Raw genomic sequence first — 144,179 nt, 5'->3', positions numbered from 1 at the left:
TATCCCTGCGCGGCATGTACACCGCACATGTCGAGAGCTCATGCAGATTTTCTCCGCAGTGAATACACTTTTCAGCGTTAACACTGCAAGAATCTTCCGCATGAGACTCCCCACACTTGCCACAACGTGCCTTATTGCAGCAGTAGGCGGCTGTATGGCCTAACTGCTTGCAATTCAGGCAGTTCATGACGCGGGGCACGTAGAGCCTCACAGGGAGACGAACCCGGTGGATCGAGACGTGGCTTGGTAGTGCAGACCCGGCGAACGTAACTCGAAACGAGTCTGACGGAGTGTATACTGTTTTGCCACCGATGATCGATGCTGACCGCAATTGCTTGCAGTCGAGCACCATTACTTCGGGACACGTTTTGTTCTTAAAGCACCCTTTGGCACTTTGCAGTATACACTCGACGGACAGACTCGAATCGGTTATGACACCGTCGATCTCCACGTCTCGTGCGGGTATGTAAACGCGATACTCGCGTGTGAAGAGCTCAGAGCAAGCTATATCGTTGGCCTCTTTCAGGTTACCGACCACGACACGGAGCTTGTTAGGCCGGACCTTGGAAATTGAAGAATGAACAGGGGAGGGGGTAACAGAAGGGTCAGGGTCAGAGGGGTTCGGGGATGGTGGCGCGGGAGGCGAGGGATCTACATCCATTGCGCTAAGTCTAGCGCACTAGCGCTGACAAGAACACGTACCTTTTTATTTCTCCCTTCCAGTAAGGTTGGTTGTCCGATCGTTCGAAGTAGCAGCCGTTACAGCCAGCAGCACCAATACAGCAGCACCAAACAGCCACCAGCAGCGAGCCAGGTGTGAGATCACTCCACACAGCGATACAACTCGCTGACACTGATGGCTTCTTCTTTTTCCTCTTTTGTGTCTCGTCCACTGCTGTAGCACAATCCAGCCAGCAGCCAAATCGGCTTGCGCACCAGCTGGCAGTCACGATGCGAAACAGTTGCACAAAGGCACGACCTTGAACCCGGATTTATTTCACTCGACCAGGCAAACAATGCCAACACTTGTTCACACGTCTTTTGTTTTATACTCTATCGGACCGATCACCAAACACGTCCAGTACTGATGCGTGTTCGGCACAGAATGTATTCACTCGATTGTTCTACCTTTTTTTAATAGGGGGAATGTTTGTAATGATTCATTTATGTACTAATATCTATTCAGAATTATATATATATATATATATATATATATATATATATATATATATATATATATATATATATATATATATATATATATATATATATATATATATATAATAGTGTAGAAATGTCACCATTTCTGGCAGAACACACAATAAAACCTTATGGACCGGGTGTTCGGTTTTCCGAACAGTACTTTAGAAATTTTTCACGAATAACTGAGATAAGATAAAAACATTCCGTCTTCTGTATATGATAGCTGAAAATGTTGGCTACAAAAAAAATGTACTGGACACCCCTCCCCAACCATCCCGTACGGTGGCTAGCGTTTCGCGCAGATGTGTTCAAAAACACAATTTTTATTATAATTTTTAAAACTGAAAAAAATAATTGAAGCTATTGCTATTGACATATTCTAGTTACTAATGGATGACTTTTACTTCGAACCATTTATCAATACTCTACGAGCATTGCAACGCGCGTGACCCTTGATCGAAAATGACTGTTCGTTTTTCCGAACAGTGGTCCTATAGGTGATCACTTTGTTTACGTACTGCCAAACGCAGTTAGCTAAATGGCTGGATTGGTTTTGAATGTTTATTTTATAGTGCGTCAATTACTATTGTTTCATGTGGACTGAATCTGTATTTATTGAAGCTATCGTAAGTATCAGTTTCATGTCTTTTGATTACTTTGCTCTAAGTATATCTATAGTGAATTCGATCTTCATGTTTAGAAATCAAGATGAATCGACGCCGCGCATTGACGATGCATGAAGTTTTTGCTATACTGGAGGAAGAGAGTGATGATGAAGAAACTTTAGCTATTCAACGGGCATCTGAAGTAAATGTGGTATATATTCTCCCTCCCGTTGATTTTAGGTATTAGACAACACTTTCCAGCTAGAGCTCACGATGAAAAATCAAGAAGATGAAGGCATTGTCACAAACCCACAATATTCATTTGTAAAAAATGTAATGTTTATGTACATCCCAAATGTTTTGAAGCTCTTGAACCACATAAATAATAAATTTCAATGAAATCATATGATTCAGGATTCATTGATTTGTTATCACACATTGGCCCACTGTTCGGAAAAACGAACAGTGAAATACTCGGTTGTGGAAAGTCGGAAAATTTTTTCTTCACCATTTTTTTCTTGATGAGAACAAACAAGCCTGTGTTGTGAAAATCGCGTTGGAGAAAAATCAGGATCTAGGTCCGGTCCATAATGGGTTAATTCTGAATAGATATTAGTACATAAATGAATCATTACAAATATTCCCCTCTATTAAAAAAAAGGTAGAACAATCGAGTGAATACTTGAATGCGAAAACAATACAGCAAAAATACTGAAGTCCAAAAAAACAACCTGACTTGTCGATGGATGTGAGTGAACTGAAGACATAAAAGTTCAAACCATTTTGGTTCTTCGACAGCGTATATGCTCAATTTAGAAACAAACAAGTCCAGTGCCAGTGACAGTGTCGTCAAAAGACAAGCCAAATAACTAATAACAATGAAGAATTGTTATTTTTCAACTTTCATTTGAATGCAAGTTACAAACGTTGTAACTTCGATGACCTTGGGCAAAAAAAGAATTCGAAATTTGTATCAACCTTATTAGTAGCTAACTAGGTTTTGTGATTTTTACAATTTGGTACCTAACGGACAAAGATAAAGTCGAATAACAGTGTAAAGCCTGCATTACACTCTTCAACCAATGGTCAAATATTTGACCTTTTGACATAATGATCAAATTTATTTGACATCATGATTATTGCTTGGTCGTGTTTGCCACAATAAAAAATTCAAGAGTGACAAACAACCACATTTTTATCTGTCAAAAGTGACAAATATTTGACGCTTGGTCAAAGAGGGTAATACAGCCTTAATTAAATAGCGTATTATGCAATATCTAGATCTTTTATTTGAGACTAATTTTGTGAATCGGTCCAATTATTTTTGAAAAAATCGAATGACTAGGCAGTCTTTGAAATATGTTTCTTTTCAAAACGTGATTTCACTTTTTTATATATAACGGATAAAGTTATAGTCCGATTATAATAAAATTCAATAGGATTTTGTGGAATAACTAGACCTTCAATACGACATTAATTTTGTAAGAATTGATTCAGGTATTTTTATGAAAAAAAGAGTGAGTTTAACAGTCGTTCATTTGTCACCAGTTTTGTTTAAATTGGTTGTGTACACACTTAAAACTGAATCTCGAGTTCGGCTGAAAAATTTCGAGTTCTCTCGGCAACTTGGGGTTCACGCGATATTTCAGCAAAAAAGCAGGTTGCCGAAAGTCGTCAGATTATTTTACCGAGACTTCGCCAAAAAAAACTAAGCTTGCCGAATTTCGTTTGAATTTTTTGCCGAATTTATCGTTAAACGCTGTTGATGCCGTGGCCAGCAAAAACATTACTGATATCTCGGCACGAACTTTGCTCGTTGCCGAGTTTCGGCAGCACAGCTTTCATTCACAGTCGATTCATCTTGATTTCTAAACATGAAGATCGAATTCACTATAGATATACTTAGAGCAAAGTAATCAAAAGACATGAAACTGATACTTACGATAGCTTCAATAAATACAGATTCAGTCCACATGAAACAATAGTAATTGACGCACTATAAAATAAACATTCAAAACCAATCCAGCCATTTAGCTAACTGCGTTTGGCAGTACGTAAACAAAGTGAACACCTATAGGACCACTGTTCGGAAAAACGAACAGTCATTTTCGATCAAGGGTCACGCGCGTTGCAATGCTCGTAGAGTATTGATAAATGGTACGAAGTAAAAGTCATCCATTAGTAACTAGAATATGTCAATAGCAATAGCTTCAATAATTTTTTTTCAGTTTAAAAAATTATAATAAAAAATTGTGTTTTTGAGCACATCTGCGCGAAACGCTAGCCACCCTACGGGATGGTTGGGGAGGGGTGTCCAGTACATTTTTTTGTAGCCAACATTTCCAGCTATCATATACAGAAGACGGAATGTTTTTATCTTATCTCAGTTATTCGTGAAAAATTTCTAAAGTACTGTTCGGAAAACCGAACACCCGGTCCATAATGGTTTTATTGTGTGTTCTGCCACAAATGGTGACATTTCAACACTATTATATATATATATATATATATATATATATATATATATATATATATATATATATATATATATATATATATATATATATATATATATATATATATATATATATATATATATATATATATATATATATATATATATATATATATATATATATTGATCGCGCACGATAGGACCCGTTGTTACAATCAACAGCAGCAAACGAACACAAAGACGGAACGGTGATATGAAATGAAACAATAGCTGCTACGGGTAGCACGACCAGCCGCCAGCGGCGGTGGCTGCGAGTGAACTGACTAGAAATGCTTTATTGTCTTCTGCTCATGATCGTTGTAGGCAGGGTTGATATTTGACACTCTTGAGTGAAAGTGAAAAAAAGCATCCATGAACGTTATTTTTTTACAATCTTTTCAGAGTTCTCCCTTCCCGCTTTTTGCATGGAAGTGAACTGTCAAAACACCTCATTATATTTCATGCGATGAAAGCAAGACAACAAAATCAGTTTATCAGTTAACGAAGATTGTCAAGGCATCGGTCAGTGTTAGTGAGAAAGTGTTTCGGTGAGGTTTATTTTGGTTGAGTAGACTGTTTGTTTTTCTTTTTCGTTTCGTAGTGAAGATCATTTGGTTAGATTTGTCGTCAAATTTTATTCCGTAACCATGAACGATGCGCGTGATCTATTTCATCTGAGTATAACAGCACGTTACTAGGACGAAAATCTAGTGTATCTGAAAGAGTGCTGCGATCATTGGAAGTGAATATTGAAAATGATTGGCTGTAATTTTCGAAGAATTTTGCTGGGGAAAATGACTTTTATCAGCACTGGTTGTAGTACAGAATGAAGGAATTTGATCGCCGGCTGGGGATCTGCGACAAACTGCGTTCTGCCGCAACATAGTCCCCCCCAAAACCGAAGGTTTTTAATTTCGGTTCACAATCGAATAACCAGCAGGTTGGTTAAACCCTGCTACTGGTGAGCGACGCGTATGGAACGGTGGTTGCTCGCTGGTATGTACGATACAACCCGTACGTCGTACGTTGTCCGAAACTTGCGCCTCCAGAAGCAATTTACAACCGCACTACTGCCCGTAACGATGACGATTGATGCTAAAACATCCTGACCTGACTCCGGATGATCCTTTCGATTGAACACTTGCTGGGTTGAATACATTCTCGGATGCTGTAAGCCTCGATGCCGTATAGCCATCCTACTACTGCGCTGAATCCAAGATCAGTGAATCCAGGAGCTGAATGTACTATGCTAAGCGGTTACGAATCGCCCACACCGGCATAGCTCCGCTGGGGGAATTGTTGCTAAGCGGCTGCGAAATCGCCCATACCGGCATAGCTGAAGTGCCATGAAACTGTATCCGAAGCCAGTTGAAACAATGCCGCACTCACGTTGAGTCGGCCATTGCTAGTAATTTTACCGGGATCATTCACAATTCGATTAGCGAAATTTCACACGCGTTCTACTAGCACGCAATCTGGTCAACGGTGATGATGTCGCGGCTAGTACCCGGTGTCCAGGCTGGTATCCTGGTCACGGCACCAAATATGATCGCGCACGATAGGACCCGTTGTTACAATCAACAGCAGCAAACGAACACAAAGACGGAACGGTGATATGAAATGAAACAATAGCTGCTACGGGTAGCACGACCAGCCGCCAGCGGCGGTGGCTGCGAGTGAACTGACTAGAAATGCTTTATTGTCTTCTGCTCATGATCGTTGTAGTACAGAATGAAGGAATTTGATCGCCGGCTCTGCCGGGATCTGCGACAAACTGCGTTCTGCCGCAACATATATATATATATATATATATATATATATATATATATATATATATATATATATATATATATATATATATATATATATATATATATATATATATATATATATATATATATATATATATATATATATATATATAATTTTTTTTTTTGTTTGTTTCAGGTGGAGGGGAAATTTGCATCCAAACCCCTGAGGTGACCAACCTCAGGGAGTGTGGGGTTGGTTTGAATCAGTGACCGGACCCACTAAAACCCCTCCAGTCTCCAGCCCATAATACTCCCCGGGACCACCGCTAGGTATTGCTTCGGGGAGCGGCTTTTGTGCTCTGTGCACCCTCTTGGTTCTTTAGGTATCTTTGCTAACTTAGCTAACTAACCTGGAGACTGGCCGTTAGCTAACACTGGCGTGTCGGTGGTCAACCTGTCGCCTGTTTTGCAATTCTAAAACTATTTGAGAGGCGGCTGTACATACCGCCCTCCAAATGTTTGGGTCTTTACACATCCTCCGAACTAGGTTGTCCGGAGTGGTGTCTGGCCCGCTCACTACCATCATGTCGCTCCGCGCATGCACAAAACGAGGGCACACGAAGAAGACATGCTCAGCAGTCTCTTCCGCATCCGCGCACTCGGGACACATGGGGTACCCCGCATGCCCGAATCTGTGTAGATACTGCCTGAAGCAACCATGACCTGACAGAATCTGTGTCAAGTGGAAGTTAACTTCTCCATGGTGCCTCCCGACACATCCGGATACGTCCGGAATAAGTCGATGCGTCCATCTACCCTTTACGGAATTGGACCATTCCTGCTGCCATCTGATCATCGAGAATGACCTTCTGGTGCCTCGTATACCCCTTGTGTCACGTTGATCGAAGCATTCTACGTCCTCCTTAATGGCTATGCTGATAGGCATCATGCCGGACAGGACGCAGATTGCGTCGTATGACACTGTACGGTACGCGCTCACAACCCTCAAGCACATGAGCCTGTAGGTACTTTCCAGTTTACGACGACGACTGTTGGTACCTAACGCTTTGGACCACGCTGGCCCACCATACCTATGGACGAAACCACGCTGGCAAGAAGTTTACGCTTGCTGCCATATACCGCTGAGCTATTCGACATCATTCGAGATAGTCCTGCAGCGGCCTGCATATATATATATATATATATATATATATATATATATATATATATATATATATATATATATATATATATATATATATATATATATATATATATATATATATATATATATATATATATATATACTAGTTGAACGCTCCCGGCGATGCTCGGGATCAAAAGTTTCAAAATTAGGAATCATTTTTTATAATTCATTGCATTATTAGCACAACTCACTTCAAAAATATTTCACATCTTATACGTCCAACATCAGTTTAATACTTTAACATTCTGAGAACGCACAGAACGGAAATACCCATATTGGATTGCATTTTGTGATTTGGGGATGTTTTACAGAAACTGGAAGTCGCCATTTCGGATTTCAAAATGACGTATGGAGTTCGAAAGTTTCGGAAGTATTGAAATGGTTGGCCAAATACCACTGTAGATTACTTTCCTGAAACCAGAAGTCGTTATTTTGGAAAATGTTTTTTTTTTCTCGCTTATTTTCCGTCGGTCTAGTTCCGCCACTGTTGTGGCCAATTACCGACGCCCAGGGAAGCGACTCCACACCCAGGACTCTAACTCACGACCCATTTATCAACGGACCGGCGCCAACGGCTAAACTTCCTCATGCGATGGAAGGCGTGATCCCAGAGATTTTTCACCTCAGAAAATCTCCCGGTGTCGGCTAGGATTGAATCTAGACCAGTTGGGTTGGTTGGGATCACGCCACCTCACAACTATCGACACCTATGTCGGCGGTGGGATTCGAACCCAGGTGTCGAGCGTGGTTGGCAGAGACGTTATCAACCACACTAGGCCCCGCTCTGTTTTGGAAAATGTTATGTGGGGTCATCCCAGTTTCGAATATATCACACTCGGGTGATAACCGGATATTCGTTAATCGTTCACAGTGAAACCTCTTTTGATGTAACTTTTAGAAGAAAGAAATCAAAGTAAAAAGAATTTAGCGTGACCATTCATGCTTTATTCTCCTCTATAACACAGTGCAACATTTTTTTTGCCTTGGCTTCTATGTACGATTTTTTGATGGAAATTGACAAAACAAATTTCTGATATTTGGTTTTGCATCAAAGTACACAAAATATATATAATATATATATATATATATATATATATATATATATATATATATATATATATATATATATATATATATATATATATATATATATATATATATATATATATATATATATATATATATATATATATATATATTATTATTATTATTATTATTATTATTATTATTATTATTATTTATTGAATAATTCATCCGACAGTAGTCTTCATGAATAAATATTAAACTATATGGCTGGGAAAAGCCACCTTGAAAGGCCGTGAATGCAACCATTCAAGCTGGCATAAAAACCCAACATCTTTTGCAAATAATACATGGCATCAGTACAAGTATAAAATAACATACATTATATACAATTCATAACATACAAGACATGACTAAAAATTAAAATTTGCGTAGTATCGATTGAAGAGCACGGCCATTCGGCGAACAGGTTCATTCTGGCCGTAGTTCGTGCGGTGCGAATTCGTTTGCAATAGGCTCTGGCTTCGACGAGGACGAATGGGACAATACAACTGCAGCAACGTCAAGATGGCTGGACAATCATACCGGCTAGTCAAAATATTGTGAGTCATTCTGGCAATTATCTCCTTGCGGCGCTGCTCGAGAGGGGATATTCCAATCAACAAGCAGAGGCTTTCGTAAGGTGGCAAATGATCTGGATCTCTCCATGGCAAAGTACGGCAGATCCTTCTAACAAAATGATTTTGTATGCGCTCAATTCGCTGACTCCAAAATTCATAATGCGGGTCCCAAACAATGCAAGCAGTTTCCAGAATAGAGCGTACTAATGAACAATAGAGAGCTCGCATGGTGCCATAATCAACAAACTCATTTCCAATTCTGAATATCAAACCAAGTTGACGATTAGCTTTGGAGATAATCATCGACAAATGCTGCCTGAATGTTAGTTGAGTGTCTAACAAAACACCCAAATCGGTGACGACATTGGTACGTTGTATACATGTACCGGCAATGTGGTAATTGAACAAGAGAGGCTGTTTCTTGCGCTGGAAACTGATCACGGTACACTTCGGAATGCTTAGCATCATATAGTTACGATGGCACCAGTCATTAAAAAGTTCAATCAGCGATTGAAGCCTACAGCAATCTTCAGCAGTCTCGATAAGTTTAAAAATTTTCGTATCATCTGCGTACAATAAACGTGTGCCAGGTGGTAAAACTTTTGTAACGTCATTAATGAACAGCGAAAAAAGTAGCGGTCCCAGGATGCTACCCTGTGGAACCCCTGAACTGTTACTAAACCAGGTAGATCGCGACGTGCCCAACTTAACGGCAATCTTACGATTCCGCAAGTACGAGTCTAGCCATGCCACCATTCCAGTTGCAGTTCCGAGTTTGTCGCACTTGGCACAAAGTAGGCCGTGATCAACACGATCGAAGGCAGCTTTGAGGTCCGTATAGACAGCGTCGATCTGAAGGCCCCGATCCATGCCGCGAAGGCAAAATGATGTGAACTCTAATAAATTTGTTGAAACAGATCTACCAGGAAAAAATCCGTGCTGCGCAGTAGAAATGTAGTTTTTCACGCTAAACATAAGATGATGATGAATAATGGCTTCAAACACTTTGGAGCAGGCACACAGACATGAAATTCCACGATAATTTTCCACATTACGTTTATCACCTTTCTTGAATACTGGAAACATGAGCGATTCTTTCCAGCTGCAGGGAAATTGATGTCGTTGCAAAGAAAGATTGAAAATAGCGGTAAGCGGTGATACCAGGCTATCAATACATTTTTTCAGAAGAACGGCAGGAATTCCATCGGGACCAGGAGAGTAAGATTGTCACATTTTCTGTTGTTCGATGAAGCTTCACTGTCCAGCAAAAACATACTGGATGGTAATCCTTCCTCCTTACGCTTCGAGTTAATGAACTTCCAGAAGCTTTTTGGATTTAAACGTAAGTTGTGTTCCGTTTTGCGCACGAACCTTGTGTACAGAATTCTATTCAATGCTTTATAGGAACGACTGGCAGAAATAAACCGGATCCGATTGATAGGGTTTCTATTCTTTTGATATATATATATATATATATATATATATATATATATATATATATATATATATATATATATATATATATATATATATATATATATATATATATATATATATATATATATATATATATATATATATATATATATATATATATATATATATATATATATATATATATATATATATATATATATATATATATATATATATATATATATATATATATAGAAACCAAGGCAGAAGAAAAAGTCAATTTTTGTTGCACTGTGTAATCATATCTAAAGAGATAACATGTGAATTTTTATAACGAAAATGTTTGTTGATGTCCTAGGAACACGTCTGAGAAGAAGTTAACGTTTTAATCCACATAACTACGTAGAAATAAAAAAAAAAATAGATTAAACCAATGAAATGCGGCCTTTTCAAATGTCCCAAGATCTAGTTTTGGTAAAAGTAAAAAAGTATTTCGAATCACGTAATGTGTTACTATTCACAAAACTACGAAAACATCAGAAATGTAACTTTTTTCTGCTCGACTCGCACCAAATTAAAACATAAATACTTCTGTAAGAAAATATTTGCAGATGTTGAAGGAACAACGAACATTTTATTGAAAAAAAAAAATTAATTTACAGGCGAATTGAGCTCATGCTCAAAAAGTCAAAGTTTTGCATGTATTATATGTATAATATATATAAATTTTAAAAAGAGTATTTCAATGTGTTTTTCTGTATGCTGAAAATCATCTTCAAACATACGTAGTTTTTAAAGCAATATCTCAACTTTTAGCAATAAGATACCTATTATTTTTCCTCAAATGTCTTTCCTGAACATTAACAAACATTTCAATGGAAAACAATTACATATCATAGCTTTGAATTTCGATTTAGAGGCAAATTGAGTTCAAATATTCATGATTTTGCTTGTTTAACGTAGTGTTGTGAATAATATTTCAATTTTCAGTAATCAAAAATCTGTTATTTTTACTCAAAAGTCTTTCCTGCACATAAACAAACATTTTAATGGAAAAAATCATATATCGTAGCTTTGAATTGAGATTTAGAGACAAATTGAGCCAAAATATTCATGATATTGCATGTTTTGATTAGTTTTGTGAATAATATCTCTATTTTCAGTTATCACATAACTACTTTTTTATCTCCAATGTTATTCCTGAATATCAACGAACGTTTTATTGAAAAAAATCACGTGTCATCGCTTTGAATCCTGATTTAGAGACAAGTTGAGCCTAAAAAAATATGGTTTTGCATTTTTCATGTGGTTTTGTGGAGAATATTTGAATTTCAAATAATCAGATCATGGGCGTAGCCAGAATTTCAAATAGGGGGGGGGGGCAAGCTCTTCGAAATTTTAGAAGTAACAACGTTAACAAACATTTTAATGTAAAAAAAAATCACATTTCATCGCTTTAAATTTTGATTTAGAGGCAAATTCAGCATAAAAAGTCACATTTTTGCTTGTTTAACGTAGTTTTGTGAATAAAATCTCAAGTTTTAGTAATCATATCCTTTTGATTTTTCTTTAAATGTCTTTCTTGAACGTTAACAAACATTTTCGTGTAAAAAACCCACATGTCACCGTTTATTTTTTTGATTTAGAAAATTTTAAATGATGGTGATGACTGTGCATCACTGAGACGGAGGCAGTAACATCAATAAGATCAAGCGTTACGGAATTCCATTTTTATATAGTAGATATTTATATTATTGAATGTTATTTACTTTCGCAGTTAAGTTAATGTAATTGTAGGGAAGTTATTAAACCTACTTGTAACGGGAAAAAAGGAATAATACAAAATTTAAAATAAACTTAAAGCTATCTTACTGACTATAAAGTGAGCTAATCGTTGCAATTGAGGATCGCAACGATTTTTGTCGGAATTTGTTGATAATTTGGCTTGACATATTTTCTAATGTTTCTACATTAGTGAACCTATGTAGCTCGTTCGTGCTAAACCAGGGAGGACGCTTCAAAATCATTTTCAAACATTTTATATATATATTGCACTTTGTATGGATATTCTCAATGTGCTCCTTTTAAGTAAGATTCTTATCATAAATTAGCCCTTAGTATTTAACTTGATCAGACCAATTTAAGACCACACCGTTCATCTTAATAACGTGGTTATGGGTGGGTTAGAGAAAAGAAACTCTTGGCTTATGAGGAAAAATAATTAACTGTGTTTTAGAAGCATTAGGGGAAATCTTCCATTTCTGCAAGTATGAAGAAAATATATCTAAACTTTTTTGTAGCCGACTGCATATAACACGTAGGCTTTTTCCTTTTGTGAAAATGCTTGTATCGTCACAAAACAGAGATTTCTCACAACCTGGTGGTAAATCAGAAAGATCAGAAGTAAAAATGTTATATAAGATTGGGCCCAAGATACTCCACTGAGGCACACCAGCTCTAACAGGCAATCTATTAGATTTACCATTTAGATAGTTAACCTGAAGAGTGCGGTCAGTTAAATAACTTCGTATCATTTTTGTGAGGTAAAGCGGAAAACTGAAATTTGATTGTTCTACCTATACAATACATAGCCACCGCCTGATTGTACTGAGATCAATAGAAGCCCTTTGGAAGCTTGGCTTCTAGAGAGTGCAATGGACATTGACAATACAGATCAGATTCCTGATCTTCCGGATCCTCCAAATCCTGACCCACAATCCTGGGAACTGACGCAGTCTACGAATGATGAAGCCGTTACTGAACCTCTGCCACCACCACCACGTCCGCCATTGCTTTTACCACCTTCGTTGACACTGCATAAATATACGACAACATCAGGAGACTTAGGCACGAAACAATTTAGAAAGTACATATCCGGAATCGACAAAGGCCCATTTGAAGTGTTTTTTCGTCAAAAAGATAAACCTATACATGTTTTATTGATTTCCGCTGAGATCTATAAAAATTTTAAGACGGTTAAGCAGATCAAACAGCTTTATTTTGGTAAGGTTAAGTTAGTGTTTTCGATCGCATTAAGGCAAATTGTGTTGTGCATAACAATTTGCTTAGCGGTCTTTATCGTGTATAGGGGAGGGTTGTACAAAACGCACCAGTTAAGCATTGGCGCGATTTACAGCGCTTCAAATCATTTCAAAGCGACATTGAACGTGTAGGATTATTGAAGGATCTTTTTTTTATATGTTTATGACGGAGTTTGTTATAAAATACTCAATTTCAATGTCTTTTTTGGTAAAAATTACCATTGCCGCCAAACAAGCCCGTGACCAAAACGCACCACAACAAAGGTCAGTATGCTCCAAAGCAGTAGGCTAATATGCCACTAGCAGAAATCAGACGCGAAGTGAGAAGCGCTTGAAGTCTCGAAAGTAAAATCAAAAATAATGGAACATGCTCTAAATTGTCAAGCAATTTCCTGCAAGCTCTTCATAGTGCATTCTGCCCCAATTTTAGTTTTGATTGTTTTTAGGTAAAAGTTGACGAAGGTTAGTGAAATAATTTGAAATACTCATAGTATTATAAACTCCAAAAATGTAAAGGTTAGGTAAACCATAGTTTTTTGTATTATTTACAAGTCAGTTAATCATAAGAGCTTAAATAAAATTCATGAATAATTACATGTTGGACAGAACCACAGCCAATTGCACAGTTTTTTTTTGAGTATTTTGGTCATTATGGTACACTTTTTCATATGAGAACTATAGAGAAGCTGGGTTTTTATGAGAAAAGCGAAGAATATCGTCATAAAAAGCCACATTTGTAAGTATTTTGGGAAATTAATAGCATGGGCCATCTTACCCAACTGGTGCGTCTTGTACGGTTCTCCCCTACATTCCAAGTGAAAAAGTTGAAACTGATGGCGTTATACATCAGGCTGATCTTGATTGAGCTTCCTAGCAAAAGAAGGTTTTGGTAAGTTCAAAAACGTTGCGTACAGCAGGTTTCAATTCTCGAGGGCCAACAGCTGGCTGAGGGGGGTATTAAAACATACTCCGTCAATCACTCAATAAGGGTTACATTTGAGGGTTTAATTCTTCCTGATCATGTGGAAATCGATCATGTTCTCATCCCAGTTCATGTTTTGCTCCAAAAATAATATGAAAAAGTGAAATCACGTTTCGAAAAGAAACATATTTCAAAGACTGCCTAAGTCACACGATTTTTTCAGAAATAATTGGACCGATTAACGAAATTAGTCTCAAATGAAAGATCTAGATATCGCATAATACGCTATTTGATTAAGGCTGTATTACACTTTTTGACCAAGCGTCAAATGAGCCGTTGCAAAACAGAGTGGTCTATGTGCCATCGAGAAAATTGTTCAGGAGAAGCAATTTTCGAAAAATCTCTGAATAAAATTCTGTTCAACGGATTCTGTCAAACAAAATGTTCTAATATAAAGGTTATGAAGTAGTTTAACATTGGGATACATAAAATTAGCAGTTTCTTTGCGAAATCGGTGATTTTATCTCACCAATGTACATAGACCACTCTGACTTCATATATATTTTACTGGAATCCTCGTATCGTTTCGGAACAGAGTGGTCTATGCACATGAACATAAATAAAAATGACGTTAACTCGTATAAAATGGCTAGTGTCACATGTTATATGATGTACATGGCATGTCACATGTAACATGTGACGTGTAACATTACATGTAACACAACATATTACATATTACATGATATTCGACATGTTACATTTTTCGTGTTACATTCCGTGTAACATGTTAGAAATCACGTGTAACATGTTACAGGACAAATGACAAGTTACATATCACATGTAACATGTTACATGTCACATATTACATAACGGTATTACCTTGATTTATGTACATAGACCACTTTGTTCCGAAACAGAATGGCCATTCTGTTTCGGACGAAATTTCAACATGGTACAAATTAGGGGTGTGCGAAACTGGCTTTTCTGGTGTCGAAACGAAACGAAACGAAATTAACCCTTAATTTCGGTTTCGCCAAATTAGTCGAAACGAAATCAAGGTGGATTTCGAGTTCTCGAGACAAAACGAAATTGGTCTCTAAATTTCGCGAAATTTCGCGAAATTTCGAAAAATAAAATAAATTTTTCTGAAACATAGCATTACAATGATTTGAAACGTTGGAGCGTACGCTAACGAAGTACCCTTCAGTGGCTGATCGCAAGGTGCTTACCTGGTCGACGAAGAGTAACGTAGGTATTCAGATATCGATAAACCGACAATGACGAGAAAATCAAAAATGTTAAAAACTAAAATCTTGATGCATTCATTTATACAGATTATATTGCAGGTAATAGTAACGCGATAGATACAAATGATATAAAGGTCAAACTCGAAAAGTCTTTGTAAATAATAATTTAATAAACTTCTGAACTGATTCTTTTGGTTTGAATGCAACTATGTTTAAAATAGTAACCCTTCTTTCATAGCACTTTCATCATTCAAAATCCAAGTTTTGTCCTAGAGCTCGCACTGGAAAACATGAGAGATGGTAGGTAGGTTTTCAACCATTCCTGTGAGTTTTGGTGTCCCTAGCAAAGATAACTTTTCCAAAGAGTTTTTCCCTATGCAAACGTAAAAGCGACGAATCCGATAAGCAATTCCTCGGCGGCCTTCTGATGCATTTCTGCATTCTCTAAAAGCAGTAAAATTCACAGGAATGGTTATAAAGCTGTAAAACCTTTGGGGGGCAACCATTTTAAGCTTTAGGGCAACTTTTTTTTCGCTTTTGTCGACCAGTGTTATTAAATTTTTTTTTAACACCGTTTAGTCAGACTAGACTTAGTGACATCTTTATCAATTCGAGGAAAACAAATTTAAGTTAACTATTCTGTAAACTTTGAAGTTTTCAATATGTTTGCACATTTTTTAATATAACTTAAAATTACTTTTTAACTGAGCAGTTCCACAAAAAATGTCCAAGTTTCAATATTTTTTGTCATTTTAGATTTGGCATAAACTTTGCATAAACGTTTCTATAGGCTGAGAAGCTATTTAAAATGCTATTCTGGGAGAATTATTGTGATTATAAATATTTTCAGAGCCAAAAGTTTTTTGATCAGTGTGACGTCTCTAGAAAAGTTTTAGATAGTAATTTTATCTTTCCGATAAAAAAAAATCAAAAATTTAATTTTTTTAATGTAAAAGAAACATTAAAATTAATATAAAAAAGCTTATTTTCAAAAATCTTATGTTTTTTGTATAAAAATTAAAAAAAATTACTGAAGCGATGTCTTCAATAAAAAAAAAAGTTAAATTTAAAAAAAAAAAAAAAATTTACAACATGTTTATTTTGGAGGGACAATATTTTTATCTACAACTTTGCCAAAGGCACTATGCCAATCAAACCAACTGTTTCGATTATAAAAATATTTTAATTACCCACAGAGTGCCCAATTGGAGATTAAATTATTTTTTCAGCTAAATCGATTTGTTTGACTGGCGTAACTAGTGTCTCTGGTAAGGTTGTAGAAAATAGTTTTGTCCTAAAAAAATATGCCCTGTGAGTTTCGGCGACACCAAAAAAAAAATTCATTTGCGACCATTCCCAAACTACGTGGTCATATTTTGATCCCTTTTATACCCTCCTACTCCCCCGTGTTCTTTCGTGGTCTTTTGTTTTGTGATCTTATTCTGCAAATATATGTGGGTCATTCCATGTCAAGTGATCAGGCAAATGCAACGACCCTCTCCGATTCGCTTCAAAATGACTAAAATGACTTGTTCTAGGTCGAAACTGAAAAATCCAGAGTTTTGGGTTAATCGGACAACCCCCCTCCAATTGCGGGGCCCTCCAATTTTGTATTTTTTGATAAAAAGTCATTTTCCATGTTTAGGAAAAACATCATATCTCAAAGGCCGTAGGAGCTACAGACAATATTAGATACTCTTTTTAAAGGTTATTAAATTTAAAATCGAATGGCATCATCAGATTTTGCAAACAGCGTTGCCAATATTGATATTTTCACGTTTAAAAACTAAAACTTCGTTTATCTCAAAACACCCCCAATTTTTTTTAAATCTGATGTCACCAATGTGTTCAGCGGAAAATTTTACATAAGAATCACCTATCCACAAAATGCAATATGCGCCGTTGCGGAGATATTCAACTTTTAAGATAACGAGTTCGTTAAATTTCAACAATACGCCTACAAATGCGACAAGCCTTATTAAAACGTATCCCAAACTAAATCACCGCTTCAAATCTCAAAAACTGGTTTCTCATATTCTACTTGATGGTACCTGAATTAACAGCCATTAAAGTACAACGTGCGTTTCATTAATTATAATTATTTAACAAGTTTGTCAGAAATTAACGTTTGATTTTTGTAGCACGTGACGACTTTTGTTTAACTTTTGGCGTTACATTGAAGTAGGTACCCGGTCAGAGCTTGACAATGTCTTCATTAAAATGGTAACGTCAGCTTGAGGTGTCGCCGAATGCATTCCTCGGATCCCTGGAACAGATTTAATTGAATCTAACCTGGCAGCACTGACAACTGGTGGATTTTATTGCTCGTTTTATCAGAAATTTGAAATTTTTCTTTGAGTTGCCGAACCATTTCCTCTCCAGCACTTTCTAGACCTTCATTTTGCTGACTAGAAACAGCCTCAAAAGATTTTTTCAAAGCTTTTGATGTCTTTAGCAGTTTTTCTCTACTGTATTTATTCGATCGTTTGACCTTCGACTCACTAACGGGTGATTGACCAAGAGATTGCAAAACCATGTTAAGGCAAACCAGCTGTGTCTTTACTATACAAGTAAACGATTAAAACAGGTTCAGAACAATTTTAAATAAAACAAAACAATAATGACATCGTAGAAGTGAGCTAATCACTTCATTTCCAACATTTTCATGTTGTAAAGAATATAGTGTGAAAAATCCTTTTACTCCGCTCATGCGGAGTTTCCAATTCTTCAGCTAAATGATCCAACACACCAGTATCTATAACAAGGAAATAATGACTGTTAACTATAATGCTTGTAACATTACTTGTGCTGAGGTATACTATTTTCATCGATTGCTACACCTGTTTCCTGATCCATCATTCTATCTTGCGAATTAATCCTTACAACCTCCGCTCTCAGTGCTGCATCACATTGGATGCATGTCTTTCGACCTTCTACTATTTCCTGATTTTTTTCATGAAACCTGTCATGAAAACATGACGAAATGATTATTATATTTTTCTTACGAGCACCGCCATGGCAATTCAGCGGATTGCAGCATTGTTTCTGTCTAGCTGCAAAATATTGGCCAAACTGTTTTTCGTGCCTTCCGCATATAGTTTGCAAACGTTGAACACCAAACTTTGAACAAAATTCATTCTCGTGATGTTAAGTGCGATCTATTGTGATTTTCAGCTGTACACTTACTTTTTAAACTCCAACCTATTGAACACACCATTTTTTTCACTGTCGTGAAAACTCAAATCAACTTGCGTATGTTTTGACAGCAACCACGTTATGAAAACACAGGAATAAACCATCAAGAAGGCCATGAGAAACTCACACTTGAGATGTGAAATAGTGCCAATTTTTTTTTTAATTCAGGTACCATCAAGTAGAATATGAGAAACCAGTTTTTGAGATTTGAAGCGGTGATTTAGTTTGGGATACGTTTTAATAAGGCTTGTCGCATTTGTAGGCGTATTGTTGAAATTTAACGAACTCGTTATCTTAAAAGTTGAATATCTCCACAACGGCGGATATTGCATTTTTTGGATAAGTGATTCTTATGTAAAATTTTCCGCTGAACACATTGGTGACATCAGATTTAAAAAAAATTGGGGGTATTTTGAGATAAACGAAGTTTTAGTTTTTAAACGTGAAAATATCAATATTGGCAACACTGTTTGCAAAATCTGATGATGCCATTCAATTGTAAATTTAATAACCTTTAAAAAGAGTATCTAATATTGTCTGTAGCTCTTACGGCCTCTGAGATATTATGTTTTTCCAAAACATGGAAAATGATTTTTTGTCAAAATATACAAAATCGGAGGGCCCCGCAATTGGAGGGGGGTTGTCCGATTAACCCAAAACTCTGGATTTTTCAGTTTCGACCTAAAACAAGTCATTTTATTCATTTGAAGCGAATCGGAGAGGGTCGTTGCATTTGCCTGATCACTTGACATGGAATGACCCGTACAGTAAAGTATGAAAAAATTATAAAAAAATGAAGGTTTAAGAAAACGGATTTTTAGTTATTGCGCAAATTGTAAATAGAATTTTTAGTAATATCATTTTATCAAAACCAAAATAACATATAGATAATGGTTGTTTAATTTTTAATAATATTTCATTGTCTTTAACAAATATAATAATTTCCTTACCTGAAAGTAATTTAAAATACGCTATTCTGTTGAGTATATTCAAAATGATTTTTAATTTGTTGTTGAGTATCAAAATAAATAAAATTTGTTCAAGCAGTTTGATCTTAACTTAGTTTTTTTTTAATAAATTACAAAGTTTTGAAATGTCGAACAATATATAAACATCTTTCTTTCTTCCTTCAGTTCACAAACATCCAGGTCTTATATATATCTTTGAGGACCAAAACGTTGAATTTTTTTTACCGGTCGTTGAGTATTGAAATATACTTCCAGGAAAAATGTCATAAGTCCCGACGCATTGCAGAATAGAACAATTATTCTAAAGAAGCAAATGCCATATAAGACAAAGCCTGTTTAAATCAAAAAAAAAAATTTCCTCGTTCGGATAAATTTGAAATATGTTTCAAAAATTTGATTACAGTTAATTGCTGACAACTCTCAAACTTTCCGTGACACTTATTAATTATTAAGTCGCGTCAAATAAATTAATTAATTAAAAAATTGCGAAAGCTTCGTCTTATGTGGTCCCCGTGGTTCTGTGGTTAGCGATGTCGGTCGGCTAGCTCTCCCACACGGTTGTGATATCGGGTTCGATTCCCGATCAGGTCGAGGAACTTTTCGAGCTGGAAATATTCTCGACTCAGCACTGGGGCACGGTGTATCGTTGTACTTATCCTACAACATGCAAAATGTGCCGAAAACAATATCGATAACGAATTCTCTCAACTAATCTAGATGATCGAGACCGCATTAGCCCCCAGGCTAGCGTGCGATATTGTTTATTGTTGTTCGTCTTGACTGAGTGGCAATAATAAATTATATGTCAGAAAAAAGACTACGTGGTCTATTCGTTAACCCCCACACCCCCCGCGTAATTTTCGTGGTCTTTTGATAAATCCCCCCCCCCCCCCTTTCCCCGTCTCCCTATATATTTGGGAACGGCCCCTTTGAAACAAACCAAAAATTATTTTTCTTTCAACCAATCAACCGTTAGAATGGAATGTTGTAATGCAACAAACAAATAGTTTTCTCTTTACTCAACTAAGTTGTTCGTAATCATCCTCGTTCTCTTATTTCTCGTTCTGTCTAACCTTTCTTCTCTTCTACCTTGACGAATATTCAAGTGCAAAGTCAGAATCACTTTTATGCTATAATCTGAACTTGTTTTTGACATTGTAAAATTTTGTGTCCCCTAAAACGAGAGTAACATTTCTCAGTTATGTGTTCAACGAGAGCGAACCATGTACTTTTTATTCATTCATTAATAAAGTATACTTTTTTGGTTACACGTTTAAAACATTTTTGATAAGGTACCTGGCAATTTTGAAACCTATGCTGACTTTGAAGTCAGAGTGTTTTGAAACAATACTAAAAATTCAGGCAATTACAACTTTTTCTGCTTGACATATCGATCACTCTGTCTGCACACTATAAGGCATGATATCTGGTCAGCCTAGTGATAGCAATGAACTATTTGAAAAAAAAAAAAACACATTCAAATACACTACGGTGTGCGAAGAGGAGTCCTCTAACACAGAGAAATCCGAAAAAACGCTTAAAAATTTTTACAAGTCGAGTAGCATAGAACATTTGGCCTGTAAGATAGAGCTTCAGAGTTTTAGTTTCGACAGAAACTGCTATGCCCTCCTAAACGAAAGACAAAAAGTGAACTCTTTAATCTTGTGCGCTGCAAATATAACCACATTTTGATGTACGTAAAACATGCGTAAAATTTATTCCTACAAACAAATTACTAGATTTTACTTTACGAACTAATTTCATTTTTTGTCATATTGACTTACATTTTAAGTTTAGTAAAGCGGGCAATGTATGTAGTTTCGCGGGAATGCGAAGATGAACGGGAATAGAAGGTGTGACTAGAATTAGAAAAAATTTTCCCTCGTCCAGGCGGGTCACACCTTCTATTCCCGTTCATCTTCGCATTCCCGCGAAACTACATACATTGCCCGCTTTACTAAACTAAAAATGTAAGTCAATATGACAAAAAATGAAATTAGTTCGTAAAGTAAAATCTAGTAATTTGTTTGTAGGAATAAATTTTACGCATCTTTTACGTACATCAAAATGTGGTTATATTTGCAGCGCACAAGATTAAAGAGTTCACTTTTATGACAAAAAATGAAATTAGTTCGTAAAGTAAAATTAGCACAACGGAGCTCTTCCGTGATACGCCTTCCATGCAGGGATGCCACATGTACAGATTAATCTGTAATTTGCAGATTTTTGGCCGAAGAAACGGTACAGAATCTGTATATACAGATATACAGATTTTCGTCGAAAAGTACAGATTTACAGATTTTCCGAAATTGACATTAATTTTTAAAAACAATCCAAATTTTATTTAAATAAATAATAAGCAAATTGAACATATTTTCAACTCCTCACACGTTTTAAGCTAAAAACTTTGTTTATGTACCATAAAAACCTCAAAAATACAAAGTTCTTTATGTTTAAACAATACAGATTTTTTTTACAGATATTTTTGTTCCAGATACAGATGCTCAGATTTTTTTCAAGGGAAAACACAGATTTAAATGTGGCAACCCTGCTTCCATGGGAGTTGGCCACCAACTGACGTGTCTCATCAGTGTGTGCAGTTTCATCACGGCGTGCTGAGATGCGGGAACACAATAGTAGAGGGTGATTCGACATTGGTCTTAGGAAGAGTTACCCTTACCCAGTAGTTTAATTGGCCAAAACACCTTGCCGGAGACAACGGAGATTGCGGGCTCGTGTCCCGTCTGGACGAGGGAAAATTTTTTCTAATTCTAGTCACACCTTCTATTCCCGTTCATCTTCGCATTCCCGTGAAACTACATACATTGCCCGCTTTACTAAACTTAAAATTACTAGATACCTTGTAGCGCATTTGGACGGCTTCATTTTCCTCGAATATGACTTCAGTGATGACATGAATTTTATGCTCTGCGTGAATAAAAAATACCTCCCGCATGATGTTACGGTTTTGTCTTTAGAAACAAAAATTACCGGCTGAGAGTTTATTCTTCTATGTCTGACTTAGTATACCAGATATCTGTTGAGATATATTAAATTTAATTCATAGTCGCAATGAGCACAAACCAAAATAATGTAATAATCTGCATCGGAAATTTGGTCCGAAACTTCGCGAAATTTCGTAATCGTCGAAATTGGAAGATTAATTTCGCGAAATTTTAGGCGGAATTTAGCGAAATTCAACGAAATTTTTCGGCAATTTCGCGAAACCGAAATTTCGCGAAATTTCGGGAAATTTCGAGTTTTGCGAAATTATACGAAATCATTCGAAATCTCGCACAGCCTTAGTACAAATCAGCTTTAAAGTTCGATTTTTTGAAATTTTTCTAGTCTCCTAACTTCAGCTTCTTGAGTAGAAGCGGTTTATGTAAAAACTCATTTTTGAAAAAAATGGTCTTTAGACCACTCTGTTCCGCAACGGCTCAAATATTTGTCACTTTTGACAGATTAAAATTTGGTTGTTTGTCACTCTCCAATTTTTATTGTGGCAAACACGGGCAAACAATAATCATGATGTCAAATAAATTTGATCATTATGTCAATAGGTCAAATATTTGACCATTGGTTGAAGAGTGTAATACAGGCTTTACACTGATAATTATTATAAATAAAATATATGAATGAAACCTTATTTATATTGGCGTATCCACTTCGCAGGTATTCGAATTTTCTCCCTTTTTCAGTAATAGAAATACAAACTTAATCGGTATTTGAGACCCCGTGGTTCTGTGGTTAGCGATGTCGGTCGGCTAGCTCTCCCACACGGTTGTGATATCGGGCTCGATTCCCGATCAGGTCGAGGATCTTTTCGAGCTGGAAATTTTCTCGACTCAGCACTGGGGCACGGTGTATCGTTGTACTTATCCTACAACATGCAAAATGTGCCGAAAACAATATCGATAACGAATTCTCTCAACTAATCTAGTTGATCGAGACCGCATTAGCCCCTCAGGCTAGCGTGCGATATTGTTGTTGTTGTTGAGACCAAAACGATTCACTGCACTCCTAAAAAAGTACATATAGCAATCACTTGCAAAACCGAAAGTATAATAGTGTGTGTATGTGTGTGTGTGTGCCATCTTAGAATTCAAAATGGTATCTGTGGTCGATTTTAGCTCCTGTGTATCATTCTAGATCCGGATATTATTATATTGGGTGGAAATCGGCCATTTTTGGCTGTTTTCCAGAAACCATATCACAATCCAAAATGTTGCCTGAGGTCGATTATGGAACATATTTGTTACCTCTAAAAACATTCACCTGCCAAATTTGGTTCCATTCAGTTGGGTAGCTCTCGAGATGTGCAGAAATTTGTGTTTCATTTGTATGGAACCCCTCCCTTCCAGAAAAGGGAGGGTATTCAAACTATCATAGGAACCTTTATTTTCACGTCGATCGGTTCGGTAGTTTTCGAGCCTATATGGATCAGACAGACAGACACACAAACCGGATTGCATTTTTATGGGTATAGATTACAACATCAATATTTTAGAACCTAAATAGTGAATATAAATTCATTGGATTGAAGCGTTCATGTAAATCTATTTTTACAAATAAAAGTTTGAATGAGAAAGGCTGGGTCTGACCGCTAGATGGATTAATTTGAGTTTTTCAACGGCTAGCACCTAGCGTCCGTACGTCACTGGTGCGGTTTTAGAATGAAAATGATGGAGTGAAATGTTCGAATGTACCTTTTATATTAAGGTTTTGTCAGTAAGTTGGAAAGAGAGAGAAGTAAAGAAGAGAAGAGAATGGTAAGGGAATGGCAAGGGAAGTTAAAAAACTTCGGAAACAGAAAGGGACAACAACAACAACAAATCGTTTACAAAATCAGATCGGTTGTATCCGTTAGTGTCGGCTGTGCTTGGGAAGAGAGAGTATGCTTGCATTGCAAAGAAACTCACAACTTCGGAACTCGACCACATTACGCGACGCGACGCGAGACCAGACAAACAACACTCATTGTTCTTACAACATAAAAAACGTATTAAAATTTACCTTTTAGTCGACCGGTTTCGGGCTGCTACCGCCCATCTCGACCGGTCGACTAAAAGGTAAATTTTAATGCGTTTTTTATGTTGTAAGAACAATAAGTGTTGTTTGTCTGGTCTTGCGTAGCGTCGCGTAATGTGATCGTCGGTTCTTACGTTGCACAAAACATCGAAAATACAGTTCGAAACTCGACCTTCTGTTTATTATACACAGACTTCGCATCGTATCTCGAGACCAGCTTAGAGAACCGGACTACCTACTCGTCGAAATACTTTTTTTGCCACTCCGCTTCATCGCGCCACGCCATTCCGATGCGTCTTGAAACAATCATTTTTGGTTGGTCATGCTCGCGAGTAGGGGAATGCACACGAATAGGAGAGTATACACTATACAGGAGTGTGTGTCCATGGACCATGATTTCGAAAGCGAAGAGAGCTCATTCGGTGAATGAATGATATATTCTGGCAACACGCCAATACTTTGCTTTATATGATGAAAATTTGAAGAGAGAATCTCCTTGAATTACGCGAATGTGTTACAGTTTACTTTGCTCCTGCCGTGATTTTCTTTTCGACGTTTTTTCGAGTAATAATTGCACTTACGAATATTTTATTTTACCAGTTGCTTTCTTTAAATCACCTTTCGCGTGTGTGATATCGAGTACAGAGTTATTCTAGACGTTCTGTTGCAAAATCTCCGTTTATAAGTTGGCGCCTACCGGCATCGTGCCTCTTTTGTTCGAGTCACGGCCTCTGTCTGTAAAACATGCAGCTCACCTATCAACGGAATCGATAGAGTTGCCTGCCGTGGGAATTGCGGTTCCATGTTTCATCGCACCTGCATTTCGAGACTGCAAGAAGATTTTCTATTCTCAGCGACAGCCCGGAGAACAACCGACACCTAAACGGAGTCGTGAAGACACTTCGAAATTTCGGGCTGCAGCGGCCAGTGACGGTGGCACGAGAACAATACAATGCAAAATAAAAACCATTGCTGATGAACGGCAGCAATTTTGGCTTTATTTAAGCAGATTAGATCCCAGCCACACTGTTAATGACATCGTTGCGATGACTCGAGAGTGCCTCGGTATAAATGAAACGCCTAACATCATTATGTTAGTGGAAAGAAACGCAGATCCCGCGAAATTGAATTTTATATCTTTCCGGGTGGAGATTCCAGAGAACCTTAAGGCTGTTGCCCACTGGAGTTTTCGTCCGTGAATTTGACTTCGACCAGATACGACCCGATAGATTTCGTCAATAGTTCGAACACTTCCTATGCTTTATTATTGGACAGCGAGAGTCAACCGACTCTCGCACAAGTTAAGTATCCATCCTCGTTTTATGCCCCTGACAACGAATGCCAACATTCCGATTCGTGTTCTAGCATACTCAACTTAACACCCGCGCCGCCAACTCCGGTGCCTACCAGTCCCAGGGTGATACGATCTCGCAACCCGGATTCGATGGTTCAGCTTTATTACCAGAATACTTGCGGCATGAATTCAAATATCGAAGACTATGTGCTCGTTTTTTCGGAGGACTGTTACGATGTTATCGCGTTTACTGAAACTTGGTTGGACGATCGTACCGTGTCAGGCTATTTGTTTGGAAACGAGTACGAAGGTTTCCGTTGTGATCGGAGCTCTTTCAACAGCCTGAAAAGGACCGGTGGAGGTGTACTCATTGCCGTTCGTCGACGCTTGAAAGCTCACGTTATTTGTGATCCCACGTGGAATACGCTCGAACAGATTTGGGTGTCTGCCCAGTTGACCGATAGAAAATTGTTTATCTGCGTTGTCTACTTTCCACCGGACCGCACCCGCGACAAGCAGCTGATCGATACTCATCTGCAGTCTGTTTCCTCGATTACTGCTAGAGCTGATCCGCGCGACGAAATAATAATTATTGGTGATTACAATCTACCTAGTCTATTCTGGCGCCCTGCTTGTGACGGCTTTTACTATCCCGACCCGGATCAGTCTACATTTCACGCTTGTGCTATGGATCTTCTCGACGGGTATAACGCCGCTGGCCTACAGCAAATTAATGGCAATCCCAACGAAAACGGACGTTGCCTAGACCTTTGCTTCGTTAGCATCTGTGACACGGCTCCTAAGATTGCATACGCACCCGACCCGCGTGTCAAAACCGTACATCACCGACCGGCTCTTGTTCTGTCTCTCGACAATCGTTATAGAATCGATCCACTGATTTCAGCAAACTCGATTCGATTCAATTTTCGTCGAGCTGATTACGATGGCTTGTCAAGCGCGCTACGCAACGCAGATTGGATTACTGTTTTGAATCACACCGATATAGACCTTGCCGTGAACGATTTTACTTAGTCTGTCTGTACCGAACTGTTGGAACGTTTTGTTCCTAAAGCCCGTCATCGAAAGTATCTCCCCTGGCAATCTTCCACACTGCGTCGTCTAAAATCAATGAAAAAAGCTGCATTGAGAAGGTTTTCAGCAAACGGCTTTGTTTGCGAGAACACTATCGGCAACTAAATTACGAGTGTAAAAGACTACGACGACGCTGCTACTCAAATTATAGGTCGCTCATGGAGAGTAAATTGAAGACTGATCCAAAAAAGTTTTGGAATTTTGTCAACATGCAGCGGAAGCAATCAGGTCTGCCCTTTAGTATGGAGCTGGCTGGCGAGAAAGCAGATAATTGTACCGCAATATGCAGATTGTTCGCCGATAAATTTTCGAGTGTATTCAATAGTGAAACTCTTACTAATGACCAAGCTCTTGAGGCCGCTAATAACGTTCCCTCTATTGGACAATCAATCGCCTCAATTAACATCGACGATTCAATGATTCTAACCGCTGCTAGTAAACTCAAAACATTCCTACTCTCCTGGTCCGGATGGTATCCCGGCCACGTCGCTAAAAAAGTGCATCACTGATTTAATTATACCGTTGAGTTTCTTGTTTCGTTTGTCGCTTACCTCAGGAAGATTTCCTACGGCTTGGAAACACGCATTTTTGTTCCCGGTGTACAAAAAGGGCGATCGTACAAAAATCGACAACTATCGTGGCATATCTGCTTTGTGTGCTATATCGACACTGTTCGAGCTAATCGTACTGCAACCAATTTTCGCGCACTGCCAAAATAACATTGCTGACGAACAACATGGGTTTCTGCCGAAACGCTCGTGTACGACGAATTTTCTCTGCCTAACAAGTTTCGTAATCGACAGCTCCATTGACCGATCTCAAACGAACACGATCTATACGGACCTCTCAGCCGCTTTCGACAAAATAAACCATCGTATTGCCGTCGCCAAACTTGAACGTTATGGCTTTAGCGGCAGCTTGCTGTGCTGGTTAGAGTCATATTTAGTGGGACGGACTCTGAGTGTGAAAATTAACGACAAAATCTCGAAATCGTTCTCGGCTTTCTCCGGGACTGCGCAAGGCAGTCATCTTGGCCCACTAGTGTTCCTGCTTTACTTCAACGACGTACACTATTCTTTAAAATACCCCCGTCTTGCATTTGCCGACGATTTGAAGTTATTCAACAAAATCAAACATGCTGCCGACGCCGCTTTTCTTCAGGAACAACTCAACATATTCGCTTCCTGGTGCGAGATAAATCGTATGGTACTGAACCCGTCCAAATGCTCCGTTATAACATTTACGAGGAAGCACAGGCCATTACAAGTTGACTACATCCTCAACGGCTCTCCAGTACAGCGCGTCGATTTCATAAAGGATCTTGGAGTACTCCAGGACGAAAAACTCACCTTCAAACATCGTAGCAAAGGCTTCTAGACAACTAGGACTCATTTTCCGAATGACACGTGATTTCAAAAACATCCACTGCTTAGTCACGCTCTACTGTTCGCTCGTTCGGTCTTCATTAGAGTACTGTTCTACAGTCTGGGTACCTCAATATAACAATGCTATCTACCGAATCGAAAACATTCAGCGCCGGTTTGTACGTTATGCCCTTCGAATGCTTCCCTGGCAACAGCCCATGCGTAATACCAGGTATGAGGACCGTTGTCAGCTGCTTCAAATCGATACTCTCCAACTACGTCGGGAAACAGCACGCGCTATGCTCGTCTCCGATATCCTGACGTCACGGGTCGACTGCCCTGCCATTTTGCGTCAAATCAACCTACATGCTCCAACTAGAACCCTACGAAGGATGCCAGCTCTGCACTTGCCCTTTCGCCGAGCCAACTATAGCTCAAACAGTGCCATCACAGGTATCCAACGAGCTTTCAACAGAGTGTCGCTAGCCTTCGACTTCCATTTATCATATAGAGTTACACGTTTTAAATTTTTGTCACTGTTCCGGAGATATTTGTACTAGTAGCCATTAGGACAATCCATTTTATGTCTGTTGGTAATAGTAAATAAATAAATAAATAAATAAATAAATGAACAAGAAAGTTCGAATGGTGGAGGCACTCCATTGTGTGCGTGTGATTTCGGTAGCAGTGAGAAAACCACCGTGAGTATCGCATACTTGTTTAGAGTGAGTTTATCAATACTGGAACAGACAACCATAAACCTTTTATAGTTAAAAAAACTTTTGAGCAAGTTGTTTTCCTTGTTTAATGTTGCAAAATAAATATTTCTTTTCGGCGTTTCTTTCTTTCGGAAAGACCCAATTGTTATCTGCAATATTTCTGGAGATAGCACACCGATTAATCAAACCGTAATGCTCTAAAAATATTTTTAATCATCAATCAGACATTTCACGGGTGATGTTTCACTGCTTGTACGTTTGTTATTGTTGTTGTTTTTCAGGTTTCAAAACCAGAATACAACCGAACACGAAATCTTTTAACTCTCTAATGCGCAATGTTGTTTTAAAACAACATTACTAATAACCAAGGTTGCATATCCAATTTTGGGGTGCTTTTCGCCGCTTGCCGATAGCTCGTTCCACAAGTGCAGTTTTGAGAAACAATGTATGACAAACTTGTAGTCCCTGAGTAGTACTACAGGTTTGTCGAATAGTGCAATGCTATAGCTCTTAAACCTGAAGTGTGAGAGCCCATAATCAGGGCAATATTCAGCCAATATTCGCGGTGGATATTATGATATTCACAGCGAATATTGACTGAATGGCTCACTGAATATGGGCTCTCACACTTTAGGCATAAGAGATAGAGCACTGCTCTTTTTGACAAACTTGTTTCATTGGTGCTCGGATTCTGCCGTCGTTGAAAATCGATCCGCTTTTCAGGCAAATTCTACTGCTGAGCATTGCGTTGTTGTCGGGCCATTGGATTGCAACCTGCGTGAACAGAAACATCTTCAATTCTTTTACCAGAATGTGAGAGGGCTACGTACGAAAATAGATGAGCTTTTTGTTGCTGCTTCGGATGCCGAACATGACGTCGTCGTCCTCACTGAAACCTGGCTAAATGATCAAATTAGTTCCCTTCAGCTTTTTGGACAAATGTACACAGTTTACCGCAACGATCGTAATACAGCAAGTACAGGTAAATCTCGTGGTGGCGGGGTCCTCGTGGCTGTATCAAACAGATTACAGTCCAGGCGAAGATCTAGTCCCGAATTTGATTTCGAGCAATTATGGGTGGACGTTCGCGCACACGACACTAACATTTGTGTGGGCGTTGTATACATCCCTCCCAATATCGCAGATAACGCATCTGTGATGCAAAATCATATCGACTCAGTGCTTGCTGTCACGGACTCACTTCAAACGCATACCACTCACCTTCTATTCGGTGATTATAATCAACCAGGCCTTGTTTGGAAAGCTAGCCACTCTGGTCGCGTCTTTGCAGATCCTGCTGATTCGAATTTTAATAGTTCCAGTGTTGTACTGTTGGATGGGATGTCTCTACTCAACATGTCTCAAATAAGCACAGTTAAAAACACTCGAAATCGCACCCTTGATCTCGTTTTCGTCAACGATGAATCCGTTTTGAACTGCAATATTGCCGAAGCATGCGACTCATTAGTTGGCATTGATGCCCATCACCCACCAGTCTCTGTCTCATTAGCTTGCACGCAGCCAGTTTGCTTTGAAGAGTTGTCTGAAACTAAGCAATACAACTTCTCTAAAACCGATTTTGATGGACTTCAGAGGGCCCTACTTGCAGTCGATTGGGAAACTTTGCTAAGCCGCGCACCAGATGTCAATAGTTTAGTTGATATATTTTCGCACACGCTCAAACATCAATTTTGTAATTTTGTACTAGCACCACGCCCCCAGCGAAAGCCTGTTTGGTCTAATCGACATCTTCGTGAGCTAAGACGACTAAGGGCAGCGGCACTTCGGAGATACGTCAAACGACGAAACGCAATGACTAAACTTTCGTTTACTACTGCAAGCAAAAATTATAAAATCTACAATCGTTTCCTTTATTCTCAGCATGTACTACGCACTCAATCTGAGCTCAAACGAAGCCCAAAACGATTCTGGTCATTTATAAACAGTAAAAGAAAAGAAAGTGGACTTCCTACCAGTATGTTTCTTGGGAATGAAAACGCGGAAACGCTTGATGGTATATGTTCTTTATTCAAGAAACACTTTTCAAGCGTATTCAGTTCAACTACTGCTAATACATCTCAAATGGAGAATGCACTGCACGACGTTCCTCATAACGTGGTAAACCTGAGTAGCTTATGTTTTACTGATGAAGAAGTACTGAAGGCCACCACAAAATTGAAACCTTCAACTTCCACTGGACCTGACGGTATTCCGGCCATTATTCTGAAAAAATGTGCCATCGCGCTCTGTGTACCGTTGAGGATAATAGTCAACAAATCGCTTTCGCAAGCGGTATTTCCTGACTGCTGGAAGAAGTCTGTTATGTTCCCGGTTTATAAAAAAGGCGACAAACACGATGTAACGAACTATCGAGGAATAACCTCACTATCCGCTGGATCAAAATTATTTGAGATTCTCGTCGGCAACGTTCTACTTCGTAAATTCAAGACATATATCTCGTTAGACCAACATGGCTTTTACCCCGGTAGATCGACCACTACTAACTTGCTTCAGTTCACATCTAATTGTATTAAAAACATGGAGAACGGGATGCAAGTTGACACTATTTACACCGACCTGAAGGCTACGTTTGATCGTGTTGATCACACCATTCTTTTGGCCAAAATTGAACGTCTTGGTGCCTCACACCATTTCACAAAGTGGCTGAAATCATACCTCGTTGACCGCACACTCTGCATAAAGCTAGGCAAAACCGAGTCAGACAATTTCGTTAACTTGTCGGGTGTGCCTCAGGGGAGCAACCTTGGACCACTCCTTTTTTCAATTTTTTTCAATGATGTTTGCAACGTCATTCCACCAGGCTGTAAACTTATCTATGCTGACGACTTGAAACTTTTTCGCGTAATTCGTACTAAAGCAGACTGTAGAGAACTGCAACAATATCTGGATAATTTTTCTGACTGGTGTAATCGTAATTTACTGATAATCAGTGTTTCAAAATGTCTTGCAATTTCTTTCACGCGGAAAAAAAATCCGTTTTCGTGGAACTATAATGTATCCAGAGAAAATCTTGAAAGAGTATCGGTAGTCAAGGATTTAGGTGTACTGCTTGATTCACAACTAACCTTCAAGCACCACTACTCTCATATCATTGCGCACGCTAGTAAAAACCTGGGTTTCATCATGAGAATAGCCAAAGAGTTTACCGATCCGTTTTGCTTGCGATCGCTTTATGTTTCCCTAGTTCGTTCCATTTTGGAAACATCAGCTATAGTATGGAGTCCCTACACTGACATTTGGACCAAACGAATTGAATCAGTACAGGCCAAGTTTCTTCGTTATGCTTTAAGATCACTCCCATGGCGTAATCCTGATCAATTACCACCATATGCCAATCGATGCCAATTACTTGGTATTGACACACTGGCAAAGAGAAGAGATGTGTCCAGGGCCATATTTGTGGGAAAATTACTGATCGGCGAAATAGACGCTCCAAACATTCTGTCTGAAATTCACGTGAATGTGCCCTACAGAAATCTGAGGTCACGACACTTCCTGCGTCTTCCATTTCAACGCACTGAATATGGTCAAAACGAACCCATAAGGGGGATGTGTAGCGTCTTTAATAATGTGTTTGAATTGTTTGACTTCAATGAATCAAGTGTTACTTTTAAAAATAAACTTAAGCGAATGTAATAATGTGTTAACCTTAACTTCTAGATTTACTATAGTTAAGCTTAGTCAGTGTCAGCTTTGTAGTATTAATGTGCCATTGTTAGACTTAATTCATGATTTGTAAATGTTATATCAAAAGATGCGGGGTTTTTACGCGCACTTGAGGGTTTCGCAAGGAATTCCTCAAATGGGCTTTTCCCCGCCACATTTCATTAAGACCTAAAAAGTCAGATGAAGAATAAATAAATAAATAAATAAATAAATAAATAAATTACTTAAGGACTACAAGTTTGTCGTACATCAAAATTCAAATTTGTACTTGTGGAGCGAATTATCGGCACGCGACGAATTGAATGGAAATGACACCCCAAAATTGAATATGCAACCTTGCTAATAACGTTTTAAAATATACGTATATATATATATATATATATATATATATATATATATATATATATATATATATATATATATATATATATATATATATATATATATATATATATATATATATATATATATATATATATATATATATATATATATATATATATATATATATATATATATTAGGGTGGGGAAAAATGATCGATTTTCCAGAACCAAGTTTTTTTGGTTCCTTTTGAGGTCCCATACAACCCCAAACTTACTTGAAGTCGATTGGTTTTGTCTCCGCTTGGCGCATTGCATTTCAAATTTGTATGAAAATTCGTATGGGAAAACCTACTTTTTTGCATTTACCTTCCTAGAGAGCTCAATAATGCTCTAATAATGCACTACATTATGTTAAAGTACAGTATTTCAAATGCCTAACAACTTTGCAAAAGACACTGAATAGCTAGAATGTCCCTAAGAAGAGCCATAACTGTTCACAGTTGAGTATGTCGATTTAAATGCTAAAAATCTTGTTTTCTGCCAACATCACCAATGTACCGGCGTCAGTTGGATTCCCATCAGAAGTAACCTGTCGTAACGAGTTTATACACTCAGCTGGACCAAGCAAACAAATTTAGGTCAATATTCTAGGCGTAAATAAAATCTACAACGTGTTTCAGAGGTAACTTCTGATGGAAATCGGATTGACGCCGGTACACTGGCAGTGTTGGCAGAAAAAATGATTTGCAACATAAATTTCGACATACTCAACTTTGAACAGCTCTAGTATTTTTTTGGCACACCCCAGCTTTTTAGTGTCTTCGGTCAAGTTGTTAGGCATCAAAAAACCTACCATATGAAGTCATGAAACCTATGGTTTGAGCCATTTTGAGATCTTTAGAACAGAGAATGCAAAAAAGTTGGTTTTTCCATACAAATCTCCACATAAATTTAGAATGCAATGCGCCAAGCGGAGACAAAGCCAATCGACTTCCAATAAATTCAGGATTGTTTGGGGCCCAAAATAGAACAAAAAAAACTTGGTTCTGGCTTTCTGCTACCGCATTTCGTTTTTTGCCATATAACGATTCCCCACCCTAATATTTCCGACTGGTGCTGAGAGTCTTTGAAAATGAATTTCAAAATAAGGTTAGTGGAAAGTGAAAATGTCTGAATTATCAGAAATTATACTAACAAAAGGTCAATTTCAAAGTTACTGTTAACGAAAGTAATTGTAATTATCAAAACGATGAATACAATTCAAAGTTTATTGACTTTATTCTAAGTTTAGTTAATTTTCATTAATGTTCCATGAAATAAATTACTGACTTCATAAACCAAAACACGGATTCATAAGTAATGTCTAATTTCATGAGTGGAACACTAGATCACATGAACTATATTTCAGTTTCGTGATCGATAAGTCATGACATCAAGATTTAATGAACCAGAGCGAGGATTCATAAATAAATTGTACAATTTCGTGAATCGAATCCTACAAATCATGATGTCATGGAACTAGCTCATTAAATCATGAGTTCAACTCATGGTTTCCTAAATAAAAGCGAGATTTTATAAATCGAACACCCGATTTCATGAGTCAAACGCTATATATGGTGTTCATGGTTCCATGAGTCAAAGGGAGATTTTATAAATTGAATGCCAGATTCCATGAGTCAAATACTAAATTTCATGAATTTTGAAACCATGAAAATACATCCGAATTTTGAAATCATGAGTCATTTTGTCCGTTTTCGAGATTTTATTCCTACCCGTGTGGACATATTTTTCACTTTTTCCGGTTTTAGATTTTCATTTCACATCCCTATGTAGCCGAAATTCCTGAGAGACGTAGTTCTACGTCAAAACGCGAACGCGAAAAATCAAAAAGACGTCTACTCGGGCCCATGCTTGCTTCGATCCACCATATATGTGATAACTGCGTCTGATCTATAATTCTGGAGTGAGTGCAATTCATGTTACTGAAAATGTAATGCATCAAAAAAAAAAAAACAATCACAATTGTTTTCCAATTTGGAACCTTTGGTTATACAGTAATCACCCGATTACATCAGTACCCGATTTTATCTGCCCCAGATTTTATCGGCTCCCGATTTTATCGGCCCCCGATTTATCACCTTTTTCACCCGATTTTATCATCATATAACATTTCACAAAAAAAATGTCAGTATGAACTGATTTTCTATTTAGATTCAATACTTTAGTACTTTTGCAGAGCTCTGTTTAGAATAACATCACTCTGGATATAGTTTTCATTGAAAACCCAACCATTGTACAGTTTTTTTTATTTTGGCGTTTTCGTTCGATTAATTGAATAGTGATTCAAGCCATAAAGTATATTCATATATTTTTCAAGCTATTAAACAAAAAAAGTTAGATTTCCTTCTTCATTTGATTGAGATAGACGCAAAGTGTCTTCAGCAAATCTGTTACATATTACGAACCATATGAAGTTTTCTTTCAAAAGGCACTAAACATCCCAATTATCGTTCTAACTTTTTCCCATATATTTCCGAACTTTCAAACCTTCTACAAAGTTATCAGCCTTCCAAAAATGCATGTTTTTGCAAAAAAATATTATGTTTTATCTATTAAAATAAACAAGCTATTTGCCATATAATAATATTTTCAGGGGTAATTGCACGTCCACCATCTCCAAATCTGTGGTAGTTCCACTGGCAATTAAGATACAAACTTTCTTTTTTTGAAGTCTGTAGACAGCATCTTCGATTAATTTTTGTTTTAAAATTCATCGGTGTTGTTTCAACTACGTCATCGATTTGTTTTCTTCTGTTTTTTGCTTGCGGGTGAATGAAGAAAAAGTAAAAAAAGTCTCAATTATCATGTGTTTTGAAATGTATTGAAGAGATATTTTGTGAAAATGCTATCAGTAAACCACGTATACCTACACATTGAGGGTCATTTCATTTCATGACACTAACAGGACAACTTCATAACTTTATGCAAACACTAGTACCTAACCTACGAACTATTAGTGAAATTTATGTTTCACTTATATGAGAGCCCTTCCTTCCAGAGCGGGGAGGGGTGTCAATTTACCATCGACATATTTATTACTTCTAAAAACCTCACCATGTCAAATTTGGTTCCATTTGCTTAATTAGTTATCGAGTTACGCAGCAGTTTGTGTTATATTTGTATGGGAGCCCTCCCTTTAAGGAAAGGGAGGGGTCTCGAGCTACTCTTATAACCTTTTCCGGCCTCAAAAACCCCTACATACAAATTTTCACGCCGATTGGTGCAATAGTTTCCACGTCTATAAGGATCAGAGAGACAGACAGATAGATAGAACTGCTTTTTTATATAATTAGATTTCATAACAAAATATTAATAAAACAAATTTCCCAATTTTATCACTTTCCCTATTTTATTACCCCAAACATTATTAATGGGATGATATGATCGGGTGATCACTGTAGTCACGACAGTTGGCAGGTTGTAGCAATTATCTATGTAAAATACATCATAATTTTCTGGTTGTTATCTAAATGTATTTTTTCTCAAATTTTCTGCAGTCGCTATAATTCTAGCAAATAATTTTAGATGAATAATTCCGGTATAGAGGAATTCTTTTGGTTGTATTGGTATATTTCAGTAGTATATTTTTATGAGTTACATAAATCATACATCCATATTTTACACTGCTTCGTAAAATGGTAGGGGAGTTTGTAATTTTTGTTGCCACGTCATTCCAGATATTCCTGATTTTCGCGTTTCAATAGTCATAAACGTTCTTCTTGAGTTGTAATAAAGCTCTTCACGCATTTCGTTTAATACCATTTCAAAAACAAACTACATGTTTTGTATATGAAATAAATGATTTAAAAAACTACTTGATCTATTATAATATGAATACGTCTTAGAGCTATATACAAATTCGGTAAGCTGCAGTGCACAGATTGAGATTTAGTAACTATTGCTGTTGTCATTATCACGTTTGCCCCACGATGAGGATAGTTTGTTCCATTTCTCAGATCGTTTACCCCACAGTTGTCTAAGACTGTTCCAACCTTGCTCGCGCTTTCCCCATGCCCCTGTAATATAGGAATGCAATAGAATACCTAAAAAAGTATGTGAAATAACTACCTCTGAACTTATTCCATTGCGCCGGTCCTGCATTTACTCGCTTTCCCCATCCCCCGTTCATTTTATTCCAAGTACGCTTATCTACCGGATACTCATCAGTTGATGCATCATATTGTGTGTCCAGTTGATTGAGGCGCTGGTGAATCAAACCTTTGATCAGATATTTGTTTAACCGATCTAAATTGGAATCCGCACTTAAATCAGCAATATTATCGTCGTGACTTGACGATCCTGTATAATCAGGCTCCGTTTCTGATGAATGTTGAGATAAGGGCTCTTCAGAGCTACGTTTTCCCCAACTTCCTTGAAGATTCTTCCATGTTCGCTTTTGCAGCATATGTTGAGCTGGATCTTCAAATTGATTTGTCTGTTCTGATGCAATGTTGCTAGCATGCATCTGGCTAACTAAAGTACACATTGCGATCAGTATCAGGAACTTCAGAAAACTTATCCATGGAGTATTATGATGGTAATGCATATTTGTGGAATACTGAAAATACATGAAAACTAATCAGGTTAGAAAAATGAATGATGCACGAGCTCACGGAGATAAAGCACTACTAATCCCATCGGTATAGATATAAAAACTACATTCCACCACATATTTATATTTGTAGCTGCCTATCAGCTGTCATATAGGTTGTCTAAATGATGAATTGGAGATGGTATAAATGATAACAAATAGTGGAAAAAGCACTTAACTTTACTTAAGATCTTCGTCGACGAAGAGGTTACATGACCATTGTTACCGACATACCTGTTACCTGACATAAACAAAATCATACAACATTTCTGGATACCAACTCTTAATGAGTTTTTGGATCAATTTATGACAGTCTCCGGTATTTCAGTATGCTAACACAAAGAGCAGTGATCATAAATTACAGCCTTGCAGGAGGCCGGTGAATTCAGAAACGTGCAGAATGCTGTAATCTAATCCGAACGTAGAGAGTTCGATTTACCATACAGGACCGTACACATTGAACCAGGAATGGAAAAAATATTGACGCTCTCAGTGCTAATCCAATCGGTTTCCAGTCTTCTATAAAGTCTGTTGATATAATTGGGGCTTCATTCAAATGCTAATTATTTTCTCTTGCACACTAGAGATTTGCCAAAGTTGTAAGTCATAAAACTTTATGAAACTTTGCAAGAGACACATAATTTCAGTCCGTGAAATTTCCGGTAGCCTCACTTTTTTTTTGTTTGCCTCACTTTTTTTTGTGATTATCTTATGAGTTTCGTAATTTTCCTCGATAGAAATTGGATAGATTCTTTCTTTTCTGTTGATTGGGGACGTTTGTTGGTACCTAAATAAGCCTACGAATTAGTTTTGAAGTGCCAAATATATTTTTAAACTATCAGGAACCTGTTTTTTGATTAGAGGGGTTGTTAGTAGCTTAAGTACTTATAATAATTATTAGTAAATAATAAGCTTGTGTTGCCAATCACAAATGGTTGTCAAAAAAATATTTTAATATTTTTTTGCACAGAATGAGACAGGTTTTTTTAAAGCTCTGATTTGATGATTAATTGTTGTAGGTTTTACTTTGGTTGATAAAAATCTTCAAATTTAAACTACCCAAGTGTCCAGTTTTTGTCCCATTTGCCCCGTAAATTGGCAAATGACTTGCTACGCTTTTGATTTTGATTTGTGCAATAAACTGTCTCTGGTCAAAAATGAATTTTTTTTTTTTTTTTTTATTAATTTTTTTTTTAAAAGGGGGGATTTGTTAGTAGCTTAAGTATTTATGATAAATATTAGTAAATAATGAGTATGTGTGTCCAATCACAAATGGTGACTTCTCAACACTGTTAGAAATTTGTAATTTTAATTGTTAGGATTTGTTTGCTTTCGCAATTAGGACTTATCATTCGTAGGGATTTAAACCTACTTGTCAGAAAAGGGGAAGTAAACTTACAACTAACTTAATTGATAACTTATTGGCTATAAAGAGAGCTTATCGTAGCAATTGAGGATTGCAACGATTTTTGTCGAAAATTGTTAATAATTTTATTTGACATAGCTTCTAATGGTTCAACATCAGTAAGTCTATGTAATTCGAGTGTACCAAACCAAGGAGGACGCTTCAAAATCATTTTCAGAATTTTATTCTGAATCCTTTGGAGCGTTTTCTTCCTTGTTGAACAGCAACTTGACCAGATCGGTACAGCATAAAGCATTGCTGGTCTAAAAATTTGTTTGTAAATCAAAAGTTTGTTCTTTAAACAAAGTTTAGAATTCCTGTTAATGAGAGGATATAAACATCTCGTATATTTGATGCACTTGGCTTGTATACTCTCAATGTGCTCTTTGAAAATAAGTTTTTTATCATAAATTAGTCCCAAGTACTTAACCTTGTCGGACCAACTTAAAATAACCCCATTCATCTTGACAACGTGATTATTGTTTGGCTTGAGGAAAGAAGCTCTAGGCTTATGCGGAAAAATTATCATTTGAGTTTTAGAAGCATTGGGAGAGATTTTCCACTTTTGCAAGTAGGAAGAAAAAATATCTAAACTTTTCTGCAATCGACTGCATATGACACGAAGACTTTTTCCTTTTACGGAAATGCTTGTGTCATCGCAGAACAATGACTTTGTGCATCCTGGAGGCAAATCAGGAAGATCTGAAGTGAATATGTTGTACAGGACTGGACCCAAGACTGAACCTTGAGGTACACCTGCTCTGACAGGAAATCTATCAGATTTTGAATTCTGATAGACAACCTGCAGAGTTCGATCAGTAAGATAATTTTTTAAAATTTTGATTAGGAAAATTGGAAAATTAAAAGTTTGCAATTTCGCAATCAAACCTTTATGCCAAACACTGTCGAATGCTTTTTCTATGTCTAAAAGAGCAGCTCCAGTGGAATAACCTTCAGATTTGTTAGCTCGTATCATATTAGTAACTCTGAGCAATTGATGAGTTGTGGAATGCCCATGGCGAAATCCAAACTGTTCATTTGCAAAAATTGAATTTTCGTTGATGTGTGACATCATTCTGTTAAGGATAATTCTCTCAAACAGTTTACTTATTGAAGAAAGCAGACTGATTGGTCGATAACTTGAGACTTCAGCTGGGTTCTTATCCGGTTTTAAAATGGGAGTAATTTTTGCATTTTTCCATAATTTGGGAAAATATGCAATTTTGAAGCAGCAATTGAAAATTTTCACTAAAAATTCCATTGTGCTCTCAGGGAGATGTTTGATAAGTATATTAAAGATTCCATCGTCACCAGGTGCTTTCATATTTTTGAAATTTTTAATAATTGATTTAATCTCATTCAAGTTAGTTTCAATTATTTCTGCAGGTAAAAAATTCTGGGAAGAAATTAAATCAAATTGACGTGTGACTTCATTTTCAATTGGACTCACAAAATTCAAATTTGAGTTATGAACACTTTCAAACTGTTGAGCAAGTCTTTGAGCCTTTTGTTCATTGGATACAAGAAAACGTTCACCATCTTTTAAAACTGGAATAGGCTTTGAAGGTTTCTTAAGAATCTTCGACAGCTTCCAAAATGGTTTTGAATATGGTTTCAATTTTTCAACTTTAGTCTCAAAATTTTGATTTCTCAGAAGAGTAAATCTATGTTTAATCTCTTTCTGTAAATCTTTATAAATAGTTTTAAAAACAGGGTCACGAGAACGTTGATATTGACGTCTGCGGACATTTTTCAAACGAATTAGAAGTTGAAGATTTTCGTCAATTATTGGTGAATCAAATTTCACTTGAGCCTTTGGAACAGAATAATTCCTGGCATCAACAATTGCACATTTTAATGCGTCCAAAGCGGAATCAATATTCACTTCGTTTTGCAAATCAAGCTCATTATTGAAATTTCTCTCAATATGAGTTTTGTATCTTTCCCAATTAGCCTTGTTATAATTAAAAACAGAGCTCATAGGGTTTAAAACTGATTCATGTGATAAAGAAAAAGTTATTGGAAGATGATCAGAATCAAAGTCAGCGTGTGTGATCAAATCACTACATACATGACTTTGATCTGTAAGCACCAAATCAATTGTTGAAGGGTTTCTTACAGAAGAAAAGCATGTAGGACTATTCGGAGACAAAATAGAATAGTATCCTGAAGAACAATCGTTGAATAAAATTTTGCCATTGGAATTACTTTGAGAATTATTCCATGAACGATGTTTAGCGTTAAAATCTCCGATTATGAAAAATTTCGAACGATTTCTGGTGAGTTTTTGTAAATCACCTTTAAAATAATTTTTGAGCTCGCGTGTGCATTGAAATGGTAAATATGCTGCGGCAATAAATAAAATCCCAAGTTCAGTTTGAACTTCAATTCCCAAAGTTTCAATAACTTTCGTCTCAAGATGGGGAAGAGCACGATGTTTGATTCGGCGATGAATAACAATTGCAACTCCACCGCCAGAACCCTGAATCCTATCATATCTATGAACCACGTAATTGGGATCATATTTTAATTTTATGTTAGGTTTCAAAAATGTTTCAGTAATAATTGCAATATGCACATTATTTACTGTTAAAAAATTAAAAAGCTCATTCTCATTGGCCTTCAATGAGCGAGCATTCCAATTTAATATTTTAATTGCTTTATTTAAAATCATTGCTAAATTTTAAATTAGAAACAATTTTAATAGTAAAATTTGTGCCTATTTGAATGGCTTCAAACATTGATTTTGCCTGCAACATGGCGTTCATAAGATCGAACATTGCCTGTTGCAAAAAAGAAAGTTTACCTGCCGTAATAGGCCCCAGGCAGTCGACATTAGAAAAAATATTTTCGGCAGCAAAATTAGCTGGAGTAATAGGTGTACAATTATTTTCTAGCGTGTTTTGCTTACCCATATTAATGGTCATTTTCGAACTACCAACACTAGGCGGTATAATGTTCGAACTACCTGTAACCTGTGCATAAGTTAAACGGGTATGCAAAGGAGTAGGTAAACTATGCGTCACTGGTACGCTTGGAGAATTTTGTTTTGAAGTTGGTTTTAATTGAGAAATTGAATTTTGTTTACCTTGCCTTGCCTTAACAATTGCTAAACGGACTGGGCATTGATAAAAATTTGACATATGGTTGCCGTTACAATTCGCACAGCGAAAATTTTTACTCTCTTTCACAGGACATGTGTCCTTTTTGTGAGAAGAGTCTCCACAATTAAGACATTTTTGGTCCATGTTACAGAATTTGGAACCATGGCCATAACGTTGGCAAGTACGGCATTGGGTGATATGCTTTTCACCTCCGCCATACTTCCTATAAATTTCCCACTTTACACGCACATTATACAAAGCATGTGCTTTTTCAAAAAATTTTAAGTTGTTAACCTCATTGCGGTTAAAATGAATTAAATAATTAACAAGGGAAATTCCAGTTCTCTGACTGTTTTCGCCTCGTGATTTTTGTTTCATTAGAATTACTTGGGTAGGGGCTATGCCAAGTAATTCTGTTAAAGTAAGTTTGATCTCATCAACGGTTTGATCGTTGGTGAGACCTTTCAAGACAACCTTGAACGGCTTGGCGTTCTTGGTGTCATATGTAAAAAATTTGTACATCTTGTCAGTTAAATACTGAACAAGACGATCACGACCCTTAACTGAGTCGGCTAATAAGCGACATTCACCTCTACGGCCAATTTGATAGGTAACTTTAACGTCAGAAACAAACGTTGAAAGTTCCTTTTTGAATATATTAAATTCAGAAGAAATAGTTACCACGATAGGTGGAACTTTCTCCTTTTTTAAAGATTTTATATTTTGTATAGTTTCATTATTAATAACTTCCATTTCACCAGCTTCTTGCTCAGGCAAAATATCAAAAGGATTGTCACTACAGACACTCGATGTGTCAGAAAGAGATGCCTCTCTTTTCCTCCCCGCAGCGATGCGAGGTTTCTTTTTCCGTCCAGCCATTTCAGGTGATACGAAAAAAGTTAAAACAAATGTTAAATTCAAAAGTAGGTAGTCTTGAGAAAGACTGATGGGAAATAACTTTCAGGTAATCTTTAAAAGACACACTGACAAAACACAAACTTTGAAGCTATAGGCAGTCAAAGACCAGTCCACAAGCGACCGAAAAAACGTCTGATCTGTAGGACAGTTCAAGACGCACTGGTCAAAAATGAATTGATTTATGATTCAGATATACTAGTTTCCATCATGTCAATCGCTTACCAACGCATATACTAAAGGTAGATATTTAGGTACTGAAACACAATCAACATCCACCAGCATGGGAAAGATAGATGGTTTGTTGATATGAGACAGCATGGCATTAATTTGTTATTTTTCCTAGGTGTTCAATGTGATAAGCTGAGTGAATCTCGCCAACGATATTGCCTTTTCTTGCAGCTTCTTAGCAAAAAAAGACAGAGTCTGCTGTGTTATTTATATTGAAAAACTGTGTTGTGAGTGGGCAAATGCGGTAAAATAAAAAAGCGTTTCACTTTAGCGGTTCATGGAACATGTATTTCGCAGACTGAAAATCATTTCGGATTAAGTGCATAAAAGTTTTGTTCACAATGCGTTCTATCGAATCATAGGCATCGAAAAAGTATAGTATTGAAGATATATGTTAGGATAAAACTTTATCATCGTCACAGCAATTAACGAGCAAATTTACACAATTTTAGATTTTTATATTTAGATAAATATGTACTTTGCTCCTCAATTTCAAATAGATTTCAAAGTTTCCGCAGGTTAAAAGTTCATGTCTCAAAAATGCGGATTATTATCAAACTAAATTATTTCGGTTGAGTCCTTCTATAATCAAAATTTATGTTGACTGGACTAATTTGCTGTCTACCAGTGTAATTAAAACGAGAAGTAAAAAGCGAAAGAGAACGAATCATGTTGCTTCTTTTCATATTACCTTGAGGATCAGCAATCAACAGAAATAATCTAGGACTAAAAACACTAATTTGCATAATGATTTTTCTTCCGGGTGTGTATTACATTACTCGTGAACGCATTGTAAAAGGTATTCCACAATAGGCCTATCGTCAGCTTGTAACCTGTTCTTGTTCAACTGATATTAATTTCCCGGTCAGTTAATACATGCATTTCTTGCTGCTTCAGCACGTATGTTTTGCTGTTTCGAAACATTCAGCATCATTGAAACGCGTGCGTCCTACATTCTCCATTCTCGAGTTGTATGAAGATTGTCTGTTGCTATAGAAAAGTTTTCGCTCTTCTTGTTGTCATATATTATCACACTGTAAGTAAATACAGCTTGTAGCAGGGGACACGGTTTTTTAATGTTTTTTTTTTTTTTCAATATTCGTCCATTGTTCAAATAGGGTTACCATTTCGTCGGAGGTAAAAATCAGGACAATTTTTTTCCAGCAAAAATTTATTCTAAGCTATTGTTATTTTTTGAGGTATCAATAAATAAAACACACGGAAAAAAAAAGTATCCATTTTCATGTCGGTTTCACTCAACGGCGTCGTTCCGTGCAGGAAGCCAATTTTGAGTAGTTGTAGATTAATTCAATAGAAGGTATATAGTATTAAGAGTAATAATACGTCAAAAATACCCAACGTTTAGTTGATTCTTTTTAACTATGCCTTGGGTAGATTTCAGTTAGTTTCATTCAATTGAATTAATATTAGTTTAAAAAAGCGTATCATTGAAAAAAGTCTATAAAATCTATCTCAAAGCCTACTCACGTACCTTCTAATTTGGTGTAACTTGCTTCATTAATATCCCCTTTTAGTGCCTCCGTTCCTAGCTCCATTCTCACAATGCAATTTTAATCTTCTTTTTAATTGGCGGCTATTATTTGAAAACAGAAGCACAAAAGCACGTTCTTCACTTAACATCACCAATTTAAAACCAAAACCACCAATATCAAAGAAATCTCTGTCACTTTCGCGAAATCAATTTTATCACGCGGGTTAAGAATTTTCAACCAGTTTGATTTTTCATCCAATATTGGGTTCAAACTACTCAATGTTGACTTATTGTCAATACACCATCATTAAGTAAAAGCATGTTTAAAATAAATTAAGTTGAAATGACTCAGCGATAGCATTGCAAAACTACCCAACACGTAAGTTGTTTAAGGTTTACATCATTTCAAGTAGTTTGTACGCTCTGGTTGGGTAGATTTTGTTTTCCGTGCACGTAATTTGAGATTTGCGTTTCAAAAACGCCAAAAGCCGCATATTTAACGTATTTCTCGAACGATTCAATCTTGCCACTTTGATTTATTAGGCGTTAGTAGATACCTTGAAAAATGCAACACTAGTAAACTGTTGGAAATAAGCTTAATTGTCAAAAAACGTTTAACGATTTCAACGACTAGACAATTTCTCTCATTAAGATTCAACCAAAGAAAAAAATCGTTCGAAATAAGTTCGTTTCTTCCTGGAGTCAAGATGAAAGTACTGAGCAATTTTCTCCCTTTTTGAATATCCGGCATCATTCAGAAAAATCAGGACAAATGTTAAAATATGAAAAATAAATCAGGACGCTCCAAATGGTTCTCAAAATCAGGACATGTCCTGCTAAATCAGGACGGATGGTGTCCCTATGTTCAAAGAAATGTTAAATAATATTCCTAAGATATGAATAATGAAACAAAAAGAGCAAATTTGACACACGCACGTGTTTGTTTGTTGCAAGCGATTCGAAATACTCTGGACCTAATCAAAACTTAATTTATATTACGACATGTGACAAACACTATGAGTAAAAACGGATTTCAATCAGTAAGTCTTAAGTTACTGCTGGAAGCTTGTGAGTTACGTTTTACGCGTGATTTTATTAAAAACTATCTCATCAGTACAACAAAGCTAAAAAAAATCCAAAACCAGATGTCAAATGCCAGTTCAAATTGACTAGGTCATTAACAAGAATTGTTGCTCCAACAGCCTATAATTAAACGCATCAGTTCTCGCTCCATGAATCACAGGACGCCTGCAGTTGGAATCGAAAAATCCTAACAACATTGAATCATAGCAAAGAGCAAGATGTTGTCGCTACGGTGAGAATATGTCTATCATACCCGGTAGCAAGCAATGGGTGGGCCGATTCGATGCGCTTTTCATCATAGAACCGGACGGGAGGACACAAAAGTACCACAAAAGAAAGTAAAAGCTTTATTGAATTCATCCTGGTAAAAGTACCATCGAGACATAGTATGGCAATGCTAACCTGTGGCAATGACAATTAAACTGGTATGTCGAATCGAAGTATGCTTTCAAACTCATGTCCTAATGGTAGATGATGTTTGCTCATTGTGTTCGTGCTTTTACTTAGCATTAGAAGCGTTAGGTAAGTAAAGATAGTTCATGGCCTTTCAGGAATTCATACATGTTGGGAGGGTGTCTACAAAGGTTACTGCCATTCTACGTTTATATTTCCCATGATACTTTTTATCGAATCTTATTTTATAATAATTATGTCATATTTTTAGTTTTGTTTTGCTTTCATTTATTTTTCTATCAAAAAATTATTAGAACTGTAACATATCAAATCGTTTGAGGATTGGATTGGGGACCGTCCACATTCTTGGACACAAAAATCGACATTTTAGACCCCCCCGGCCCCTCTCGTGGACAAGCGTGGACATTTTTTTACAATGAAAAGTCGAAAAGGATTTTGAAATGATTGGTTTTATCGGAATGACAACATCCTCGACTTTTGGCTTTTGTACATCAGTTATTTTCGTTGGTTTCCACAAACTGAAAGTGGTCATCTTCGAATTCAAAATGGTGTCCATGGTCAATGCTTAGCTTCTATACATAATTTCGATTACGCAAATATATATATATATATATATATATATATATATATATAAATATATATATATATATATATATATATATATATATATATATATATATATATATATATATATATATATATATATATATTTATATATATATATATATATATATATATATATATATATATATATATATATATATATATATATATATATATATATATATATATATATATATATATATATATATATATATATATATATATATATATATATATATATATATACATAGATATATATATATATATATATATATATATATATATATATATATATATATATATATATATATATATATATATATATATATATATATATATATATATATATATATATATATATATATATATATATATATATATATATATATATATATATATATATATATATATATATATATATATATATATATATATTTAGTAGTATTCGTTTATTTTCGGCTGTTTTTCAAAAGTTGCCATCTTACAGTCCAAAATGTCGTCTGAGCTCAATTTTTGGCTCCTCTTTCTGATTCCGAAGATACTCATATTGGGTGGTATTTGGATTTCAAAATGGCATTTGGAGACAATTTCTGGCCTCTGACCGTCATTCTGGTTAAAGAAACACCCATATTGGGTGGAATTTGGTCATTTTTGGCTGTTTTCCAGACACCGGAGTCGCCATCTTACAACTCAAAATGTTTTTTTTTCTTCATCCATAATTTATTTGACACGGCACAAAGACAATTTAATGTTTAACGGCGCCACTTATATCTGGTAGCTTACTTTCTAAAGTATCTTAATAACTAAAAGCAAATTTTTTATCCTCGCTGCCGACTACGAGCTGAAACTAAATCTAACTTAAAGCTAGAATGTTTTGCATTAAAAGCACTGATTTGTTGTTTGATGGTTTTCTATCGCAATAGGTAAGCAGCCTATTGAATATGTTCGTGCGGGTCTAGTTGCTGTTTCCGGATCCGGGGTCTTAACGTGTTCTTGTCGTTTGGTTGGATGTAGGCGGAAGGGAATAGGATTAAACTGGGGCGTGGATGGATTTCAGGAAAACGTATATAAGGGACATGTAGGATAGGTCACGGCTCGCCAAGACATCACGAACAGGAACAGCCGGCTGCCTACTTTCGGCCTGCAGGGAAGCTATTAATTTAGACCTGGCGTCACGGTGTACAGGGCATGACCAAACCACATGCTCTATGTCGTGATAACCTTCACCACAGGCACAGATACCACCTTCCCCGAGCCCAACACGACGGAGATGCGCGTCAAATCTCTAGTGATTGGACATAAGCCGGGACATCACGCGAATGAAATCCCGACCTACATCCAACCCCTTGAACCACGGGTTCGTCGACACCTTGGGGATGATGGAATGTAACCACCTTCCCAGTTCCCCTCTGGTCCAAGCATTTTGCCAACTGATGATCGTATTCTGACGTACAAGTGCGAAAAATTCAATAAAGGCAATTGGTCTTTCATAAATATCACCGTTTGTTGCGTCCACCTTAGCCAAAGAGTCCGCTTTCTCATTGCCCGGTATCGAGCAGTGAGAAGGGACCCTCGCTAAGGTAATCTGAAACGATTTTTCGGATAAAGCACTCAGATGTTTCCGTATTTTCCCCAGGAAATACGGAGAGTGCTTAACATCTTTCATCGATCGGAGAGCCTCAATGGAACTGAGACTGTCCGTAAAGATGAAATAATGGTCCTTGGGCATTTTTTCGGGTGTCCTAGGGTGTACTGAATTGCAGCTAATTCTGCGACGTAAACAGAAGCAGGATTATCGAGTTTATGGGAGACGGTTAAATTGTTATTGAAAATACCGAAGCCAGTGGACCCATCAAGAAGTGATCCGTCAGTGTAGAACATATTGTTGCAGTTGATGTTTCGATATTTATTGGAAAAAATTTTGGGGATCTGCTGCACGCGTAAGTGATCCGGGATTCCACGAGTTTCTTTTATCATGGATGTATCGAAAAACACAGTAGAATCAGAAGTATTTGATAAGTCGACACGATTTGGAATATTCGAAGAAGGGTTAATATTTTGGGACATGTGATTGAAATACAATGTCATAAAACGGGTTTGAGAATTAAGTTCGATTAACCTTTCAAAATTTTCAATCACGGGACGGTTCAAGACCTCACATTTGATAAGAATACGAGAAGACAGGCTCCAGAAGCGGTTTTTCAATGGTAGTACTCCAGCTAAGACCTCCAAACTCATCGTATGGGTCGACTGCATGCAACCCAAGGCGATACGCAAACAACGATATTGTATTCGCTCCAGTTTGATCAAATGTGTGTTTGCTGCGGAGCGGAAGCAGAAACACCCGTATTCAATAACAGCCAATATCGTTGTTTGGTAAAGCCTTATAAGGTCTCCTGGATGGGCTCCCCACCATTGTCCGGTTATTGTACGAAGAAAATTCACTCTTTGTTGTCATTTTTTCATCAGATACCTCACGTGACAACCTCAGGTGCCTTTAGAGTCGAACCAGATACCAAGATATTTGTGTACCAAAACCTGAGAAATCGTTTTACCCATTAATTGTGTTTGAAGCTGAGCAGGTTCATGCGCCCTAGAAAAAACTACTATCTCAGTCTTCTCCGGAGAGAATTCGATACCTAGCTGTAAAGCCCCAGCAGACAAATTGTCCAAGGCATCTTGCAATGGTCCTTGCAAATCGGCAGCTTTGACTCCTGTTACAGAGATTACACTGTCGTCTGCAAGTTGTCTTATCGTGCATGAATTTGCCAGACATTCGTCGATGTCATTTACATAAAAGTTGTAAAGAAGGGGGCTTAAACATGAGCCCTGGGGAAGACCCATGTAGCTAATGCGAAAAGTTGCCAAATCGCCGTGCGTAAAATGCATGTGCTTTTCGGACAACAAATTGTGCAAAAAATTGTTTAAAATTGGAGAAAATCCTTGTCGGTGAAGTTTGCCCGAAAGAATGTCAATAGAAACGGAATTAAAAGCCCCCTCAATGTCCAAGAACGCAGACGCCATTTGTTCTTTGCGAGCATACGCAAGCTGAATATCTGTTGAAAGCAGCGCAAGACAATCATTCGTCCCTTTGGCACGGCGGAAGCCAAATTGAGTATCCGATAGTAGGCCATTTGATTCGACCCAATGGTCTAAACGACGGAGTATCATTTTTTCTATCAATTTCCGGATACAGGATAGCATTGCAATCGGCCTATAAGAGTTGTGATCAGAGGCTGGTTTCCCTGGTTTTTGGATGGCGATCACCTTCACTTGCCTCCAATTCTGCGGTACAATGTTTTGCTCCAGGAACTTATTGAACAAGTTCAACAAGCGCCTCTTGGCATTGCCGGGTAGATTTCTTCAACAAGTTGAATTTGATTCTATCTAACCCAGGCGCGTTATTGTTACAGGACAGGAGGGCAACTGAAAATTCTGCCATCGTAAAAGGTGATTCTATCGCGTCGTGGCCCGGAGACGCATCGCGAACAATGTTTTGCTCAGGAACAGAGTCCGGACATACTTTCCTGGCAAAATCAAATATCCACCTACTTGAAGACTCCTCGCTTTCGTTGACCGCTACGCGATTCCGCATTCTTCGGGCTGTGTTCCAAAGAGTGCTCATCGATGTCTCCCTCGACGTCTCGTTCACGAACCGACGCCAATATCCGCGTTTCTTTGCTTTAGCCAAGCTTTTAAGCTTGGTATCAAGCTCCGAATACCGTAAATAGTCGCCAGGTATACCTCCCTTCTGGTAGGCCAAAAACGCGTCGGATCTTTGCGTGTAGACATCGGAGCACTCTTGGTCCCACCACGGAGTGGGAGGCCGTTCTTTAATCGTTACGCCGGGATATTTCTTCGTTTGGGCTTGCAACGCGGCGTCGAGAATCAAGCCCGCGAGGAGGTTGTATTCTTCAAGTGGTGGATGATGTTGAATCGAATCGACCGCTTTTGAAATCATTTCCTCGTATAACTTCCAATCGACATTCCGTGTGAGGTCATACGGAATGTCAACTGGTCGCATGCGAGTTGACCCGTTATTAATTGAAATAAGAATAGGCAAATGGTCGCTACCGTGAGGATCGAGGATTACCTTCCATGTGCAATCCAACCGTAGCGACGTCGAACATAAGGATAGATCCAAAGCGCTTGGGCGCGCTGGAGGTTTCGGGATACGTGTCATTTCACCGTTGTTTAAAATAGTCATGTCGAAGTCATCGCAAAGGTTATAGATTAAAGAGGAGCGGTTATCATTGTAAGAGGAACCCCAAGCCACGCCATGAGAGTTGAAGTCTCCCAAAATCAAACGTGGCGAGGGAAGAAGTTCTATTAAATCAAAGTGCAGCCGTTGCCCAACCTGTGCTCTGGGAGGAATATATATTGAGGCAATACAAAGCTCTTTACCTTGTATTGTCATTTGACATGCGACAACTTCGATGCCTGGAATCGAGGGGTGGGTAATACGATAGAAAGAATAGCACTTTTTAATCCCTAAAAGTACTCCTCCATATGGGGTGTCTCGATCAAGGCGAATAATATTAAAATCATGGAAGTTGAGATCAATATTTGAAGTAAGCCAAGTTTCACGAAGGGAAAATGCATCGCATTTGTTTTTATTTATCAAAACTTTAAACGAATCAATTTTTGGTAAAATACTTCTACAATTCCACTGTAAGACAGAGATAGAATCCTTCATATACGCAGTTGAATTAGGCATCGAAGGATACAATCGCTGCAAGGAGGGGCCATTGGGCAGTCAACTGCTTCAAAAATGATCTAACTGTTGGGAGGAATGCTGTAAGAAAAATTTAAATTGGATCGGGTACATTGAAAGTTTCAAAAATCTAGTCCACAATGTCAGAAAATTTCACTAATCCAGAGTTTGTTTCATCAACTGGGAGTGCAAAACGAACAACTGGGGTTTTAGATGTTCCTGGCAGTGCTGGGAACTCCTTCTGGGACTTTAAATTTGCAAGCCCAGGAGGAGTTTGCTTCGGTTTTTCCGCAGCACTGTTTGGTTTGTTTGTAACTTTCATTTCACTTTGAGAAATCTTAGGACCTTTTCGGGGAAGTTTAGGAGAGGAAATATTTTTCCTCTTTCTAGACTCCCCAGGATTGGCGTAAGATGTTCCCGCTGGTGAATCGTCAGAATCGGTTTCATCAGAGGACAACAGATCAAAAGGGTTTGATGTAATGGGAGAAGTGGTAACGGTCTTCTTCAGCATCTCAGCGTAAGAACGCTTCGAACGCTCTTTGAGAGACCTCTTTATTTCATCCCTGCACTGCATGTACACCGCACATGTCGAGAGCTCATGCTGATTTTCCCCACAGTGAATGCATTTTTCAGCATTTTTACTGCAGGAATCATCCGCATGATTCTCCCCACACTTGCCACAACGTGCCTTATTGCAGCAGTAGGCGGCGGTGTGGCCTAACTGCTTACAATTCAGGCAGTTCATGACGCGAGGCACATATAATCGCACAGGGAGATGAACCCGGTGGATCGAGACGTGGCTTGGTAGCGCTGACCCGGCGAACGTAACTCGAAACGAGTCTGACGGGGTGTATACTGTTTTGCCACCGATGATCGATGCTGACCGCAATTGCTTGCAGTCGAGCACCATTACATCGGGACAGGTTTTGTTCTTAAAGCACCCTTTGGCACTTTCCAATATACACTCGACGGACAGACTCGAATCGGTTATGATACCGTCGATCTCCACGTCTCGTGCGGGTATGTAAACGCGATACTCGCGTGTGAAGAGCTCAGAGCAGGCTATATCGTTGGCCTCTTTCAGGTTACTGACCACCACACGGAGCTTGTTTTGCCGGACCTTGGAAATTTCGGTCACGCCCTTGTACTCCTTCGTCAGGTTCTTATAAATCTGCAAGAGGTTCAACTGTTTCGATTTCGGTCCCGCCTTTGGCCAAAAATAGACAGTATAGCTGCCCTGGGCTCCGTCTGGGTAAAGCCTGGGGCGAGGGGGGACTGAAGAATGAACAGGGGTGGGGGTAACAGAAGGGTCAGGGTCAGAGGGGTTCGGGGATGGTGGCGCGGGAGGCGAGGGATCTACATCCATCCCGCTAAGTCTAGCACACTAGCGCCGACAAGAGCACGTACCTTTTTACTTCTCCCTTCCAGTAAGGTTGGTTGTCCGATCGTTCGAAGTTGCAGCCGTTACAGCCAGCAGCACCAATACAGCAGCACCAAACAGCCACCAGCAGCGAGCCAGGTGTGAGATCACTCCACACAGCGATACAACTCAACTGTCAACTGATGGCTTCTTCTTTTTCCTCTTTTGTGTCTCGTCCACTGCTGTAGCACAATTCAGCCAGCAGCCAAATCGGCTTACGCACCAGCTGGCAGTCACGATGCGAAACAGTTGCACAAAGGCGCGACCTTGAACCCGGATTTATTTCACTCGACCAGGCAAACAATGCCAACACTTGTTCACACGTCTTTTGTTTTATATTCTATCGGAGCGATCACCAAACACGTCCGATACTGAGGTCGATTTGTGGCTTCAGTGCATCATAACAATTCCGGAAATACCCAAATTGGGTGATATTTGGTCATTTGCCACTGTTTTTCAGGAACCAGAAGTCGCCATCTTGGATTTCAAAATGGCATTTGGAGACAATTTCTGGCCTCTGACCGTCATTCTGGTTAAAGAAACACCCATATTGGGTGGTATTTGGTCATTTTCAGATGTTTCCCAGACACCGGAAGTCGCCATCTTACAGTCCAAAATGTTGTAGGGAGTAGATTTGTGGCTTCAGTGCATCATCACGATGTCGGTCATTTTCCGAATGAAAATATTTCTTGCTCTCAAAAACCACAACATATCAAATTTGGTTCCATTTAGGGTAGAAGCACCGGTTTTGGCCATAGCATTAGTTTTGGCCATGATTTATTTATTTATTTATTTATTAGTTTATTTATTCATCTAACAGAAAGTCTTAATGAATATGAATATCACAACACAAACAAACAAACAAGCAGATCTTGCTACTCGACTGGAGAACTGAAACGCTCACCAAATGCGAATAAATCTTCTGCAGAAGTGAATGCACGTATCATCGAAGACATAGAGGCATTAAATCCAAACGCTGTGCGATGAAACCATGTTTGGAGAAGAGTAGAAGTCTTTAAACACGCGATGGAACACGAATATCAAGTAAAGATAGTACTTTGGGACAATCTACTTCATTGTTCAGGAGCTTAGCGACAAATGTTGCCTGCTGAATCTTCCGTCGTCGAGCTAGAGTGTCAAGATTGATCAGCTTGCACCGATCACCGTATGGAGGCAAATTCTGTGGGTCACGCTAAAGTAGATTTCTCAAAGTAATTCGGACAAAGTTCTTTTTAACTCTTTCAATTCGTAAACTCCTGATCAGTTGATGTGGAAGCCAAACTAGTGAAGCATTCTTTAAGATAGGTCGCACTAAAGAGCAATACAGAGCTTTCAAGCAATACGGATCATTAAAATCTTTGGCTATTTTGGTTATAAACCCCAGCTGACGCCTTAGCAATGACGGCCGATCGATGACTAGCAAAGGAGAGTTTCTTATCCATTGTCACACCCAAGTCATTCATCTCTTCAACCCTGTTGAGCACGACTCCATCGATATTGTAGTTAAACATTATGGGCTGCGAGTTCCGATGAAATGTCATTACAGAGCATTTAGGGATGCTGACAATCAGATTATTACGATGGCGCCATTCTACAAACATATCCAGTAACTGCTGCAAACGGTGACAATCTGCTATGCACTTCACGGCGAAATATAGTTTTAGGTCATCCGCATATATAACCTTACATCCATCACCAAGCAAAATACTAACATCGTTTAAAAATATTGTAAAAAGCTGCGGTCCCAAGTTACATCCTTGAGGTACACCACTCAAGTCAACGAACGGAGTTGAGCTGCACGCTCCCAATTTCACCCGAAGTGATCGATCACACAGGTATGAACTAAGCCATGCAACTAAGCTATCAGAGGCACCAAGCAGGTTAATTTTGCGCAATAGTGTGCGATGGTCAATTCTGTCAAATGCGGCTTTCAAATCCGTATAAACCACGTCCACTTGACATTTTGCTTCCAGTTGTGTAAAATAAGTGTGCGTAAATTCCAATAACTTTGTGGTAACCGATCGTCCAGGCATAAAACCATGCTGGTCTGTAGAGATATAACAATTCATTCCAGCTAGAAGACTTCGATTGACAATAATTTCAAATAATTTCAATGCTGCCGAGAGATTTGTAATTCCACGGTAGTTACGGATATTACTTTTATCTCCACTTTTGAACACTGGCACCAGAAATGATTGTTTCCATATTTTCGGGAGTTTACGCTGTTCGAATGAGCTATTAAAAACTAAGCAGAGTGGGGAAACTAATGCGGCAATACATCGACGGAACACAACGGCTGGAATCTCATCAGGTCCAGGAGAGAAAGAATTTTTCAGCTTATTGGTCACAGCAGTAATCAACGATTGAATTTGATAATTGTGAAGAAGTATCTTAAATTACTCCTATTTCGAAGTTTCCTATTGAAACTACTGATATTTTTCGACAAATATATCACTCACTGTAGCTAACAAATATGCGTATTTTACTTTCAATAAAGAAACCAATTACACTCTCCCAGGTTTACTGTACAGTCTAACGTTTAGGTAATTTTCAAGCTATTTTCGATAGAGCATAACCTTGTTTAAGTTTGTCCATTTCTATGACAAATTTTGTTACCAGCATAAGGCACAACTTACTACAGCACATGAATGAAAAAATAGGAATTATGGTATGATTTTTCTCTGCAATATCAAAAATAACGAAAGCTTCCAAAAACGATTAATGATCTATTCTTGGCCACATATCAAAGCAATTCCATAACTCAAAATCCTGATATTGGCCATATGTAAACAAAACCATGGTGACGTATAAACATTGATGCAAAACATGAAAAGTACGGAGTTTTTCGGGCTTTCATGTCATACGATGCGATATCGTGAAAACACAAAACTGCTTTTGGATAAAAAAGATCGTATTACTACAGCACCGCTATTTGATATAATGCGATAAATAAAAGTCCAAAGCACATGACACATGGCACGTTGAATACCAATGATGGCACTGTTTGCACTGTACTTGGTGCGACAAAAGGCAGTTGCAACGCAGATGACCTCCGCAGGGTTTTGGATGGCGCGTTTAGGTTGATTAGGCAAAGAATGGCCGGGCAATCAATTCGTGAAGTCAAAACATCCGAGACTACCATGGCGCGCGCTGTTTCTGGGCGAAGCTGAAGAGTATCGAGCTGGGGAAGCTGACAGCGATCCTCGTATCGGGTGTTACGCATGGGTTGCCGCCAGGGAAGCATTCTAAGAGCGTAACGTACGAATCGGCGCTGGATGCTTTCAATGCGGTGGATTGCATTATTGTAATGAGGAATCCAAACAGTGAAACAGAATTCCAATGAGGACCGAACAAGCGCGCAATAGAGTGTTGTTATACAATGTATATTAGTTTAGTTAGTTAAATAACGAGGATGTTCTGCTGACGAAATACATCTACATGGTACAGCCTAATTATGAAATAAATTCGTGTGAATTCAACTTTTTCGCGAATTGGCCAAAATAGGAGCCCCAAGTGGTCAATTTAGAAATACTATGGCCAACCTAAGAGCCTAGAGATATTTTTTTGGTTGGAAAATATGTGAACAAAATAACATAATTTTATTATTGAAACTCAATGTTAGGGAAAAATATAAGCGAGTTCATCCGATTTCAACGTTGAACTGATTCAATTACATATTTTTCGAAGGAAGAAGGCCAAATATCTTTCATCAATATCATACTATGGCCAAAACCGGTGCTTTCACCCTGCTTGATTATTTCTCGAGATGATAAGAAATTTGTGTTTCATGTGTGTGGAACCTCTCTCTTTCACATTATGGACCTGTTTGTTACCCTTAAAAACATTAAATTTTTGTTTCATTTGTATGGAGGGGTCCCTTTCAGAAGAGAAAGGGGTGTCGAACTAATATGGACATATTTGTTACCCCTAAAGACACCCATATCCCAAATTTGGTTCCATTTGCTTGGTTAGTTTTCAAAATATGAAAAAAATTGTTTTTCATTTGTATGACACCCTCCCTTCCAGAAGGACGAGGAGTCTCGAACTATGTTAGTCACCTTTCTCGACCCCTAAAACCCCTATACACAAAATTTCACGCCGATCGGTTCAGTAGTTTCCGAGCCTATATGGATCAGACAGACAGACAGAGCTGTGTTTTTATATGTTAAGACAGATTATACCAAAACCTCAATCAATCCACCTCAGACCCTTTCTCATTCTAACTTATTATTTGTAAAAATAGATTTACATGAATGCTTCTACCCAATAAAGGTATATTTACTCTTTGGGTTCTAAAGTATGTTTAAGTATAAAATATGAAATTTGACGTAATGTAAGTTCTCAAGAAATAGCGAAACAAAAGAAATGACTCTTAATTTCGAACAATTCAATCACGAGCGATACCAGGAACGTTCAAATAGTACGATACCACATTTAAATTATCGTGGTCCCCGTGGTTCTGTGGTTAGCGGTGTCGGTCGGCTAGCTCTCCCACACGGTTGTGATATCGGGTTCGATTCCCGATCAGGTCGAGGAACTTTTCGAGCTGGAAATTTTCTCGACTCAGCACTGGGGCACGGTGTATCGTTGTACTTATCCTACAACATACAAAATGTGCCGAAAACAATATCGATAACGAATTCTCTCAACTAATCTAGTTGATCGAGACCGCATAAGCCCCCCAGGCTAGCGTGCGATATTGTTTTTGTTTACATTTAAATTATATTGAGGCCGCATATATTGATCAAAACAAGTATAGTTTTAAATAGCCTTTGAATTTCTTGTTTTCCCATTACTTTTGAAATCTGATTACAATAAAAATCAATAGGGTCTTATAGGGCAACTAGTCCTTTTATTTGCAACTAATTTCATTGAAAATCGGTTTAGCCATCTCTGAGAAAATCGAGTGAGATTGGGAAAGCTTTACACACACATACACACACACACAAATACACACACATACAGAAAATGCTCAGCTCGTCGAACTGAATCGAGTGATATACGACATTCGGCTTTTTTGAGCACTTTTATACCTTTAGTTTTTGCAGTGATTGCTATACCTTTCTAAGAGAAAAGAAAAAATGTCAGCAAAAGAATAACAAAAATAATTTCAAGATCAGCCCATAGTGGAGGTAAGATCAACGTTACGTAACAGAAAATCTCTGGAGAGACTCTCTAAAAACGAGCATTTTTATTAAGCAAATTCTTCAACAGATTTTTATGAGGTGGTAGGTGTTGGCGTTACGTTTCGTTACGCATGGGGCACCAAATAGCACCAAATAAACAGAGAAGAGGAAAGCAAACGCCTTTTTAATTTAGAAGAAGCCACTCGTGCAAAATTCAGCCGACTCGCCATCTGCAATACCAAAGTTGGTTAGACGAGTAACAAAAAACACGTTAAGGAAAACAAAACAAAAATTCAAGAAACGTATGTAAAGGTGAGAAAAAATTGAAAATGAAGGCATTTATATTTTTAAACCTTTTACAAACAAGTCCAATAAACGAAAATTACTTTTAAAAATAGTTGAGACTAAAAATGAAAAAAATAATAAAGAATAAAATTTACATGTAATTAACAAATGGAAGTCGATTGTCGTTTCCAAAACTTTCATGCATATACAACAGGTTCAAAATGTGCGTAATTCAAACGAAAGGCTTTTTGATTTGGCATTTGTGAGTAACGCTGAGAGAATCGAACTATTCGAGTCCCCTCTCGGAATTCTAAAAATTGACAAGCACCACAAGCCGTTCATTATCAAAAATGATTACCTTCAAAATTCTGATGATACCTGGGCAGATCGATTCCACTATGACTTTGAATCCTTTGTCAATTCTTACTCGATTAAATTCTATTGACTGGGAATTGCTTATGGAAAATTGTGACATTGACGACGCTGTTCTCCGATTTTACGAAACTTTGTTCAATATTATTCACGATCAAACGACGACGACGAAGAGTTTGCCCACGATTCAATCAACCATGGTGGACTTCCGAGCTTCGGAATCTTCGTAACAGATTACGCAAGATGAGGAAACGCTCCTTTAAATCACGCACTGAGGACAACAAGCGACTGCTTCACGAAATGGAGGAGCACTACACCGACCGCAGTATTTCATGAATACATATCGCGCAATGAATCGAATGCTAAACGGAATCCACTTTCTTTCTGGTCATATATAGAAAAATTGAGACGTAACAGCGGTATACTATAGGATGTGTCCTACAGAAACATCGGCGCGGATTCCACTGATACAGCTGTTGAACTTATCGCTAAATTCTTTAAAAACGTATTTTCGAACACCCCACCTACCCATTCACCGGACGAACGCTGCGAATGGTTGGATAGTGTAGCTCACTTAAACGTGAATTTACCGCAATTTGATGTTTCTAAAGGTCCCGGTCCTGATAATCTGCCGCCAGCTTTTGTTGAGCAGTTTGCTACTAGCCTTGCTTTCCCCGTATCGATTTTGTTCAATCGTTCGCTAAGTAGCGGTGTGTTTTTTTTTTTTTTAAGGGGGGATTTGTTAGTAGCTTAAGTATTTATGATAAATATTAGTAAATAATGAGTATGTGTGTCCAATCACAAATGGTGACTTCTCAACACTGTTAGAAATTTGTAATTCTAATTGTTAGGATTTGTTTGCTTTCGCAATTAGGACTTATCATTCGTATGGATTTAAACCTACTTGTCAGAAAAGGGGAAGTAAACTTACAACTAACTTAATTGCTAACTTATTGGCTATAAAGAGAGCTTATCGTAGCAATTGAGGATTGCAACGATTTTTGTCGAAAATTGTTAATAATTTTATTTGACATAGCTTCTAATGGTTCAACACCAGTAAGTCTATGTAATTCGAGTGTACCAAACCAAGGAGGACGCTTCAAAATCATTTTCAGAATTTTATTCTGAATCCTTTGGAGCGTTTTCTTCCTTGTTGAACAGCAACTTGACCAGATCGGTACAGCATAAAGCATTGCTGGTCTAAAAATTTGTTTGTAAATCAAAAGTTTGTTCTTTAAACAAAGTTTAGAATTCCTGTTAATGAGAGGATATAAACATCTCGTATATTTGATGCACTTGGCTTGTATACTCTCAATGTGCTCTTTGAAAATAAGTTTTTTATCATAAATTAGTCCCAAGTACTTAACCTTGTCGGACCAACTTAAAATAACCCCATTCATCTTGACAACGTGATTATTGTTTGGCTTGAGGAAAGAAGCCCTAGGCTTATGCGGAAAAATTATCATTTGAGTTTTAGAAGCATTGGGAGAGATTTTCCACTTTTGCAAGTAGGAAGAAAAAATATCTAAACTTTTCTGCAATCGACTGCATATGACACGAAGACTTTTTCCTTTTACGGAAATGCTTGTGTCATCGCAGAACAATGACTTTGTGCATCCTGGAGGCAAATCAGGAAGATCTGAAGTGAATATGTTGTACAGGACTGGACCCAAGACTGAACCTTGAGGTACACCTGCTCTGACAGGAAATCTATCAGATTTTGAATTCTGATAGACAACCTGCAGAGTTCGATCAGTAAGATAATTTTTTAAAATTTTGATTAGGAAAATTGGAAAATTAAAAGTTTGCAATTTCGCAATCAAACCTTTATGCCAAACACTGTCGAATGCTTTTTCTATGTCTAAAAGAGCAGCTCCAGTGGAATAACCTTCAGATTTGTTAGCTCGTATCATATTAGTAACTCTGAGCAATTGATGAGTTGTGGAATGCCCATGGCGAAATCCAAACTGTTCATTTGCAAAAATTGAATTTTCGTTGATGTGTGACATCATTCTGTTAAGAATAATTCTCTCAAACAGTTAACTTATTGAAGAAAGTAAACTGATTGGTCGATAACTTGAAACTTCAGCTGGGTTCTTATCCGGTTTTAAAATGGGAGTAATTTTTGCATTTTTCCATAATTTGGGAAAATATGCAATTTTGAAGCAGCAATTGAAGCAGATGTTTGATTAGTATATTAAAGATTCCATCGTCACCAGGTGCTTTCATATTTTTGAAATTTTTAATAATTGATTTAATCTCATTCAAGTTAGTTTCAATTATTTCTGCAGGTAAAAAATTCTGGGAAGAAATTAAATCAAATTGACGTGTGACTTCATTTTCAATTGGACTCACAAAATTCAAATTTGAGTTATGAACACTCTCAAACTGATGAGCAAGTCTTTGAGCCTTTTGTTCATTGGATACAAGAAAACGTTCACCATCTTTTAAAACTGGAATAGGCTTTGAAGGTTTCTTAAGAATCTTCGACAGCTTCCAAAATGGGTTTGAATATGGTTTCAATTTTTCAACTTTATTCTCAAAATTTTGATTTCTCAGAAGAGTAAATCTATGTTTAATCTCTTTCTGTAAATCTTTATAAATAGTTTTAAAAACAGGGTCACGAGAACGTTGATATTGACGTCTGCGGACATTTTTCAAACGAATTAGAAGTTGAAGATTTTCGTCAATTATTGATGAATCAAATTTCACTTGAGCCTTTGGAACAGAATAATTCCTGGCATCAACAATTGCACATTTTAATGCTTCCAAAGCGGAATCAATATTTACTTCGTTTTGCAAATCAAGCTCATTATTGAAATTTCTCTCAATATGAGTTTTGTATCTTTCCCAATTAGCCTTGTTATAATTAAAAACAGAGCTCATAGGGTTTAAAACTGATTCATGTGATAAAGAAAAAGTTATTGGAAGATGGTCAGAATCAAAGTCAGCATGTGTGATCAAATCACTACATACATGACTTTGATCTGTTAGCACCAAATCAATTGTTGAAGTGTTTCTTACAGAAGAAAAGCATGTAGGACTATTCGGAGATAAAATAGAATAGTATCCTGAAGAACAATCATTGAATAAAATTTTGCCATTGGAATTACTTTGAGAATTATTCCATGAACGATGTTTAGCGTTAAAATCGCCGATTATGAAAAATTTCGAACGATTTCTGGTGAGTTTTTGTAAATCACCTTTAAAATAATTTTTGAGCTCGCGTGTGCATTGAAATGGTAAATATGCTGCGGCAATAAATAAAATCCCAAGTTCAGTTTGAACTTCAATTCCCAAAGTTTCAATAACTTTCGTCTCAAGATGGGGAAGAGCACGATGTTTGATTCGGCGATGAATAACAATTGCAACTCCACCGCCGGAACCCTGAATCCTATCATATCTATGAACCACGTAATTGGGATCATATTTTAATTTTATGTTAGGTTTCAAAAGTGTTTCAGTAATAATTGCAATATGCACATTATTTACTGTTAAAAAATTAAAAAGCTCATTCTCATTGGCCTTCAATGAGCGAGCATTCCAATTTAATATTTTAATTGTTTTATTTAAAATCATTGCTAAATTTTAAATTAGAAACAATTTTAATAGTAAAATTTGTGCCTATTTGAATGGCTTCAAACATTGATTTTGCCTGCAACATGGCGTTCATAAGATCGAACATTGCCTGTTGCAAAAAAGAAAGTTTACCTGCCGTAATAGGCCCCAGGCAGTTGACATTAGAAAAAATATTTTCGGCAGCAATATTAGCTGGAGTAATAGGTGTACAATTATTTTCTAGCGTGTTTTGCTTACCCATTTTAACGGTCATTTTCGAACTACCAACACTAGGTGGTATAATGTTCGAACTACCTGTAACCTGTGCATAAGTTAAACGGGTATGCAAAGGAGTAGGTAAACTATGCGTCACTGGTACGCTTGGAGAATTTTGTTTTGAAGTTGGTTTTAATTGAGAAATTGAATTTTGTTTACCTTGCCTTGCCTTAACAATTGCTGAACGGCATTGATAAAAATTTGACATATGGTTGCCGTTACAATTCGCACAGCGAAAATTTTACTCTCTTTCACAGGACATGTGTCCTTTTTGTGAGAAGAGTCTCCACAATTAAGACATTTTTGGTCCATGTTACAGAATTTGGAACCATGGCCATAACGTTGGCAAGTACGGCATTGGGTGATATGCTTTTCACCTCCGCCATACTTCCTATAAATTTCCCACTTTACACGCACATTATACAAAGCATGTGCTTTTTCAAAAAATTTTAAGTTGTTAACCTCATTGCGGTTAAAACGAATTAAATAATTAACAAGGGAAATTCCAGTTCTCTGACTGTTTTCGCCTCGTGATTTTTGTTTCATTAGAATTACTTGGGTAGGGGCTATGCCAAGTAATTCTGTTAAAGTAAGTTTGATCTCATCAACGGTTTGATCGTTGGTGAGACCTTTTAAGACAACCTTGAACGGCTTGGCGTTCTTGGTGTCATATGTAAAAAATTTGTACATCTTGTCAGTTAAATACTGAACAAGACGATCACGACCCTTTACTGAGTCGGCTAATAAGCGACATTCACCTCTACGGCCAATTTGATAGGTAACTTTAACGTCAGAAACAAACGTTGAAAGTTCCTTTTTGAATATATTAAATTCAGAAGAAATAGTTACCACAATAGGTGGAACTTTCTCCTTTTTTAAAGATTTTATATTTTGTATAGTTTCATTATTGGTAACTTCCATTTCACCAGCTTCATGCTCAAGCAAAATATCAAAAGGATTGTTACTACAGACACTCGAAGTGTCAGAAAGAGATGCCTCTCTTTTCCTCCCCGCAGCGATGCGAGGTTTCTTTTTCCGTCCAGCCATTTCAGGTGATACGAAAAAAGTTAAAACAAATGTTAAATTCAAAAGTAGGTAGTCTTGAGAAAGACTGATGGGAAATAACTTTCAGGTAGTCTTTAAAAGACACACTGACAAAACACAAACTTTGAAGCTATAGGCAGTCCACAAGCAACCGAAAAAACGTCTGATCTGTAGGACAGTTCAAGACGCACTGTAGCGGTGTGTTTCAGACAGTCTGGAAAGTGGTGTCAATAAAAATCATGAAACATAATTATCTCGAAAACTACACAACCGATTTGAACAAAATTGGTTTCAAATGAACGGGCTACCTGAAATACTTTTAGCTTTTGAATTTCATAAAGATTGAACTTGTTATAAAAAGAAACGTGTTCTGAAGCCTGTTTAATCTCACTCATGTTTCTCAGAGATGGTTGGACCGATTTTCATAAAATCGGTGTCAACTAATAAGTCTAGCTGCCTCATAACACTCTATTGTATTTTACTGTAATCGGATTGTAACTTCGTCTGTAAAATACCGAAATGTGAAAATCACAAAACATCATTATCTCAGAAACTACACAACCGATTTGATCAATATTATTATCAGATAAGTGGGCTAGTTAAGGGTTAACTGATGAGTTAACCATTTCATTTGGTTATAATCGAACTTAAGCAACCGTTATGTATTAAATTGTTAATAAAACAACGAAAGTCTATTATCTCAAAGATTACATTAAACTTAATAACAATTTGATATGTGGCTCAAAAGTTATGAAAAAAAAAACCAAATTAATCCACCTAGCGGTGAGACCCAGCCTTTCTCATTCAAACTTATTATATGTTAAAATAGATTTACACGATTTAAGAGAAAAAATACTCCTTGAAAATTTCTGCTGGATTCATTTTTCACTCTAAATAAGGAATTTCGGATAGCCAACAGCACCACTATACCGAACATTCGAAACCTCACATTCACACATATATGAGCATATATTAAAACATACATATGCAAATGTCATAAAATAAATATGTTTCAAATACTGATGACTACTGCTGGTTGTCGAAAAACATCCTAAAATGGCCAAATTTAGCCTAATCCGGGTATTTCAATGGCGAAGATGCCGACTTTCAGTTTCTGGAAAACAACTTAAGGTGGTAGTGTGTAGAAACCACCACGTGCTGACCACGTGGTCGACTACGGATTTTCAGCGCAACAAGACTCGGGAATAGTTAATGCGTTATCTATGAAAACACTATTTGATGTTTTCACCACCTCAACAAACATGATGATATGTTTTCACAAGTGACGTATGAACTATTACCGAGTGGTAAGCATTTGAAAATTCGAAGTCGACCACGTGGTGGTTCTAAGTCGGCCATTTATGGCTTCAACTCACTTCCACCTTAAGATGACCAAATATCATCTATTATGAGTATTGCGGAAGCGTTACACCCAGAGGCCAGAAATCAACTTTGGACGCCATTTCAAATTTCTAGATACATAGTAGCTTCCGATTTCTGGGAAACAGCCTTAGAGGGACAAACATTACCCAATGTTTTTGGGAACATTATCCCGGGCCCGCAATCCGGGAGTAAACTTCTTATTTCACTTTGAAACCCGATTTTGCAGCTTCCGGTTTCTGGAAAACATCCTTAAATTATCAAATACAATTTAATGAAGGTATATTCACTCTTTGGGTACCGTGGAATGGGATGAAATTGATCAGTGGGGTGAAATTGAGCACCTGAAAATTCGTGATAAAAAATACTTATCAAAAGATATTGCTCTTACAACACCAGGCAATGTTAACGTGTCCTTAAACTTTTGCATGATTCACATACCTGTCAAAGTTAACCCTTGCATGCCCGGTGCAATTTTTCATCTTTTCGAAAAATTCTTCTAACTCAGTCAAAACTCAATCAAATTTGATCAAACAAGGTTCCAAATAAAAAAAAAGTATTGAATTTACTTAAAGTAATCTTAGTTGAGGGTTAATTACGTTAAATTTGGCGAAGTAAGTAAAGTTTGATAAAAGCTCAAAAAATGTAATTTTGAACAATGATTCATTAAAGAAATACTGATGTATTCGCTGGAAACCACAAAGATTTTAATTTCAGAGCTAGTTTTTGAGCTTTTACAACAACCCGAATTGAAATCGGTCTAACGACGATCAAATAAGAGCAAATTTAGCAACAAGCAGCTCGTGAACCAAAGTAAACAAATTTGACCCTGAAATATCGTTATTTTTGTTTCCAAACTAGCTGTAAATGATACTTTTCAGCACAGAAATCATCATTTATCTTTAGCATATCAAAAAAAAGCACATTGCCAAAAGATTGTATGGATTTCAATGGTGATCAATTTCACCCCAATTTACCTCATAGTACCTTATAGAATTATCGAATTTATTTCATGAAATAGACGATAGAAATTTCACCAATAGCCATAGAGGTTTACTGGAGCACATACCAGTACTTGTTTTAAAATTATACTATTTCGGGAAAAATGTACATGAAATGTAATTGGAAATTGTTACAAAAATTGATCAATTTCACCCCGTTCCATGGTACTAGAATATTGATGTTATATATAAAGCAGGGATGCCACATGTACAGATTAATCCGTATTTTACACATTTTTGGCCGAAGTAACGGTACAGAATCTGTATACACAGATATACAGATTTTCGTCGAAAAGTACAGATTTACAGATTTTTCGAAATTGACATTAATTTTAAAAAACACTCCAAATTTTATTTCATTGAATATTAAGCAAATTGAACATATTTTCAACTCCTCACACGTTTTAAGCTAAAAATTTTGTTTATGTACCATAAAAACTTAAAAAATACAAAGTTCTTTATATTTAAACAATACAGATTTTTTTTACAGATCATTTTGTTCCAGATACAGATGCTCAGATTTTTTCAAGGGAAAACACAGATTCAAATGTGGCAACCCTGATATAAAGAAATAATTTAGGTATAGTATGTGAAATGTGTCTCCGGGTTACGTTTCTTTCTATAACTTTTAAATCACATGTTCAAACATGATGAAATTCATTGTTTAAGGGTTTTAAAGCCCATTAATTTGAATTCAACTATGTTCATAGCTTCTGAGCTATAGAAGCGATTTTCACATTTTGCCGCAGTGCCAAAACTGAAAGTTTGATTACAATGAAATTCAATAGTAACCTAAGCGGCAAATAGACCCTTCATTTGACACCAAGATAGGAAGAATAGGTCGGACCATCTCTTAGAAAAGTGAGTGCAAAAAAAGGTACACATACACACGTACACACCAACACCCACACACGCATGTACACCTATACATGCATACATGCAGAAAATGCTCGATTCGTCGAACTGAGTCTAGTAGTATATGACATTCGGCCATTTGGATCACTCTTCTTTCTTTTAATTAGCCAGTGATCGTTAGGAGAAAGTCAATATGTTAACTTTCATTATGTGATTTCATATTTTTATCAACAACGGACAAAGTTACAATCCGATTACAATAAAATTCAATAGCAATTTATGGCAACTAGACCTTTCATTTGATACTAATTTTGTGAAGATCGGTTCAGCCATCTCTGAGAAAAATGAGTGAGTTTAAACAACCTCAGGATAACTTTTGAACCATATGTTCAATCATTACGAAATTTAAAGTTAAGGGTTTTGGAGACCGATCATTTGCAACCAGTTATATTCAAATCGGTTGTGTGGTTTCCGAGACATTGATGTTTCGTGCTTTTTACATTTTGATACATAACCTCTAAAATAAAAATCCGATTACAATGAAATTCAATAGCAATCCATGGGGCAACAAGCCCTTTCATTTGCAATTAATTTCGTAAAAATCGGTCCAGCCATCTCTGAGAAAAGTGAGTGAGAAAAAAAAGTTGCATACACACACATCCGGCCATTGGGACCGCACATTCGGCCATTGGGACCACTTTTATACCTTTGGTTTTTCCAGTGATTGCTATACCTTTCTAGGAGAAAGGCAGAAAATAAATTCAAAAACTATTTAAAACTATTCCTGCTTTTATCAATATATCTAGAGAAACACTTCAAAAGGTCCTATCTGCTTTGATCGATTTTTTGATCGATCACTTTCATTCAATCACCACAACTTATTTAACACCTTTTATGACACGTTATTACCACAGGTTGATAGAGGAGGGATCACTTTAGCCTTCTGAACGAAAACCACGCTTGGGAGAGTTATTGAAACTCAACCATTATCAAAATGAAAAGACGCTCCGGAAAAACGATGAAAGCAGATAGGACCTTTTGAAATGTTTATCTAGATATGTGGTCTCAACACAATTTAAATGTGGTGTCGTACTACAGTCATACCTGGATATAAGGCAACTTTATTTTTATTTTCGTTACGTTATATCGAAGCAAATAAATTTTTTTTTTAATTTATGCAAGAATGTTAATGGTTACTCAAATATGCGCGAAAAACCCATTTTCCATCACCTATCAGTATTTTTAAACCTTTCTTATGTCCATTTAGAAAAATTTTCAGAAGCAAAAAAAAATTTTTTTTTCAATTGATACACAGGTTACTCAAAGATGCGTGAAAACCTATTTCCCATCACCTATCAGTAATTATGAACCTTTCTTATGCCCATTTAGGACAGTTTTTAACAAGCAAAAAAAATTTTTTTTAATTGATGCAAGACTGTTGACGGATACTCAAAGATACGCGAAAACCTATTTCCCATCACCTATCAGTATTTTTTAACCTTTCTTATGCCCACTTAGAGAAAATTTCAACAAGCAAAAAAAATTTTTTTTTCTAATTGATGCAAGACTGTGAATTGTTACTGAAGGATTTGGTTATTTTAAGCTGTTTTTCACAAACCGGAAGTCGCCATCTTGGATTTCAAAATGGTATTCAAAATAATTTCTGGTCTCTGAGCGTCATTCTGGTTGAAGAACCACCCATTGGGTGTTATTCGATCATTTTCGGCTGTTTCCCAGAAACCGGAAGTCTAAAATGGGGTCTGTGGTCGATTTCAGCTGCTGTGTATTATTCTAGATTTCATGTTAGACGAAAATCGGCTATTTTTGGCTGTTTTCCAGAAACCAGAAGTTGCCATCCTACAATTCATAATGGTGTCTGGATCAATTTTTAGCTTCTTGCAACAATCTGGCTCCAGAGATACTCATATTGGGTGGTATTTAGTCACTTTCTGTCATCTGGGCGTAATTCTGGTTCCAGAAACAATAATATTGAATGGTATTTGGTCATTTCCGGCTGTTTGCCAGACACCGGAAGTCACCATCTTAAAATTCAAGATTGTGTCTGTGATCAACTTTTTGCTTCCGTGCATCTTTCTGGTTCCGGAGATACTCATATTTATTGGGAATCGTCTATTTCAGGCTGTTTTCCAGAAACCGGAATTTGCCATCTTACAATTCAAAATGTTGTCTAAGGTCGATTTGTGGTTCCAGTGCATCATCCGGATTCCGATTCCGGAAATACCCATATTGGGTGGTATTTGGTCGTTTTGCCATCGTTTTTCCGAAACCGGATCAGGATCCGGATATTATTATATTGAGCGGAAATCGGCCATTTTTGGCTGTTTCCCAGAAACCAGAAGTTGCCATTTTAAATCCAAAATGTTGCCTGAGGTCGATTATGGAACATATTTGTTACCACTAAAAATATTCACCTGCCAAATATGGTTCCATTTAGTTGATTATTTTGCGAGATGTGCAAAAATTTGTGCTTCCAGAAGAGGGAGGGGCGTCGGACATATTTGTTACCTCTAAAAACATTCACATACCAAATTTGGTTGCATTTTCTTGATTGGTTCTTGAGCTTTGCTATATTGGTGTTTTATTTGTATGGGACCCCTCTCTTTTAGAAGAGAGGGGGTGTCAAACCATTATGCAAATATTTGTTACCCTTAAAAACATTCACATGCTAAATTTGGTTCCATTTACTCGGTTAGCTCTCGAGATGTGCAGAAATTTGAGTTTCATTTGTATGGCACCCCTCCTTTCCAAAAGAAGGATTTTTACCACTAAAAACATTTACCTGCCAAATTTGTTTCATGTAGTTGATTAGTTCTCGAGATGTGCAGAAATTTGTATTTCATGTGTATGGAACCCCTTCCTTCCAGAAAAGAGAGGGGTCTCAAACTATCATAGGAACCTTTATCGGCATCAAAAATCCTCATGTACAAAATTTCACGCCGATCGGTTCGGTAGTTTTCGAGCCTGTATGGATCAGACAGATAGACAGACCGGACTGCATTTTTATATGTATAGATTACAACATCAATATTTTAAAGCCTAAAGAGTAAATATACATTTATTGTATTGAAGCGTTCATGTAAATCTATTTTTACAAATAAAAGTTTGAATGGGAAAGGCTGGGTCTGACCGCTAGCTGGATTAATTTAGGTTTTCATTTATCTATTCCATATAGAATTGCTCTCATGTTTTGTCATATACCCTTTACTTGTAAAAATTACACTGTTCAGGTTTTTTTTTCAATTGTGCAGACAACAGAATTTTGATGCATCAAGCCGTTCTCATCGTGTACGTTTGTTAATTTCATTGTGAATGGTAGTCTTATAACAGATTAAAAGCAGACATTTTTTGTTTTTATTTGCAACTGCAAATTATTGTGTCTTTAGGGTATCGGAAAACCGCTGACAAAGTAGTCCGACGCCCTATTTGTAGTGTTATCTGTCTTGGTTGTATGCACGTAGGTATAACGACATCACGATTGGGTGTGTCCATTAAACTTTCCGAACTGTCTATTTAGGAGACGAATAAGGTAGAATTTATTTATCCTTCAAGCTTCTTTTCATATCAAATCAGCAGTAGCATAACATTCGCTTTGTGAGAAAAACATCATCTCACCTACCTACAATCTTGGTGTCTTTAATGGTTAAAAATCGCTTTAAATTTTATCGCATTCAGCATGTACGTGAAAGTTTGTCATCTTAATTTGATTGATGTTCTGTTGTATATTTTTGCGACATTCTAAATTCAGCATCTTTCTCAGCCACCGTGTGAAGTAAGGCATCGGATATTTGATTGCGAGGCAATATTTTACATTCAGATAATGATTTAGATATACATAAAAACATGTTTTAATTTTGTGTTCATGAAACGTGTCATAACTTATTATAAGACAAATAGAAAACTATAGAAAATTGACGTACTTGAGATTCGTTAAGATATTCGGATGGCATTTGTAAATTATGTACGGTATCTGGATTATGGCAAAAAGCAAAGCTAAGCCTTGGTGCTATCTTCCGAATCGGAACTCGACTTTCTGTTTATTATACACAGACTTCGCAACTAACTGTTGAGTGTACAGGACAATTGCGGGGCTAGCGCTATGATCCTACTGACACTAACAGTCTCTTCCGAGCCGAGACTCTCGAACCTACGACGACAGGCTTGCTAGACCAGCATCGTACCTCGAGACCATCTGGGAGATCTGGATTATGGATTGAAGCTAAATTTTCATGAATCACAAAAAAATTAAATTGCCTGTGAATAAAATAATAAAATGATGATAATATTTATATCCATATTGTTCATTTTCCAGATAGTCTTCATTTTGTGGCAATTGTTTTATTGATTTTTATTGGAAATCGTTTCAAAATGAAACTATGCACCATACACATGATTCGAAAAACTTCACGCTGTGTATGGTACAAAACTTTATTTTAAAAAAATGGGTATCGTCAAAATCTTCTTCATTTAAACATATAGCTTTTGACCTTTTATTTGAAACCCTCCGGAAAATCATCCATCGGGGGCTTTCGAGTAACTTTTTAACTTCTTTAAAAAGTATTATGACAGCAAAGCGTCTAACTACCGAGAACATAGTACGGTACCACAAATGAAAAAAAAAATCAAGAACTTCTGAAGTGACGTAGTGTAGGTTGTAGGTTTAGTCGAGTGTCTCCTCCATACACACTGTGAACTTGTATAAAAATGGTATTGATAATTCAGTTATTTTCGAGTCAAAACGTTTTTTTTCGATTGGTGTAATGTTTTTGGCGATGTTGTAGACCTGTGTTTTTTATTTTCGAAGCAAATTTACAATGTAAATTTTTTTTAGGGAATAAATAAAAAAAACTTTAAATCAAATGTCTTAAAAACCTCAATTTTTAAAAATTAGCTTCAGAAATAATTAGAGAGTTTATTCCCGATCTTACTTCACGGTGATAACTATAAAAGTAACGATCAAAGTCTTTTCTAAGGATTCTTTTTTCACTATAAGTTTTTATTTGTTATCACCGCGAGGTAATAGACGTAAAAAGCTCCTAAGTTATTACTTCTTTTAAAGGACCCAGTCAACAATTTCATACGTATAATAATATTTCGATTCCAATATCCGCACTCATATATATCATACAAACTCGCATTTGATGCACAAAAACAGCATATGCGTACTATTTTGGAGGCGATATACATACAGAGGAATAATGGTATGCAATTTATTGATATACGTATTTATATACGATAATTTCCGATTAAAGGTGATTTGTTTCACACTATCTTACAATTCTAAGCCAACAATCAAAATGGGTTAGACTCCGCCATGATATACAATTAAAACTGAATTTGTGCGCACGATAATAAGCGTGGTATACGATTTCGACTTCGTTAAGATATATTTGCGATAATTTTCACACAATGATATACGATTTGTGGTTGACTGGGGACGTGGCTCAGGAAGGATTCAAAATGTAATCCAGAATTGAATTACGGTTTCTGAATATCATCCTGGTTTCGGGCAAGTGGTATTCGACCGTTTAGGGCTGTTTTCCAGAAACCGGAAGTCACCATCTTGGATTTCAATATGGCATCTGAGGTCGACATTTGGCCTGTGTGCATCATCTCGATTCCGGAATATCTATCTTCTTCTTAGTCTTATCCAGAAGCCGAGGTGGCTCGTTCCGTTCTGTTCGTTTTACACAAATTTCGCTATCCTACTCACGAAACTCACTCATTTTCATATTCAAAATGGTATCTGAGGTTAATTTTGATTTGGGGTTAAATGGTATTCTGGGGTTAATAGCTGGCGTTATGAAATCACATTTTTTGCATTTGTTGAACGCCCAACTAACTTCACAAATGGATTCTGCAACATATAGAGATATTCGTTTAATACCGACTGAGTTTTTCATACTACACCTTCCCCTCAAAATGTTGTCGACAGACCAACAAGTGAAATTTTATGAAAAAATATTGGTTCCCATTTTTCCTGTCATTGGAGGGCTTTTTAGTTACAAAGGTTACAGAGTTCGCCGACGGAGTTAAACAGTTTGTTCAGTGACAGTGACGTATTTTTATTCTCAGCCTTCACGGACAAGCATATCGTTGTTGTTGAGTAAGCACCAAGAACTTCTCTTAAAGCTTCTAAATCAGAATCAATTCTATTTCCTCAAAAACCAAATCCAACCAAACCCGAGCAGAAGCAAATAGGATCATAATCAGCGATGCCAACCTTTTTTTTATAAAAAGCTGGAAGAACTCAAAATAAAAAACTTGAGAAAACTTGATATATAAATTTTGGGCTTTTACAGAAATTTATTTGATTTTCGGTTCAAAAATGCTGCTGTATTATTGCATGTAACCAAAAAGACTAAAAGAAAAATTTTTACTGATGGAGATTATGGTCACTGGCGTACTTGCAATTGAGTGGATTTCGATCAAAATCTTACAACCGAGGGGCATGAATGCACAAAATACTGAAAAGACCATACATGTAATTGGAATGAGTTCAAAAAATGAGGTGATGAACAGAAAACTGGATAAAACTAGAACAATTTTCAAAAAACTGGAAATATTAAACTTTCAGCTGTTTCGCTGGCGATCTTCAATAAAACTGGAGATCTCCAGGAAAAACTGGAGGGTTGGCAACGCTTATCATAATATCATAACCAGATATTGGAAACTCTATATTTCCACAATACCTCATTTTGATCCTAACATGGTTGGGTTGATATAGATAGTTGGTAAAAAAGCAAAATATTATACCAAAATATTGTTCCTCCAAGACGATATAAATAACAAATATTCAATAGCTTGCATTGAAAATCAGCCGGTTCCGATTTTTTTGAATTAATTGAATAATTGAACATCAAACACAAAACTGAACATGTTATAAATAATCAATAACAAACTATTTTCACTTAAAAACGCGTCTTCAATATCTTATGAAAGGCACAAAGAGATATCATATCAAAAATTGTAATTCCTTTGATAGGCTTGTTGGAAGCGTGAGTATCTGTCTAATAGCACGATAAAATTTCATAACAAAATATGTTATTCATGAGTCATGATTCTGCTAACGTATGCGTTAAAAAATGGACTTTTTTCGGATGGTGGTAAAAAAATAATTAGGACAGATAATTGAGTTTGATAAATTTCCCATGGAAGGTAATTATGTTAGCTTACTCGCTAAAAAAATCTACGATCTTGCGTGCGGCCTTCCAGCAGTTAACCGGAACATTCACCATGGCAGATGAAAACATGCGTGTAGGCACCTTTTTATTCCTTCTTCGTTTTATTTATCAATTCCTCCTCAGTTTTCGCGACAAAATTGTAGGAGTAGATCTTACGCTTCAGGCTTGCCCAGAAAGCCTCCATGGGACGCAACTTGGGGACGTTTTGCGGGTTCGACAACTTGGGTACCACATCGATATAAAGCCACTCTATCTCCTCAAACGATCGCCGCGAATAGTGAGCCGACGCCAGATCTGGCCAAAACAATGCGTCTTCGGCCTTATGGTATTTCTTGATGAACGACGCAACTTCTGGTACTATAAATTCTCCAATTCACAGCCAGTCCGAAGCAAAGGAAGAGCAGCTTTGACATCCCCTTCTCGCTGATTGTCATCCACAGCCGCACCTTCTAGGAGAACTTGGTGTGTGAAAGAAACTTCACCTTAGTGCTTATTTCCTTCGTGGGGGAAGTAAAATACAAAGTGCCCTGCCAGTCGTTGCGATTCAGGGTGAGACAGGTCTCGTTGTCCATCATCACCGCCACGTCGTGATTTGCTGAGAAAATCGATTTGTGTCATTGCCTGCAGCTTCAAGACTAGTGAACGGGACTGCTGCTTCCTGACATGTGTGTCCATTAGGGTGAGACAAAAAATTGATTCTAGCTCCCATGCACTTTTCGTGTTCCTAATGGGTCCTATAACAACCATGTACCCTTTCAGATCGATCGGTGGAACTATATTTTTGCGCCCGATTTTTAAAGTTTCCATACGTTTCTATACAAGAAAATTCACCTTTTCAATACTTATTCTTTAGAAATGTCCAGTTGGCTTCTAAAAATACATCGATACATGATATTTGTAGGAAATTTTTCTGGGAAGAATTCTTCTGAAGACCGTAAGGCGCTACAATGTTTGTAGAAAAAGTTAATCACCCCAAACTGATTGAATGTCTGACGAACGGCTCACTATCGAATTTTATTAGCAACGCGTGAAAATAGTTTTAAATTTCGTAATTATTTTTCGTAAAAATGTAATATCTCGAGATTGGCTCATATTACCACGGGGTGATAAGTGTTTCTTATGTAAAATTTTCCGAAAAATACGATGAAACCATCAAATTTAAAATAAATTTAGCTGTATTTGCCGAAAAATGCTAATTTAGTTTTGAAATACAAAAATAATCTATCCGACAACACTTCCGGTCAAAAACAATATTTTTTTTGGATTCCTTGGTTTATTTTCTTCCATATTCACCTATCACTATTTTTCGGGTGTCTTACATCAGTAAATTATAAAATAAATTAATTACGAAATTTACAACTATTTTCGTAAAAATGTTATATCTCGAGATCGGCTCATATGACCTCGGGATGATAGTTGTTTCTTACGTGAAATTTTCCAAGGAACACGATGAAATTATCAAATTAAATATAAAAATGGCTGCATTTGTCGAAAAATGGAAATTTGGTTTTCAAACACAAAAAATAATTTATCTGGCAACACTTCCGGTCAAAAGTTTTATTTTTTTTGGATTCCTTGGCTTATTTTATTCAAAAATCATCTATCAGTATTTTTTGGACATCTTACGTCCATGAATTGTAAGAAAAAGAGAAAAGAGATTTTGAACAAAAAACGCTTGACTTTGCAATAAAGAGGGGGGTCCTACAGAGCGGGGGGTAATCCAATCGACACAAAAATTGGGATTTTTCCAAAGTGATAGTAGATGAATATGGATGAATATGAAGTATGGAATGACCCATATTTATTTGGGATTAAAAATTCCTTTGGTGCAAAATAACTGAATATCAACGAACTGCAAACAGTTCATTGGTAGAATACCCAATCTATTGAACAGAACTAAATCAGACTTTCCCGGACTTTTATAGATATTGCGATGCTCTTCAACCAATTGTAAAACCCTTTTTTTTTGTTCATCTGCGGATTGAGTTTTAAGTTGTTCCTCCGAGACACTTGGAATCGAAAACATTTTTCAAATGATTAAATTCCATGTACCTTCCTTGTGTTATTTTACAAATTGTATAAAAGCATTCAACATTTTTCGTGGCCTAATCTTAAGTCCGGTTGAGATAATTATGATACAAAGTTTTTAAAAATCACGTTTTGCTCAGAAAATTACACTCATTCAGATGATATATGAAAATATGAAATCCGTGAATAGCTAAACAACCCAATTTGGAAATGGTTTAAGATTGGAAATGTGGAATGGGAGAAAAATACCAAGATATTCTCTACAAAATGCTTCAAAGTAGTTTTTTGAAACATTTTGTAGAGAATATCTTGGTATTTTTCTCCCATTCCACATTTCCAATCTTAAACCATTTCCAAATTGGGTTGTTTAGCTATTCACGGATTTCATATTTTCATATATCATCTGAATGAGTGTAATTTTCTGAGCAAAACGTGATTTTTAAAAACTTTGTATCATTACCCTTCGATTTTTAAATGAAAAATAGAAATTCGCTCTAAATCGCTACAATGACAGTTGGTATATGGGTGAACTGTCATTGTAGCAATTTCGAGCAGATTTCGAGTTTTAAATCACCACCAGGCACCAGGCCCACCACCCAAAGGGGCCCAAAAAATCTTGCGAACACCGAACCGGTCAACATGCCCATCTTCTTGGTTTTTGGACTTCAATTCTAATTGAAATCAACGATACCCAGAAATACTTGCAGCAAGCAAAGCAAAGCCTTGATTCTACATTTCGTATCGGAATTCGACCTTCTGTTTTACTATACACAGACTTCACAGCCGACTGTTAAGTCGGCTAGAACTACGATCCTACTGACACTAACAGTCTCTACTGAGCCGGGACCCGAACATACGACGACTGGCTTGTTAGGCCAGCATCGTACCTCGAGACCAGCTGGGAGATTTGCAGCAAAAAAGTCTGAATATACAGGAGTGTGCTAACAAGTTGATGACATTACATAAGTTTTTGACCGAGAGCGAGAAAAAAATGTGGAATGATATCATCAGTTGACAGGATTATCGAGGACAGATAAATGAACTCGCAGAGGAATACGCTTTTTTAACACTCGACATTCTTATGGATCCTGTTGCGGAGCTGGATCTAGAGAAGGCTTCAGGAGAAATCGTATGACGAATTCATTGATGAACGAAAACGGCTCCAAGACTACGTTTCGGTTTCAACAGAATTCAACAATATTCATCTAGGTGGAGCAATAGAGCTTTGAATTTTATTCATAGGTATAAATTATTAGTATTGCAGCTTGCGAAAGAAGTTTCTCAAGTTGATCAAGAACTATTTGAGATCAACGATGAGTAACTTGAGATTAACAAACCTTGCCATTTTATCATACGAACGTGAAATCACTGATTCCCAGTGGTGGGCATCGCTAACTGAAAATTTAGCGACGCTAATCCCTAATTCGTTAACTGGAAGATATAGCTCGATAATCACTAAACGCTAAACGCTAAATCCATACTAGCGGAACTTTCGCTAATCGCTAACTTATTCATACATAGATTGTCATATTGATATGTTTATTGCTTATAAAAACAAACAAAAATAATTACTTTTAAGTGTTATTTACAAAAAGTGGTTTAAAATTCATAAAACAATCATACTTGAGAATTTTGTGGATATGAGGAGCAACAAAAGTGATTCTGCTTGTATGTAATACAAATGTTTTCAAAATCTCAAATATTATTTGATTGGAAAAGGAGAACCGCAGTTGCGCATGGCAATATGGCAGAATTTTTCGACATTCCAAAAATTTAATCTAGATCACCTTGAGCTTGTTCTCCAGAATGCTCCTGTAACTTCTACGATAACTCGAACCCTAGAGTAAAAAAAACTGACTTGCACTTGTGTCGTAAAGAAAGGAATTCTACACATATCCAGTTCGCTTGTTTTTCGCTCTCTTTACTTCACATACTGTCTGTTTAATGAATTCTACACGCTTGAAATTCATTGCCGGGTCTCGGTAATTCTTGCCGAGAACGGCACTACTGAGTGCTCTGTTGAAAGATCAACGACAGCTGTCGTATTTTTTCGTAAATCTCGGCTCAACCTAACTGAAATTTTGGCACAAAATAATACCGTGCTATCACTACCGAGATTACGGATATTTTGTGCCGAAATTTCAGTTAAGTGAACCGAGATTTACGAAAAAGCTGCTGCCATAAATTTTTTAAGCGAGCACTCAGTGGTGCCGTTCTCGGCAAAAATTACCAAGACCCGGCAATAAAGTGTGTAGACAATTATCACAATTAAATTTGTTCGTATGAAACATTTGTTCCAAAAGTAACTTTTGCAGTAAGGTATGTTCATCATTTGAAGCAATTTATGTACGCCATCAGCGACTCACAGTTCTTGAAAATAGTTTTTTTGCCGCTTCTCTACAAAATTAGCGAATTAGCGAATAGCGATTCGAGATCTCCCAGCTGGTCTCGAGATACGATGCTGGCCTAACAAGCCAGTCGTCGTATGTTCGAGTCCCGGCTCGGAGGATCGTAGCGCTAGCCCCGCAATTGTCCTGTACACTTAACAGTCGGCTGCGAAGTCTGTGTATAGTAAAACAAAAGGTCGAATTCCGATACGGAATGTAGCACCAAGGCTTTGCTTCGATTAGCGGTTCGAAGGCAAAAATTTTAGCGACGCTAACAGTCCGCTATTCAGGTCAAAAATTAGCAAAAACGCTAAATCGCTAACTGAATATTAGCGCCGCTAATTAGCAATTAGCGAATCAGCGGAATGATGCCACCACTGCTGATTCCATTGATTTTGAATCTGTAATTTCTGATTTTGCCAATCAAAAAGCACGGATAGTAGGTATCTAAATTACCCTTATTTCAATTTTGCGGAAAACAAAATAAATAAGTAGAAAAACCTAAATTTCTTGTTTGTCTCAATTCCTTTCATAAAATAAAAAACTGCCCAGTCATTTTCATTGGGGGCCCACATTTTTGTTACCGCACCAGGCCCATCAAACCATAGCCACGCCACTGTTTCATGTAGGTCTACTGTTACTATCATTTGAAATTTGACGGAATATCTGTCAGTTTCATTTGCAATTTTACACAGTATAGAAAACAAAGACATAGTTTCACGTCAAAAAATCACGAAAATCTTGCATTACTGTGTAATGACTAAAATTACAAATTGACTGTTTCGTGTCGAGTTTTTGAATTATTTCATAATTTTATTTCTCGATTTTTAGAGTGCTCTATACTGCTGTGAATAACAAGTCCGTTCCATTTGCATTTTCATCAAAATTGAGTTAAAAAGCGGAAATGGTAGCTAATATGCATAGTTTCTTACCAATAGATGAACCCAACATCTTTGTTCTGAAAAACTTCGGAAAAACATCCAAACATGTTGTCCCGTCTCACAAGTAGCAATGGTATGAAATTTCATAAAAACACGTTTTTCACGGCTTGCTGAAAATGCAAGTGGGACTGACATGCTATGCGCGGCAGTATAGGTGATTAAAAATATTTTTACAGTCAAAACGGTTTGTTTGACTGGCACAGTGTCTTCGGCAAAGTTGTTGATATCCTTTGGAAAGTTTTTTAGGTATTTAATTTTTATTTAACTTTTTAAGAAAAATGGTTTTTTCAGAGACAAAATTTTTTTTCTACAACAAAATTTTTTTTCTACAACTTCACCGAAGATGTCACACAGATCAAACAAATCGTTTTTGCTCTAAAAATATTTGTAATCAATACTTTCTCAAAAGCGTTTTTAAATAGCTTATCAAAAATGAGTCTTGTTTCAAAAAAATCAAACCAATACCTAGCACAAAATGGCATCTCTCGCCCACAGAAACGTTTATCCAAAGTGTTAGCCAAATAAAAAATGGTCGAATTTATTGGTTAACCGTTTTCTGGGAAATATTTTTCTATCTTCATGAAAGATAGATTATTAATTTCCGGTATTAACAACTCAATTTAACAAATGCCGCTTGATTCAGTTTGGTTGCATCCCAACCAATTGGAGAATATTTGGCAGAATATCAATCCTTGTAGGAGCTTATGACCACTGCTACCATTAGTTAGATATATTGTGGTATAACGATTGTCCAAATCGAAGAATATCAATATCAATACCTTGTGTTTGTATAATTTTGTGTAGAATCAATAGACATCATAGATTACAGAGTGCTACTCTAAGCATCACCGAAAATATCTCGTCTGCACATAAGCTCAATGTTGCACTGGTGTCACACGGCATTACTAATCCAAGGTCTAGTTTATTCAATTTTACCAGTACACAGAGATATTGCTAGTTTACGAATGCTCTGCACTACGACCCACTTAATTGAATACAATGTTTGTCAAATAACAAAGTGTGGGACGGAACATGAAAAAACGAAGTATAATTAGAAAAATTTATGCTTGGTCATAAACGGAAAGCTACATTTATTCCACCGCACTTGCAGTGTGAATCTCTTTTTTTTCCTAATATAGATTATCAGCGTTTCCGTACAAGTTAGTGGGTACTCACTAACCTGAGCATTTACATTTACTATTGAGACGACAATACTGCCCGTTAGTTGGTTGTAGATAGTTTTGCAAACCTAAATATCACTTTGTTTTTCACAATACTGGGATCGTAATATATAGCAAAAAATATGCCCAATATCATCTTGCAAACTGTTGAGCACAGACATACCACTGTTCAAACACAAAATACGTATACGGAAATTATTATTGATTTTTTACACATAATTTGTTTCTAAACTCGTAAGGGAAGTCACAGGTATCGACTGATTATAACCAGTAACGAGTTGGTAATCACTAATAGTTATTAGTAGGTAACATTTTTTAGTGGCAGTTCTCATCACTGCAGCTAGGTTATACAGCCACCTTCTGTTGTAAAACGGCACGCTGCAGAAAAGACATGGTGCCCAATAATGCTGAGATGTACATAATGAAATGTGTCTTTATTGTGGTGACTCTCAGCATGACCATTCGGCAATACACTGGTGATATATTGCGAAATATTGCAAAAAATCACAATATTAAATGGTAAAAAAGCCAAGTTGTTCGGAAAACATCTAGGTATTATATATTGAATTTAAAACATCAATACGGCAGAATCAATATGGCAATATAGCTTCACCGAAACGGCTAGATATCAAAAAACTTCCGCATCGCGTCAATTGCGATCGAGCGATTTCCAAACATTTTTGTTAAGAGAATACATACTTACTTGAAACTGCAGTCAGAACAGACAAAATCGAATGTCATTTTTTTTCGTTTAAATAGAGTTAAATCGTACTGCCGTTGTCGTAGGTAAGAAATGAAACCGAGTAACCCAAGCTGCTCACAATTTTCCTTTTTAGATGGGAATAATCTTAACAGACTCAACATTGACGAAGTGAAGATCTTTCGAGCCGCCTCAATAGTGAAATCATAGACAAAATCGGATCTTACTAGGCTCAATCGTGTTCGTAAATCAACTCTGCGTGCATATCAAAGAACAGGAATCCCGTCAATAGGATCTGCCAGTCGATCATATAAAGCCCTGAATAGAAATCTATATACAAACAAGGTCTTATCGAGTACTAGGAAAATCCTGAATACTTCTTTTCTACAGTGTGTAACATTTACACATTACGAAAAAAAAACAACTATTTTCGTAAAGCGACATCATAATAATGCGACTGTTTTTCAATGACCTACCAATTAAATCTACAAAATAGCAGTATTGACTACGTTTTGAGCATAAATACGACCATAAAAATCCTCTATTTTTTTAAGTATCCCATGCTCATAGCTTTATTATAAATGATAGAAAGCAAATTTTAAAAAAATACTGTAACTATAACTATGATTTTATTAATCTTTTATGAGTGTTATATATTCAATTTAATCAAGTTTTGGATGTAAATTCAAATGAAACAATCCATTTCATATATCCTTTTTCACCCACACAACAGCACTGGATTAAATATGCAGTTTGAAATTTTGATGTCTTGGCGTAGAAGAGCTAGGAATGTGTCTATTGGGTTAAATTTTTGGAACACGACTCATTTTTGAGAAGCTATTCAAAAATGCTATGTTGAGAAGGATGGACAGGACATGTTGGGAGTTTTGATGATCACAAAAAATTTGAAACCAAAACGGTTTGTTCGATCGGTGTGACATCTTCGGCAAAGTTGTAGATAATAATTTCGTCTTTTCAAAAAAATATAATATAAATATAAAATTTTTTTGACGTAGAATTACGTCTTACGGCAACATACACAGACTCCAGTTTCCATTACAGGGATCCAATTTCAAAAACCAAAAACATCGAGAGCGTCATAAAAATTGTCCATTTTCAACCGTTTTAAGCTCAGTCAGTTTCCAACCGATTTTCGTCATTTTTGCAGTAATCGATTGGAAAATCAACCAAGCACCCGTCCAAATGTAGAAAGTTGTAATCTGATTGTTCAAACGATTGTACTATTGAAAATTGTCAAGCCTTGTCGAAACGCAAATATCGACCTCTGATTGGTCGCACAATGCTTCCTTCCCTAACAAGGTCGACAGAATATACCTAGTTGACTAAGAATGTGCGCTTTGTGTTTTATGTATTATTCATTCCATGATTGTGCAGATACCACACGGACGTTTGTTGCTGATCGTGAAGAAGAAAGAAAAGCCGGGTTTTAATTTCTGGCTGATCGCGCTGGGCGCGTTGATACTTAAGTTGATACGTGCGAAAAAAATCTTTGTCAGGGCGGATATCGCGTGCTGTCTGGACCATGAAGCATTTATGCGATAATTGAATGAAATTTGCAACTGCAGCAACCAGTCTTTTTCAAGGCTACCAAATATATTTGGAAGAGCATAATGAATGGTTGTTACTAAATTGCAACTTTGATTGCAGTTTGATGCTGCTGCAATTGCGCAGCAGTGTGATGTATATTACGATTCATCAACACTGTGCATCACAAGCGGTATATGCGAAACAAATCCGATTCCAAACAGAAAAGTTCAGCAACTTCTACTCATGGCGCTGAGTCCGTTTTAGAAAATTCATAACACTTCATTAACAAATATGTAACGTCTTGAAGAAGACGGTTGATGCTTGACATCACAGCATAATTGCGACCCTTATATCCGATACGAGAACGGGAACATCTTCTTCCTTCAAGCCGTGCAACACACGATACATGTTATATTGTTGCCTTTATAAGGCAACAATAGGTTGACAAGAGGAATGTAACAATTTACTTGGAGCAGCAAACGTACGGCGGTCTGAACTTTGCGGCAAGTGTAATAGTAGAACGTTTGTTGTAATCCGCCAACCGGGAAGCAACCGAAAATGTTTCTCCTTACAACGAGGTTTGACCTGTTGTGACAAATTTCCTGGCTCCTTTGTCGCTTGTCTCTGGTGCCATCTCAATGATGACACATTTGTTGGCAGGTACACAGTTGACGATAAAATAATGCGCTTTCACGCTCAAATTTCGCTTATATACCGACAAACTGTGAGCAGCGTAGCCCATCCTCTTTTTTACGAACGTAGTAGAATGATATAACTGGAAATAATTTTTTCAGTTATCCCATTCCACAACGTGCGTAAAAAATCTTTGTCAGAGCGGATATCGCGCGCTATCTGGACCATGAAGCATTTATGCGATAATTGAATGAAATTTGCAACTGCAGCAACCAGTCTTTTTCAAGGCTGCTTAATATATTTGGAAGAGCATAATGAATGGTTATTACTAAATTGCAACTTTGATTGCAGTTTGATGCTGCTGCAATTGCGCAGCAGTGTGATGTATATTACGATTCATTAACACTGTGCATCACAAGCGGTATATGCGAAACAAATCCAACAACAACAATATCGCACGCAAGCATGGGGGGCTTATGCGGTCTCGATCAACTAGATTAGTTGTGAGAATTCGTTATCGATATTGTTTTTTGGCACATTTTGCATGTGTAGGATAAGTACAACGATACACCGTGCCCCAGTGCTGAGTCGAGAAAATTTCCAGCTCGAAAAGATCCTCGACCTGATCGGGAATCGAACCCGATGTCACAACCGTGTGGGAGAGCTAGCCGACCGACATCGCTAACCACAGAACCACGGGGACCACAAACGAAACAAATCCGTAAATGTCAATTTACTAAGTTTTCATCATTACAAACCAGTCACTTCTTACAGCATCTCGATCATACTCATGGTTCATAACAATTTACAGAAGGGGCATCTTTGCCGATTGAGGATTCCGGCCTTTCTCTTGTTAAACTCCGTCTTCTTACAGCATCATAAAATACAAACAATCTTCATATTCATATACTTGACCAAGGATTCCGACGCTACCTTCGGAAAATTAAAATTCTTTTTGCTTTGTTTATTTTGAACATTTACCAAGGCTGAAATTATTAACTGTTACTGCACAGTTCAATTGTCTGGTAAATACAACTAATATCAAACATTTATGAATTGATTAAACGATTTTTTTATGTTTCTTTCAACAGAGTCGACTTGAGCACATCGGTTAGTGCGTTTTCGACGTAGAATTATGTCTTACGGCAACATATATAGGGGTACAAATTGTAAAACCGAAAGCATCGAGAGCGTCACGAATATTGCCCACTTTCAAAAGTTCTGAACTCAGCTAGTTTCCTACGGATTCCGTTTATTTTTAAAGCAAAAATAATACACGAAACAAATACGGAAAAATATATCGCTTCACACCATTAAAATGATTAACCCTAATCGAGTGTATTTCCAAAGCTATTGCAAAAAATTATTGCCCTAAGACAGGCTGTCGTAATTCTACGTTAACCTTGCGTTCGTTTCTTATAAACAACCTCTTCCACTTTTTTTTTGAAAAAAAAAAATAAACAAAAAATTTAAATTCAAACGTACCAGACAATACCTAAAAATGTACCAGATATGGCCTATGTAGTTTAAATGGAGTGGTGCCATAACTGGTACCATTGCGCTTATGTGATATAACCATAACTGGTAAAAGGAAAAAGCAATGCCTTGGTGCTACATTTTGTTTCGGAACTCGACGACTTTTTGTTTTATTTATACACAGATTTCGCAGCCAACTGTTTAGTGTACAAGACAATTACATGGCTAGCGCTACGGTCCTACTGACACTAATAGTCTCTCCCTAGCCGAACTCGAATCTACGACGACTGGCTTGTTAGGCGAGCATCGTTCCTCGAGACCATCTGGGTGATGCTCACCTACCCTATCTAAAAAAGCTCATTGTGTGAAAATCTGATTTATTTTTGTGAAAACTACAAAAGGGTACTTCAACATTAAGAGCTGTCCGATCTTAAAGAAATCGAGAAAAAAACGTAAAGATTTTCCGAATAAAAATTATATATGTATTTTGAAATTTTTTATTCGAAGTCAATTTTTTTTCGGAAGAAAAAAAAATTATCTGAAAATTTTCCAAAGACACTATGCCAGTCAAACAAGCCATATTGGCTGTAAAAATGTTTCAATAGAGCACTCGATGGAGAATTAAAAATATTTTTTCAGTTAAAACGGTTTGTTTGATTGGCATAGTGTTTTTAGCAAATTTGTAGATAATAATTTTGTCCTTCCAAAAAAAATATATATATATGGGTCATTCCATGTCAAGTGTCCGAGGAAATGCATCGACCATTTCCGATTTCGACCAAAATTTGTAAGTCGATATATTTCGAGCCGGAACTTATAAGTACAAAGTGTTGTACCGTTTGGTGGACCCCTCGGCCAATGGGACTGCCTCCACTTTTTGCGAATTTAGCAAAACAGCTTTTTTATTTTGTAAATATCTCGAGACCCTGAAGAGCCACAGGTGATATTGACATACCATTTTGAAGGGTTTTAGATGTAGAATCGAACTACGTGATAAATTTTTTTCTGCAGTGTTGCCAACATTGCATTTTTTTCGATTCAAAACTTAATTTGCAATTTCCTCAAAATACCCCCCCCCTTCGATTTTGATTTTGACCACGCCAATGTGTTTAGCAGACGATTTTACATAGGAATCACTTATCAGCAAAAAACAAAATGTAGCGTTCCAGAGATACAGCATTTTCAAAATTGCAATATTTTGGATTTTGTCTACGTACGAAAAGGCTTCTACATAAATTGCTGCAATCTTAATGGTATCCTAGCAGGCGTTTGTGTAATCGAAGAGATGTACCTTAAAGGAGCATCCGTTAATGATGTAATGCAAAAAATCCCGTTCTAGAATCATTTTCACGAAAGGTTACAGGAGAGTTTTGGCTACACTTTTCGTATTTAAATTCAAACTGTTTTTTGTTAAATGTAGACTTTTGTCCTTGATTCGAATTTTGAAACCAACTTGTGACATTGTTAATAGCGTGGAAAAAATGCTGATTTCAGATTTTATTTCATAATTTTGCATATTCACCACGCAACCCCCCCCCCACCCACACCTCACCCCAATGACTTTTTTTTGCAAACTTTATTACTAAAAACATACATTGTATCATAAATGAATAAGACAAGACAAAAAATTAAAAAAGACCATAAACAAACAAAGCCGTGGAAAAAAAAACAATTAAAATAAATCCAAATTTTTCAATTTCATATTTGCTACGTAGCATGGCTTGATCCCCTAGCCTTCCCCTCGTCAAATTTCGTCACAAAACTGCTAGTCGTTGCATGTTCGAGTCCCGGCTCGGGAGAAGACTGTTATTATCAGTAGGAATCAGTGGCTGCGAAGCCTGTGTCAAATAAACAGAACAGAAAAATCCACCTCTGCTCTAATCCTGGGTAAGAAGAAGAATAAGAAGAAGAACATAGGCGGATAAATGTTATGATAGAGTTACTTGCTCTATGACGTGCTATGATATGAGCAAATTAAGATATTCGGTTATGATAAAATATTTTGAATGCGTTCGGAGATTTGTTTGAACATGTGGTCTTGAATATAAATATGCAAAATTATGAAATAAAATCTGAAATCAGCATTTTTTCCACGCTATTAACAATGTCACAAGTTGGTTTCAAAATTCGAATCAAGGACAAAAGTCTACATTTAACAAAAAACAGTTTGAATTTAAATACGAAAAGTGTAGCCAAAACTCTCCTGTAACCTTTCGTGAAAATGATTCTAGAACGGGATTTTTTGCATTACATCATTAACGGATGCTCCTTTAAGGTACATCTCTTCGATTACACAAACGCCTGCTAGGATACCATTAAGATTGCAGCAATTTATGTAGAAGCGTTTTCGTACGTAGACAAAATCCAAAATCTTGCAATTTTGAAAATGCTGTATCTCTGGAACGCTACACTTTGTTTTTTGGTGATAAATGATTCCTATGTAAAATCGTCTGCTAAACACATTGGCGTGGTCAAAATCAAAATCGAAGGGGGGGGTATTTTGAGGAAATTGCAAATTAGGTTTTGAATCGAAAAAAATGCAATGTTGGCAACACTGCAGAAAAAAATTTATCACGTAGTTCGATTCTACATCTAAAACCCTTCAAAATGGTATGTCAATATCACCTGTGGCTCTTCAGGGTCTCGAGATATTCACAAAATAAAAACCTAAATTAATCCACCTAGCGGTCAGACCCAGCCTTTCTCATTAAATTTTTTATTTGTAAAAATAGATTTACATGAACGCTTCAATCCAATAAATGTATATTCACTCTTTAGGTTCTAAAATATTGATGTTGTAATCTTTACATATAAAAATGCAGTCAAGTCTATCTGTCTGTCTGATCCATATAGGCCCGAAAACTACCGAACCGATCGACGTGAAAATTTGTATGTAGGGGTTTTTGGTGCCGATAAAGGTTCCTATGATAGTTTGAGACCCCTCCCTCTTCTGGAAGGGAGGGGTCCCATACAAATGAAGCATAAATTTCTGCACAACTCAAGTACAAACCAAGCAAATGAAACCGAATTAGGCATGTGGATATTTTAAGGGGTAACTAATATGTCCATAACAGTTGGATGAAACACAAATTTGTGCACATCTCGAGAACTAATCAACCAAATGGAACAAAATTTGGCAGGTAAATGTTTTTAGTGGTAACAAATATGTACATAATGGTTTGAAACCCGACTCCCTCTTCTATAAGGGAGGGATCCCATGAAAATAAAACACAAATTTCGCATAGCTCAAGAACCAATCAAGAAAATACAACCAAATTTGGTATGTGAATGTTTTTAGAGGTAACAAATATGTCCATAATGGTTTGACGCCCCTCCCTCTTCTGGAAGTACATGTTTTTTCACAAATTTCTGCACATCTCGCGAACTAATCAACTAAATGGAACAATATTGGCAGGTGAATGTTTTTAGTGGTAACAAATATGTTCCATAATCGACCTTAGACAAAATTTTGGATTGTGGGATGGCAACTTCCGGTTTCTGGAAAACAGCCGAAAATTGCCGATTTCCACCCAATATAATAATATCCGGATCAAGAATAATACACAGGAGCTAAAATCGACCACAGATAGCATTTTAAATTCTAAGATGGCGACTTCCGGTTTCTGAAAACAGCAGAAAATGACCAAATACCACCCAATATGAGTTTTTCTTCAACAAGTATGCCGTTCAAAATCCAGAAATTGTCTCCAAATGCCATTATGAAATCCAAAATGGCGACTTCCGGTGTCGGAAAACAGCGGTAAATGATCAAATACCACCAAATATGGGTATTTCCGGAACCGCAATGATGCTCTGGAGCCACAAATCGACTTCAGACAACATTTTGAATTGTAAGATGGCAACTTCCGGTTTCTGAAAAACAACCTGAAATGGGCGATTCCCATTAAATATTAGTATTTCTGGAACCAGAGAGATGCACAGAAGCTAGAAATTGATCACAGACACAATCTTGAATTTTAAGATGGTGACTTCCGGTGTCTGGCAAACAGCCGGAAATGACCAAATACCATTCAATATGAATGTTTTCGGAACCAGAATTACGCCCAGATGACAGAAATTGATTTCACAGGCAATTTTAAAGTCCAAAATGAGGACTTTCGGCTTCTGAAAAACAGTCCAAAGTGACCAAATATCACCCAATATGAGTTTTTCTTTAACCAGTATCCTAAATACCATTTTGAAATCCAAGATGGCGACTACCGGTTTGTGAAAAACAGCTTAAAATAAACAAACACTATCCAATATGAGTGTCTCTGGAACCAGAATGATGCAAGGAGCTAACAGTTGACCTCAGGCACCATTTTGAATTGCTAAATGGCAACTTATAGGCAACAGTCGGAAATGACCGAATAATACTCAATATGGATATTTCCGTAAATGTGATGATGCATAGAAACCAAACATTGACCCTGGACACTATTTTGAAATTGAAGACGACCACTTTTAGTTTCTGGAAAACAACCAAAAATACCTCCCAATATGGGTATTTCCGGTGTCAGATTGAACAACAGTTCTAGTTCAAGATAATCTCCTCTCCAAGCAAAAGTTCTTGTAATGCGTTAGTGGCCAAGCTCCTACCTCGAATGTTAAGTGATTCATAATTGTTCAGTCATAGTTCATCGAAAAGATGTTACCTACAACCAAACCTGGAAGTAGCAAATTCACCACCAAGTTCAGGAATGGATCGAAGGATGGGAAACAACAATAGTGTCAACAAATATCAACCCTGGTGGCAGCAACATCTCTGGCGGTCTCCAACAACAACAACTGAGGTGATGCGTCTGTGTATACGTGTGGATTGCACTACATGTACATGCAGTCTTCCCGTTAATCTTCTGGAAGGAATGCATGAATGGTGCTGGTACGGCACGGTGCGGTGGTAGTAGTAAGTTTTCATAGCAAGCATTGAACCGGCGTGAGCGGCTGGAGTAATGGGTTGTAAGTAGATAGGGTGACTAGGGTAAGCAATGTTTTATTTAATTCCAGGAAACAAAAATAGTGAGTGATTTTATTTCTGTTTCACTATGTTACCTCGTTTTCGCATTTTTAATTTTCTTGCTTAATTATTTGATCTATATTCATTATGAACGTTATGTTGTTATTTAAGGCGACATCCATAAATTACGTAACGCAGAAAAGCTCAGTTCGCGGATCCGCACCACCTCCCCTTATGTGTAACGACACGTAACGCCAACACCTACCCTTCATTAAAAATTACGTAACGCTTTAGAAGAATTTGTTGGATAAAAATGCTTGTTTTTAGAGATTCTCTCCAGAGATTTTTTGTTCCGTAGCGCTGGTCTTACCCCCCTCCCCTGTGTAGCGGGTCTGGGCGCTCAGAGATACTCCCCCTCCCCCTTGTGAGCGTTGCGTGATTTATGGATGCTGCCTAAGCTAAACTATTTATTACGTTACATATGATATTGACTCCAATACAATAAATATAACATGCTATTAAATACGGGTCAATTTTTTTGATACAAATGTATCAAACGAATTGAAAGTCTGAAAATAATAATAAAATCTGTAAGATTCTAATATTATTTTGAGGCGGGGCTTACCGATTGGAAAATTACTCCGGAATGTACTGCAAGTACTCAGTCATTCTGTAAAGGGTCTTTGGAAGATCGGTAGAGCTAACACCTCCTAGAACCCGAAACTAAAATAGTTGCAGAAATGAAATATAATTGCAACTGCCTTTTTTTCACTATATCACTGCCAGACAGTGGGTTCTAGAAAGGTTCCACACACACACACACACACATTTTGCATGTGTAGGATAAGTACAACGATACACCGTGCCTCAGTGCTGAGTCGAGAAAATTTCCAGCTCAAAAAGATCCTCGACATCGCTGACCACAGAGCCACGGGGACCACAAGAAAGATACACAGGAGCTGAATTCGACCACAGATACCGTTTTGAATTCTAAAATGGCGACCTCAGGCTACGGAAAACCAGCGGCAAACGACCAAATACCACCCAATATGGGTATTTTCGGAATCGTAGTGATGCACTGGAGCCACAGATCGACTTCAGACACCATTATGAATTGTAGGATGGCAACTTGTGGTTTCTGGAAAACACCTGAAAATGGCCGATTTCCGTCTAACATGAGTATCTCCGGATCTAGAATGATACACAGCAGCTGAAATCGAAAATGATCAAATTACACCCAATATGGATGTTTTTTCAACCAGAATGACGCTCAGAGGCCAGAAATTATATTAAATACCATTTTGAAATCCAAGATGGCGACTTCCGGTTTGTGAAAAACAGCCTAAAATAACCAAATACCATCCAATATGACAGCGGTTCTCAACCTTTTTTTGTCCGCGTACCCCTTGGCAATATTTTTCATATCGATTGTACCCCCTAACTTGGAATGTTCTCGCAGAGTGGGAAAGAGTAGTGGTAGATCATGTTGTGGAAGTCTAGTTAAGGTTTCAAATTGAACTATGGTCAAACAATGATTGCTACAGTCTTGTTTAAAGAGCAAGATTGAACAAAAAAGTATTATAAAGAAAAAATTCTTTGTCCGCCATTACTGATTTTTCTTCCGCGTACCCCCTGAAGGCTTTCAAGTACCCCCAGGGGTACGCGTACCCCAGGTTGAGAACCGCTGCAATATGAGTATCTCTGGAACCAGAATTATGCAATGAGCTAACAATTGACCTCAGGCACCATTTTGAATCGCTAAATGGCAACTTATAGGAAACAGCCGAAAATGACCAAATAATACTCAACATGGATATTTCCGTAATCGAGATGATGCATAGAAACCAAACATTGACCCTGGACACCATTTTGAATTTAAAGACGACCACTGTTAGTTAGATTGATGCCAGAAAATTTGCTGAAAATGACCGAATACCACCCAATATGAATATATTCAGAATTAGGGCGATGTACAGAAGCCAAAAGTCGAGGATGTTGTCATTTCGATAAAACCAATAAAACCGATAAACCGATAATCGATTTGTCTTTAGACTTTGAACATATCCTATGGCCGATTCGTCGTGCATTTGCAGACTTTGAACACATCGCAAGGAATCAATGACTTTGGAACGTTCAAATAGTACAAAACTACATTTAAATTATGTTGAGGCCACATAAATATATCAATCAAAGCAGGTATAGTTTTAAATAGTCTTTGAATTTCTTTTCTTTCCATAACTTTTGAGCCACATATCAAATTGTTATGAAGTTTGTTATTTGTAAGTTTGAGAGATGACTCGTTCGTATGACACTAGTTATGTTCAAATAAGTCATGTGAAATAATAGACTCTCATTGTTTTATTAACAATTTAATACATAACGGTGGCTTAAGTTCAATTATAATCAAATGAAATGAGAACGTATAGGGCAGCCAAACTTTGAAACCACGTGTTCAATCATAATTCATCAGTTAACCCTTAACTAGCCCGCTCATCTGTAAATAATATTGATCAAATCGGTTGTGTAGTTTTTGAGATAATGAAGTTTCGTGATTTTCACATTTTGGTACTTTACAGACGAAGTTACAGTCCGATTACAGTAAAATTCAATAGGGTGTTACGAGGCAGCTAGACTTATTAGTTGACACTAATTTTGTGGAAAGCGGGTCAGCCATCTCTGAGAAAAGTGAGTGAGTTCAAGTAGTCTTTGGAATATGTTCCTTTTCATAGTTGGATTTCACATTTTTAAACATAACAGGCAAAGTAATAGTCCGATTGCAAAACAAATCAATAGGGTCTTATGGGGTATCTAGACCTTCCATTTGACACTAATTTTATGAAAATCGGTCCAGCCATCTCTGAGAAACATGAGTGAGATTAAGTAGTCTTCTAAACACGTTTCTTGTCATAAATTTTGAACCACAAGTTCAATGTTTATGAAATTCAAAAGTTAAGGGTTTTTCAGGTAGCCCGTTCATTTGAAATCAATTTTGTTCAAATCGGTTATGTAGTTTTCGAGATAATGATGTTTCATGATTTTTACATTTTGAAACATAACCTCTAAACTAAAAATCCGATTACAATGAAATTTGATAGGGTGTTATGAGACAAAGAGACCTTTCATTTAAAATTAATTTCATGAAAATCGGCTCAGCCATCTCTGAGAAAAGTGAGTGAGAATAAAAATCTGCACATACACACACACACACACATACACACACACACACACACACACACACACACACACACACACATACACACAGAAAATGCTCAACTCGTCGAGCTGAGTCGAGTGATATATGACATTCGGCCTTTTGGAGCACTTTTATACTTTCGGTTTTGCAAGTGATTGCTACACCTTTCTAGGAGAAAGGCAAAAATATTTTTTTTTTTTCAAATTATAATTTAATTTTTTTTTCCTCCATGATCGGGCAGTCTCCATTGTTTAGGTATTTTTTGTGGTTGAAAAAATCAGATTTAAAAAAATGAGCTTTCTTAGATAATTCGTTATTAATTTTTCGTTAGACTTTTTTAAAAAATATATTTTTACTTTTAAAGTGTATATTTTTTAAAAAGATGAATCATAGTAGTTTTTGCTTAAAAGTTGTTATCACCAATTATGTTTGTTTAAATGAATATCTGTTTTTTTTTTGTTCATCTATAATTTATTTGACACGGCACAAATACAATTTAATGTTTAACGGCGCCAATCATATCTGGTAGCTTACTTTCTAAAGTATCTTAATAACTAAAAGCAAATTTTTTATCCTCGCTGCCGACTACGAGCTGAAACTAAATGTAACTTAAAGCTATAATATTTTGCATTAAAAGCACTGGTTTACTGTATGATGGTTTTCATTGTCATAGGTAAGCACATGTTCCGCTGCTGGGCCAAGATATTACGGACTGGCATATTGGGTTGTCTCCCTCGGGACCTGAGAGTATCGTGCGGGTCTAGTTGCTATTCCGGGGTCTTAACGTGTTCTTGTCGTTTGGTTGGATGTAGGCGGAAGGGAATAGGATTAAACTGGGGCGTGGATGGATTTCAGGAAAACGTATATAAGGGACATGTAGGATAGGTCACGGCTCGCCAAGACATCAGGACAGGAACAGCCGGCTGCCTACTTTCGGCCTGCAGGGAAGCTATTAATTTAGACCTGGCGTCACGGTGTACAGGGCATGACCAAACAACGTGCTCTATGTCGTGATAACCTTCACCACAGGCACAGATACCACTTTCCCCGAGCCCAACACGACGGAGATGCGCGTCAAATCTATAGTGATTGGACATAAGCCGGGACATCACGCAAATGAAATCCCGACCTACATCCAACCCCTTGAACCACGGGTTCGTCGATACTTTGGGGATTATGGAATGTAACCACCTTCCCAGTTTCCCTCTGGTCCAAGCATTTTGCCAACTGATGATCGTATTCTGACGTACAAATGAGAAAAATTCATTAAAGGCAATTGGTCTTTCATAAATTCCACCGTTTGTTGCACCCACCTTAGCCAAAGAGTCCGCTTTCTCATTGCCCGGTATCGAGCAGTGAGAAGGGACCCACGCTAAGGTAATATGATACGATTTTTCGGATAAAGCACTCAGATGTTCCCGTATTTTCCCCAGGAAATACGGAGAGTGCTTAACATCTTTCATCGGTCGGAGAGCCTCAATGGAACTGAGACTGTCCGTAAAGATGAAATAATGGTCCGTGGGCATTTTTTCGATAATCCCTAGGGTGTACTGAATTGCAGCCAATTCTGCGACGTTAACAGAAGCAGGATTATCATTATGGGAGACGGTTAAATTGTTATTGAAAATACCGAAGCCAGTGGACCCATCAAGAAGTGATCCGTCAGTGTAGAACATATTGTCGCAGTTGATGTTTCGATATTTATTGGAAAAATTTTTGGGGATCTGCTGCACGCGTAAATGATCCGGGATTCCACGAGTTTCTTCTATCATGGATGTATCGAAAAACACAGTAGAATCAGAAGTATTTGATAAGTCGACACGATTTGGAATATTCGAAAAAGGGTTAATATTTTGGGACATGTGATTGAAATACAATGTCATAAAACGGGTTTGAGAATTAAGTTCGATTAACCTTTCAAAATTTTCAATCACAGGACGGTTCAAGACCTCACATTTGATAAGAATGCGAGAAGACAAGCTCCAGAAGCGGTTTTTCAATGGTAGTACTCCAGCTAAGACCTCCAAACTCATCGTATGGGTCGACTGCATGCAACCCAACAACGATATTGTATTCGCTCCAGTTTGATCAAATGTGTGTTTGCTGCGGAGCGGAAGCAGAAACACCCGTACTCAATTACAGACAATATCGTTGTTTGGTAAAGCCTTATAAGGTCTCCTGGGTGGGCTCCCTACCATTGTCCGGTTATTGTACGAAGAAAATTCACTCTTTGTTGACATTTTTTCATCAGATACCTAACGTGACAACCCCAGGTGCCTTTAGAGTCGAACCAGACACCAAGATATTTGTGTACCAAAACCTGAGAAATCGTTTTACCCATTAATTGTGTTTGAAGCTGAGCAGGTTCATGCTTCCTAGAAAAAACTACTATCTCAGTCTTCTCCGGAGAGAATTCGATACCTAGCTGTAAAGCCCAAGCAGACAAATTGTCCAAGGTATCTTGCAATGGTCCTTGCAAATCGGAAGCTTTGGCTCCTGTTACAGAGATTACACTGTCGTCTGCAAGTTGTCTTATCGTGCATGAATTTGCCAGACATTCGTCGATGTCATTTACATAAAAGTTGTAAAGAAGGGGGCTAAAACATGAGCCCTGGGGAAGACCCATGTAGCTAATGCGAAAAGTTGCCAAATCGCCGTGCGTAAAATGCATGTGCTTTTCGGACAACAAATTGTGCAAAAAATTGTTTAAAACTGGAGAAAATCCTTGTCGGTGAAGTTTGCCCGAAAGAATGTCAATAGAAACGGAATCAAAAGCCCCCTTAATGTCCAAGAACGCAGACGCCATTTGTTCTTTGCGAGCATACGCAAGCTGAATATCTGTTGAAAGCAACGCAAGACAATCATTCGTCCCTTCGGCACGGCGGAAGCCAAATTGAGTATCTGATAGAAGACCATTTGATTCGACCCAATGGTCTAAACGACGGAGTATCATTTTTTCTATCAATTTCCGGATACAGGATAGCATTGCAATCGGCCTATAAGAGTTGTGGTCAGAAGCTGGTTTCCCTGGTTTTTGGATGGCGATCACCTTCACTTGCCTCCAATCCTGCGGTACAATGTTTTGCTCCAGCAACTTATTGAACAAGTTCAACAAGCGCCTCTTGGCATTGCCGGGTAGATTCTTCAACAAGTTGAATTTGATTCTATCTAACCCAGGCGCGTTATTGTTACACGACAGGAGGGCAACTGAAAATTCTGCCATCGTAAAAGGTGATTCTATCGCGTCGTGGCCCGGAGACGCATCGTGAACAATGTTTTGCTCAGGAACAAAGTCCGGACATACTTTCCTGGCAAAATCAAATATCCACCGACTTGAAGACTCCTCGCTTTCGTTGACCGTTACGCGATTCCGCATTCTTCGGGCTGTGTTCCAAAGAGTGCTCATCGATGTCTCCCTCGACGTCTCGTTCACGAACCGACGCCAATATCCGCGTTTCTTTGCTTTAGCCAGGCTTTTAAGCTTGGTATTAAGCTCCGAATACCGTATATAGTCGTCGGGTATACCTCCCTTCTGGAAGGCCAAAAACGCGTCAGATCTTTGCGTGTAGACATCGGAGCACTCTTTGTCCCACCACGGAGTTGGAGGCCGCTCTTTGATCGTTACGCCGGGATATTTCTTCGTTTGGGCTTGCAACGCGGCGTCGAGGATTAAGCCCGCGAGGAGGTTGTATTCTTCAAGTGGTGGGTGATGTTGAATCGACTCGACCGCTTTTGAAATCAATCCCTCGTATAACTTCCAATCGACATTCCGTGTGAGGTCATACGGAATGTCAATTGGTCGCATGCGAGTTGAACCGTTAGTAATTGAAATAAGAATAGGCAGATGGTCGCTACCGTGAGGATCGAGGATTACCTTCCATGTGCAATCCAACCGTAGCGACGTCGAACATAAGGATAGATCCAAAGCGCTTGGGCGCGCTGGAGGTTTCGGGATACGTGTCATTTCACCGTTGTTCAAAATAGTCATGTCGAAGTCATCGCAAAGGTTATAGATTAAAGAGGAGCGGTTATCATTGTAGGGGGAACCCCAAGCCACACCATGAGAGTTGAAGTCTCCCAAAATCCAACGTGGCGAGGGAAGAAGTTCTATTAAATCAAAGAGCAGCCGTTGCCCAACCTGTGCTCTGGGAGGAATATATATTGAGGCAATACAAAGCTCTTTACCTTGTATTGTCATTTGACATGCGACAACTTCGATGCCTGGAATCGAGGGGAGGTTAATACTATAGAAAGAATAGCACTTTTTAATCCCTAAAAGTACTCCTCCATATGGGGTGTCTCGATCAAGGCGAATAATATCAAAATCATGGAAGTTGAGATCAATATTTGAAGTAAGCCAAGTTTCACAAAGGGAAAATGCATCGCATTTGTTTCAATTTATTAAAACTTTAAATGAATCCATTTTTGGTGAAATACTTCTACAATTCCACTGTAAGACAGAGATAGAATCCTTCGTATACGCAGATGAATTAGGCATCGAAGGATACAATCGCTGCAAGGAGGGGCCATTGGGCAGTCAACTGCTTCAAAAATGATCTAACTGTTGGGAGCAATGCTGTAAGAAAAATTTTAATTGGATCGGGTACATTGAAAGTTTCAAAAATTCAGTCCACAATGTCAGAAAATTTCACTAATCCAGAGTTTGTTTCATCAACTGGGAGTGCAAAAGGAACAACTAGGGTTTTAGATGTTCCTGGCAGTGCTGGGAACTCCTTCTGGGACTTTAAATTTGCAAGCCCAGGAGGAGTTTGCTTCGGTTTTTCCGCAGCACTGTTTGGTTTGTTTGTAACTTTCATTTCACTTTGGGAAATCTTAGGACCTTTTCGGGGAAGTTTAGGAGAGGAAATATTCTTCCTCTTTCTAGACGCCCCAGGATTGGCATAAGTTGTTCCCGCTGGTGAATCGTCAGAATCGGTTTCATCAGAGGACAACAGATCAAAGGGGTTCGATGTTATGGTAGAAGTGGTCACGGTCTTCTTCAGCATCTCAGCGTAAGATCGCTTTGAACGCTCCTTAAGTGACCGCTTGATTTTATCTCTGCGCTGCATGTACACCGGGCATGTGGAGAGCTCATGCTGATTTTCCCCGCAGTGAATACATTTTTCAGCATTTACACTGCAAGAATCGTCCGCATGAGTTTCTCCACACTTGCTACATCGTGCCTTATTGCAGCAGTAGGCGGCTGTGTGGCCTAGCTGCTTGCAATTGGTGCAATTCATAACACGGGGTACATACAATCGCACAGGCAGACGAACCCGATCGATCGAGACGTGGCTAGAGAGAGCAGACCCGGCAAACGTAACACGAAACGAGTCTGGCGGAGTGTACACTTTTGTGTCGTTGACAAGAGACACAGACCGCAATTGCTTGCAATCTATGATCTTTACTTTTACGTCGTGACACAAAGCATTTTTGAAGCAGCCAAAACCGCTTGCCAAGATACACTCGACCGACAGACTCGAATCGGTTATGACACCGTCGATCTCCACGTCTCGTGCGGGTATATAAACGCGATACTCGCGTGTGAAAAGCTCGGAGCGAGCAATAGCGTTGGCCTGTTCCAGGTCGCTGACCACGACACGGAGCTTGTTGGGTCTGACTTTGGAGATTTCGGTCACGGCCTTGTACCCCTCCGTCAGGTCTTTCGAAATCTGCAGGATGTTTAACGGTTTCGATTTCGGTCCTGCTTTTGGCCGAAAGGAAACAGTATAGCAGCCCTGAGATCCGTCCGGGTAAAGCCTGGGGCGAGGGGGGACTGGAGAATTAACAGAAGAAGGGTTGGCAGGAGGGACAGGGTCGGAGGGGTTCGGGGATGGTGGCACGGGAGGCGAGGGATCTACATCCATCGCGCTAAATCTAGCGCACTAGCGCCGACAGAACACGTACCTCTTTACTTCTCCTTTCAGCAGGGTTGGTTGTCCGAACGGTCGAAGCTGCAGCCGTTACAGCCAGCAGCACCAATACAGCATCTCCAAACAGCCACCAGCAGCGAGCCGGGTGTGTGATCACTCAGCACAGCGACACAACTCGCTGTCAACTGTTGGCTTCTTCTTTTTCCTCCTTTGTGTTGAGATTCTCGTCCACTGCTGTAGCACAAATCACTTAGCAGCCAAATCGGCTTACGCACCAGCAAACAGCCACGATGCGAAACAGTTGCACAAAGGCGGGCGACCTTGAACCTTCATTCGACCAGGCAAACAATGCCAACACTTGCTCGCGCGTCTTTTGTTTTATATTCTATCGGAGCGATCACCAAACACGTCCTATACTGATGCGTGTTCGGCACAGAATGAAATGAATATCTGTTGTTATTATTTATATACATGAAAAAGCTTTTACTTGCACGAATTCCAACAAAATAAATAAAATGTGTTTTATCATTAACAGCTCTAAAAGGATTGCAATGTGGATGAGAAAACGCAGGAAAAATCGACTGGATCTCAGCCTATCGAATATTCTATCAGTGCCATCAACTTGGGGTTTTTGTTCCACACTGGCCTCGACGGAATGACCAGCTATCAATGTGGCAAGATTTACGGCTTTGCGAACATTGCGTTGCAACACAACATCGGCGTCTACTGTTATCAAACTAAGGCTCTTCTCTTGATTCTGCCTCACTGTCCTGTGGCGACGTTATCCACGTGAAGCCTAGTTCAACTGCCATACAAAGGCTACATGTGGTACCAAACAGCCTTACACACCCGCTACGCGATACCTGAGTGTACTACAAGGCGGGTGCTCGATTCATGCAGCACACAAAATTCAGCGTTGCAATTCGGATGCTCGTTGCTCCAGCTGTTTCCAGTAGAAGCGCAAATTGGCCGTATAATTATGCACATTTATATACACATAGATTTAAGAATTCGGCAGGTTTATTTGCCGATTAAAGCAATTTATTTTTAATAAACGAATCAATAATATTCAGTTTTTCGAAGCGACTGTTCTACTCCACTTCGTCTCACATAATGAGCCAGTAGTAAAACACAGGCAGGTTTGCTTTCGTCAACCTCATTACAGCTAGAAAAGAAAGTCCGTGTTGATACGTTCCGCGCAGCGTCAAACATTATTTAGTTAGAAGATAATATAGAATAAATGGTGCGACAAATACTATAAATTATAATAAACTAATAATTATATGAAACTGGAAATCTTAAGGTAAATTTTTTTATTTTCTCCCCTGACCCTGACATGGTGGAAACCTTGAAAGACGATAAAAGTCGTTCACAAAAGGCGAAAAACAAATAAGTTATAATCTGGTCGCTTTTCAACTTTTCATACATGGTAAGTCGTATCGTCAAAAAACTATTTTCCTTCAGTTGGCCATTCAGATTGAATAATCATGACGAATCTCTGGCAGCACATTTATGTGACAGATCTCACACCTGGCGTACATTTATACGACAGTTCTTAATCTCAATTGAATATGCCAATGATAAGCACCATAAAAAAATAAATGCAAATAATTTTATTAATCACTGATAAATTAAGCAAAACAGTTTATGGTTCTTGGTTTGTTGCCTCAACTGCAAATTTTCAAATTTAGTCATTGGTACGGTGTCCTTAATTACGGTAGTTGACAAGTAGACGCACCATGTTGCATATTTCAGTGGTAATGTATTGCTGTTGATGTTTGGAAGCATATCTTACATCGCTATCTACAGGAGTGACGTACGTTAAAGTGTGAACCTTACCAATGTTTGTCTCTTTTCCATCCAACATTGCAGTACTTCTCTTGCGGCAATTGTCCTGTACACGTGTTACTTTGGTGCTGAATTATCCTGACACATTTTGCACTTCTGCACATCGTTGCACAAGGGCCATCATCTAGAGCCCAGTTCATTTGTCATCTCATGGCTATGTTTGATAAACACAGCATTTATGCGGTTGCATGCTTGTATATTTTGAATTCAATTCCAGACATCGCTTTGATATCAGAACTGAATGATGATGATTTGTTGTCTACTGAATTGATCTTCATCATTTTCACGCAATAATACAGGCCTGTTTCAATGAAGTCGATGTATAATTTACATACCCGGCTGCTAACACTAACTATCGTCTTGATGTTAGGTTTAAGTTATTTTTTTTTTGTTCACACAACATTTATTTAACACGGCACAATACAAAAGGTTTAAGTTATTGGTTAAGACATCCAATGATTTATCAACTTATAGTATATGAAAACATGAAAACAAATTAACAAGTTCTTATTTTGAAAGACTTATGTTAATGCTTCATAGTTTTCTTCACGTTCACCTCTCTATTACCTTTTTGCCTTTCTCCTAGAAAGGTATAACAATCACTGGAAAAACCAAAGGTATAAAAGTGCTTCAGAGAGTCGAAACGCGTATATCAATCGACTTAGATCGATGAGCTGATCATTTTCTGTATGTGTGTGTGTGTGTGTGTGTGTGTGTGTGTGTGTGTGTGCGTGTGTGTGTATGTGTGTAACGGTCTCCCAATCTCACTCGATTTTCTCAGGGATGGCTGGACCGATTTCCATGAAACTAATTGCAAATGAAAGTTCCAGTTGCCCCATAGAACCCTATTGAATTTTATCGTAATCGGATTTTTAGTTTCGAGGTTATGTATCAAAATGTGAAAATCACACAACTTCAATATCTCAGTAACTACACAACCGATTTGAACAAAGCTGGTATCAAAAGAACGAGCTTGTTTTTTGAAACATTTGTAAATTAATTTTTTAGTGTTTGAACATGTAGTTCAAAAGTTATGCAAAGAAACGTGTTTCGAAGACTGTTTAATCTCACTCACTTTTCTCAGAGATTGCAAGACCGATTTTCACAAAATCAGTGTCATATGGAAGGTCTAATTGCCCCATAAGACGCTATTGAATTTTATTGTAATTGGACTTTAATTTTGTTCGTTTTGTATAATAATGTGAAATCAGGCTTTGAAAAGAAACATATTCCGAAGACTACTTGCACTCACTCACATTTCTCAGAGATGGCTGAACCGATTTCCACAAAATTAGTGTCAAATGGAAGGTCTAGCTGCCTTATAACACCCTATTGAATTTCACTGTAATCGGACTGTAACTGCGTCTGTAATGTCTCAAAATGTGAAAATCACGAAACATGATTATCTCAGAAACTACACAACCGATTTGAACAATATTTATATCAGATAAACGGGCTCTTTGAGGGTTAACTGATGAATTATAACGATTGAACACGTTGTTCCAAAGTTTGGCTGCCCTATACGTTCCCATTTCATTTATTTATAATCGAACTTAAGCAACCGTTATGTATTAAAGTGTAAAAATAACGAAAGTCTCAAGGATTACACGACTAATTTCAACATAACTAGTGTCATACGAGCAAGTTATCTCTTAAATTTACAAATAACAAACTTCATAACAATTTGATATGTTGTTCAATAGTTATGTAAAGAAAAGAAATTGAAAGACTATTTAAAACTATACCTGCTTTGATCAAAATATATGGCTTCAATTTAATAATTTAAATTTGGTATTGTACTTTTTGAACGTTCCCGGTATTGCTCGTGACTAAAGTGTTAGAAATTCGGAGTCTTTTCATTTTTATCGCTATTTCTAAGTACTAACATTATGTAAAATTTCATATTTTATACTTCAAACATAACTTCAGAAACAACATCAAAATTTTGGAACCCAAAGAGTGAATATTTTATATGTTTGATTACATCAGAACAAATGCAAAACAAGTTTGGCAAAATAAATTAAAAAACCTAAATTAATCCACCTAGCGGTCAGACTCAGCCTTTCTCATTCAAACTTATTATTTGTAAAAATAGATTTACATGAATGCTTAAATCCAAAAAGGTATATTCACTCTTTGGGTTCAAAAATATTGATGTTGTAATTAAAGTATAAAATATGAAATTTGACGTAATGTTACTGCTTCTGAAATAGCGAAATATAAGAAATGACTCTTAATATCGAACAATTTAATCACGAGCGATACCGGGAACGTTCAAATAGTACGATACCAACATTTAAATCATGTTGAGGCCATATATATTGATCAAAGCAGCTATAGTGTTGAATAGTCTTTGAATTTCTTTTCTTTACAAAACTTTTGAACAGCATATAAAATTTTTATTAAGTTTGTTATTTATAAGTTTGAGAGATGACTCGTTCGTATGACACTAGTTGTGTTCAAATAAGTCGTGTAATACTTGTGATAATAGCTTTCGTTGTTTTACAAATTAAAACATAACGGTTGCTTAAGTTTGATTACAATCAAATGAAAAGGGAACGTATGGAGGAGCCAAACTTTGAAACCAAGTGTTCAGTCATAATTCATCAGTTAACCCTTAACTATCCCGTTCATTCGATATCAATATTGTTCAAATCTGTTGTGTAGTTTCTAAGATAATGAAGTTTAGTGATTTTCACATTTCGATACATTACAGACGAAGTTACATTCCGATTACAGCAAAATTGAACAGGGTGTTATGAGGCAGCTAGACCTTTCGTTTGATACTAATTCTGTGGAAATCGTGTCAAAAAGTGAGTGAGCCCAAGTAGTCATCAGAATATGTTTCTTTTCATAGCTGGATTTCACATTTTTAAACATAACAGGAAAAGTAATGATCCGTTCGCAAAAAAAATCATTAGGGTCTTATGGGGCAACAAGAATTTCCATATGACACTGACTTTATGAAAATCGGTCCGGCCATCTCTGAGAAACATGAGTGAGATTAAACAGTCTCCAGAACACGTTTCTTTCTGTAATTTCTGAATCATATGTTCAATCTTCATAAAATTCAAAAGTTGAGGGTTTTTAGGTAGACCGTTCATTTGAAACCAATTTTGTTTAAATCGGTTGTGTAGTTTCTGAGATATTGATGTTTCATGATTTTTACATTTTGATACATAACTTCTAAACTAGAAATCAGATTACAACAAAATTCAATAGGGTCTTATAGGGCAACTAGATCTTTCATTTGCAATTGATTTCATTGAAATCGATTCAGCCATCTCTGAGAAAATCGAGTGAGATTGGGAGAGCGTTACACACACACATGAAAAAAATGCTCAGCTCGTCGAACTGAGTCGAGTGGTATACGACATTCGGCCCTTTTGAGCACTTTTATACCTTTAGTTTTTGCAGTGATTGTTATACCTTTCTAGGAGAAAGGCAAAAAGTGAAATGATAGAAATGACTTTTAATTCCAACTTAAATCCTGAGCAAGGCCGCAACATTGCAATAGTACAATATTAAATTTAAATGATGTTGAGGCCACATATTTTGATCGTAGCTATAGTTTTAAACAGTCTGCGGGTTTAGTTTCTTTCTATAACTTTCCAACCACATGTTTAAACATTATGAAATTCATTGTTTAAGGGTTTGAAAGCCCATTTATTTGAATTCAACTATGTTCATAGCTTCTAAGATATAAGAGCGTTTTTCACATTCTGACGCAGCGCCAAAACTAAAAGTTTGATTACAATGAAATTCAATAGCAACCTAAGCGGCAAATAGACCCTTCATTTGACACCAAGATAGAAAGAATCGGTCAGACCATCTCTGAGAAAAATGAGTGCGAAAGAAAAGTGCACATATACACGTACACACCCACACACAAACATATACACCTATACATGCATATATGCAGAAAATGCTCAACTCGTCGAACTGAGTTGAGTAGTATATGATATTCGGCCATTTCAATAATTTTTCTACCTTTTGATTAGCCAGTGATCGTTAGGAGAAAGTCATTATGTTTACTTTCATTATGTGATATCACATTTTTATGAACAACGGACACAGTTACAATCCGATTGCAATGAAAATCAATAGCAACCTATGGGGCAACTAGACCTTTCATTTGACACTAATTTTGTGAAAATCGGTTCAGCCATCACTGAGAAAAATGAGTGAGTTTAAACAACCTCAGGATAACTTTTCTTTACATAACTTTTGAACCATATGTTCAATCATAACGAAATTTAAAAGTTAAGGGTTCTGGGGACAGTCCAATCATTTGAAACCAGTTTTATTGGAATCGGTTGTGTGGTTTCTGAGATATTGATGTTTCGTGATTTTTACATTTTGATACATAACCTCTAAACTAAAAATCCGCTTACAATGAAATTCAATAGCAACCTATGGCGCAACTAAGCCTTTCATTTGCAATTAATTTTATGAAAATCGGTCCAGCCATCTCTGAGAAAAGTGAGTGAGAAAAAAAAGTTGCACATACATACACACACACACACACACACACACATACACACATACATACATACATACAAAAAATGCTCAGTTCGTCGAAAGAAGTCGAGTGGTATATGACATTCGACCATTGGGACCACTTTTATACCTTCGGTTTTTCCAGTGATTGCTATACCTTTCTAGGAGAAAGGCAAAAAAAAGGAACCAGTTTTTTTCAGATTTCTCACTTCTTAATTTTTTAGATTGAACAAATCTTGGGAAAAATGACACACAAGACTAGTTTTTCCAAATATAAAATTTTCTGCCAGTATCCTAACATCCTGCACTATGAATGTGTTTCTTGTGATTCATGTTCATGTTCAGCTCAATATATTTTAGCCAGACTTTTTCACACCTCGGAAGCATAACCCAGTCCATTACATGGCCCGGACAACTCTGTTCCGGTTCGGTCCAAAATAAAATTGGACTATAAAAATTGTAGTCTGACCGGACTTCGGACTAGGCATTTCACTTTCTACCCTGTCTGATGGTAAACACTGATCGAACAATGCCTATCGTAAAATTTAGAATTTAGGCTGACGGTTGAATCGCTCCATTCTCTCAGTATTTCTTCGCGAACAGAATCTCTCAGTATCGTCGGTTGAAATCGATTTTAAATGAGGCTACTCTCAAAGCTGGATTTCTAACGCTGTAATTCCTTCAATGCATTTGTTGCTTCAGAGTAGAACTTTTAAAAACTCTCTTCAATTCTTAGTTTTTTGATCGCAGAAATTAAGTGGAAGACACACAGTTTCGCTAAGCAACTATCTTCACGTTGAGCTCGAATACAAATACCCAGCCAGTGTATTAGGGTGCCAATAAAAATCGATTTTTCGAATTTCGTTTAGTGATAGGACTCAGAAGTTTCGTCTTCTCAGAAAAAATCATCATCGCTAAACGAAATTTAAAGGTAAATTGTTTCCAATATGTTCCAGCTCAAAAATATGTAAACGCCAGAAAATTCGATTAAGTATACCAGATCTCGACGTTTCATGCATTTTTAAGACATTTGGCATAAAAAAATTCGATATCGACGATTTGATGAACTGTGCATTTTTTTCATCAGTCAAAAAGTTGAAACATTGATCACTTTGAGACACGTGTTCCCAAAGTCCGATTTAGCTAAAATTTTGCATGGGGGCTTTTTCGAGAAAACGAAACTTTTGAACCCTACCGCTAAACGGTATTCGAATGTTACTTTTTATACATCTCATTGGCGCCCTACTGTATATCTTCCGTCACTCGTCAATGGAGATGAGTATTTTTACGGCTGGATATTTGAGTACGAGCTCGATATGAATACAAAGTAAATGTACGAAGCTCTTACTCAATTTTTAGTGAAAATGGCTGAACTTGCGGGAAAAGTTGGTCCCCTAAAACTCAATTACACTATGCAAACCTGCTCGTTTAAGTTAGCAAACTCAGCCCAAATATTGAAAGATTGGAATCGTCTTATTCAGTATTTAACTGAAAAAATGTATATTTTTTTTACATATGACACTAGAGGCGCCAAGCCGTTCGAGATCGTATTGAAAGGTCTCAACAACGATCAAACCGTTGATGAGATTAAAGTTACTTTAACAGAATTACTTGTCATAGCCCCTACTCAAGTAATTCTAATGAAACAAAAATCACGAGGCGAAAACAGTCAGAGAACTGAAATTTCCCTTGTTAATTATTTAATTCATTTTAACCGCACTGAGGTTAACAATTTGAAATTTTTTGACAAAGCTCATGCTATTTATAATGTGCGAGTGGAATGGGAATTATATCGAAAGTTTGGCGGAGGTGAAAAGCATATCATCCAATGCCGTAATTGCCAACGTGATGACCATGGTTCAATATTCTGTAACATGGAACAAAAATGCTTCAATTGTGGAGACTCTTCTCACAAAAGGACACATGTCCTGTGAAAGAGAATAAAGATTTTCGCTGTGTGGAATTGTAACGGCAACCATATGTCGAATTTTTATCAATGCCATTTTGCAATTGTTAAGGCAAGGCAAGGTAAACAAAATTCAATTTCCCAATCAAAACAAACGTCAGAACAAAATACTCACACATACTCGTTATTTACTAATATTTATCATAAATACTTAAGCTACTAACAACCCCCCGAAAAAAATTTCAATAAGTTAGCAAACTCATGAAAATTGACAGATATTTTTGACTTTCTCCTAGAAAGGTATAGCAATCACTGGAAAAACCAAAGGTATAAAAGTGCTCCAAAGGGTAGAATCTCGTATATCAATCGACTTAGTTCGATGAGCTGAGTATTTTCTGTATGTGTGTGTGTGTGTATGTGTGTGTGTGTGTGTATGTAACGGTCTCCCAATCTCACTCGATTTTCTCAGAGATGGCTGGACCGATTTTCATAAAACTAATTGCAAATGAAAGGCTTAGTTGCGCCATAGGTTGCTATTGAATTTCATTGTAAGCGGATTTTTAGTTTCGAGGTTATGTATCAAAATGTGAAAATAATTAAACTTCATTATCTCAGAAACTACACAACCGATTTGAACAAAATTGGTATCAAAAGAACAGGCTTGTTTTTTGAACCGTTTGTATATAATTTTATAATGATTGGATATGTAGTTCAAAAGTTATGTAAAGAAACATGTTTCAAAGACTGTTTAAACTCACTCACTTTTCTCAGAGATGGCTGGACCGATTTTCACAAAATTAGTGTCATATGGAAGGTCTTGTTGCCCCATAAGACCCTATTGAATTTTATTGTTATTGGACTTTAGCTTTGTCCATTATGTATAATAATGGGAAATCAGGCTATGACAAGAAACATGTTTCTAAGACTGCTTGAGCTCACCCACTTATTGGTATCAAATGAACGGGATAGTTAAAGGTTAATTAATGAAATTTATAATGATTAGACACGTGGTTCAAAAGTTGTGAAAAGAATCCGATGACTTTTCAAAGTCACTCGTTTTCCCAAAGATGGCTGGACTAAATTCAATAATCTTAGTGTCAAATGGAAAGTTTGGCTTCCCTATAATCGGATTTTTATTCCAACCGTTATGTATTAAATTAAAAAAAAAACGAAAGTCTATTATCTCAAAGATTACATGACTTTTCGAACATAACATACGAACGGGTTGTCTCTCAAACTCACAAGTTACAAATTTCATAGCACTTTGATATGTGGTTCAGAAGTTATGAAATGAAACAAAATTCAAAGACTATTTAAATTTGCAGCTGCTTTGATCAAAACTTGTGGCTTCAAAAAAATTCAAATTTGGTGTTGTGCTATTTTTACGTTCCCGGTATTGCTCGTGATCGAAGTGTACGAAATTCAGAGTCATTTCTTTTATTTCGTTATTACTTCAGCACAATTTTTTTACACCTAATTAATTATTTATTTTAACTTTTCGCCTTTCTCCTAGAAAAGTATAGCAAAGCAAAGCAAAGCCTTGGTGCTACATTCCGATTTGGAGCTTGACCTTCTGTTTATTTATACACAGACTTCGCAGCCGACTGTTTAGTGTACAGGACAATTGCGGGGCTAGCGCTACGATCCTACTGACACTAACAGTCTCTCCCGAGTCGAGACTTGAACCTACGACGACTGGCTTGTTAGGCCAGCATCGTACCTCGAGACCATCTGGGAGAGTATAGAAAGGTATAGCAATCACTTGCAAAACCGAAGATATCAAAGTGCTCCGAAGGACCGAATGGCATATATCACTCGACTCAGTTCGACGAGCTGAGCATTTGCTGTATGTGTGTGTATGATGGTGTGTGTATGTGCAAATTTTTATTCTCACTCACTTTTCTTAGAGATAACTGGACCGATTTTCATGAAATTATTTGCGATTGAAAGGTCTAATTTCCCCATAAGACCCTATAGAATTTTATTGTAATCGGATTATTAGTTTGAAGGTTATGCATCAAAATGTAAAAATCACGAAACATCTTTATCTCAGAAACTACGCAAACAAAATTGGTTTAAAATGAACGGGCTTTTTCAAAAACCCTTAACTTTTGAATCTTATAAAGATTGAACATGTGGTTCAGAAGTTATAGAAAGAAACGTGTTCTGGAAAGTGTTTAATGTCACTCATGTTTCTCAGAGATGGCCGAACCGATTTTTATAAAATCAGTCTCAAATCGAAGGTCTAGTTGCCTCATAAGACTTTACTGATTTGTTTTGCAATTGGAAGCTTACTTTGCCTGTTATGTTCTCACAAAATTAGTGTAAAATGAAAGGTCTAACTGCCTCATAACACCCTATTGAATTTCATTGTAATCGGGCTGTAACTTTGTCTGTAATGTATCAAAATGTGAAAATCACATTCACTATCTCAGAAACTACACAACCGATTTGAACAATATTGATATCAAATGAACGGGCAAGTTAAGCGTTAACTGATGAATTATGATTGGACACTTTGTTTCAAAGTCTGGCTGCCCCATACGTTCCCATTTCATTTGATTATAATCGAGCTTAAGCCACCGTTATGTATTGAATTAAAAAAAAAACGAAAGTCTATTATCCCAAAGATTACACGACTTATTTGAATATAACTAGTTTCAAACGAACGAGTCATTTTCCAAAATTACAAATAACAAACTGCATAACAATTTAATATGTGGTTCAAAAGTTATGGAAAGAAAAGAAATTCAAAGACTACTTAAAACTATACCTACTTTGATCAATATATGTGGCCTCAACATAATTTAAATGTAGTATCGTACTATTCGAACGTTCCTGATATCGCTCGTGATTAAATTGTTCAAAATTATGAGTCATTTATTTTATTTCGCTATTTCTTAAGCACTTACATTACGTCAAATTTCATATTTCATACTTCAATTACAACGTCAATATTTTAGAACCCAAAGAATGCATATACCTTGATTGGATTCAAGCGTTCATGTAAGTCTATTTTTACAAATAATAAGTTTGAATGAGAAAGGCTTTGTCTGACCGCTAGGTGGATTAATTTAGGTTTTTTCTTTTATTAAGGTGGTTTTTAGCCACAAGCTGGCTCGCCACTGTAAGACAGAAATTATAAAGTTTATATCCCTGCTTTCTTTCAACAATACGCACATTCGCAGTTTGTTTTTTTCGGAATATAAACTCGAAAATCAGATTTTCGGGACACAACTAACGCTTATTTTCTTCTTCTATCATCTATCAATTAAACAAAAATAAGTTGGTGTCTGTAAAAAGGCGTTTCACTTAAAATAGAATCAACGGATTTGAATGATTCTTTTTGTGTTTGTTTTGTCTTGATCTCCGACGAGTTAAAAAGCCATAAAAATAACAATAATCAACTGATCAAATTAGGGAAAAATTGAAATATATTTTCGCCTTTTCCCACCTTTTACCTCAAGAACAATGTCATTAGATTACTTTGATTGCAGGCTATGAGCGGTAGACAAGCTGTTGTACCGTCGCACAGTGGCCGGAAGCCGGACAAAACTCAAGTTCTAATTATTGATATTTTATATTTTTTTTAAAGTTCTACTATATTGAAAAACGTGTTTTTCAAATATTAAGACAATTGGATTAAATTTGAATTTTTGAGAGCACTTTAAACGTTGTTAAGTCATGTTATTTCAATGATTTTTTTTCGCTCAGAAAGCACATATTGGGGTTTACTTTAACTAGTAAATACTCACCTAATTCTTATTCGAATTCAATGCGATAGGTTGCATTTTGAAGATAAATCAGATCGGATTTGTATTTCGTGTTGAATGTTGTTATATAATTCAACATAACTTTTGTAAAATGTTTGAAATACCTATTGAGTGGTCTGAAAAAAACTTTTTTTTTTTTGCGCAAATGCATGCTGTACGATTTAACCCATCGGTTGCCACAGGTCGCATAGTATGCATTTCATAGGAAATTTTCTCTACTTTTCGAATATTAAGGTCCCATTTTGCCCTTTTCTGCCCCGCTGAACAAAAATTTTAATTGAAAATAAAATAGTTTGAATGAAGGCGCATGGTGATTTGTGAAAGTTACGTTGTTTTACAGAAGTAGTTAGTAGTTACATTCAATTGTTCTAGAAGAACATCATCAGCTTACGTTCAGATGTGAAAACAAGGTGAAAGAACACATATAATTATATTAAATTTACATGAATATTCATTTTTCAAACCAATGCATGAGGTTTCAACATTTTACTCGTCATCGTCAGTATCATCATGACTGAAAATTAATGAACCTTCCACCTCTTATGTGAAAGTGCTTTTCGATTTGTTGTTGAGTCTAAAACTCGGAACTACCGGATCTGACGCAATTAGCTGCTCACGAAACATGTCACCGATAGTTCTCTCACGTGATCCTTTCCAGGCATTTATTTTCTCGTGTTTTCCGGTTTGCTTTATTCATGCTTTCTTAGGCTCCTTCCGAAAGCCAATGGGGCTCGAAGATTAAACGATTATTTCAGCTCCTTGAATTAGTAATTTGTGCACAGTTGTTGAACATCCATACAATTTTACGTAATAATGAACGGAAGCGTTGGACTTAAATTTTGATGCATCAATTCTTTCGCCACTCGAAATAGTTGCTAGCAGCGTCTGAAATCGCTGGATTAAATTAAACCCTCTAGTGCCCAGTGCCGCCTCTAGACGGTCTTCAGTTTAACTTCTAAAAAGCTTCAATAAGAACTTGAAAAATGTTTATAAATGTTTGGGCACTAGAGGGTTAAATCGACTCCTGTTATCTCCAAAGAAAATTCTGCATTGAAAAAAACGTATTGCTGTAACACTGTTATTGCTATTTCCGAAGCCAGCGTGCGGTTCGTCGACATGTAGACCAAGTTTGGCAAAAAATTCTCTTTGAATTCGCTGTTTGATGCTGTTGAGCTGATCGATGTTACCTGTTTTCAAATATTTTTTTTTCATCTATAGTTTATTTGACACGGCACAAATACAATTCAATGTTTAACGGCGCCAATTATATCTGGTAGCTTACTTTCTAAAGTATCTTAATAACTAAAAGCAAATTTTTTATCCTCGCTGCCGACTACGAGCTGAAACTAAATCTAACTTAAAGCTAGAATATTTTGCATTAAAAGCACAGGTTTGCTGTTTGATGGTTTTCATTGCCATAGGTAAGCAGCATATTAAATTTGTTCCGCTGCTGGGCCAAGATATTACGGACTGGCATATTGGGTTGTTTCCATCGGGCCTTGAGAGTATCGTGCGGGTCTGATTGCTGTTTCCGGATCCGGGGTCTTAACGTGTTCTTGTCGTTTGGTTGGATGTAGGCGGAAGGGGATAGGACTAAACTGGGGCGTGGATGGATTTCAGAAAAACGTATATAAGGGACATGTAGGATAGGTCACGGCTCGCCAAGACATCACGAACAGGAACAGCCGGCTGCCTACCTTCGGCCTGCAGGGAAGCTATTAATCTAGACCTGGCGTCACGGTGTACAGGGCATGACCAAACAACGTGCTCTATGTCGTGATAACCTTCACCACAGGCACAGATACCACTTTCCCCGAGCCCAACACGACGGAGATGCGCGTCAAATCTATAGTGATTGGACATAAGCCGAGACATCACGCAAATGAAATCCCGACCTACATCCAACCCCTTGAACCACGGGTTCGTCGACACCTTGGGGATTATGGAATGTAACCACTTTCCCAGTTCCCCCTTGGTCCAAGAATTTTGCCAACTGATGATCGTATTCTGACGTACAAATGCGAAAAATTCATTAAAGGCAATTGGTCTTTCATAAATATCACCGTTTGTTGCGCCCACCTTAGCCAAAGAGTCCGCTTTCTCATTACCCGGTATCGAGCAGTGAGAAGGGACCCACGCTAAGGTAATCTGAAACGATTTTTCGGATAAAGCACTCAGATGTTCCCGTATTCTCCCCAGGAAATACGGAGAGTGCTTAACATCTTTCATTGATCGGAAAGCCTCAATGGAACTGAGACTGTCCGTAAAGATGAAATAATGGTCCGTGGGCATTTTTTCGATAATCCCTAGGGTGTACTGAATTGCAGCTAATTCTACGACGTAAACAGAAGCAGGATTATCGAGCTTATGGGAGACGGTTAAATTGTTATTGAAGATACCGAAGCCAGTGGACCCATCAAGAAGTGATCCGTCAGTGTAGTACATATTGTCGCAGTTGATGTTTCGATATTTATTGGAAAATTTTTTAGGGATTTGCTGCACGCGTAAATGATCCGGGATTCCACGAGTTTCTTCTATCATGGATGTATCGAAAAACACAGTAGAATCAGAAGTATTTGATAAGTCGACACGATTTGGAATATTCGAAGAAGGGTTAATATTTTGGGACATGTGATTGAAATACAATGTCATAAAACGGGTTTGAGAATTAAGTTCGATTAACCTTTCAAAATTTTCAATCACGGGACGGTTCAAGACCTCACATTTGATTAGAATACGAGAAGACAGGCTCCAGAAGCGGTTTTTCAATGGTAGTACTCCAGCTAAGATCTCCAAACTCATCGTATGGGTCGATTGCATGCAACCCAAGGGCACCATTCTCCGGTTATTGTACGAAGAAAATTCACTCTTTGTTGACATTTTTTCATCAGATACCTAATGTGACAACCCCAGGTGCCTCTAGAGTCGAACCAGACACCAAGATATTTGTGTACCAAAACCTGAGAAATCGTTTTACCCATTAATTGTGTTTGAAGCTGAGCTGGTTCATGCTTCCTAGAAAAAACTACTATCTCAGTCTTCTCCAGAGAGAATTCGATACCTAGCTGTAAAGCCCAAGCAGACAAATTGTCCAAGGTATCTTGCAATGGTCCTTGCAAATCGGCAGCTTTGGCTCCTGTAACAGAGATTACACTGTCGTCTGCAAGTTGTCTTATCGTGCATGAATTTGCCAGACATTCGTCGATGTCATTGACATAAAAGTTGTAAAGAAGGGGGCTTAAACATGAGCCCTGGGGAAGACCCATGTAGCTAATGCGAAAAGTTGCCAAATCGCCGTGCGTAAAATGCATGTGCTTTTCGGACAGCGAATTGTGCAAAAAATTGTTCAAAATTGGAGAAAATCCTTGTCGGTGAAGTTTACCCGAAAGAATGCCAATAGAAACGGAATCAAAAGCCCCCTTAATGTCCAAAAACGCCGACGCCATTTGTTCTTTGCGAGCATACGCCAGCTGAATATCTGTTGAAAGCAACGCAAGACAATCATTCGTCCCTTTGGCGCGGCGGAAGCCAAAATGAGTATCTGATTGTAGACCATTTGATTCGACCCAATGGTCTAAACGACGGAGTATCATTTTTTCCATCAATTTCCGGATACAGGATAGCATTGCAATCGGCCTATAAGAGTTGTGATCAGAGGCTGGTTTCCCTGGTTTTTGGATGGCGATCACCTTCACTTGCCTCCAATCCTGCGGTACAATGTTTTGCTCCAGGAACTTATTGAACAAGTTCAACAAGCGCCTCTTGGCATTGCCGGGTAGATTCTTCAACAAGTTGAATTTGATTCTATCTAACCCAGGCGCGTTATTGTTACACGACAGGAGGGCAACTGAAAATTCTGCCATCGTAAAAGGTGATTCTATCGCGTCGTGACCCGGAGACGTATCGCGAACAAAGTTTTGCGCAGGAACAGAGTCCGGACATACTTTCCTGGCAAAATCAAATATCAACCGACTTGAAGACTCCTCGCTTTCGTTGACCGTTACGCGATTCCGCATTCTTCGGGCTGTGTTCCAAAGAGTGCTCATCGATGTCTCCCTCGACGTCTCGTTCACGAACCGACGCCAATATCCGCGTTTCTTTGCTTTAGCCAGGCTTTTAAGCTTGGTATTAAGCTCCGAATACCGTATATAGTCGTCGGGTATACCTCCCTTCTGGAAGGCCAAAAACGCGTCAGATCTTTGCGTGTAGACATCGGAGCACTCTTTGTCCCACCACGGAGTTGGAGGCCGCTCTTTGATCGTTACGCCGGGATATTTCTTCGTTTGGGCTTGCAACGCGGCGTCGAGGATTAAGCCCGCGAGGAGGTTGTATTCTTCAAGTGGTGGGAGATGTTGAATCGACTCGACCGCTTTTGAAATCAATCCCTCGTATAACTTCCAATCGACATTCCGTGTGAGGTCATACGGAATGTCAATTGGTCGCATGCGAGTTGACCCGTTTGTAATTGAAATAAGAATAGGCAGATGGTCGCTACCGTGAGGATCGAGGATTACCTTCCATGTGCAATCCAACCGTAGCGACGTCGAACATAAGGATAGATCCAAAGCGCTTGGGCGCGCTGGAGGTTTCGGGATACGTGTCATTTCACCGTTGTTTAAAATAGTCATGTCGAAGTCATCGCAAAGGTTATAGATTAAAGAGGAGCGGTTATCATTGTAAGGGGAACCCCAAGCCACACCATGAGAGTTGAAGTCTCCCAAAATCAAACGTGGCGAGGGAAGAAGTTCTATTAAATCAAAGAGCAGCCGTTGCCCAACCTGTGCTCTGGGAGGAATATATATTGAGACAATACAAAGCTCTTTACCTTGTAATGTCATTTGACATACGACAACTTCGATGCCTGGAATCGAGGGGAGGTTAATACGATAGAAAGAATAGCACTTTTTAATCCCTAAAAGTACTCCTCCATATGGGGTGTCTCGATCAAGGCGAATAATATTAAAATCATGGAAGTTGAGATCAATATTTGAAGTAAGCTAAGTTTCACAAAGGGAAAATGCATCGCATTTGTTTTTATTTATCAAAACTTTAAACGAATCAATTTTTGGTAAAATACTTCTACAATTCCACTGTATGACAGAGATAGAATCCTTCATATACGCAGTTGAATTAGGCATCGAAGGATACAATCGCTGCAAGGAGGGGCCATTGGGCAGTCAACTGCTTCAAAAATGATCTAACTGTTGGGAGGAATGCTGTAAGAAAAATTTTAATTGGATCGGGTACATTGAAATTTTCAAAAATCCAGTCCACAATGTCAGAAAATTTCACTAATCCAGAGTTTGTTTCATCAACTGGATGTGCAAAAGGAACAACTGGGGTTTTATATGTTCCTGGCAGTGCTGGGAACTCCTTCTGGGACTTTGAATTTGCAAGCCCAGGAGGAGTTTGCTTCGGTTTTTCCGCAGCACTGTTTGGTTTGTTCGTACTTTTCATTACACTTTGGGAAATCTTAGGACCTTTACGGGGAAGTTTAGGAGAAGAAACATTTTTCCTCTTCCTAGACTCCCCAGGATTGGCATAAGATGTTCCCGCTGATGAATCGTCAGAATCGGTTTCATCAGAGGACAACAGATCAAAGGGGTTCGATGTTATGGCAGAAGTGGTCACGGTCTTCTTCAACATCTCAGCATAAGAACGCTTTGAACGCTCCTTAAGTGATCGCTTGATTTTATCTCTGCGCTGCATGTACACCGGGCATGTGGAGAGCTCATGCTGGTTTTCCCCACAGTGAATACATTTTTCAGCATTAACACTGCAAGAATCTTCCGCATGAGTCTCCCCACACTTGCTACATCGTGCCTTATTGCAGCAGTAGGCGGCTGTGTGGCCTAACTGCTTGCAATTGGTGCAATTCATAACACGGGGTACATACAATCGCACAGGCAGACGAACCCGGTCGATCGAGACGTGGCTAGGGAGGGCAGATCCGGCAAACGTAACGCGAAACGAGTCTGACGGAGTGTAAACTTTTTTACCGCCGACGAGAGACATGGACCGCAATTGCTTACAATCCAAAATCTTCGCCTGTGTTTCGGTATTTTTGAAGCAACCGGTTGCGCTTTTTAGGATACACTAGACAGACAGACTCGAATCGGTTATGACACCGTCGATCTCCACGTCTCGTGCGGGTATGTAAACGCGATACTCGCGTGTGAAGAGCTCAGAGCAAGCGATAGCATTGGCCTGTGTCAGATCACTGAGCACGACACGGAGCTTGTTAGGTCGGACCTTGGAAATTTCGGTCACGGCCTTGTACCCCTTCGTCAGGTCTTTCGAAATTTGCAGTATGTTTAATCGCTTTGAATTCATTCCTGCCTTTGGACAAAAATAAACAGTATAGCTGCCCTGTTGAGATCCGTCCGGGTAAAGCCTGGGGCGAGGGGGGACTGGAGAATGAACAGGGGAGGGGGTAACAGAAGGGTCAGGGTCAGGGGGGCTCGGGGATGGTGGCACGGGAGGCGAGGGATCTATATCCATCGCGCTAAATGTAGTGCACTAGCGCACTAGCGCCGACAAGAACACGTACCTATTTACTTCTTCCTTCCAGCAGTGGTTGTCCGATCGTTCGAAGCTGCACCCAAAGCAGCCAGCAGCACCAGTACAGCAGCACCAATACAGCCACCAGCAGTGAGCCGGGTGTGAGATCACTCAGCACAGCGACACGACTCGACTGTCAAATGATGGCCTTGAATTAGAAAGATCTATTCACTGTGCACAGATCAAAACTGTAGCTGGTATTTTGCACCAATACAGCCAAAGTTGCGAGCCGGGTACAGAACGTAGCGACACAACTCACAATCTAGTTGGCCTATAGCGCGAATAATACACTCTTTTGTTTGGCTATTCGTACACACGGACCGGATTGTAATAGAACGACCACTTTGCACGTCCGTTTCTGTCGAGTGTTCGACGCGGAATGGTTTTTTTTTTTTCAAATATTGAGAATAGGTGATATTTCCATTTGATTCTTCTCCGAAAATTTATTATGAAATTTAATTTCAATGTTCAATATTAAATTTAAATTCAATATGAAATCTGCTCTCTGAAAAAACAGCAAATATCGACAAATCAATAAAAGTCTGCACACGGACTATAAAATTCTTCATTTTCAGATAAATTTGCATATCTGGTATCCCTGATTACTATAATACGATGGTGACACGTCACGAATTATGCACTAACGTATATAGACACTGTATTTTTACTAGTATGAAAACACATAAAACTGGCATAACCCCTTTTGACCATGTTAAACGACAAATTTTTACTTAAGCGGGTATTACACGAAGCAAATATTTGCTATTTTTGGTACGGATTTTATTTTGCGCAAATAATATTCGTACCAAAAATAGCAAATATTTGCTTCGTCTAATACCTGCTTTAGACTCAAGTTTTTTAAATCTATTAAAATGGGACCATTTTGCATATACCAACATATAATATACTGTATAATTTGTTTAGAATGCACATTTCTCTTAAAATAAAATAGCGTGAAAAAAAGACAGAACAGTTAATTAATGGCAGTGGATTTTTTTTTAAGACAGCTAATTACACACAACATTGATTTTATACGAATGAATATTTCTTTGTTTTCTACTCGCTTATTTTAGTTTAACGTATTTAACATTTTGTTTTCTAAATTAATGCGATGTATTATTTGAGCCAAAAATGATATCTATTTCAATACTACATGATCCCAGTTTTCCAACTGCGAAATTTGGCACACAATCGGCTAGTTCACATTTTGATAGTTTATACTGGTTTCCTATATTCGCTTCGCCAGAAACTAACTATACTGACACCGTACTTATTTAAATTATATTTATAATTAAAATTTTAAATTATAATTTTGAAATAATTCATTATTATTAAATATTTTATATTATATATACTATTCTCAGTTTCGCTGATGACAACTGAATCCTCAAACATAACAAAAGATGGGAATATAAATGAGTAATGATATACATTAAAACACTACGACGTAATTTTAGCCATAAGAAAATTTTAATTGCCCTTTAGGGAGATATTTTTCCAACTTTTTGAATTTTTGATACCAAAATTGAATTTTTCATAAAAAAATCAACCTTATATGGATTTTTCTGCTTTTTAAATGAACATTTTGGGTTTTGTCCGACTTTTGTTCGGAGACCCGCCACTGTGCGTCGTTATCGAGGCGTCGTTGTTGAGTAAACAAGCACCTGTTAATGATTCACATAAATGTGATATTCGTTTTCGCTGCCTACAACACATTTTACAGTGGTACAGAAAAGGTGTAGTTTTGGTGTAGCTCGAAAGCCAAAACTGAATAAATTTAGTGCAAAAGAGCTATAGCGTGGTAGCAACAAACTCGACATGCATGTGAAAACTCTCAACGTGACTTTGATTTTATTTAAGGGCATATGCTTGATAATGTAAATCAAATTCCTGGCTTATTTGAGCAAAGTTGCAAATAATCGTCTTATGCATCAGTTCAAAGTAAAGATAGAATAAGAATAACACTACATATGCTATATATGCATATGCTATCATTGGTCGACCTCAATCAATTTGTTCAATTTTTTCTAATATGCACATTGACTTAGGTCATATTTGCTCATGCTGCAATGATTCTGTTAGCCGGTAAAATGAACGTGTAGTATTTACTCCTCAAAAAACATTGATTTTTGTTCATGTTTCGTTAAATAGGTACTGTTGCATTCTACAAATCTCTGGATTTACAATTCATCGTTGAATGTTGAATTGAAAACTATAGTGTTGCGGAGTTCCAATTGCACTGTGCTGAAGCAGCGGATCTGCCTCATAACAAATGAAGTAATAAGGTCACTAAAGCGAAAATTTCGAAGTTCCATGTATCCAGATATTACCGACCAATTTGCCATTTAATTTCAAACGTCTGTATGTACCCTCGCGCCTCGCAATTGCGTGATATTCGCTAATGCCCAAAGCCCGGATATTCAAAGCCTGTGAATTTGTGCAGTGACTCCCCGCTCAGAAGAGCATAACTAAAAAATTACAAAATTCTATCAACGTGAGATACAAATAACATATTTTGATACAATTTTATTTTTTTCCATATAATTTTGATTGCAAAATTGAATCTGAATAACAAAACGTGCAATGAAGTAGTTCTGAAACAAGTCTAACTAACTTTTCGTTTTTATCAAAACCTATCGTTTCTAACAATGTTTGTTATTATATTGTTCTGTATACTATCTTATTTTGTTAGAAAGCTGATATATTAGTAAAAAATTCTGATATGTGTTTGATACTAGTAGAATCATTTCTGTTATAATTTCTGTTATTTTAACACCTAACGGGACCAAATTGAAAACACAGCCTGTAAGGTTTTTCCCGTAACAAACTAACAACTTCTGTTACATTTTTGTTTTTTATTTCTGATCGGGTGTTTTTGAAAAAAAAGAGGACACTGTCGGTACGTGTTTTTTGAAGGAACTCTAAGAAGTGTTCATGTTGGTTTCAATTGGTTCCGAATAATTTTCTGCCGCCTGCGGTGGGAGTGCTTCGTGAAGAAAGTGCCGCTTAGGCAGAGCCGAATTTAAGGGGGGCCCGGGCCCCCACATTTTTGAGGCCCTCACAAAACGAGAAAAAGTTCTTTTCTCTTTCAAAAATGAGATTCAATCAAAAGTTCAATTTACAGCAAAAAATATTTGAACAGACCATTTCAATCTGAAACTGTCCTTCAGTGTTATTTTTTCGCGAGCGCCAATATCACAACCAGTGGTTAAAATTATCAATTGAGTTTGATAACAATTCAAACGTAGCAACCGCGAAAATGAAATTCAAAGATAAAAAAAAATCAATTTCGCTTTGCGGTGCTGACGTTTTTCGAATTGTTTTTAAAAAATATTTATTCCGTTTCAAAAAAAAAACTAAAATGAGTATTGATAGCGGAAGCTTTTCTTGTGATAATGGTGACATCAGAACAAGAAGGCGTAGTGCAGGTATGTTTACTGGTTACAAGTTTTGAACGTTGCAAAAAAGTGCTTTAACATCAAAACCCCTGTGTTTAGAAAGCGTACGTTACAGGACATAATGTAAAAGAAACGCTGGAAAACATCTGGCGAAGCTGAATCGGGAGGTGTTCGAACGGATCCTACAAACGCACGGTTGTAAGGACAAAGTTGTTACTGAGTAAGTGATAATAAACAATCTCAATTGTTTGAGAAATCACTAATTTTCTCCACTCTTCCTGTTTTTTTATTTTTCAGATAATCTATCCAAACCAGTCCACCGTTCCATGTTATGTGTGTTTCTATATGAGAAAGAATTTTTAAATTATATGAAAATTATGCAATATTATCTAGTGAATAGCTCCAAAAGTATATTAGCACCTGACACACATTACTAAAATAATAATCAGAACGACTCAACTGATAAACAAAATGTTATTTGCTGTAAATATCGAAAGAAAATTGTCCAAGTTTTCGATGCATGCATATCTAATATTGAAAGGCAGCCTGAAAATTTTTTAATACGAATGGTGTTCAATAAATTGAGTCGCATTCAGACTTGTAATTGTGATATAAGGTAAAACTTAAATAAGAAATATCATTTATAAAAAATAACGTAATGACTTAGTTGATGTATTTCAACAAATACAGTCAAAACCCTTTATAGCAACATCGTAAGGGACTATCGTTATAGCGAAATGTCGCAATATTACGAAGAATTCTTGTATATGTAGAACAAAAGGTACCGTTGAGAGTTTCGTTATAGATTTAGCAATGTCGTTATAGAGAGATTTGACTGTACTATTGTCGCAATAAAGAATGACAAGTATGAGTTTTGGTATGTCGTTATAGAGAAAGGTCGTTATAGCGGAATGTCGCAATAAAACGAAGAATTTTATTATAAAAATGAGGGGCCTTTCAGAATGTCGCTATAGCGAGATTTGTCGTCATAGAAAATGTCGTTTTAGAGGGATTCAACTGTAATATAATTTGTAATGGTATGATCGCTGCTGTGCTTTAATATGTTTAGAGCAGATGTAAGATAGTCGTTTGCAGTGGTGGGCACCATTCCGCTAATTCGCTAATCGCTAATTAGCGACGCTAAAATTCAGTTAGCGGTTTTGCGATTTCGCCAATTTTTGAGCTGGTTAGCGAAACTGTTAGCGTCGCTAAAATTTTGGCCTTCAAAACGCTAATCGCTAATTCGCTAAATTTTGTAGAGAAGCGACAATAGAAATATTTAGAAAAACTGTGAATTGCTGATGGCGTGCGTAAATTGCTTCGAAAGATGAACATACATTACTGCGAAAGTTACTTTCGTCAGTCTTTTTACCCTAGAATGGAGTTCCAGTTATCGTACAAGCCACATGAGCATTTTGAAGAACAAGCTCAAGGTCTAGATTTTTAATTTTCGGCACACCAAGAACTTTTGTAAATTGCAATGCGCTTGAAATTATGACAACTTTGGTTCTACTTTTTCGATTCAGATAATAATTGAATTTTTATGAAGACATTCCTAAGAGTATCTATTTTTAATGCAAGCTAAATAACTTTTGTTATTCTTGTTTTTACAAAATCAAGTATGAATACCGTTTCGTGAACCTCTTATTGTAAATAGCTTTAAAAAGTAATTGTTTTTGTTTGTTTTACCAAAAAAGATCAAAGTGGTCCAAATCTTACAAAACACGAGCAAAAAGTATAGCGATATGACCATTTACATATTAAAAAGTTAGCGATTAGCGATAGGCGAAAGTTCCGCTAATGTGGGTTTAGCGTTTAGCGTTTAGCGATTATCGAGCTAAATTTTCCGGTTAGCGGTGCCCACCACCACTGGTCGTTTGCAGATCATACGCGCGAATCCCGTTGCAGGAGAGACTGTCAGTAGGATCAGCACTAGCCTTGTAAATTGTCTTGTATATATAACGGTTGATTGCAAAGTCTTTATCAAAAAAAAAAGGTCAAGTTCCGACAGTGGAATGTTAGTATTTAAACTTTGCTTTGCTCTTCGGGATAAACCAGTGCAGAAAACATTGTTCTTGAAAACATCATTTAATAACCATAATAATGCATGCATTCAGTCACTAATATTTATTTGTTTTTATTCAGTTGTCTATTTATGATTTATTTATCTATGAATGTCTATCTAGAAGTTGACATTGCCTATTGCATCTAAGTTCAACGCAATTCTAACATTCAGTACATGTTACGAACAGTAGTATTCAATTTCAGTTCCGTGAAGGTGAAAATGATTTTCAGTTTCGACATCATACAAACGACAGTGAACCTTGACTAAGGAATGAATACCAACAAATGTGTTTATCTAAAATCAATAGTTTGATCTGTCTAGAGACCGTTGTCATGTTACAATTTATTTTTGTGTATAGAAGAGATATTTGACGTAAAGGTTGCCTTGATATCAGTCTGTTTGAGTACTAGGTGGCGATTTTATTGACTTGCAGATGTGTGTAGTTTTTTCCTAGTTTCCTAGTTCCTAGTTTCTGTAGATTATTGCCAGCGTAGCCTTATATTTGCGCAGTCTTTCGCAAATTGTGTGCAAATTTTGCCTGTGGATCGCATTTTTTTTTTTAAATTGCGGTAGTTTTTTTTAGATATGGGTCATTCCATACGAAGTGTACATGCCACTTGGACACGACCATCACGAATTTGGCTCAAAGCTGGGGGAATTATTCATCTAGGTTCACTATGAAAAAATCCCAATTTTGGTGTCGATTGGAATACCCCCCGCTCTGTGGGACCCCACGAAAAACTAATTACGAAATTTAAAACCATTTTTGTATATCTCGAGATTGGCTCATATTACCACGGGGTGATAAGTGTTTCTTACGTAAAATTTTCCGAGAAACACGATGAAACCTTCAATTTTAAAATAAACTCAGCTACATTTGCCGAAAAATGCAAATTTAGTTTTAAAATAGAAAAATAATCTATCTGGCAACATATCCGCTCCAAAATAATATTTTTTCTGGATTCCTTGGTTTATTTTCTTCAAAATTCACCTATCACTATTTTTCGGGTGTCTTACGGCTATAAACTATAAAATAAATTAATTACGAAAATTACAACTATTTTCGTAAAAATGTTATATCTCAAGATTGGCTCATATTACCTCGGAATGATAGTTGTTTCTTACGTGAAATTTCCCAAGGAACACGATGAAATTATCAAATTTAAAATAAAAATGGCTGCATTTGCCGAAAAATGTAAATTTAGTTTTCAAATACAAAAATAATCTATCTGGCAACACTTCCAGTCAAAAATATATTTTGTTTGGATTCCTTGGTTTATTTTCTTTAAAAATCATCTATCAGTATTTTGCGGACGTCCTACATCTATGAATTGTAAGAAAAAGAAAAACGGAATGTCGAACAAAAATTGCCTGACTTTGTCACAAAGAGGGGGGCCCCACAGAACGGGGTATTCCAATCGACACCAAAATTGGGATTTTTTCATAGTGAACCTAGATGAATAATTCCTCCAGCTTTGAGCCAAATCCGTGATGGTCGTGTACAAGTTTATTCTTTTCCGTGGTCACTTCGTATGGAATGACCCATATCAAGAAAAAAATTTCCGGATTTCGAGCAGTTGCAGACATCTTCCGAAAACATCTGGCACCTTTGGTCCAGATCATTCGACAGTTGGATCTGGCAGTAAATAGTGAGCAAGAACCGAATTTATTATTACAGTTCAAAATGAGCCATCGCTACAAAATTCCGCGTATATCAAAGTGGAGCTCAAAAAAGAAGAGTACATGAAGAAAAAAAAACGATAACTCGTTATTGCCTTGCAAAAATTATTTTATTTAAGGATTTATTTGAGCCTAATGATCTCGAACGCAACTGGAGAAAGGTCTTTTTCGAAGATGAAACTGATTGAAAATAGGTTGCGTACGACTATGAAGAATGAAAGGCTGTCAAACTTAGCATTGTTAAGTTGAGAGTACAAGGAAAGAGTTGAATGTTGATTATTCAATCAATAAGTTCTCTGCAAAAAAAACTCGTAAGAAAAAATTCTAGCAAATTTTTGGTAACTTTTCAATAACAAATAAATGTTTTTATCTCGTACGATAAAAAACGGTTTTGTTTTATTTCGGGGCCCACACTGTAAACTGGGCCCTGGGCCCCCACAACCGTAAATCCGGCTCTGCGCTTAGGGTATGTTATAAAAGGAATGTCTCCTAATCTACAAGATCAAGCTGATTCCTACACATCTTCCAGTTGATGTCGACAAATTTCTGCTGTGGTCGAAGTGATTTTTCTTCAGATAGAGTTGTAGCAAGTGTTTTGCGATTAAGAAACGTAGCAGCATTGACCGTCGTACACGGAATGCAAATCAGCTAGCGAATATTCGGGCACACCGGAACGAAAAGCAGCGTAGGCATGTCAATGAAAATGTAAGGCTTCGCAACACTGAAGATAGAATAGAATTTAGTGGCTAGGACCGCTTTGACCATTTTCACATGTTTCGAATATCTCAAAATTTTGATCTTGAGTAATCTAGAATTCCACAGCTTTTAATAAAATCTGTTTTAGTAAGAATGGCCAGGCAAAAGGGTATTACTTTATTTGCATTAAGCCAAGCTTTTGAATATTTGAATAGATACGTTAGAATTTCCTTAATAATATTTAAAACAATGACTGTTTATATTATTATTTTCATTATTCTTTTATTATAGTTAAAAGGTACTTTATAATGTTCAATCATATAAAAACCAAGCATTTTACGAGCGCTGGATTGAAAAAAAACTATTAAGAAATCAGAGCTAAAACATATCTTGATTATGTTTTTGAAGCAGCAGTTAGATATTAGCTTTTGCAGTACAACAGTCAATAAAACTCATGGCGCCGGTACGAAGTTTGCCGAGTCAGCTAGTTTGAAAATAAATGAGCTTTTGAATCTTTTGGTGCTAAAACTATCGAAATAGGAGGCAAACTGCAAAAGTTATAAGAATTTTAATTTGTGAGTACCCGGGTACTCCGTTGGACGCGTAAAGGTACTTTTTTCTTGTCGAGCACATAACGGTTTTGCTTACTCTACAAACAAATAACGTTTTATTAAATAAAAATTCTCTGCCCCTCTCGCGCAAAACATTGTAGCTACGGCTCTGGTCTGGAGTTGATTTTCGGTCTCTGGGCTACATCTCGATTCCGGAAATACTTATATTGGGCATTATTCGGCCATTTCAGGTTTGCTAGAAACCGAAAGTCACCATCTTAACACTTAAAACGGCATCTTGGGTCATTTTATGGTCTCAGAATATCAGTTCGGTTACAGGAAAGTCCATTTTGTATTTTCAGCTGTGATTGGTCGAAAAATATCACTATGGCATGAATTAATTGTTTCTATAGCCACTCAATGATGCGAAACTGGCTGCAAGTTCCTTCAAAACCACTAAAACCTGGTTCGTCTTTTTCCAGATGTCTAAAATTGCGAAAACTGCACGACAAAAGGATGTCCACCCCCAAACTACTGTTTCTACTCAATAAAGATCGATGACTATCTAGCATATGATTGGTTCGAAATATCTTCGCTATACCAAAACATGTAACAGTGGAATGTTAGTATTTAAACTTTGCTTTGCTCTTCGGGATAAACCAGTGCAGAAAACATTGTTCTTGAAAACATCATTTAATAACCATAATAATGCATGCATTCAGTCACTAATATTTATTTGTTTTTATTCAGTTGTCTATTTATGATTTATTTATCTATGAATGTCTATCTAGAAGTTGACATTGCCTATTGCATCTAAGTTCAACGCAATTCTAACATTCAGTACATGTTACGAACAGTAGTATTCAATTTCAGTTCCGTGAAGGTGAAAATGATTTTCAGTTTCGACATCATACAAACGACAGTGAACCTTGACTAAGGAATGAATACCAACAAATGTGTTTATCTAAAATCAATAGTTTGATCTGTCTAGAGACCGTTGTCATGTTACAATTTATTTTTGTGTATAGAAGAGATATTTGACGTAAAGGTTGCCTTGATATCAGTCTGTTTGAGTACTAGGTGGCGATTTTTTTCAGCACTGATCACAACTACATCCATAAGAGTTCACCACACATTAACACACCATTTGAATCGAACCAGCGCGCTTGGGAGATCAAGCAGGAAAGAAAAAAATCCTCAATTTTTTTTAATGCATTGCTGTTGATTCCAAAAATAAGTTTACTTGTCCGAATCAGGGATACCAGATTTGCGTTGCAAAATGCAGATTTTCAGAGTCCGTGTGCAGATTTTATTGACTTGCAGATGTGTGTAGTTTTTTCCTAGTTTCCTAGTTCCTAGTTTCTGTAGATTATTGCCAGCGTAGCCCTATATTTGCGCAGTCTTTCGCAAATTGTGTGCAAATTTTGCCTGTGGATCGCATTTTTTTTTTTCAAATTGCGGTAGTTTTTTTTAGATATGGGTCATTCCATACGAAGTGTACATGCCACTTGGACACGACCATCACGAATTTGGCTCAAAACTGGGGGAATTATTCATCTAGGTTCACTATGAAAAAATCCCAATTTTGGTGTCGATTGGAATACCCGCTCTGTGGGACCCCACGAAAAACTAATTACGAAATTTAAAACCATTTTTGTATATCTCGAGATTGGCTCATATTACCACGGGGTGATAAGTGTTTCTTACGTAAAATTTTCCGAGAAACACGATGAAACCTTCAATTTTAAAATAAACTCAGCTACATTTGCCGAAAAATGCAAATTTAGTTTTAAAATAGAAAAATAATCTATCTGGCAACATATCCGATCCAAAATAATATTTTTTCTGGATTCCTTGGTTTATTTTCTTCAAAATTCACCTATCACTATTTTTCGGGTGTCTTACGGCTATAAACTATAAAATAAATTAATTACGAAAATTACAACTATTTTCGTAAAAATGTTATATCTCAAGATTGGCTCATATTACCTCGGAATGATAGTTGTTTCTTACGTGAAATTTCCCAAGGAACACGATGAAATTATCAAATTTAAAATAAAAATGGCTGCATTTGCCGAAAAATGTAAATTTAGTTTTCAAATACAAAAATAATCTATCTGGCAACACTTCCAGTCAAAAATATATTTTGTTTGGATTCCTTGGTTTATTTTCTTTAAAAATCATCTATCAGTATTTTGCGGACGTCCTACATCTATGAATTGTAAGAAAAAGAAAAACGGAATGTCGAACAAAAATTGCCTGACTTTGTCACAAAGAGGGGGGCCCCACAGAGCGGGGGGTATTCCAATCGACACCAAAATTGGGATTTTTTCATAGTGAACCTAGATGAATAATTCCTCCAGCTTTGAGCCAAATCCGTGATGGTCGTGTACAAGTTTATTCTTTTCCGTGGTCACTTCGTATGGAATGACCCATATCAAGAAAAAATTTCCGGATTTCGAGCAGTTGCAGACATCTTCCGAAAACATCTGGCACCTTTGGTCCAGATCATTCGACAGTTGGATCTGGCAGTAAATAGTGAGCAAGAACCGAATTTATTATTACAGTTCAAAATGAGCCATCGCTACAAAATTCCGCGTATATCAAAGTGGAGCTCAAAAAAGAAGAGTACATGAAGAAAAAAAAACGATAACTCGTTAGTGCCTTGCAAAAATTATTTTATTTAAGGATTTATTTGAGCCTAATGATCTCGAACGCAACTGGAGAAAGGTCTTTTTCGAAGATGAAACTGATTGAAAATAGGTTGCGTACGACTATGAAGAATGAAAGGCTGTCAAACTTAGCATTGTTAAGTTGAGAGTACAAGGAAAGAGTTGAATGTTGATTATTCAATCAATAAGTTCTCTGCAAAAAAAACTCGTAAGAAAAAATTCTAGCAAATTTTTGGTAACTTTTCAATAACAAATAAATGTTTTTATCTCGTACGATAAAAAACGGTTTTGTTTTATTTCGGGGCCCACACTGTAAACTGGGCCCTGGGCCCCCACAACCGTAAATCCGGCTCTGCGCTTAGGGTATGTTATAAAAGGAATGTCTCCTAATCTACAAGATCAAGCTGATTCCTACACATCTTCCAGTTGATGTCGACAAATTTCTGCTGTGGTCGAAGTGATTTTTCTTCAGATAGAGTTGTAGCAAGTGTTTTGCGATTAAGAAACGTAGCAGCATTGACCGTCGTACACGGAATGCAAATCAGCTAGCGAATATTCGGGCACACCGGAACGAAAAGCAGCGTAGGCATGTCAATGAAAATGTAAGGCTTCGCAACACTGAAGATAGAATAGAATTTAGTGGCTAGGACCGCTTTGACCATTTTCACATGTTTCGAATATCCCAAAATTTTGATCTTGAGTTATCTAGAATTCCACAGCTTTTAATAAAATCTGTTTTAGTAAGAATGGCCAGGCAAAAGGGTATTACTTTATTTGCATTAAGCCAAGCTTTTGAATATTTGAATAGATACGTTAGAATTTCCTTAATAATATTTAAAACAATGACTGTTTATATTATTATTTTCATTATTCTTTTATTATAGTTAAAAGGTACTTTATAATGTTCAATCATATAAAAACTAAGCATTTTACGAGCGCTGGATTGAAAAAAAACTATTAAGAAATCAGAGCTAAAACATAACTTGATTATGTTTTTGAAGCAGCATTTAGATATTAGCTTTTGCAGTACAACAGTCAATAAAACTCATGGCGCCGGTACGAAGTTTGCCGAGTCAGCTAGTTTGAAAATAAATGAGCTTTTGAATCTTTTGGTGCTAAAACTATCGAAATAGGAGGCAAACTGCAAAAGTTATAAGAATTTTAATTTGTGAGTACCCGGGTACTCCGTTGGACGCGTAAAGGTACTTTTTTCTTGTCGAGCACATAACGGTTTTGCTTACTCTACAAACAAATAACGTTTTATTAAATAAAAATTCTCTGCCCCTCTCGCGCAAAACATTGTAGCTACGGCTCTGGTCTGGAGTTGATTTTCGGTCTCTGGGCTACATCTCGATTCCGGAAATACTTATATTGGGCATTATTCGGCCATTTCAGGTTTGCTAGAAACCGAAAGTCACCATCTTAACACTTAAAACGGCATCTTGGGTCATTTTATGGTCTCAGAATATCAGTTCGGTTACAGGAAAGTCCATTTTGTATTTTCAGCTGTGATTGGTCGAAAAATATCACTATGGCATGAATTAATTGTTTCTATAGCCACTCAACGATGCGAAACTGGCTGCAAGTTCCTTCAAAACCACTAAAACCTGGTTCGTCTTTTTCCAGATGTCTAAAATTGCGAAAACTGCACGACAAAAGGATGTCCACCCCCAAACTACTGTTTCTACTCAATAAAGATCGATGACTATCTAGCATATGATTGGTTCGAAATATCTTCGCTATACCAAAACATGTAAAATAGAGCTTCGTTTGCATTTTTCCATCTCCATATCACCTAGTATTGATGACTATTACTTCTTCTGCTGTGACCAAGCAAGTAGTGTTACATCTATGTAACAAAGGCTTAGTCGCTACAAATGCGATTCAGTTAACTGAGACACACAGTTTTCACTCGAATGTGAATGTTCCTCTCTCTTCTCACATTACTAAGATATATCTAACCTTAACTTAAAGATCAATAGCGCAGATACGTCTGCTCTCACAAAAACCGCTATAAATATATTTTCCGTGTTTGATTTGAAATACTGCAAAATAAATTATAAATTATAGTGAAACTATGGATTTGAAAATTCCTTCGAATATTGTCACAGTAATATCAAGTTTTATTCAAATTATTAAAAATATTGACTATTCGGCCAGATGGTACGGGAGCACCTAATAGTTTTCAAGAAGAAGATCTAATGGATATTGGCCAAAAAATTTTACTTCAAAATGCATATATTCCCGAATTGAGGAAAACATCAAAGTTTAAAATCTCGCACAAATGAAACAGTGGTTCTGATATTGGTTAATAAATTTGCTTTTCATCTTTTGAAAATTTTTCGAGAGCTGTTCCTTCTTTTTTACTCTAAAACGTCCACTGTGGCTTCAAAAGAAGATCACTTTTCTTGTATCATTACCAAAAAATGTGCATGTTTATTACCAAACCTACTGAGTTCTACTATCGACTATATATGTATATTCTAATTACAACTGATTTATACAAGCTTCGGCTGAACTTAGCTTACCCTAAATCTGTCTTTTATAACATTTAAATCCGGCACATTTCAGATAAAATCATAGTAGTTTAACTTTCATACATTAAACTTGCATGACAGAGAAAATGTACCCTAAAATTATAATTCCTAACTTGGGCAACCGGAGGGAAATTAAATTGAATTGAACCCATTCCTACCCCAAACCATTGTACGAAATTACGCAGAGATAGATGTACATGATTTAATTATACCAAAAGATTTTAAGCTTTTCATTGTTTCTTTAGTTTAAAATTTCAAATTGAAAATCGATGGAAGTTTTATGCAACGATATATTATACGGCATTCAAACAAATGATAAGGTTCGTGTCCTGAAACTCAGCCATTCGATCAAATCCCGATACATAATCTTCATTATTTTCTGTAGCCAGATTTTTCAACCGCTCAACATTTACTAATCTACAACAACGATAAACAGACCTGTGCTAAAACGGATATGTGCAAGATATTGCTTACCAACCTTTTTAATCGAATCGACAAACTGTCTAGCGTGGATATTGAATTATAACTCTGCTGCTGTACGTATTTCCGGTGTAACGTCTAATCAAATACACCAGGCAGCCGTCAGCCTCAGTAGAACAAATAAATGCCGTTAACAGCACACACACATGTAACGTCACGATCAACTGGTTCTTCACTTGTAACCCAACAGGTTACAAAAAGGTTGCACTTTACAAGCGATGCAAAATCCCAATACGTGTAAAAGCTTCCCGACCACTTTTTCTGGATGACTACTTCATCTGTAACCGGAAACTTTACTACTGCAGCCAGATACAGTGTTTTGGTGACTTTATATAGAGTGATACAAAAGATGAAAAAACCGCGCAAGTCTTTCAGAGCTTGCCGGGGGAATCGGGGAAAAGCGAACAGTTTGCGGAGCACGACGCGCATTGTCGACGTATACTTCGGATGGGGATTTATTACTATTTGTCCAATATGGTTTACGAAAGGACAGCGGCGTGTAATTTGAAACGGCTCTTATTATTAAGAATTCTTTCAGTCAAGTGCTAACAATTAGAATCCTTATGCCAAGTAAAGCATAGTAAACTGCGAATGCAATAATTCTGGTTTCCCAAAACTAACAACCAGTTTTTATACAGAGCATGAGTGTCACAAGCAAGGTTCTTCTTCAGTTGATACCGTTGACAAACATTAACTCATAATGAGCGGTAAGGAGAGCAAGATTTTATTAAAACGCATAGGGTAGTAGAATGCATTGTATGGCTCCTGTTTGAATACAACGTTCCACGTGGTATTAGTTAATATAAGAGAAGGTACCGTCAAACATGGTAGCATTTATTATTTTTTCAATCTCTCACAAATGTTTTTTTTCTTTTGATAATGGAAACATTACGTGCTTGATTCTTTTTCAATAGTACCTATTGGTTTTCCAAGAACAACAAAAATTACGGTCTTGAGTTTAGTAAATACACAGTAAAGAAAATTTACATTACTTTAAATGCACATAAATGGAGCATTGGAAACCACGTAATATTCCGTGTGGCATTATATTCACATGCAAAGTAATTGAATATATTGTAAATTTGCATGCATATTTATATTCGAAGCTTTAAGTTTATATCAATTAACGCACAATTTTACATGTCTTAAAACGATTTTGTATTGTAAATTATTTACGGTGTGAAATTGTATATGGTTTTCACTTTTTGTGTTAGAAACCGTTATGTGCTTTCATTTATATTAGCTGTAAATTTCATTTTTTGGTGCTGTGTACTACAAGGAATATAGCCTTAGGAGTTGTATGAAATGGTGACGTGGGACTAACAATGAAATTAAAGTGATTTATAGTTACAAAGGTTATAGAGTCCGCAAACAGAATCATTTCGTTTGTTCAGTGTCTTACGTATTTTTATTCTCAACTTTCAAATAAAATCCTTTTTTAGAAATATATACAACAACATTCGAAAGAATTTCATTTATACTTGGCGATGTTGTGGCTGTAGTGTTTTTTTAGGTTTAAACATTTATTTGAAACGGCACAAGCGTATCGTTGTTGTTGTAGAGCACCATCAATCAGTCTCTCTTAATGCGTCTATATCAGTAATAATTCTATTTTCTTAAAAACCAAACCCAAAACTCAAATCTCTCAAATCCAAAATCATAGCAATCAACCAAAATATTCATTTTTGTTTTTATTTTCTTGACAAGATTTTTTATTTGTCAACATGCAATTTATTGGATTATTGAGACAATATATGAGTTGAGTGGCTGTGATTGAATTGATTTTGTTTGATACTTTTGCAAAACGGTTGAGTTATCTAGTCCGGTGTTCCAGGTCCGCGGCTTTTGCCATATTTTTTTTTTTAAACATTTTTGCATACAAGTTCATAGATATGAAGACGACCAGTAAACCCGAATCAATTTTGAGCACGCCCAAGAACTCTGCTGATCCATCGTAACTCATAAGAATTGCTATTCGATCAACATGACATCTACTGACTATATCAATTAAAATTTGATGAAATATAGATCACTAGTGCTTAACTGTTTCACAGAAAAAAAAATACTTGAAGTAAAATTTAATCTATAGAAAAAGTGTCAAAAAATAATTTTACGAATATTATGTTGTCAATGAAATCGAATTTTGCTACATCAAATCGATTGTGACGTTTCACTTAACGCAGTTGCTGCAATGAAGTACGATTTGGGGCGATTTGCTCAACTCAAAGAGCTTTTTGGCCTTCTTTATGAAACTACGTTTTGCCTTTCTCCTAGAAAGGTATAGCAATCACTGGAAAAACCAAAGGTATAAAAGTGGTCCCAATGGCCGAATGTCATATACCACTCGACCCCTTTCGACGAGCTGAGCATTTTCTGTATGTATGTATGTATGTATGTGTGTATGTGTGTGTATGTGCAACTTTTTTTTATAATACCGCCAAATATGAATAATTTCGTAATCGAGATGCTGCTCAAAGACCTCAAAACGACATTAGACGAACCGGAAGTCATCACCTGGAATTTCAGAATGGCGACAACGACAACATCCTGATTTCGGAAATACGCATTGAAGTAGTAGGGGAGAACCGTACAAGACGCACCAGTTGGGTAAGATAGCCCATGCTATATAATTCCCCAAAATACTTACACATGTGGCTTTTTATGACGAAATTATTCGCTTTTCTCATAAAAACCCAGCTTCTCTGCAGTTCTCATATAAAAAGGTGTGCCATAATGACTAAAATACTCAGAAAACTGTACATTTGGCTGTGGCTATTTCCAACATGTAATTATTCATGAATTTTATTTAAGCTTTTATGACTAACTGACTAATAAATAATACAAAAAACTATGGTTCCCCTAACCTTTACAATTCTGGAGTTTATAATACTATGAGTATTTCAAATTATTTCACTAGCTTTCGTCAACTTTTACCTAAAAACATTCAAAATTAAAATGGCGACAGAATGCACTATGAAGAGCTTGCAGGAGATTGCTTGACAACTTAGAGCATGTTCCATTATTTTTGATTTTACTTTCGAGACTTCAAGTGCTTCTCACTTCGCGTACTGATTTCTGCTAGTGGCATATTAGCCTACTGCTTTGGAGCATACTGACCTTCGTTGTGGTGCGTTTTGGTCACGGGCTTGTTTGGCGGCAATGGTAATTTTACCAAAAAAGACATTGAAATCGAGTATTTTATAATAAACTTCGTCATAAACATACAATAAATAGATCCTACAATCATACTACACGTTCAATGTCGCTTTGAAATGATTTGAAACGCTGTAAATCGCGAAAATGCTTAACTGGTGCGTATTGTACAATCCTCCCCTATTTGGTCAATCATAGCTGTTTTCCAAAAACCGCAAAGGTGACGTCCATAAATTACGTAACGCAAAAAATCCAATTTTTGGACCCCATCTTCTCATATGTAACGAAACGTAACGCCAACACCTACCCCCCATAAAAATTACGTAACGCTGTAGAAGGATTTGCTTGATAAAAATGCTCGTTTTTGGAAAGTCTCTCCAGAGATTTTTTGTTACGTAACGCTGAGCTCAACTCCCCCCTCCCCTGTGTAACAAATCGTAACGCTCAAGGACACCCCCTCCCTCCTATGAGCGTTACGTAATTTATGGATGCCGCCAAATCACCATCTTGAATTACAAAATGGCCACTAGGGTCGTTTTCAGGCCTTTAGATATCATCCCGATTCCGAAAGCACTCAAATGAAGTATCAAATATAGTTGTACCAATAATATTGTCAAATATTTTTTAAATTTCCGGGAAAGAAAAAATTCTTTCGGGGCACCGCTGACACTGATTTTAAAGTAGATAAGTTGCTGAATCTTTTAGTGCTAAAACTATTAAAATCGGATGAAAATTGTCATCAAAATCGGATGAAAAGGTACAAGAATTTCAATTTGAGGGTACCCAGGTACCCAGTCGGGCTTGTAAGGGTATTTTTTCGTCGAGCACATTTCGGTTAAATGGGTCGATATCTCTTTACCATTATCGTTGAGAAACTTTTACATATCTGTTATCACCTGCTTGAGAGAACTTTTTCATTGTTTTCGTTATAGGTATGATAGGTAATCAAGAATTTGAAGCTTCTAATTCTGAGCATGATAATAGAAATGATTATAGTTGCAAATTTTAAAGCTTTTCGTTCAGAACTTTCATCATTTATTTCTGATGTGAAAGTTAATTTTCAAATTGGCCGTCGAGGCGAAATTCGTATTTTGGCCGAATCTTGCGAAGGCCATAAACATCTATTACAGTATTCAACTGAAAAGATGTACGAAATTTTATACCTATGATGCTAAAAACGAGAGACCGTTTAAGGCTGTTTTAAAGGTCTTTCAAATGATCAGACTGTTGATGAAATTGAAGATTGTTTGACAGAATTACTTGGTTTTTCCCCCACCAAGTAGTTTTGATGAAACGAGAGTTATTAATACTGGAATACATCAGGAAAACTATAGTAAGTATTCTGAATTGTTTAGAAAAAGCATGAGTTTTATTCAATGTGCGAATAAAGTGGGAAAGCTTCAAGAGACATGGAGGCAACTAATAATCTCACGCAATGCCGGAATTGTCAAGCCTATGGTCATGGAGCTCGTAACTGCCGTATGACAACAAAATGCATGATTAGTGGTGACTCTTCTCACACATAGGACATCTGTCCTGTGAAAGAGACTACAGGTTTCAAATATGTAAATTGTGGGGGTAAACACAAATCAAATTTCTTAGATTGTCCTGTTAGGTAAATAATTATTTCCTCTAGTGAGCGTAGATATTCAAAACAATTGTCAATTTCATGTGGGTAAACAAACTCTCAATACTGTTCAGGCATCACCAGTATTTCCTGCAGCTAGTGTGTGTGTAGTAGGTAATATTTCAAATTTAGTTCAGGCACCACCGGACAGTTAATATGCTAGTGTCCTTTCAGGTAATATTTTGAACTCAAACAGCAACAGGCCTTTCGTATATGACAGCGGTTCTCAACCTTATTTTGTTCGCGTACCCCTTGGCGATATTTTTCATATCGGTTGTACCCCCTGGCTTGGAATGTTTTCGCAGAGTGGGAGAGAGTAGTGTTAGATCATGTTGTGGTAGTCTTGTTTAGGTTTCAAATAAAACTATGGTTTGTTTGATTGCTGCAGTCATGTTTTAAGAGCAAGATTGAAAAACAAACGAAGTATTTTAGCGAAAAATTGCTTTGTCCGGCATTACTGATTTTGCTTCCGCGTACCCCCTGAGGGCTTTCGAGTACCCCCAGGGGTACGCGTACCCCAGGTTGAGAACCGCTGGTATATGAGCTAGACTCTGAAGCCGGGACCAGAACTTGATTTGTTACGATACTACACTAGCTAGCTGCCACTACGCCCGGGATGTATTGCAATGGTACAAGCAAAATAATATTGATGTTATCGAAAAAAGGATTAATCCACCAAACTGCTCACAGTTTCGTCCCAGAGAAAGATATTGGGCAAAAGTCAAGCGTAAATTGAAGTAGAGTGGCAAATCAATCAAAACATCATCTGATATGCATTCTGTGCCGAACACGCATCAGCATCGGTTGTGTTTCGAAATCGCTCCGATAAAATTCAAAACGTGTGCGCAAGTGCTGGCATTCTTTGACCGGGTCCGGTGTCTTTTGTTTAGATTGCTGTTTCGCTATAATCCGCATTCAAGGTCAAGCGCCTTTGTGTAACTGTGTAACTGTGTCGCTTTGTAGCTGCCTGCTGTCGAGTGCAGTGCACTCCTGTGGACGTTCATCCAACACGAAGGAGAAATAGAAAGGAAGGTACGTGCTTTTTGTCTGTCCCATCGGCGCGCTAATTTTAGCGCGATTTATGTAGATCCCCCACCTCCCCCACCTCCCGCACCTCCATCCTCGAATCCCCTCGACTCTGTCCCTCCTGCCACCCCTCCTAATATTAATTCTTCAGCTCCCCCACGTGTCAGGTTGTATCCAGATGGATCGACTCTTCCAGTGGCGGTTTACCTCAGGCCTAAAGCGGGGCCGGAATCGAAATCTTCAAACATTTTACAGATTTCGACAGACCTGACGTCGCTATGACTGAAATTTTAAAAATCAGGCCGAACAAGCACCGTGTCGTGGTCAATGACCTTAAAGAGGCCAACGATATAGCTTGCTCCGAGCTCTTTACACGGGAATACCGTGTCTATGTACCCGCTAGAGATGTGGAGATCGACGGTGTCGTGACCGATTCGAATCTTTCCGTCGAGTGTATACTGAAACGTGCTAAAGGGTACTTTAAGAACAGCACATGTCCCGATGTGAAGGTGCTCGACTGCAAGCGTTTGCGGTCGGTATCGCTCGTTGGTGACAAAAAAGTTTACACTCCGTCAGACTCGTTTCGAGTTTCGTTCACCGGGTCTGCACTACCAAGCCACATCTCCATCCACCGGGTTCGTCTCCCTGCGAGGCTCTACGTGCCACGCGTCATTAACTGGCTGTATTGCAAGCAGTTAGGCCACGTTGTGGCAAGTGTGGGGAGACTCATGCGGAAGATTCTTGCAGTGTTAACGCTGAAAAGCGTATTCACTGCGGCGAAAATCTGCATGAGCTCTCGACATGTGTGGTGTACATGCAGCGCAGGGATAAAATAAAACGGTCTCTCAAAGAGTGTTCAAAGCGTTCCTACGCTGACATGCTGAAGAAGACCGTTACCACTTCTCCCGTTACTTCGAACCCCTTCGATCTGTTGTCCTCTGATGAAACCGATTCTGACGATTCACCAGCGGGAACATCTTATGCCAATCCTGGGGAGTCTAGAAATAGGAAAAATATTTCCTCTCCTAAACTTCCCCGAAAAGGGCTGAAGATTTCCCAAAGTGAAATGAATGGTACAAACAAACCTGAAAGTGCAGCGGGAAAACCGAAGCAAACCCATCCTGGGCTAGCAAATTTAAAGTCCCAGAAGGAGTTCCCAGCACTTCCTGGAACATCTAAAACCCCAGTTGTTCCTTTTGCACATCCAGTTGAAAAATCAAATGCTGGACTGGTAAAATTTTCTGACATTGTGGACTGGATTTTTGAAACTTTCAATTTACCCGATCCAATTAAAGTTTTTCTTACAGCATTCCTCCCAACAGTTAGAACATTTTTGAAGCAGTTGACTGCTCAATGGCCCCTCCTTGCAGCGATCGTATCCTTCGATGCCTATTTCACCTGGTAAACTGAAGGATTCTATCTCTGTCTTACAGTGGAATTGTAGAAGTATTTTACCAAAAATTGATTCGTTTAAAGTTTTGATAAATAAAAACAAATGCGATGCATTTTCTATTTGTGAAACTTGGCTTACTTCGAATATTGATCTCAACCTCCATGATTTTAATATTATTCCCCTTGATCGAGACACCCCATATGGAGGAGTACTTCTAGGGATTAAGAAGTGCTATTCTTTCTATCGTATTAACCTCCCCTCGATTCCAGGCATCGAAGCTGTCGCATGTCAAAAGACAAAACAAGGTAAAGAGCTTTGTATTGCCTCAATATATATTCCTCCCAGAGCACAGGTTGGGCAACGGCTGCTCTTTGATTTAATAGAACTTCTTCCCTCGCCACGCTTGATTTTGGGAGACTTTAACTCTCATGGCGTGGCTTGGGGTTCCCCTTCTAATGATAACCGCTCCTCTTTAATCTACATCCTTTGCGATAACTTCGACATAACTATTCTAAACAACGGTGAAATGACACGTGTCCCGAAGCCTACAGCACGCCCAAGCGCTTTGGATCTATCCTTATGTTCGACGTCACTACGGTTGGATTGCACATGGAAGGTAATCCTCGATCCTCACGGTAGCGACCATTTGCCTATTCATATTTCAATTACTAACGAGTCAACTCGCATGCGGCCAATTGACATTCCGTATGACCTCACACGGAATGTCGATTGAAAGTTATACGAGGAAATGGTTTCAGAAGCTGTCGAGTCGATTCAACATCATCCTCCACTTGAAAAATACAACCTCCTCGCGGGCTTGATTCTCGACAGCGTTGCAAGCCCAAACGAAGAAATATCCCGGCGTAACGATCAAAAACGGGCTCCCACTCCGTGGTGGGACCAAGAGTGCTCCGATGTCTACACGCAAAGATCCGTCGCGTTTTTGGCCTTCCAGAAGCTATTTACGGTATTCGGAGCTTGATACCAAGCTTAAAAGCTTGGCTAAAGCAAAGAAACGCGGATATCGGTGTCGGTTCGTGAACGAGACATCGAGGGAGACATCGATGAGCACTCTTTGGAACACAGCCAGAAGAATGCGGAATCGCGTAACGGTGAACGAAAGCGAAGAGTTTTCAAGTCGGTGGATATTTGATTTTGCCAGGAAAGTATGTCCGGACTCTGTTCCTGAGCAAAACATTGTTCGCGATGCGTCTCCGGGCCACGACGCGATAGAATCACCTTTTACGATGGCAGAATTTTCAGTTGCCCTCCTGTCCTGTAACAATAACGCGCCTGGGTTAGATAGAATCAAACTTGTTGAAGAATCTACCCGGCAATGCCAAGAGGCGCTTGTTGTATTGTAGCGCAGGATTGGAGGCAAGTGAAGGTGATCGCCATACAAAAACCGGGAAAACCAGCTTCTGATCACAACTCTTATAAGCCGATTGCAATGCTATCCTGTATTCGGAAATTGATGGAGAAAATGATACTCCGTCGTTTAGACCATTGGGTCGAAGCAAATGGTCTACTGTCAGATAATCAATTTGGCTTCCGCCGTGCCAAAGAGACGAATGATTGTCTTGCGCTGCTTTCAACAGATATTTGCGTATGCTCGCAAAGAACAAATGGCGTCAGCATTCTTGGACATTAAGGGGGCTTTTGATCCCATTTCTACTTCACCGACAAGGATTTTCACCAATTTCAAACAATTTTTTGCATAATTTGTTGTCCGAAAAGCATATGCTTTTTACGCATGGTGATTTGGCAACTTTTCGTATTAGCTACATGGGTCTTCCCCAGGGCTCATGTTTAAGCCCCCTTCTTTACAATTTTTATGTTAATGACATCAACGAATGTCTGGCAGATTCATGCACGATAACACAACTTGCCGACGACAGCGTGGTCTCTGTTACAGGAGCCGAAGCTGCCGACCATTGCAAGATACCTTGGACAATTTATCTGCTTGGGCTCTACAGCTAGGTATCGAATTCTCTCCGGAGAAGACTGAGATAGTAGTTTTTTCTAGGAAGCATGAACCTGCTCAGCTCTAATCACAATTAATGGGTAAAATGATCTCTCAGGTTTTGGTACACAAGTATCTTGGTGTCTGGTTCGACTCTAGAGGCACCTGGGGTTGTCACATTAGGTATCTGATGAAAAAATGCCAACAAAGAGTGAATTTTCTTCGTACAATAACCGGATCATGGTGGGGAGCCCACCCAGGAGACCTTATAAGGCTTTACCAAACAACGATATTGTCTGTAATTGAATACGGGTGTTTCTGCTTCCGTTCCGCAGCAAACACACATTTGATCAAACTGGAGCGAATACAATATCGTTGTCTGCGCATCGCCTTAAGTTGCATGCAGTCGACCCATACGATGAGTTTGGAGGTCTTAGCTGGATTTCTACCATTGAAAAACCGCTTCTGGAGCCTGTCTTCTCGTATTCTTATCAAATGTGAGGTCTTGAACCGTCCTGTGATTGAAAATTTTGAAAGGTTAATCGAACTTAATTCTCAAACCCGTTTTATGACATTGTATTTCAATCACATGTCCCAAAATATTAACCCTTCTTCGAATATTCCAAATCGTGTCAACTTATTGAATACTTCGGATTCTACTGTGTTTTTTGATACATCCATGATAGACGTAACCCGTGGAATCCCGGATCATTTACGCGTGCAGGAGATCCCCAAAAATTTTCCAATAAATATCGAAACACCAACTGCGACAATATGTTCTACACTGACGGATCACTTCTCGATGGGTCCACTGGCTTCGGTATCTTCAATAACAATTTAACCGTCTCCCATAAGCCCGATAATCCTGCTTCTGTTTACGTCGCAGAATTAGCTGCCATTCAGTACACCCTAGGGTTCATCGAAAAAATGCCCACGGACCATTATTTCATCTTTACGGACAGTCTCAGTTCCATTGAGACTCCCCGATCGATGAAAGATGTTAAGCACTCTCCGTATTTCCTGGGGAAAATACGGGAACATCTGAGTGCTTTATCCGAAAAATCGTATCAGATTACCTTAGCGTGGGTCCCTTCTCACTGCTCGATACCGGGTAATGAGAAGGCGGACTCTTTGGCTAAGGTGGGCGCAACAAACGGTGGAATTTATGAAAGACCAATTGCCTTTAATGAATTTTTCGCATTTGTACGTCAGAATACGATTATCAGTTGGCAAAATGCTTGGACCAGAGGGGAATTGGGAAGGTGGTTACATTCCATAATCCCCAAGGTGTCGACGAACCCGTGGTTCGAAGGGTTGGATGTAGGTCGAGATTTCATTTGCGTGATGTCTCGGCTTATGTCCAATCACTATAAATTTGATGCGCATCTCCGTCGTATTGGGCTCGGGGAAAGTGGTATCTGTGCCTGTGGTGAAGGTTATCACGACATAGAGCACGTTGTTTGGTTATGCCCTGTCCACCGTGACGCCATGTCTAAAGTAGTAGCTTCCCATGAGGATGGAGGTAGACGGCCTGTTCCTGTTCGTGATGTCTTGGCGAGCCGTGACATACCCTACATGACCCTTATATACGTTTTCCTAAAATCCATCCACGCCCCATTCTAGTCCCGTTTCCCTCCGTCTACACCAAACAAAACGACAAGAACACGTTTGAACCTTAAGCACAGATTTTGGAATCAGTAACTGCACCCCACTCGAATTCGCCAGGACCTGAGAACCCGAGGCCTTGAGTGATATCTTGGCTCAGCGGCACATACCATATGGCCACTTGAACACTAGCGAACAACAACAACGAACCATAACCAGCAACTATACCCCGCACAATACCTCCAGGACCCGAGGATTACAAGCCCCTGCCCTAGCTCATGGCATCGGCCTTTCGAAGAGCATCAGACATCCATTCAACAACAAAACACTGATTGAAAAATTCATGCTAGTTTTAAGTTAGACTTAACTTCAGCTCGTAGTCGGCAGCGAGGATAAAAAATTTGCTTTTAGTTTTCAAGTCATCAGATATAATTGGCGCCGTTAAACATTAAATTGTATTTGTGCCGTGTCAAATGAATGATATATGAGGAAAAAAAATCATCTGATATGGTGAAGTGGTGGGAAAAAATGGCTGATACGATTGATGTTGCCACTGTGCAGAAATTGATGGGGGGTATTCGACAAAAATTCTTCAGAACAGCAGACAAATAATTTTTCTTGTGTTTTTTTTTTTTTGAAGTTTGCTAGAAACCCTGTTCTTACCAATTTTGTACGTTATATCGTCATGGAGGAATCGGAAATTGTATGCAAACAGATTCTAAATTAAACTAATCTTACGCAAGGGGATCTGTCATATCCTTCACTTTCTGTCTTGATATTGATTGTGCTTTTTCGTACAGTAATTCTTGCCCAACATTGGCCAGCGATGTTGGTCGTTCTTGCTTCGTTGTTTCGATGTTAAGGCATGAAAAAGGCACAGCGTCCGTTAAGGATTGCGCATAAAAAATTGTAAATGGTTTGCCTTTTCCTACACATATCCAGCTCATTTTTACCCAAGAAACTTGTTTCTTACCCGTATTTTTACGTTTTGTTATCGTTTTCTTCAAAGTTTTTTAAAGATTTTTATTTGATACGGCACAATACAATCTAATGTTTAACGGAGCCAAATACATATATGTGTCTTATTAACTAACTTAATATCCAAAGGCATTTTTTTATTCTCGTGGCCGACTACGAGCTAAAACTAATATTAAAACTAAAACCAATTTTTAAATTTTAAGACACTGTTGTTGGTTTGCAAACCATATGAATCATTGGCGTTTGCGATGGCTGCCGAGTTGCTTTGAAGGTTATATAGTGAAAACAGAATTCTGGTTTTAAAGAATTTTATAACCGCAGTGTGTTAGGTAGGTTATGCCAATTTCATAAATGTTTCTTATTAACCCTCTCCCCGCGGAGAGAAACCAAATTTTAGCTCGTAAAATGACCTTCAATCTTTTATTTCTCATCAACTACATGCACAATTAGAGGTGGGCAATCCGCTCACGAACTGATCTAAAGAGCTGGTTCTTCAAAGTGAGTGAGTGATCTATC

The 144,179-nt window shown here is 37.5% G+C and overlaps 1 protein-coding gene across 1 annotated transcript; it reads right to left on the bottom strand.

Moving 5' to 3' along the window:
- Positions 1 to 36,812: 36,812 nt before the first annotated feature.
- On the bottom strand, positions 36,813 to 132,218 carry LOC129725707 (prothoracicostatic peptide). Its single transcript, XM_055681803.1, has 3 exons — positions 131,917 to 132,218; positions 37,332 to 37,821; positions 36,813 to 37,279 (listed from the first exon to the last, which is right to left on the bottom strand). The coding sequence occupies exons 2-3, from the start codon at positions 37,807 to 37,809 to the stop codon at positions 37,152 to 37,154; spliced, it is 606 nt and encodes a 201-aa protein (XP_055537778.1). The 5' UTR covers positions 37,810 to 37,821; positions 131,917 to 132,218; the 3' UTR covers positions 36,813 to 37,151.
- Positions 132,219 to 144,179: the final 11,961 nt, after the last annotated feature.

The sequence above is a fragment of the Wyeomyia smithii genome, chromosome 1 (genome assembly GCF_029784165.1).
Source record: "Wyeomyia smithii strain HCP4-BCI-WySm-NY-G18 chromosome 1, ASM2978416v1, whole genome shotgun sequence".
Lineage (NCBI taxonomy): Eukaryota > Metazoa > Arthropoda > Insecta > Diptera > Culicidae > Wyeomyia > Wyeomyia smithii.
The sequence above is the reverse complement of the archived record's forward strand: the minus strand, read 5'-3'. Positions and strand labels throughout refer to the sequence as shown.

Coding starts and splice junctions, on each gene's coding strand:
- LOC129725707 (XM_055681803.1), bottom strand. CDS start 37,809: ATGCATTACCATCATAATACTCCATGGATAAGTTTTCTGAAGTTCCTG. Junction 37,280..37,331: donor GCAATGGAATAAGTTCAGAG/GTAGTTATTTCA, acceptor CCTATATTACAG/GGGCATGGGGAAAGCGCGAG.